Source organism: Gigantopelta aegis, chromosome 6, assembly GCF_016097555.1.
Source record: "Gigantopelta aegis isolate Gae_Host chromosome 6, Gae_host_genome, whole genome shotgun sequence".
Taxonomy (NCBI): domain Eukaryota; kingdom Metazoa; phylum Mollusca; class Gastropoda; order Neomphalida; family Peltospiridae; genus Gigantopelta; species Gigantopelta aegis.
This window is the reverse complement of record NC_054704.1, coordinates 77,079,364-77,223,542: the sequence shown is the minus strand read 5'-3', so window position 1 is coordinate 77,223,542 and position 144,179 is coordinate 77,079,364. Positions and strand designations below refer to the sequence as shown.

At 36.6% G+C, this 144,179-nt stretch overlaps 6 protein-coding genes across 8 annotated transcripts in view; 3 read left to right on the top strand and 3 right to left on the bottom strand.

Annotated features, from left to right (window-relative positions):
- LOC121376205 (HAUS augmin-like complex subunit 3) overlaps window positions 1–16,950 on the top strand; it is a 24,065-nt gene extending 7,115 nt beyond the window's left edge. For both annotated transcript variants that reach the window (XM_041504023.1, XM_041504022.1), the window contains exons 4-14: window positions 1,083–1,166; window positions 1,418–1,529; window positions 1,931–2,131; window positions 4,728–4,870; window positions 5,668–5,802; window positions 6,934–7,117; window positions 8,276–8,428; window positions 9,821–9,917; window positions 11,093–11,246; window positions 14,434–14,611; window positions 16,133–16,950. In XM_041504023.1, the coding sequence (XP_041359957.1) occupies window positions 1,083–1,166; window positions 1,418–1,529; window positions 1,931–2,131; window positions 4,728–4,870; window positions 5,668–5,802; window positions 6,934–7,117; window positions 8,276–8,428; window positions 9,821–9,917; window positions 11,093–11,246; window positions 14,434–14,611; window positions 16,133–16,267 (1,576 nt within the window). In that variant the 3' untranslated portion in view covers window positions 16,268–16,950. The remainder of the gene's footprint in view (window positions 1–1,082; window positions 1,167–1,417; window positions 1,530–1,930; window positions 2,132–4,727; window positions 4,871–5,667; window positions 5,803–6,933; window positions 7,118–8,275; window positions 8,429–9,820; window positions 9,918–11,092; window positions 11,247–14,433; window positions 14,612–16,132) is intronic.
- A 5,763-nt stretch (window positions 16,951–22,713) lies between these two features.
- Window positions 22,714–60,860, bottom strand: LOC121375391 (cyclin-G-associated kinase-like). The gene is made up of 23 exons (XM_041502816.1): window positions 60,667–60,860; window positions 56,776–56,837; window positions 56,164–56,223; window positions 55,444–55,558; window positions 54,396–54,661; window positions 53,648–53,873; window positions 52,792–52,935; window positions 51,296–51,470; window positions 42,763–42,812; window positions 41,900–42,048; window positions 40,400–40,522; window positions 39,549–39,682; window positions 38,666–38,779; window positions 36,850–36,930; window positions 35,393–35,510; window positions 34,642–34,721; window positions 32,864–33,057; window positions 31,224–32,252; window positions 30,442–30,549; window positions 29,696–29,845; window positions 28,777–28,919; window positions 28,119–28,295; window positions 22,714–26,805 (listed from the first exon to the last, which is right to left on the bottom strand). Exons 1-23 carry the CDS (start codon window positions 60,794–60,796, stop codon window positions 26,704–26,706), a joined length of 3,930 nt encoding a protein of 1,309 aa, XP_041358750.1. The 5' UTR covers window positions 60,797–60,860; the 3' UTR covers window positions 22,714–26,703.
- A 2,058-nt stretch (window positions 60,861–62,918) lies between these two features.
- Window positions 62,919–96,421, top strand: LOC121375561 (glucosidase 2 subunit beta-like). Of its 2 annotated transcripts, XM_041503068.1 has the most exons (16): window positions 62,919–63,061; window positions 67,474–67,608; window positions 69,144–69,239; window positions 69,828–69,888; window positions 72,819–72,936; window positions 73,987–74,050; window positions 78,665–78,730; window positions 79,735–79,819; window positions 80,362–80,440; window positions 86,584–86,775; window positions 88,589–88,729; window positions 91,272–91,341; window positions 91,921–91,990; window positions 92,825–92,989; window positions 93,423–93,522; window positions 95,807–96,421. In XM_041503068.1, the coding sequence occupies exons 1-16, from the start codon at window positions 62,980–62,982 to the stop codon at window positions 95,951–95,953; spliced, it is 1,671 nt and encodes a 556-aa protein (XP_041359002.1). In that variant the 5' UTR covers window positions 62,919–62,979; the 3' UTR covers window positions 95,954–96,421. The 2 variants fall into 2 exon arrangements, with proteins under 2 accessions (XP_041359002.1, XP_041359003.1); XM_041503069.1 differs by lacking the exon at window positions 88,589–88,729.
- Window positions 96,422–97,646: 1,225 nt separating this feature from the next.
- Window positions 97,647–107,321, bottom strand: LOC121375840 (TM2 domain-containing protein CG10795-like). The gene is made up of 6 exons (XM_041503508.1): window positions 107,156–107,321; window positions 106,322–106,401; window positions 103,081–103,174; window positions 101,836–101,927; window positions 101,330–101,403; window positions 97,647–99,777 (listed from the first exon to the last, which is right to left on the bottom strand). The coding sequence occupies exons 1-6, from the start codon at window positions 107,293–107,295 to the stop codon at window positions 99,667–99,669; spliced, it is 591 nt and encodes a 196-aa protein (XP_041359442.1). The 5' UTR covers window positions 107,296–107,321; the 3' UTR covers window positions 97,647–99,666.
- Window positions 107,322–107,396: 75 nt separating this feature from the next.
- Window positions 107,397–116,058, top strand: LOC121375853 (N-acetylglucosamine-6-phosphate deacetylase-like). The gene is made up of 10 exons (XM_041503525.1): window positions 107,397–107,458; window positions 108,184–108,405; window positions 108,871–109,010; window positions 109,560–109,614; window positions 110,670–110,879; window positions 111,741–111,829; window positions 112,841–112,985; window positions 113,602–113,731; window positions 114,714–114,760; window positions 115,643–116,058. The coding sequence occupies exons 2-10, from the start codon at window positions 108,192–108,194 to the stop codon at window positions 115,855–115,857; spliced, it is 1,245 nt and encodes a 414-aa protein (XP_041359459.1). The 5' UTR covers window positions 107,397–107,458; window positions 108,184–108,191; the 3' UTR covers window positions 115,858–116,058.
- Window positions 116,059–123,754: 7,696 nt separating this feature from the next.
- LOC121375992 lies at window positions 123,755–137,978 on the bottom strand. Its single transcript, XM_041503742.1, has 8 exons — window positions 137,779–137,978; window positions 135,758–135,858; window positions 134,722–134,850; window positions 132,000–132,182; window positions 130,866–130,984; window positions 129,282–129,405; window positions 128,414–128,422; window positions 123,755–126,785 (listed from the first exon to the last, which is right to left on the bottom strand). The coding sequence occupies exons 2-8, from the start codon at window positions 135,813–135,815 to the stop codon at window positions 126,208–126,210; spliced, it is 1,200 nt and encodes a 399-aa protein (XP_041359676.1). The 5' UTR covers window positions 135,816–135,858; window positions 137,779–137,978; the 3' UTR covers window positions 123,755–126,207.
- Between the last annotated feature and the right edge of the window lie 6,201 nt (window positions 137,979–144,179).

Below are 144,179 nucleotides of genomic sequence, written 5' to 3'. Positions count from 1 at the left end.
CTGTGACATAACTGACGGAGCTAAATCCTGCCCCTGGTTGTAAATAAATTTTAGTTAGAAAAGATATTCAAATTTATTTTAAACCTGGTTTCGTAAGATAAACGGTATCTAACAGCCATTTTCATGTCGTATTCTCTATTTAATTAAAATCAATAATATGTCACACCAAGAACGTTTTGTTTTACAACACCACTAGAGCACATTGATTTATTCATCATCAGCTATTGAATGTCAAACATTTGGTAATTTTTACATATAGTCTTGTTTGTTGTTTTTTTTTGGGGGGGGGGGGTCATAGAAACTGTTAACAGGGGACAATATTTCAAAATCTTATGTAACCGGAACTTGGTTCACATGATTTTCACTAAGGTAACTGATTGTTTTTGGTATTAGTCTCCTACCGGTCCAACCAAAGGTGTATAGGTTTATCACGTACTGTTACAGATCAGGTTTGACTTTTATGGCGATTTACCCATTTTTAATGGAGTTATGGCCCTTGAACTTAATATATGTCAAAATTTGTTTTCTGGACTTTTTTTCAGAAGACCTTTAGATATTGAGCTGAGATTTTGTATATAAGATGTATCACGTACTGTTACAGATCAAATTTGACTTTCATGTCGATTTACCTATTTTTAACAGAGTTATGGCCTTTGAACTTAGGAGATGGATTTTTGCATTGCCGGGAGATATCAAGATAAAATTTTGTATATAGCTTTATCTTTTGTATATAGCTTTACAGATCAAATTGAAGTTTAGTGGTGATTTACCCACTTTTCAGAGTTATGGCCCTTGTATTTAAGAGATGAGAATAATTGTTGGGCCTGGTAAAGGAAATGTATTTCTTTAGCAGTACTACTCAAAATGCTTGTTATATTTGCATAGCTATTAAAATTCTGATGTTTGTAACTTTGAATTAAAATGTAAACGTTCACTACGTAACCGATTAGCAGTTCACATGAAATTAAAGTTGTGTAACCATCACATGAACAGAACGACAGTTCGCATGAAATATTGTGCCCTGTGTTAACAGCTTGATAGTCTTGGCGGATTACGTGTATCTTTTAAATATTTTATTGTAGGGCTGAAGTATCAAGCCTGTCTGAGAGATTAGAAAATTGCAAAAAGAAAAAGCATCACTTATTGCAACGAAGAAACAAACTGAGGTAAGTTGTCAATGGGAATTTCTAAGCACAGTTTGTTTACATTACATTTATTTTCATACAATAAAGCCATAAGAATTTTTGGGCTTTAGTTACAACTATGGTAGATACGGTAGATACAGAGTAATGTTGTTGTCCCATAGGGGACATTTTCTCAAAATGCTTGGTTTTTCTACAGAACAATATCAGCTTATTAGTTTTTTTTTTAAAACTCCCAAAATCAACTTGTTTTAAATGTTTTTTTCTTACTTTAGTGTTCGACACACTGCTTTAAGTTATCGATTGTCAAAGTTGCCGTCATTGGAATCTGAAGTGAAAAGCCAGTTTAAAAAAAGATTGGATCAGTGCCATCAAACAAACAGTGAGGTAATATTCTACAAATATAATAAATCTTTGAAAAAACAAAAGAAACCTCTATAGTGTGGTCGACAATGTCATCCCGTATCTTATATTTAAACAAATAATTTAATAAGTTGACTGAAATGTAGCCTATGATAAGGACTAAGTTAGTCTGTCGGTCTAGCCAGTGCACCATGTCTGGTATATCAAATGCTGTGGTATGTGCATTCCTGTCTGTGGGTTGGTGCATATAAAAGATCCCTTTCTACTAATCGAAAAATGAAGCAGGTTTCCGCTCTTAAGATTTAAGTCAAAATTACCAAATGTTTGACATCCAATAGCCGATGATTAATTAATCAATGTGCTCTAGTGGTGTCATTAAACAAAAAACCTTTAAACTTTACTCTCAGCATGCTTATTGTTTCTAGGTGAATTATGGCCTCAAGGAACTGATTGAAAGCGTCGGTCAACTCAACGAGTTGTATAAACAGCGTGACGTGTCACAGACGTCCACGGAGAAATCGGACGATGGCGTCTTCCTCTCACAACTCAGTCTGGATGAGTACTTCACAGCAGAAGAAAAGTTCTGTCAGCATTTGAACGACTTTACAAAGAAACGCTTCTTCCAGGTGAATTTTACAACATGCCTTCCTTAGTGATGTAGGGGGCGAGACGTAGCCCAGTGGTAAAGCATTCGCTTGATGCGCGGTTGGTCTAGGATCGATCCCCGTCGGTGAACCCATTGGGCTATTTCTTGTTAAGCCAGTGCTCCACAACTGGTGTAACAAAGGCTGTGGTATGTACTATCCTGTCTGTGGGATGGTGCATATAAAAGATCCATTGCTGCTAATTGAAAAGAGTAGCCACTGTAGTGGCGACAGCGGGTTTCCTCTCTCAATATCTGTGTGGTCCTTAACCATATGTCCGACACCATATAACCATATATAAAATGTGTTGAATGCGTCGTTAAATAAAAAAAAAATTCCTTCTTCCTTAGTGATGTAATTTTCGTGCTGGGGTGGTGTTAAACATCTATTCTATTCTATTCATTAGTGATGTTCCAGTGATCGATTATAATCAAACATTGATTGGTATGGCTCAACCGATGTTATGATCAGTTTAAAAAATCCATTATCGATTGTGTAAGGAAATGTTAACTGTAACTGTTCCTCCAGGTGATGTACCGTATATCTTCGCCTGTAAGTCGATCTCGGCTATAAGTCGAGTCCCTAATTTCAAGCCCTGAAAACGTATTTTTTTATTGACCCGTTTATAAGTCGACCCATGAAAAACTACTTATAAATATTGAAATATTTCTTATTTTCAGCACATGAGAACAATAATATTTGAACAAAAGAAAATTATTTTACAAACTTCGGTTTTCACGTTTTGTACATCGCAATATAATCAGACTATTCCAATCAAACTATCATTATTACATAGCATCAAAACGAAATATTCCCTTAGTAGAGAGTGAAAGCTGTTTGACTGTTACTGTATAGTATTGTACAGATGGTTTTGTGCACAGACAACAACTTTATTTATAAACACTGACAACAGATCACTACGATAAAACTGAAAGTATCACGTTTTGCCGCCATATTAAATACATGTAAGGAGGATAACTCTGGAAAGTACACTGGTTTTTGTACCAAATGATGTGTGTCCCTATTGCTCTAGATAGTGAACTGCAGAGATCAGTCTATTTTAAGGGAAAGCTCAGTAATATTCATGAAGTTAATCACCGCCAAAACATTGTTTGAACAACCATTAATGCCAGTGACCAGATTTCAAAATAAACTCAGGCAACAGGTAGTTAGTATTGTTTACATTTTTACTATTAGTGATGACTGTTAATTTAACTAAGTGGACTGTTGTCTTGGCATGTGAGTGAGATCGTACGCCTTTTCGCATAACCAAAACCGTTCTAATGCCAAAAAAAATAGGTTATAAAAAATAAATGTGTCAAATTAACATATTTGAGTATAAATACATGGCATACTTCAACAATAAAATTTGTAAAATAATCCCCAAAACAGTAATATTTTTTGGTGAATTTTTTTTACCCTCTTATAAGTCGACCCCCCAAGTTATAAAATAATTTTTGGGTGAAAAAAATTCGACTTATAGGCGAAGATATACGGTAATTGATGTAAATATGTTGGGTTTGCTGTTTGTTTTTATGTGTACAAATAGAAAAAAGATATTAAATAGTTATTAAAAGTAACATTAGGCATTGTAAGGTCTAGATCCTGGTGAATACGGCAATAGGGGCCTGGTGCCTAATTCACGAAACTTTTGCAACTTTGCGATATCACAGTGCAGTGCTAAAAGACTTGCAAAGAGGATGCTTTGTTGTCTAGCAGAGCCTAAGAGAGCTTTGTGAATTAGGCCCCTATTCCCCTATAATTCAAAGCCTCATGTTTATATATAATTCTAACTGAGTGTGTAATAGAAAGATGAGCTGTTAATGCCATCCGATTGTAACGGATGATCAATGATTAAATTGCAACCGTTTCCAAACACTGGTCTTCTGTACTAAAAGGCTTGTTTCAACTATTCCAGCTTTATCAGGTTAATGATAGCATTTTGTTAAAGGGACATACCCTAGTTTTTAAACACTAAGGCATATTTTTCACCTAGACCCAAGTTTCAACCCGTAAAAATGGACACAGAGTTTGTTTAATTTATAAACCTGTAACCACTTTGGATACAATAGAGTGAAACAAGAGTCTGTGACTTTGAAATACCCTGAAAAATAGACTAAAATGCGACTCCATAACCGTTACTTATCAGACACATGTGCATTTTTAAAGAATATCAAAAATGCATTTTGTGGTGTTAGAAACACTAGGATGACCAGAAACACTTCAGTTATATGGAAATGGATAATCTAAGCAATACAAAAGAGTAATGTATGATTTCAATTATCATAAACGGCTCTAATAGTGAAAAATATGCTGTAGTGTTTAAAAACTAGGGTCTGTCCCTTTAATAAAAGTTTGTTTATATAATAATTTTGTTACTGTTGTATAGAAAAAATTTATTCAGCCATCAGTTATGTAATTACTTGGTTTTTCTGACCAGCTAGTCTCTGTTAATGGGTTCTGTTTTTCTGACCAGCTAGTCTGTTTGTGAGTTCTGTTTTTCTGACCAGCTAGTCTCTGTTTGTGGGTTCTGTTTTTCTGACCAGCTAGTATCTGTTTATGGCTCTGTTTTTCGCAGGGTATTGCTGAGGTTGCAGGCCAGACCGAAGATTCTCGATATGAACTGTTGGAAGTGAGCGATCCAAACAGTTTGCTTGTGAGAGGAGAAGAAGAAAATGTGAATGCCAGTCACAGTGACGAACTTAAAAGGTTGCAGCGGACGTAAGTCACACGTAATGTTTTTCATACATGCCATTAGTTCTTTGTCACACTCTTTAGTCGGGGTGGGACGTAGCTCAGTGGTACAGTGCTTGCCTGATACGAGATCGATCTAGGATCAATTCCCATCGGTGGGCCCATTGGGCTGTTTCTCATTCCAGCCAATGCTCCACAACTGGTGTAATAAAAGCTGTATCTACTATCCTGTCTGTGGGATGGTACGTATAAAAGATCCCTTGCTGCTAATCGAAAAGCGTAGTCCATGAAGTGGCGACAGCAGGTTTCCTCTCAATATCTGTGTGGTCCTCAACCTTAAGTCTGATGCCATATAACCGTAAATAAAATGTGTTGAGTTTGTCATTAAATTAAACATTTCCTTCCTTCCTCTTTAAGTCTTAATGAAAATATTACTCAACAGGTTTTTTAATAACATATGATTGAAGAATATTTCTACTAATCACAATACTAAATGCAGTTTTTCCTTTTTAAAAAAGAAGAAACCCATGGAATGATAACTACAGGCAACATTTTGTTCTGTATCACGTCGCAATTCAGAGATCGCTTCACAATTTAAAAATATTAAACAGTAGTTGCTAATCAATTTTCAATTAACTAGAAATATCGCTAATCAATATTTTAAAAACAAATGTTCCCCAACTTAGTGATTGAATTTGTTTCAAATTTTACATACTATATTGTACAATGAACAAGTAAATTGGCTTAGCTCATAGATCATAATTACAGTTTTCACTAAAACATTCAAAATAATATTTTTAAAATTGTATTATAATATATAACAGGTATCCCAAAAGTGAATGCCAGCGGATCAATGCCCTGGTTGATGAAAAAAGACTCAAATCAAGTTTATATCAGCTGGAGGATGTGCTACAAAGATTACAGTTGGGCAGATTCTCAAAAGATAAAAAGACATTAAGGTATTTCAACAAGATTTACGGTGCTTAGATAAACCATGTTGAAATAATTTTGTTACTCTACAGTTACATTTTTGATAACATGCACGAATGGACAAGCATTCAACTAGGTGGAGATGGCACTGCGCCCCCTAACTCTGAAGATAATTCATTGCCACCGCCCTCCAGTTAAACATCAAATTAATATATTGCAGTCATGTTCCACTGCCCATGTTGTGTACCATACACATATCTCATTATTACACTAACAGTTTTCTTTTTGAATATATTTCTAGGATTATCAGTAAAATCATGGACCAAAATTTTGTTTCCCATGATTATTATATCGAGTACGACTATTCACAAAAATAATATATATATATATATATATATATATATATATATATATATATATATATTATTTTAAAATTATGTTTCTGATAATTATTATGTTTCACACTACTGGAGCGTGTGTTTGACACAGTCATGAGATTCGATTCGGATTGTTGTGTTGACTGAACTTCTCAATGTTCTGGTTCAGGTAAACCCAAATCAGAGTTCTCACACATGCTCAAATCAAACACATTACACATTTGAACCAAAATCACCAGCACTAATTATTTGTAGTGTATCTTTTAAATATAGGGGTCAAGAAATAGTATTTAAATTCAAATATAATTTTGTAGAAACTATTTAACCTTCTGACTGCTGTCACTGAAGTCGACATCTGTCGACGTTACACATGTGCTTGGTACTGACGGTGGCAATCAAATAGGCCCCACTATTTCCTGTGGTTTCATTATGAGAGGAAATGAGGTAGGCTTAAACTATTATTTTTATTTATAAATGTCAAAATCACAACCATGCGTATAATGGAGAGGGCGTGTCGAAAATGAACTTAATATTGAGTTTGAAAACGTGTCTCTTTGCGATAATTTACATCAATGGTATTAAAATTGGGTTCCTATGACTTGTTTTTCCGGAACCTAAAAACAGTTTCCGATGGGTTGCCACGATCACAAGGCATGGAACTGAAAAATTGTTTCCCATGAAATTTGAAATCTTAAGGCCTGCTGACACTCGTTTCGTACAATCAGTAAGACAAACAAGCTTGTATAATAATCTCTATAAACATATTCTTTTTCCCTTCCCCAGTGATCAACTACAGAAGACACACAGTCTGCTCCAAGGTGTCCAGTGTGATATGGTGAAGCTGTCCGAGAGTCACCTTCCCCGACTGATCCGCGAGTTGTCCGGGTTACAAGGGACGTGCATTGTGACCGGTGACTACATGTTAAAGCTAGCCAGGCAGGACTACTTCACGTCAAACCAGGATCAGGTACGCACATATACTTGTCATACACACCGCTCCTACACTTTTAGCTGGACACATTTCCGTAACTTTCCAGGAACATCAGCCACAATATGCCAGTACTTTTTTAAAGATTTTAAATTCCCTCCAGCTTTGAAAACAACAATGCCTGACAGACTTTATAAAAGCAAGATGTTATCACTGATTGGCCGATTTGTCCATAACTTTTCCATACCTTCTAATAAAAATTCAGTTTTCCATTACATTCAGGGGCCTGGAAAAATTATTTAGAAATTTTATAACTTTCCAGGTTTTCTATAACCAAGTACATGGTGCACACAATCTTGAAAAGTCCTTGAAAATTGAAGGGGGGCCTGGAAAGTCCTTGAATATGACCTTAGGCTTTGAAAAGTGCTTGATTTTCATACATGTGCCTTGAAAAGTACTTGATTTTACATAAAACCTAATAGAGTGTTTATTAAAATGAATTAAGTTGTAGCTGGAATGAATTTTGTGATAAATTAAAAATACATATGTACAGATCGATCGTTTCGTCACTGTCGGTAAAATCTGAATTTATCTGTTTATTTCTGTCAGATCATTTCTGTGTTTATACCACTGTGCAAAAAACCCCAGCAGTAGCAGCTATGTGCACAGATATAGTCGGCCATGTTACCATTGTGTGAAATTGGTCAGGCATTCATTAATAAGAACGAAACTGAAACAGGCACAGACAGAGATTCATTATCTAAAAGTGCTGATCAGTTGGCCGTTAGGACTGTGACTGAAGACTACCTTATGCACATCAGTCATTCTAACACTGTACGAAAAAAAAGAAAAAGAAAAAGAGGACTTGGCCAAAAAAATTATGAATTTATCACAGTTAAAGTAAAGTCCCTTATAGGTAATAAAGCCTTTATAAGTTGTTATTTTCACTGTGATGAGTCATTGAAAACTAAGAAATGGACCTGGAAAAGTCCTTAAAAAGTTCTTGAATTTGTTTGTTAAATCCTGTACGAACCATTGTCAGGGTTTTTTAATTGCACGAGCGAGAGCAACATGATGTTGCTTTCCAAAAATTACACCATTACACTTGTTATTACATGTGTGCTTCGTATGATTTTTATTAACTCTCTTATTATTTTAAACCATATGGATGATAATAACAATTAACTACTACAACAGGTCATACAGCAGTTGGTGGTACAGAGAGCTAGAACTGATTTTTTGCTGATGGCTTATACGGCGGAGGAACGACACCACCGCGAAGTCCAGCATCTACTGATGGCCGTACAACTCAGGCTGAAGCAGCTTTTGTCAGGCTGGGAGAAGAGAATGGTAATAAGCTTGCTCTTAACACTGCATCTATTCTAGTCCTGGGGGCGTGACGTAGCCCAGTGGTAAAGCACTTGCTTGATGCACGGTCGGCTTGGGATCGATGACCGTCCGTGGGCCCATTGGGCTATTTCTCGCTCCAGCCAATGCACCAAGACTGGTACATCAAAGGCCGTAGTATGTGCTATCCTGCCTGGGATGGTGCATATAAAAGATCCCTTGCTGCTAATTGAAAAAGAGTAGCCCATGAAGTGGCGACAGCGGGTTTCCTCTCTCAATATCTGTGTGGTCCTTAACCATATGTCCGACGCCATATAACCGTAAATAAAATGTGTTGAGTGCGTCGTTGACTAAAACATTTCCTTCCTATTCTAGTCCTGTGAATCGAATATTGAAATTGTACTAATATATAAGATCATCTTTCAATACAGTTTTGTTTGTAGTTATTTGACTACCTATGGGCCTCGGTGGCGTTGTGGTTAGGCCATTGGTCTGCAGGCTGGTAGGCATGGGATATTTAATCCAGATACTGACTCCAAACCCTGAGTGAGTGCTCCGCATGGCTCAATGGGTAGGTGTAAACCACTTGCACCGACCAGAGATCCATAACTGGTTCAACAAAGGCCATGGTTTGTGCTATCCTGCCTGTGGGAAGCACAAATAAAAGATCCCTTGCTGCTAATCGGAAAGAGTAGCCCATGAAGTGGTGACAGCGGGTTTCCTCTCAAAATCTGTGTGGTCTGACACCATATGTCTGACACCATATAACTGTAAATAAAATGTGTTGAGTGCGTTGTTAAATAAAGCATTTTTTTTTTTTTTTTTTTTATCTGACTACCTAATTTATCTGTGATTGGTCAGAAAGCAGGCTTTAAGCTGGACCCTAAAAGGTATTAGAAATTTGACAGACTGTCAGAAAGGCGTGGAACGTAACTCAGTAGTAAAGTGTTTGCCTGATGCACAGTCAATTTGGGATCCTCATTGATGGGCCCTTTGGGTTATTTCTTGTCCTAGCCAGTGCACCTCGACTGGTATATTAAAAGCCATGGTATGTGCTATTCTGTCTGTGGTATGGTGCATATAAAATATCTCTTGTAATTAATGGAAAAACAGCAGGTTTCCTTTCTACGACTGTCAGAATTACCATATCTATTAATATAAATCAGTGTGCTCTAGTAGTGTTGTTAAACAAAACAACTTTATCTTTGGTTAGAATTTTTTTTCTCATAAAATTCAAATTTTAGCCAAGCAAATTGTTAGAATCTTAATTGTCTGTAAAAAATTGTATTGCTCATCTCTGGTGCGCTGATGCAACAAGACTAGTCATAAATACTTGTACAGTTTGGTAATTATAATATGCAAACAGTCCTAATGTAATAAATAAATTCTTTACAGAAAATGTTGGAGGACCCTGCACTAACCTCTGCAAGACACCAGCGGGGAACTATCGATTCTCGTGACATGGCAACCACTCGACTTCATTGTATGCTAGGTAAACATGTTGGGATGAATTCTAACTTAAAGTAACTATAAGGGTGCATTCCGCCAAATCACGTCGTATCTACAGTGCCGGCTGTTACATGCAATACACGTAACCTTTCAGTCAACACAGATCAGTGTGAAAAAAGAAGAGATTATATGTTCCTCTAACTTAGATTATGGGGAGCCGTATTGATAGCATATAAATTCACATGCTATGGGGAACTCAAAATTGCTCTCCTTGAACTAGTCTCAAGGGAGTGGTGGGAAGTGAGAGTGATATTTCCCCTTAAACGTCGGAAAAAATTCTGCACATACACCATAGTTATAAAAAGTACAAACCCTTATCCTTAAAATGAATCCCATAAAAATGGAAAACTGCATTGCTTGTTTTAAATATAACAAGAAAGGTAATTTACCACCATAGTTTGACAGACGAAAGTATCTGTAGCAGGGGGCGGCACGTAGCCCAGTAGTAAAGTGCTCGCTTGATGTGCAGTTGGTCTAGGATTGATTTCCGTCGGTGGGCCCATTGGGCTATTTCTCATTCTAGCCGGTGCACCACGACTAGTATATTATTCTGTCTCTGGGATGGTGCACATAAAAGACCCTTGCTACTAATGGAAAAATGTAGCGGATTTCCTAAGACTATATGTTAAAATTACCAAATGTTTGACATCCAGTAGCCGATGATTAATAAATCAATGTGCTCTAGTGGTGTCGTTAAATAAAAACAAACTAACTTTACCTGTAGCACTTAAATGAGAATATTTTCAACATCATGGTCCAAGTTAAAGGGACATTCTTGAGTTTGCTGTATTGTAAGCTGTTTCTGACTAATAAAATATTTCTACGATTGAACTTACATGTTAAATATATTAACTTGTTTACAATATCAGTGTCTGTATATTCAATGTGTTTCTGGTCATCTTAATATTTGTAAGAAGCCAAATAAAATGAAATTTAACCTAGTACAAATATTAGAACTACCAGAAACACATTTAATATATGGCCACTAATATGTTATGCAGAAAAATATATTTGATATGTAATTACAATTGTTAAAAAGCCTCTGTTAGTCGATAACATCTTAAAAATTGCAGCAAACTCGGGAATGTCCCTTTAAAAGTAATCCCAGAATAGCATTTTGTTTTGAGGGAGGTATACACTGTTTTATTTGATATTTAGATGATGAGAAGTCGAGTGATCGCCATGAGAAGCCGCTGTTTATAACACTGAGTAGTTTGGTGGAGGCAGCACAAAGACTGGAGAAAAGACACGAAGCAGCACAGACCGCTTTATCCCACACATACGCCACACACGACAAGAAGGTCAAAGAGATGTACGTATAATTTTCTTTCTGTACATAACCTGACCAATGAACCTGTGGCACTTCCAATTTATTAGTCCTTTAGACTGGAACAGGACATCCAAGACACAGTGGAAGATTATAGTCATTTCATTGGCTGTTCAGGGGTGGGAATTCTCCTCGGATCAGCTGTTTTCCTCTCATGGAACATTGCATTTCCTCGTATTTTATCGTCCTTTCCTTCAAAATGTGTCTGATGGCACAGATTTTAACCTAGGATTTCAAGTATTTCTGGGACCCCTCTAGATTTCCTCTTTTTTACAGTTCACCAATTCCCACCCCTGCTGTTGGAAGTTCTGGTTAGTCTATAGGACATTGGGAGAAAGTGCCATAGGTTCAGAGCAGGTCCTAATCTAGAATTGAAAAAGTAGAAGTGACTTCCCAGAAATTAGAGAAGTTTCATAAAAATAGGCAAAGAGAATATTTATCGGTACATTCTGTAATGTTTTGTCATTGTTCCGCATTCATTTGGAAAAATTCTGAATTATACACTTGATTCTAATCGTAATATTTTTATATAAAGTAGTACTTCTGGTAATAAAATTTAAGCAAAACAGTTTCATTAAAAACGTGATATTATTATGTAGTTGATAATGTGTCGTTATGTTAAAATAAAAGTAATAGTATATTCTGGCATTACTGAAATGAATGTGGCTGAGGATAACAACACATGACTGGTGACAACGTGTCGATGTACAGTCTGGCGCCAAAGTAAAAATGGACTGACATGATGCCAAATAAGCTATGACAATAAACAAGTTGGGGTCTTGACGTCCGTTGTGTGATTTCGTTTTTGAAATAATTCGGCAATTTGAGCCGTATTTCAGCGAAGAAAATGTTATTTCTTTTCAACATTACCTGTCCTCAACAAGTGCACCTCCCCCCCCCCCCCCCCCCCCCCCCCTCCCCATGCAAGTGGTCTGGTCCGAACATCCCAACAGCCAAGTTTTCTCCAATTTCACCGGCATTCTTGTCATGAGTCAGGCTGCCATACTTATCGGAGGTCGGACTCGGGATGAGCGTATTCGAAACCCCAGTGGTATATGAACATGTTAAACAAGTTACTTACTCATTTATCGCTGGCAAGATCAGGGCCTGGTTCAGAGGTCAGGGGCTAATTCACTAAACTCTCACAACTGTGCAATCCCGCAGTGCAGTGCTAAAGGACTTGCAAAGAGGATGCTTTGTTGTCTAGCAGAGCCTAACAGACCTTTGTGAATTAGGCCCCTGGTTACATATTCATGAAAAGAAAATGATCCACGTTTTCTACAGTACTGCATCTGGTGTTCGATTATTTATACATTATCACAGTGTGCTCATTAGAAAGCAGTGGTTTCTGGTGGCTATTGCATGCTTACAAATATATCCACCACACTGCATGTATTAGATACAGCCTCTTTCTTCTTTTTTTCTCAAAGATAATAAACACCCTTTAATAAATACATTTACCTCCAACGAAGGAATTTAAACCAGCATCTGTCATATACAGTCATTCATTTATGCATTTACCTTAGTTTGACACCAAATACCCGATGTGTTTTTAGTGCTAGGGTGGTGGCTGTCATTAAATTTTCCAATTCAGTTGAGATTCAGGTCCTGACAGGTTATGGATATATTCTTGTGTTCACAACAGACCTAGTTCCTATGTGAGCTCCAAATGTAACAGATAATAACCTCCACTCAAATGATGTGTTCAGGAATTGTAATCTTTTTTTTTTCTTTTTTTTTTTAAAATAAAATTTATTAACCCTAGAAACAAATATTGTTACAGTAGTGTCACAATTTGGAGCACTTTACAGTCATGTTATAAGCAGATTTATTGAATATAACAATGTGAATGATATGGATACATGTAGTTTATTACAACAGTAATAACAAATATGGACATAAAAAAAAGTTAATAAATTAATATAACAGACCTCACTGAAAAAAATTAAGGGAAGTGTTTAATTGCTCCCTTACCTTAGATTATGGCAAACCATGTAAGCTATTACTATACTGATACAATATATAAATTCACATGCTAAGGGGAGCTAAAATTACTCTTACTGAACTAGTCTCAGGGGAGAGATGGGGAGCAGGAGTGATGACTCCCCTTAAATGGCAGGGTCTGTATAGTTACAGTGAAATCTGTCTAAACCAGACCCTAAACAAATCAGAATCTTGTCAAAACCAGCCAACTTTCATTTTCCCGAATGTTCTAATTCTAAAAGTTTTTAAATGCAACCCTCTTAACACCGGATTCTGTCTAACTCGGATAAATATTAGTTGTCCGGTGTGATCCAGGTTAGACAGGATTCACTGTATACGGTTAACTGTTAAATTTTAAGTGAAAAGAAAAGTTTAAAGAAGGAAGAAAAAAATTAATGTTTTTTTATATGCCTGTCTATGATGGGTTGTATTATAGTATGGTGTTGTCTATCCATTGGTCCATTTGTCTGTTAACTTTTTCTTCTCCAGACCATATCTTACATACAGATTCATACAGGATCATCAAACCTCACATGTAGGAACAGCATGGGATGGTGGTGTGTCACGTATTATTACTAGGTCACTGTAACCTACTTTTCACGGTCTACTGCACATAACAGTAAATCCTTGTCCGGACCATATCTTGCATACAGGACCATCAAATCTCACATGTAGGAACAATTTTTGATGGCGGTGTGTCACTGACCTACTTGTCACGGTCTACTGCACATAACAGTAAATCCTTGTCCGGACCATATTTTACATACAGATGCATACAGGACCATCAAACTTCACATGTAGGAACAACATGGGATGGTGGTGTGTCACTGTGACCTACTTTTCACAGTCTACTGCACATAACAGTAAATCCTTGTCCGGACCATATTTTGCATACAGGACCATCAAACCTCACATGTAGGAACAACTTGGGATGGTGGTGTGTCACATACAATTACTAGATCTCTGTGATACAAATAAATCAAATCATTTTTCTATATTCTGAACATCATATTGTTTTACATCAAACTTCCGATGGGCGTATCATGTACCACACTGGTACTCTTGTTTGTTTTGTCAGGGAGGACAATTTGCTGATGCTAGAGGACAAGATATACTCTGTGTCTAGCATTTCGGGTGGAGGGAAGTTTAAGAAAGGAGGAAAGAAACTTAATGTTTTTTGTTTTGTCAGGGAGGACAGTTTGCTGATGCTGGAAGACAAGATATACTCTGGGTCTAGCACGTCGGGCGGAGAACCTATGCTGAGACCTCACCAGGTACAGGAGATGATGACACAACTCAAAGACATTGTGCACAAGCTGCAAGCCACCATCGTGAGTATCGTCTCGGACTACAGCAGCAAACAGAAGGTGAGTGTCATTTAAAGTTGCAGGCCTGTGAAAACGGACACTTAAATTGGGTTAGTCTACAACCTGTAACATATCTGGATAAAGTTAAAACAGTTTGAAGTGAGAGAGTCTGTGATGTTAAAACGGCGAAATGGCCTATAAAAATACTCGTGTTTGTCTCCATAACTGTTAGAATTAAAATCCATTTCGGTTTTTTTATAAACTCGGGCTGACCAGAAACACTTTGGATGTAGAACATTCATTTGTTGCAATCAGTGCCCCACGACTGGTACATCAAAGACTATGGTATGTACTGTAGAACTGAATGGGCAAGTGCATACAGGGCTCGAAATGCAGTGTTAATACATGCACCGGTGCATGCTGATTTTTGCGTGTGCGTGTAACTTTTAAAACTGGGTGCACGCAGTGCATGCTAATATTTTTCAAGTACTGTGTATTGCGTATACTAGTATCCTGTTGTCTACCAGATTCAGACTCAAGTTGGTGAATTTTGCGTATACATTTCGTAATCTGTTCGCCACATGAAAACGATAACTTTTATCTTATGGGCGCATCCATTTTGTGTCCCATAATCCTACTTACAACAATGGCGCCCTTTCGGTCATTTCCATGAAATATATTTGCGAAAATTGCCGGCAATATCTCGGTTATATCCGTGAACGGTATTAGGGAAGGTGGTCGAGACCGACTTTGGGGTATCCACACGCATAACACAGTTGTTGTCGTCACTGACAAATTGAACTCCGCCAGATCTGTGATCAATACAAAGTACCGTAACTGCCTTGAACATTTTCGACCTCAGATATGGGCACTTGATCAGATGATTGCGAACGTGCATGTGCGTTACTCGCGTAGTTGACTCGAAGTCAGCCAGTGATTATTTCAATCGCAACTACTCGTCGAATTCCGTAGGCTAATTTATATTATACCAACAGATCTTATCCAGTTAAAAAGTTAAATTAAATTAAAAAGAAAATGATAATCAACACTGTAATCAAGGTAATTAAAATAGTATTTTTCTCATTGTTAACAGGATTTACCTTATTTTTGGTGCATGCAGAATTTTAATGGTGCATGTAACTTTTTTTTCAGCATGCACCTGGTGCATGTAGATTTTTTTTTTCATTTCTAGCCCTGGCATATGAAGAACCCGTGCTTTTTTTGCTTTTTTTATAGGAGTGGGTTTGCTGTCTCTTTCTCGACTAAATGTTGAAATAACCATATTAGACAGCATACTGTGCCTAGGTGTCATTAAACAAAGATTCCTTTTTGTAATCACAATAAGTAACCTGTTGTGACAGGGTTTCTTTTTCATATAGACCAAAAATTCAGGATCCCCCCTTCCCAACCCCCCTCCATCTAGTTTAAATTGCTGGGATGTCATAAATAAAACATTCCTTTCCTTTTCCAACAGCCACCGATTGCCCCATTGTGCTTGGCATTCTTTAAAAAAACCTTTCTTTCCTCAAGTTTTGGATCCATTGAATTATATTAATGTTAGTATTCTGGTGTATTTTTCAGACTTTGAAGAGTGATGAGCTGCTAGTTAAAGAAAGACGGATATTTGAGTATTTCTACACTAAGCCCAACAAACTACAACAGTTACTAGATAGTGCTGCAACCAGATTGCAAGCTCAACAGATACACGCAGACTGATCTTATGACCAGCAAACTACAAGTGTTACTAGATGGTGCCATAACCCAGTTGCAAGCTCAACCCCGATACATGTAAACTAATCTTATGACCAGCAAACTACAACAGATACTAGATGGTGCCAAAACCAGGTTGCAAGCTAAACAGATACACACAGACTGATCTTGTGACCAACAAACTGCAACAGTTACTAGACAGTGCTGCAATCAAGTTGCAAACTCAACAGATACACCTAGACTAATTTTATGACCAGCAAACTGCAACGGTTATTAGATGGTGCCAAAGCCCGGCTGCAACCACAACAGCTACTTGTAGACTTAATTTTATGACCAGCAACCTCAACAGATGGTTGACTAACTGAGTACATGTTGACTAACTGAGTGACCAGGAAACTACAAATTACTAGATAGTTTCGTAGCCATGTTATGTGCACAAAAGACTGATATTCTAACTGATACTAGTCTTCCAATTTATTATTTAGTCCTGCTTTCCATTAACTCGATTCTGCGCAGGATTTATCGTGCCTGTTTCCGCACACAGATATGTGCATTTCCATATCTTTAGGATCAATCCCCGTCGGTAGCCCCATTGGGCTATTTCTTGTTCCAGCCAGTACTCCACAACTGGTGTAACAAAGGCTGTGGTACGTACTATCCTGTACTACCCTTGCTGCTAATCGAAAAGAGTAGCACATGAAGTGTCGACAGCGGGTTTCCTCTCTCAATATCTGTGGTCCTTAATGATATGTCTGACGCCATATAACCGTCAATAAAATGTGTCCAGTGCATCATAAAATAAAACATTTCCTTCCTTCTTCAGGGAAACTCACATGCGGAAAAATGGCTAATCGATTTACTTTTTTTCAGCATGCTGTGTATATGGAAATGGTACAGTGTATATGCATTGTGTCGATAAACTAGTGTGTGAAATCACATTAATGGAAAACAGGCCTTAGGGGTGTAAAACCTCGGCGATTGGAATTGGAAATTGTTTCAGATGTATAAAGTGAAGTATTTCCCCACAATAAAATTAATTATACGTTATTTGTATTTGTTTTGTCAAATCTTCGAAGTGATTTTTCTCACTTTTAACAATCGTAGACAAAAAGTATAAAACAGTCTGAAAATGATAGGTGGTGAACTTGGTTGTGAATCAGTACTTAAAAGGTCCACTTTATATTTAAATTATGAACTATAAGCTGTGTGGTTTAAATCTATTTTACTGTAAACTTTATATTCCCAGTAATGAGTAAAATGTGTTATTCCTGCTTTTGCCGTCATGTAAGTGCTACAAAGCGTCTGACAAAATATGCTAAGTGATCCAAATTTTATTCTAAAACAAGGGCGCTTTATGCGTGTTGTCATTTTAATGTTATCAGTACACACACACACACACACTATAGAGCAGGTGGGGGAAATTATACAAGTTACACTATTCAAAACAATAATTGTACAAATTACATCACTAATCAATAGAGTTGACTTCGTAATTTTTTCTTTTAGCCAAAAAGCTATTTTGATGCAGGATTTTTAATATAAAACAAAAAATTGAAATGATACTTTATTGGAAATAAAAACGTGTTATGTAAAAAAAATTGGTATTTGACTATCACTTAGCTAAAAAAAAAATTGGTCTGGTTTTAACTTTACTTAATTCTAAAGTTGACCTTTAAAGGTGTAAATTGTTTGGTTGGAGGGCCCATATACATGACGGCAGGATAGGTCCATTATCCACATTTAACTTCTATCTTTGTGATTAAAATTATCCAATGGTCGTGCATAGGGCCCTGGTTTGTATGGAGGAGTATAACAATGTGAATTGACAACAAAACCACATCACTATTAAAAAAGGAAGAAAAAAACTAGTTACCTACACTTGGAATATAATTTAGCTAGTCAGTAGAGCGCTCATCGGTTGAATGGTAAGATCAAATCCTTAACCCAACCAGTGCCCTACAACTGGTATATCAACGGTTGTGGTATGAGCTGTCTGGGAGTGGGAAAGTGCATATAAAAAATCCTTTGCCACTAATGGAAACCTAGTAGAATTGCTCAATGTTTGACATCCAATGATTAATTAATCAAATGTACTCTAATGGTGTCATTAAACAAAACCTTTGGTCCACTTTTCAAGCTAATTATTATACAAAAAATGTATGTCAAAAAGTGTACTTTCATGTTATTAGGTCACCACATGGAAAAATTGCTCATTGCTAAACTTTTTTTTACAGCATGCTGAATGTGCACTCTAAATGGAAAAGGTACTGTATTGATAGACTTGTGCATGAAATAGTGTTAATAAATAGCAGGCCTAACGTTTTGTTATGTTACCGACTTACCTTACCTTACACATCAAAAGAAGAAGCAGAAAAAAATATTGTTTAATAATACCACTAGAGCACATTGATTAATTAATCGTAGGCTATTGGATGTCAAACATTTGGTAATTCTGACTTGTAGTTATCGGAGGAAACCCACTACATATTTCCTAATGCAGGAAGGGATCTTTTATATGCACTTTACCACAGACAGGAAGGTGCATTGGCTTGAACGAGAAAAACCCCAACCAGTTAAATGAATCCATCGAGGTGGTTCGATCCTGCAATGCGAGCACTCAACCGACTGAGCTAAATCCCGCCCCTTAAAAAAAGGAAGAAAGAAATGCATGTCATTCTATACATTTATTCTCTTTGCATATCTACAGGTAATGTTGTTTTTAATTATGCATCATACTTACATACTAATGTCATATTTACTAATATAAAACTATACACATGATAATATTGTACATCACAACATATTTTAGTCATTGCAACTTGCCACAATATTTACTTACTCCCAAGATGTTATATTTTATACGGAGAAAAAATTCCAAATTGGGACATGTAAACCACCTGTCCTCAATATTTCTGTTACAGAAATGTCCAAATAATATTTATCACAAATAATGTCTGACATTTATTGTAACAAGTGCTGGCCATAATTTAGTTACAGAAATGGTAACAAAACTATTCAGTGTCGCTCTCTGACAATGTAAATGCATGTTATTGTAAGAATTCAAGTTTGCTGAATTGACACTCGCACTTTCCACATCATAAAAATCCTGGATTTTTTCCCCCTCATATTTCTTATTTGAATAACTATTGTCAAACCAACATTCTAATTCTGTTAAAGTTAGGCAATGTCTTAATAATAATAAAACCGAAAAATAGAATTTGAAAACAGTCCATAAACTTGATAAAGTTGTATGATTATAGTACAGCTTTTCAAATGTAATTATTGCAGTTATGAACAACTTTTGCTACACTGTTCTGCTAAAATGTTCATGGATATTACAAACTTCAAAAAGTCAATATTGATGTTTGTATTTACAAAAGGAAATAGTAACTGAACGGTGCACAAATATATAAAGAACTGCCAATTACCTAAGCATGATATGTGCAACAGTTACATTAATCTATTGGATTTATTGTACAATTTCAAAGGTGAAATACAATGGCAAATCTGTATAAATCAAATACAACAGTTACTGAATTTACCCGCTTTGAAAATGCTAATATTCTGAAAGTGAACTAGGCGGTTTTTCACTATATACTATAGTCTAATATGTTATCACTTATCATTCATATTACGAAACATGTTTGTGAATTACTAGACGTATGCTGCCTAACTATCACTCGAATGTTCTACATATATACAGCTACTCATCATTTTACATAATATGTACAGTCTATTTTGGATGACTTTTAATAATTGTAAAGTCTCCGTAACAAATAAAAACACTGGTTCATCACAGATTTTGGGGATTGCACAAGTTCACTTCCAAGTCTTGAATACAGTAAGCTGTAGTCATGTAAACTTCAAACTATATATTATATACAGTGAAACCTATCTAAACCAGACCCTGTCAAAACTGGCCAAGTTTCATGGTCCCAAATTTTCTAAACTCTAAAACGTGACCCTCTAAACACGGGATCCTGCTAAAATGGGACAAATATATATTAGGTCCCCAGCATGATCCAGTTAGCCAGATTTCACTGTATATAATATATAGTTTGAAGTTTAGGTTACTCATTTAAAGGTAACAGATAAATGGTCTTCAGTTAAAGGGACACACCCTAGTTACGTTTATTTGTTAACCATTACGGCATTGTTTTTCGCTATTAAACCCCATTTTTCACAAATAAAATTGCACTTTACTTACATTTTATTATTTAGAATACACATTTCCATTCACCTGAAGTGCTTTTTGGTAATCCTGATGTTTGTAAAACCACAAAATGCATTTTTTCACAAGACGTGCTGTCGAGAAAAAACCGTTAAGCAAGCGAGGTCCAATCTGTTTTTAGAGGGGACATTTCCATTTCAATGTCACAGACGTTGGTATATCACGTGACCGTTATCATTTTGGTTCGGTTTGTTTTCTCGTGCACGGTTCACGCAATCAACATCCGATTTGTTGTTCATTTGTGAGATTTTTCTTCACAGTTCGTGAACATTTTCAGTAACAATAAAGTTCAGACAAGTAAGTGTCTCAATACAAAATGTTACAAACCCTTAAAACCACCCTTAAAACCAATAATTTTGCTAAGTCTTACGATATCTGGAGAGGGGATACAACCAGGACAGAACAGTTGGAACATGTCCAGGAGAGGTGAAACGAACGCACCCCAAGTCTGTGAAATTTGTCGTGACGTAGGCATTGTTGTGCTTCGAGCGACATCTACCGGTGACATCAGAATACTAACTTTCAAAATTATTTCAAGCAATTGGGACATGGGGATTCCCATGGTATTTATCGATATAAAACCTGCTTTTTCACTCCATTTGATAAAAACGTGATCTAAGTGTGTTACAGGTTTGTAGATTAACCAAATTATAATTTATTTTCGCTGGATGGAACTAGGGTGTGCAGCTTTAAGATTTATGGGTGGAACAAGTGATATTTAAAAGCCACAAGTTTAATAGCTGTTCAAATGAGAATGGCTATCAATATAATATGGTAGACATACTTCAACATTTTTGCTATCTTTCTATCAAAACAAGAAACCGCAAATAATATACTACCATACTCTGCTGTGTGAATAATAGTAATCCAATATTCAAAAAAATAAAATAAAAATAAAACGTTAGGCAATAATTGAACAGTAATATGAACTATAGTCACCTCTTTTTTTTGGGCATTACACTGAAATATTATTGCGTAGAAATCACAAATATGGCAAATTGAAATTTGTGGAGGCTTTTATTATTATTATTATTATTATTTTTATGATGTATTAATATAGCATTTCAACCCTCATCACTTTAAGCAAGATGACAAATATCCTAAAATGATGTTAATTAGGAATGCTTAATAAATGGGTTATAGGAATGCTTTGTTATACGTTTATGGTTGCTGTAGAAACACATGACAGGATTTGTTACAAGGTATGGTAATGACATTTTTTTTTCACTTTATATATTGGTTGATTCAGGTGAAAGCATAGTAGTAAAAGAATCCATGCTGAAACATAAATATAAACACAGAGCCATCTCAAAAACATAGGTTAGTCAAATTTACATTTAAAAAACAAGAAAGAATGATAGTACGGTTAAAACATAGTAGTAAAGAATATACACTGAAATATAGTCACTTCAAAAACAGGTCAGTCAAGCTATCGTTTTTTTAAAGAATAGAATTGTAGTAAATACTAGTACATTTCATTTCAACTTATTTTCGTGTTAATTAATGTTCAAGCACGCTGTCCTGGGCACACATACCTCAGCTATCTTGCCTGTCTGTCCAGGACAGTGGGTTAGTTGTTGGTTGGTTAGTGAGAGAGAAGAAGATGTAGTGGCCTTACACCTACCCATTGAGCCCTTAAGAACACGCTCTGGGATGGAGCCGGTACCTGGCTGTGAACCCTGTACCTACCAGCCTGTAGTCCGATGGCTTAACCATTGTTCCACCAAGACCGGTATACTGGTACAAAGAAACTGCTAAAATGTTCAATGCAAATTTTGTGTAGCTGTATTTTCATTTATCACTAACTGTATTAGTGATAATCCCCAATGTAATACATTCTCATATCTTAAAATTCAACAAACAACATTAATAAAAACAGAATATACAGTGAGACTACAGTGACTTTCAGTAAATAGTAAAATGGAGACCTCTTCGGAGAAACATTAAAACATATACATGCACAGAACAGATCAATAATGCATAGATATATATATATAAAATAACAATATTAAATTTAACAACCGAACTTACAGTGGAATGGTTTTGTAAGTACACGCAAATATCACAAAGTCATGCAGTACTTGAGAAAAACAATGATTAGAGAGACAAATTGGGTACTGGTTTTCAAGTTCAACTGACATTCAACAATGCACTATCGCTGACGAAACTGCATTTACTTGTGCAAATGTATATGTAATTCTGAAGAAAGAATGTGTCTGTGTACACTTGTAACTTCTTTTATTCATGAAACATGTCACAACAGTACATCAATTTATATACATATGTAGGTATCAAGTCAAAACGTTATGGTATTTCTGACTAAAAATGTAGGGCCAAATTTACAAAGCCTGTTTTAGACTTACACGTGTGTAACTAAATATTTTTACAATGCTTAAACACCTGCACTTAAGAAAAACAGGCTTCGCAAATTCGGCCCTTAATGTCTTGCTTGAAAACATTACTTTCATGACATATGGTCATGTCAAATTTAGTTTTGAATGCACAATCACCTACTAATTCGTCCACATTTCCAACTTTTGAAATGTTATCAGGAAACTAGTAAATATTTGTGTTTATGATCAGCTGAAGAGTTCTGAATGGCAAAACAAGGGTGACAATTCAACAGTTAATTTTTTATTTTTTAAAAAAAAATTTTGTGAAAAATTGATTTCATCCAAACTCTGTGTGCATGCCAATTAGTCATATCAAAACACTGTTTTTAGATTCTGTAAGCTACTAACTATTACGGCAACCATGAACATGTTAGATGAACGAACACAAATCAATATTCTAAACAAGGAACCAAGTTTTAACCCAAAGTACACAGGTGGCAGGACGTAGTCCTAGAGTAAAAGTGCTCACCAGATGTGATGGTCTGGGATCAATCCGCATTTGTGAGCTCATTGGGCCATTTCTCATTCCATAACTGGTATATGTACTATGCTGTCTGTGGGATGGTGCATATAAAAAGATCCCTTTCCTCTAAAACTATCTGTCAAAATTATTGACATCTAATAGCCAATGATTAAAAATTCAATGCGCTCTAGTGATGTCGTTAAACAAAACAAAGTTTAACCCATCGGAACGTCTGTCATCCAGTATCATGAAAACTACATCAGTCTCAATGAAAAATGGTGTATTGTTAGAATTATAAACTGTCCAAAAATTAACAGAAATGTTCAATGTTTATGGAATTCATAATTTCTCCATTTCTATAGTCCTAGTACTCATCCTATGGAATTTACTACAAAGTTATTTATTTCAGTCGATTGTTTTTTAAATTGTAAACAAAAATTGTCTGTCGGGGTGTGTGTGTGTGTGTTATTTCCAAAACACTTTTAATTTTCTTCTTATGTCAAACCAAACTGAAATTATTTACAAAAAAACATTTTTGTAGGAGGTTGGGACGGACTATAGTTACCCGACATCTTGGAAACATTATTCTGATAACATGACATGACATAAGGTTACTAGAAAATGAAGTCTGTGCATTGTAGTGGCAGTGGATGTCTCAGTCTAAAACATTTCAAACATAAAATCTTAGGAATAAATTGTGTTATTGTAGATTTTCTTTATCATACCTAAATACCTGTTTATTTCGTTGAAAAATTTAACAAAAGATTTAACAAAACAACAGTAATTATCCAACAAAACAAGAAGTACCAATGAACACTACCTAGAAGATTACAAATAGTTGTCTATCATAACAAATGAAAATAAAATGAAAAAACCTATTTTGTTTAATATGTTTAAAATTTATGCAAAATAAATGAAAGGTTATGATGTGATTATAAGTAACAATAAAACCTTATGTTTTGAAATAAATTTTGTTTACCTGTTTTATAATTGAAACAATCTTGATAAATAAATTTAATAACAATACAGATGAATATGCTATTGTATCCTCACTAAAGAAAGGAACATTCTAAATACAAAAGGAAGACAATTTAATCTTGTGAATATATAAACTACAAATGTCTTAAAAACTAGCATTAATGATTTTATTTTTCAGTGTATTGTTTAAAACATTATTTTAAACTCAACAATTTCTTCTTTTTTTTGTGTCAGAAATATTTTCTGTATTTTTGTTTTTGACATAAATTTTGGTCCATTCATGAAACGAGTACATAGAATTTTTTAAATTTTGATTTTACTGTTTAAAAAATGTCTTTAATAAAAAAAGAAAAAAAAGTCAAATTTGCAGAGAAAAAGGTGAATAGACTGATCCTGACCATAGCATTGCCAAATGATCTGGAGATAATAAGGTTATTTCTCTTATCCTCAGATATACGGGACAGAGCTATCCCATAAAAGAAAGCTATGTAAGAAATTTCTATCCCACATGGGATATCACATGCTTGTGTTTAACATGACATCATTGGTAATATATGTCATATGAATGTGAGATGGTGATGTGAGATCATTAAAACTGTTTAAATTAATATTTTGTTATTAAAACCTTCATTATAAAAGCCATCTTGTTAATTTGTAGTGTTAAATTTTATTTAACACATGAAACAAACACAGCAAATATGATAGTATAGTTTATTTATGATAAAATGGTTAAATAAAAAAGTTACTTGTTTAGGCACCTTTGTCTATTTGTGTAAAATAATTGTTTATTTACCAAATGAATGAGAGAAAAAAAAGACTCCATCAAATGCGGCAATGTGGGAAAGAAAAAATACACCCTTGGTGGTGAAAATTCCCACCATGGGACTAGGGTTAAATTTCTACCACCTCGGGTGTACTTTTTCTATCCCACATGACCACATATGATGGAGTCTTATAATTACACCAAAAAAAAGAAGGTAAATAAATAAAATAAAATAAAATAAACTGAAGCTGTTGTAATGATAAGCAGATTTGAGAGATAAAAGGCTTGAAAAGAACAGGAACACATACTAGATACTTTTTTAAAAAGCTAAATACTTTGAATACCAACAAATAAATAGGTGAGTAGGGTTAGCTGGTACTGAGTTATTTTAAACCCATCCGTAACAATATCATAGTCAACAACAAATAAATAGAATTAGCAAATCTGAACCCATGATATACATTCATTAAAATTGGAATGATTACATACAGCAATTCAACTTAAACAATAACACTGTCATACATATTTTTAGACCTGCCAAGGGGTTTTCCACCTAGATGCTGAAGATCTAGTAAGATTTTGCTGTAGATGGGGCTATTTTCAAAAAATAATAACAGATGTTCTGATTTTTTTCGGGAGTCTGATTTTTCATGTTTGCGTAAGAATGCACAACTGAGCTCACTTGAGTGTGGGAGAAAGGTTCCAAATGCACGACTCTCCAGTAAAATATGATACTTGGCAGGTCTCATTTTGAACTCTCTGCTTGCTGCAGGCCAGACACAATGCCCCAGTCCAGAGTTCTTACACTTGAAAAAACACAAAATCCAAGGATATTTCCAGGACTTTTCTAGGACACTTTAAACATTTTCCAGGACATGATATGTTCAATGAATGAATGTTTTTATAACAAATTGTCTGAATTTAGACAAGTTATGATGACAACAAAAGTAAAGATGCGAAAAAAAATAAACAACCAAATATTTGGCCTAAATTTCTAGGACATTTCATGGACACAATGAAATTTAATGCTTTTTCCAGGACATTCCAGGCCTGGATTTTAAAATCACAAAATTCAAGGATATTCCAGGATTTCCAGGATGCTTAAGTACCCTGCAGTCTTCCTGAGCCACTCCTGGCATGAGATGCTGCCCAGTGGAAACTCCTCATTTCAAGCCAAATGTAAGCCTGTCTCCCCCCACTGTTATACTACTAATAAAAACAAATGAAACCCACGTAAAATATTTAAAATAACTGTTGCCAGTGGAAAGTGCTAAGGGAGGTTTCTATCTGGAGCAGCAAGCAAAGAGCTAACAAGGGTAACTCCAATGAAATAAGTAGCTCCTGGAGAATGTGGAAACATCACACCAACATCTTCAAATCATAGGTCTGTTAATCACATGAAGATCTGTTCTATGACACAAACGCTAACTACACCATATCTCAAAGTTTTTGTTTCGTTTTGGTTTTGGTTAACGTCTGTGACTATTGCACGTTTACTGACCTAACTGTCTACATCCTTCGGCCTACCTCCTAAACTAGACACACAGACCAGCTGTTCTAAGGGTAGTGTTGCTACTTGGGAATACTGAATACGAGCTACACATCACTTGTCCATCAATACAGAGATTTCATTCCTTCATCTTCAAACACAGCCCACGCATCATTCAACTCCATGAAGATCATTTTGGCTAACTGTTCATAAGGAGAATTAGCCAACTGAAAAGTAGACAGATAAATAACATGACCGAGGTTTCATGACAATATTAAAGAATATATATATTTTTAAAAATCATTTAATGTTAAAAATGGTGATGGTAATTAATTAAGGTAGTTAATAGCAACAAGCATTCTGAAACTACTGCTAAAACAATACATGTCCCATACTGGGCCCAACAATTTTTCATATCTCCTAAATTCCAGGGCCACAATCCTGTGAAAAATGAGTAAATTGTGACAAAGTCAAACTTGATATGGAAAAGTATATAATAAAGCCATACACAAAATTTCAGCTAAATATCTTGAGACATTGTGGAAAAAAAAGTAAGGAATTCTTTCAAGGGCTATAATTCTGTAAACAAGAGTAACGGTGAGGTACATGATACGCCCATCAGGAATTTGATGGAAAACCATAGATATTAATGAATATGTTATGGATATGATTAAATTCTAATTATGTGAATATAGGAAAATTATCTGATTTATACTCATGGAAAAATATACGGGAACACACATTTTTATATTAACTATTGACTGTAACCAAAACCCTCATCCATAGTATCAGGAAATTTAACAGTGTTACTGTCAGTCAAGCCCACATTACTTATATTCAATGATACATTACATGTTTCTATATTTTATATATGCGTCACTACGCAAGTACTGAATTAAATTTGGTCTCAAATACCTTGTGTTCTCTTATTTCTTTCCATCAGTATATTTGTATCACAGTGACCTAGTAATTGTATGTGACACACCACCATCCCTAGTTGTTCCTACATGTGAAGTTTGATGATCCTGTATGCATCTGTATGCAAGATATGGTCAAGACCTGATTTACTGTTATGTGCAGAAGACTGTGAAAAGTAGGTCACAGTGACTTAGTAATAGTACACGACACACAGCCATCCCTATTTGTAAGGTTTGATGGTCCTGTATGCATTTGTATGCAAGATATGGTCTGGACAAAGATTTACTGTTATATGCAGTAGACCATGAAAAGTAGGTCACAGTGACCTAGTAATAGTACACGACAAACAGCCATCCCAAGTTGTTTCTACATGTGAGGTTTGATGGTTCTGTATGCAAGATATGGTTTGAACAAGGATTTACTGTTATGTGCAGTAGACCGTGAAAAGTAGGTCACAGCGACCTAGTAATAGTATGTGACACCCCACCATCCCAAGTTGTTCCTACATGTGAGGTTTGATGGTCCTGTATGCATCTGTATGCAAGATATGGTCCGGAAAAGAAAAAGTTAACGCCATACCATAAAACGACCCATCATAGACGGGCGTATAACAAGTGCTCACCTTATCGGGGTGCACCGACAGGACGGCCTTCTTGTAGACCTTTTTCACCTGGTCTGCGGTGACGAGGTCGTGCATCCCGCACTGCTTCCACCGGTCCTCCTCCTCCCACAGCACCGTATGCAGGGAACACAGCAGAGCTCGGATATTCTTCTCCTTCCCCTCTATCCACTCCATAACCTGCATTCAGATACAAGAAAAATATACACCTCCGTCACGCATTTCCAGGTGGGGCTAACTCTGGCACTCGCCAACTTTGCCAGTGTGCTAATTTTAAAAACAACTGGGGAATTTTTATTTTAATTTGGTGAAAGAGTTTCATGTATTAATTGGTCTTTTGTTACAAAATAACTGGGTATCTGTAAATATTGCTGTATAATATGTTATTTAAATTAGTTGAAAATTAAAACATTAGAGCATAAAAACCAGAATAATACACCACATGGTATTTATCAGGCAGGAAAACCCCATACATGATAGTATAAATACTAAACTGCAGCTATTGTTATTTACTAAATGTCCGGACATAATAATGCATCAAAATCTTAATTGATATTTTTGTTTATTAAATTGCTTGTGCCACCTAATACTTTTTATAATACATTAATATAATAAGAAAATATTTCTTCGTTCATCACTGTGTGACAAATTTAAAATGTACCCTCAATTTGTCTGGATCTGTTTCCTGTATCAACTGTTGCTTCCTCATGCTGGCAATGGTTTTTGGCTCATCCTTTTTATTTGCAAAGGTATGGTTACCGAGGAGATCTTCAAATGTATTTTCATCCAGTTTAGGGACTGGTCCTGAAAATATAATTGTAATTATGTTACTAATAATAATATTTAATGACTTAATGATGTATTTATCATTCAGTTAACACATTTTTTTATATAGTTTTATTAGGTAATATCCCGAAAATTAAACACAATGTCTTATGTATTGCTGTATAATGTTATTTAAATTAGTTGAAAATTAAAACATTAGAGCATAAAAACCTCTTTAGTACTTTAGTTTTATCTTTATAACATCTCTGAAAATACCAACACCTTTCCAGTTCCCATGTTCCTAACAGATGTAGTATAATATAGTATCTCTTAAACTTATCGAAACATTTTTGATTCCATTATTTGTCACAGAATTTTTTTTAAGAGATATTTCTTGTTATTTTGACTTGTTATTTTGTCTGTGATGTTTGTCTGACATGATCATTATCTCCAATAACAAAGTTTGACTAACAGCTCTAATACCCTAAAAACATTTCCAAATACTCCATTAATTGCAGAAAACTTTTAAGGTACTGCAGTTGCATATAATATCTCTAAAACTTATAGAAACCTTCTGAAATACTCCGTTGCAGAAAATGATTAAGGTACATAAGTAACATAATAATATCTCTAAAATTTACAGAATCCTTTCCTAATACCTTGCAGTTTCATCTATCTTTAAAACTTACAGAAATGTTTCCAATTCCCCTGTCTTGAAAACAACTTCTCAGGTACGACAGTTTCATATAATATCTGTTAAAGAACAGAAAACGTCTCATGTATAACAGTTTTAATATGAAATCTCTAAAACTTACCAAAACCTTTACGGTTGCCCCGTTCCTCGCGACCGCCAATAACACTAGGACCTATGTTGTAGTTGGGCTTCTGAAACTGCTGGGGTGTTTGCTGTTTTTGCGGAGAGGCATGTGAAGATGGCGATGCTTGCGACGATCGGGGAGTTTGTGCTGAAACCAAACAACAATGTGTATGATTAGTGTATGGGAATGAAAAATACATCGGCTATTGGGTGTCAAACAAAGGAAAATATACAAAAAGAATTAGAAATGAACTGCATCAATATTAAAAGTTAAACTGAAACAGTGTAAAGAGCTGTGCAATAATAGCAATCAATGTATGGACATCATTGTTTAAAGAACCAGTTAATGACCAATTGGCGTAAAAAATACGTTAAATAAAGTGCAAACAAACTACTCAAATAACTAATTTATAGTCCTTCCCAGCAGTGAACAGTGTTTTCTTAATGTGATATACATTACAATCTATTTATTTCTCAAATGATTGTTTTTTAAATTGCACACAAAAATAGTGTATTTTCAATTCCAAAGCACTTCTACCTTTTTCTTTCTGTCAAATGAAACTAAAATTAGTTACAAAAACAATGATTATGGAGGCTGAAAAAGACTATAGATAACTTTTATTTTAAATCATTGAAAATACGACTATTTTCTCTTCCATATTCTTTAATGACTGCGATGAACATTCACAGTAGCTCTTTTCTATTACATAATGTTTTTGGCTTTGTAAAAGTGGGAGGTTTTACCTGCTCCAAACGATTGTTGTTGTGTTGTCTGAGATTTGGGGGTTGAAAATCGTGAAGTGTTGAAATGGCCACTAAAACTACTGCTACTCTTCATGCCAGCAAGTGAACCTAAGATATGAAATAAAAATAAAAATTAAGGTTCCTACAAAAATGTTAATTCAAAAAGTATTCATCAATAAACATCTGACAATAAAACTGAAAAATTAACAAGTGCAATGAAAAAAATCTAGACCCATATATGCAACTTAATTATGCTGCTATTGTGAACAGTAATTCAGGAAGTGATAATATCATAAAGAAATTCATTATTTCTCAACTGTATGCATAAAATATAAGTTTTAATAGTAAACGTTATAATAAAGAATATACTGTATGAAAATTTTAGATGTGGGAACATTTTTAAAACATGTTTACAATAAAGCTACCTTCCTCTATGTTATATCTGTCTTCCTTTTCATGACTATCCATTTAAAAAAAAATACAGATATAGATATAGTGCAGTAGTTCTCTTCAGGATGGTAACCGGTCTACTACATTAATTTCAACAGGAATAGTGAACATGTTTAATAACAATAATAGATTTGCATATCTGGAGCCTATTTCACAAAATATTGTTACGTTTATGTTTTTGACTATGTACTTCAAACTATATTAGTTGTACTGTTATTAACAATATGAATTGTAGTTTAGTGGTAGATTGATGTTTATATGCAAAATTAGGTGTAATTTGTAAAAATGATCTCTGTAAGTGTCCTTTCAATATCCTTCATTCATAAACTCACCAAGATCTCCAAAAGGATCTGCCTTGGGAACAGGTCCGATGCCAGAATCGTTGTGAGCTTTCTTGGGCTGCAAGGTTGGAGAGTGAAAGCCTTGCGCCGACGTCTGGTTGCTCGTACTGGACAGCGAAGACGCACTGCTGCTTTTGGGAATGTTACCGAGCCCAACATTCAACCCTCCCACGTTGGGAATGTTTGTTTTCAGAGCACTGCTCTCTAGAATGTTTTCTGAATCCCAGGAACCCATCAAACTCTCGTCGTTTTTCTGCGACGGCTGGCTCTGCAGAAACTGCAAAAATGCGTCTCCAGAAGTGGCCTTGGTCTGTTTGGTGGAACCACCGCTAAATGGATCGAATGCAGCAGGCTGACTAGATGGTACAGGAGGCGGCTGAGATCCTATTTCTTGGAAAGGGTCAAAGACAAAGTCGCTATTCGTAGTGTTTATTTCCGGTACAGTAACGTCATTGCTCAGCAAGTCAAAGTTGGTCGAAGTGTCGCCTATGTCAAGCAAGTCCATATGTTTAGTAACGTTCTGACTAGGAGCTGGGGTGGTGTTCATGTTAAGCAAATCAACAGCTGGCTGTGGTGTCACCTCAAAGTTGGAATTCAGCAAATCAACAGGTTGTTTCGCCTGTGCATCAAAGTCTGCAAAGATGGCAGGATCTGCCTGCCTGTTGGTTTCGTCTTCTCCATTACTAGCCTGAGTCTGAGCTCTCTCGCTTGTGAGAGAAGCAAAGTCGTCTTCGTCGGTGCTGGCTCCAAGTAGACCCTGTTGGTCTTCAGTGGGTTTCTCTTCACTAGCTGTTTCACCATTAGCGACTGTGCTTTCCTGCTGCCATTCTAGGGTGTCGAAGAAAGTACTGGTTCCAAACTTCGATTCTGTTGGCTGTTTCACACCGTTCTGGTGTTTGTCTTGTTTCGGTTCTGGCTTCGTCTCCTGTACAGACGGCTGATGCTGTGGGCTGTCTGATGAGTGGTCGGAATTTACACTGCACGTGTGGCTAAGACGCATCTTAACCCTGTCTGAAACACCTAAAATGAACATCTCACAGCATTAACAGAGATAACACAGTCAATACAGATTTACTGTCAAGGATAGAATACAGTGTTATCCGTAAATCTGGGAAGAAAGGTCAAGCAACCTCAAACGTAATGGATAATACAAGCCTGACTCCCATTCAAGAGCGAGTATTAATAGCTCAACGCTTTATGACCAATACAATGACTTCTCTCTCTCTAACCACTAACAACAAACTTGTAACTCAAATAACAGGACAGCAAATGTGAATCATGTCCATGTTAAATACATGGAAAGAAAACATGAAGACCAAATTTAATCTAAATGAAACAATAAACATATTACATATTCAAATAAGGAATGTGCTAGTATTGAAATGCATAATTTTTATTTGTAATGAGTATTAGATTACACTGATTTTGCAGCACCAACAAAATGTGCCAACAACATTCATGTCCAAATTATTTGTAAAAAAAACCCCAAAACAATTATAATAATATAAAATTTAATGCAGTAAATAACAAAAATAATAAAAAGCAGAAAATATGAGACTGATCAAAAATGCTGACCACCATATTAAACTATCTAGAAGGATAGAAGCATCCTAGCTAAATAGGATTCTTACCAAATTCTGAGTAAACCTCATGAATTTCTTCTTTGCTAGAGAAGAGCAGTTTCGGCGCTAGCTTCTCTGTGTTGTACTTGAGCCATGGGTAGTGTTTGTCAGTCTGCGGTCTCTCCTTCCCGAGAGCTACCTCCAATGAGACAGTGAACAAGTCGGGGTATTTGTCTAATGTGTCCAGCTGATCAAGATCATACCTGAAACACAAAAGCATGTCAGATGTTGTTTGTTCTCTAATTCACTGTGCACATTTCTGATGTTGATCGAGATCATACCTGAAACACAAAAGCATGTCAGTCATTCTCTAATTCACTGTGCACATTTCTGATGTTTATCGAGATCATACCTGAAACACAAAAGCATGTCAGCCATTCTCTAATTCACTGTGCACTTTTCTGATGTTGATCAAGATCATACCTGAAACACAAAAGCATGTCAGATGTTGTTCGTTTTCTAATCCACCGTGCATATTTCTAATGCTGATCAAAGGACAATATGCAAACAGTCGTGTATTTAGGAAGCTGAAGTTTGTTTTGTTTAAAGACACCACTAGAGCACATTGATGTATTAATCATGGGCTACTGGATGTCAAACATTTGGTAATTTTGAAAGTCTTAGAGAAGAAACCCACTAAATTTTATCATTAGTAGCAACAAATCTTTTATATACATCATCCAACAGACGGGATAGCACATACCACAGCCTTTGATATATCAGTCATAGTGCACTGGATGGAACAAAAAATTGCCACAGACAGGGATCAATCTCAGACAGATGGTACATCAAGCGAGCGTTTTACCACTGGGCTACGTCCTGTCCCCTGGTGTGTTGAACAAGGCAAGCGTTTAACTGGTATCATTTAATGTGAGATGCAAAAAACATTTTGGCGAGTGACCATGACTGCTTGGCCTCCTGAATTTATCACAGGTTTAGCTATCTTTAATGCTTGTGATAACATTATTTAGACTATCTTTATTTATATATCAATATCAATTTTCTCTTACCAACATTTTCCGACAGTTATATAAGATAAAAAAAAAAACAGGAACCAATTTCACAAAACATCATAAACCATCATTTAGTTTTGCATATAAACGTAAATTTATGATTAAAACACAGTTCATATTACTACTAATAGTATAACTAATATAGTTTGAATTAAACATATTTCATTTTCTTTCATTCTTACACTGCTCCATCTTCTGTAATGATACAAGTTTCTGCACAAAATATATGCCAAACACATGTAAACATCTTGCAGGTATAACTGCTACTCGCAAGCATAAACTTCCAATGTTTTGTGAAATTGGCTGCAATCTATTATTTTTAATAGAGTATAATATTATTGGCGCTGCACTGTAAACATTGCTTTTATTTTATTTTCACTCAAAATATATTTTGCTGTATTAACAAGCATTCTGCTAAAGCAATACACGTCCCCTACAAGGTCCATCAAAATTGTGTAGCTCCTAAGATAATAAAAGTCTGGAAAACACATTTTCATATCTCCTAAGTTCAAGAGCCATAACTCTGTCAAAAATGGGTAAACTGCCATGAAAATCAAACATAATCTATAACAATACATCATAAAGCTGTACACAAAATTTTAGCTCAGTATCTCAAGGTATTCTGGAAAGAAAAACCATCAGGAAAACTATAAGTGGGACAGATGGTCGGATGGACAGAAAGACAGACAGACGAAACCTATAGTCCCCTCCAGTTGGACCGTTGGAGGACTAATAATAAGATATATATTATTCAGTTTAGAAAGTAGTACATACTGTGTAAACTTGACTGTTCTGGTTTCAGGAGTGATAAAACCTGTGTGGAACTGCAGTTGGAACATCTTCATGGATGTTATCTGAAACAACAGTGTGACTATAAATATTCCTGTAGTCTATTATATAACAATTTCTAATAACAAGAAAATCATAAAATGGGATGAATGTGTGTGTGTGTGTTGTGTGTGGTGTGGTGGGGTTGAGGGTTTGAATACAAATAAGTGAGACATCAAGTATTGTGTGCGTGTGTGTGTGTGTGTGTACTCTGTGTGTGTGTACTGTGTGTGTTTGCGCACGCACATGCGTGCATGTCTATGTGTATATATAAAATGTAAGATTTAAATCATAACATTCATTAGCGTTTTAATGTTGCCATCAACAAATTATTACCATCTAATCTTTCTAAATAACATCTCGCATTAATAACTTCAATAAATGTAGTCAATTTTGTTTGTTTTTTCATGTGCAGATATTGTTTGAGCTACAAAAAGATCAATAAATAGATTATTTATAAATTTTGCACCTAATCAGCATATTCATTACTTGACATGTTAGTCATCCAATCTTATAATAAAAAATAAAAAGTACTAACATATCACAAGTGATTGAAATAAACCATATTTGACAGAAAAAAACAACACCAAAAAACACTTTTGACCTTTTAAAATAAAGCCATGTCACTAACATTACTCACATCATTCAGTGTCATAATTTAAGTACTATTTAAGTACTAATTTAAAGTAAGACTTACTTTTCCTTGTATCTTTCCTCCAAATGTTGACCGGGCATGATACACTATAACTGTCACATCTCCTGACACAAGCGTGTTCAGTGGAATTTTCACACTGTTATCGTTGATTGTAAACTGTCTGTAATTTACAAATAACATAAATAATGAATAGTCAATAGCAAATTCTGGACATCTGACCAAAACAGGGAACATTTTGTTTTCAAAATCTCGATTAGCGTTATTTCTAGCCAGTTGATTGTCAACTATTGTTTAATGTTTTAAAATTGTGTAGTAATCTCTGAAACTTGCTTAGTGAATCGTGATACGATACTGAACACAATGTTACCTGCAAACATGCACAAAAATAAGCTCTAATTTAATAAGTCTTTGCATAATTTTAAACAGCATTAATTGCTATGAAATATCTTTTTAAAAATTATTTTAAAAACCAGATAAAAAAAAAAATATTCCTCAACCTTTCACATAAAATTCTGAACATAATTTTATCATGTATTAAAATAAACTTTTTAATTTAAACTGCAAACTTGTACCCCCCTCAATATGGTCTTGTCCAAAATTAATCCAGTAGTGTATTTTTCCTATAGCCTTTGATAAACGGGTCATGGGTCACCAATTAGGATGGGATAAATATTCAATGGGGCCTCCAAGGATGATTGATCCTACGACCCATTGCACCTCAGGTGAGCTACATGCCACATAAGGCTATGTATAAATGAAGGTTAATAACTGACGACTGATGTTGTTAAAATAGCAATACTTTAAACAAGCATTGAACAGTGTGATGAAAAAGATTCGGTAAGTGTTTGCATAATAACTGTTTTTCTTAAAGTAGATGTTTAGGCATTGTAAATGAATGTAGTTACATGTGTTATTATCCATATGGTTCAATATAACCGAGTTAATAATAATCATACAAAGCAAACGTGTAATGATAAGTGTAGAGACATAATTTTGGGAAGTGACGTCATAACATGACGTTGCTTCTCCAGTCCTAGCTCAGACTGTGCATTTGAAATATGACGTCATTTCGTCATCTCCTAGTTGTGGCTGAAACATTTTGAGTTGTGTCTTGTTATTCATAAAGAAAACAACAATAATAATATGGATAATAAAGAAATTATTACATTCGCATGCGAGTCATCCTGACACAAGTTTCGTAAAATCAGTAAGACACAACCTCGTATAATAATTTCTACATAAGAAAAAAGCAGGCGTTATAAATTCAGCCCAATATGACTAAAGTAAGTCCCATCCTCATATTAAAATGTTTTTTGTAAATAATTTTAGTTTCGTTTGACGTAAAAAGAAAAAGAAAAGTGTTTTGGAAGTAACAAAAATATACTATTTTTGTGTGCAATTTAGAAAGCAACTTGTAGTAAATTCCATAGTATGGAAAAATGTGTTCCCCATGGGATGGACTATAAATATGAAAGAACATGATTAAAAATATCAATTACTTCATCTTTTCATATTCCTGTGACGTGCTCAAAATTCTGTCTTCTTCAACATACAGCTCAACAAATGGTGTACATCCATTTCTGCAATAGACAAAATAATTTGGCTTAATAACGTAATAAGAGGTGGACAAAATATATTAATTAATGCATGGACAAGTATATTAATTTAATGGTCATTTAGACTTGTTTTTATGTTTGAGTGCAAATTATGTAATTGTTTCTAATTCTCTGAAGAACATGTCAACTGAGATATGTGTATATTATAAATTGTATGTAACAGAGTATGTGTGGAGAGGCATTAATATTGCCCAATGGCCTGTTTGCCAATCCATTTCTTTTGTGAAATAAATATTGTTTAAACCAATTAATACATACCTATACTTTTCAAGTTTAGTAAATTACACCTTCTCATTTCAAATCTATTTTATTCAATAGTTATTTAAGATGACAAGGATGAGATATACCATATCATGTATCTTTTACATGAATATTATGAGGTGTACCATGACTTGTAACACACTGAAAATTGATCACACACTAAGCTACATCCTACTACTAAAGTGAAGAAACAATGGAACCTAACAGTAACAATAACATGAAAAAGGATATTAATTTAGTGATATCGCAGCACATTAAAAGTATGGCTATTTGGAAGGATGGAAATGTTTTATTTAATGATGCACTCAACACATTTTATTTACGGTTATATGGCGTTAGGGCTATTTGGAAGGAAAGAAATATTTTATTTAACGACACACACAATGCATTCTTATTTATGGCTCTATGGCATCAGATATACGGTTAAGGGCCAGACATAATAAGAGAGGAAACCCACACAAGGGGCTATTCTTTAGGATTAGCAGCAAGTGATTTTTATATGCACCATCCCAGTCAAGAGTGTACATACCACAGCTTTTATTACATCAGTTATGGGGCACTAGCTGGAACAAAAAGTAGCCTAATGGACCTATAAACAGCAGTGTTCGAGATAAAAATTTGGGGCAGTATCCCAATTGGATACTAACATTTTAATATCTAGTATCCCACCTAAGAATTTAGTATCCCACTTAAATGAAATTCATAAATAACATCATAACAAACTTGGAGGACACTGTTACTTAACTTCACCAGTAAATGATGACTTTCATTGTTTCAGTGAAAAAAAAAATGCAGGATTAAAAAAAACCCCAAAAAAACATTATATGGTATTCCAGTGGGATACTGGGTTATTGAAGTCTGGTATCCAAAATTAAATTCTGGTATCCCCGGGATATCGGGATACCGTTAATATCGAACACTGAACAGGGATCAATTATTTATTAGGCTAGCACTTTACCACTGGTCTACACCTCACACCATGGCTATTTAGTGTTTAATACACAGTTAATGTGACATATTCAATATCCTATGATAAACCAGTCAAGATGCACTGGTCAGGGTGGTTGAGATGTACAGATCAGGGTGGTCAAGAGGCACTGGTCAGGGTGGTCAAGAGGCACTGGTCAGAGTAGTCAAGAGGCATTGGTCAGGGCAGTCAAGAGGCACTTGTCAGGGCGGTCAAGAGGCACTGGTCAGGGTGGTCAAGAGGCACTGGTCAAAGTGGTCGAGAGGCACTGGTCAGGGCGGTCAAGAAGCACTGGTCAGGGCGGTCAAAAAGCACTGGTCAGGGCAGTCAAGAGGCACTGGTCAGAGCAAAGCAAAACCACATTATGGATCCACCAAGATGAGATCAATCCTACAAACTACTGCACCTCAAGATAACACCATCACTGATCTATATCCCACCCCAGACAATAACAAGACACGTTGAACTCACTTCATTTTGTTAAACATAGGAACAGGATACATGACGAGAGTTTGTATCATCAGCGGGCGGGAGTGTGGAATCACAGGACTATCTGTAACCATCTGACTGATGTAGTTCATGTACCTAGAACACAGATAAAGACATAATAAATACTAGACAAAAAGTTAAAGCTTGTTTTCTTTAACAACACCACTAGAACACATTGATTTATTAACCATCAGCTATTGGATGTCAAACATTTGGTAATTTTGACATATAGTCTTAGAGAGGAAACCCACTGCATTTATTTCATTAGTAGCAAGGGATCTTTTATATGCACCATCCCACACACAGGATAGCACATATCACAGCATTTTATATACCAGTCATGGTGCACTGGCTGGAATGGGAAGTAGTCCAATGTGTCTACAGACGGGGATCGATCCTAAATGACCATACATCAGGCGAGCACTTTACAACTGGGCTAGGATTGTCTTTTATTTCTTTTACGTTCATCAGGGCATGAACAAACAAACAAACTTTTTGCAAAATGTGTGAATCGGCAAAGCTGTTCTCAACAGAAGATTGTGGATGATTTTAGTTTGTTCATACCCAGATGAACAGACAATATTTATAATTAAATGTCAAACATACTTATTAATAGCAACACTAAAAGTTCATATTTTATTTTGAATTATTTTTTGGTTCTTAAACAATAATGCTCAGTAAGACATCAGATATGATGTTCCCTGATGTTAATTTTACGTTCATCGAGAAATGACCAAACTCACGTTGCTACAGCTGGACCAACGGGATGACGTTAAATTGTAATCAGTGTAATGGAAATTTAATTATACATTAAAGGACCTTGACATTTATTTGAAGATAGAGCAGGAAGTGAGGGATCACGCACCTTTTCTGTGCTGGAGTGACACCTGGTTGAACATGTCGAGCTGTTATCATGTGAATCGCAGATCCGGCATTCTCAAACAATCGACAGAAAACTAAAAATGCCCCGACAACTGTAGCAGAATGGGCTTTGCCATCCTGAAACAAACAAAAAACCACCAAAAAAATCTCATCAATTGACTAACTTAAAAAAACATGAAAAACAGAAGCATTTTCGAAACCATTATTATTTTAGAGATTCTAAAAGGTATATTTAAGATTGACAATGGAATTTAACAACACAATAACAATAAGCCAGTTATTTTGAGATGTCCACTATTTCGTAGCTATAACCCTCGACACAGTATCGTATTGCAATATGAGATCCACGATACAATATATCCATTTAAGGCAGCTGTATTGTGATACATACAATACACACATTTCGTATCGTATCATGACTCATGTATTGGAATATGTATTGTATCATGACTCACGTATTAGGATACATATTGTATTGCAACCCACATATTGAGATACCTATCGCACACACCCCAGACTTTGATATACGAGTCAAAGTGCACCGACCAGGAAGGGCCATTTTGAACAGCATACACCCAAGCCATGTATCAGTCACAGTTCACTGACTAGGAAGGGCCATTTTAAACAGCACACACCCAAGCCTTTGATATATCAGTAATAGTTCACAGACCACGTGGGTAATAAAACAGTATACTACCCACCAAATAGTGCACTACCCATCAAACTGTGCACTACCCACCAAAGAGTGCGCTACCCACCAAACAGTGACGTACCCACCAAACAGTGCACTATCCAACAAACAGTGTGTTATTCACCAAACAGTGTGCTACTCACCAAACAGTGTACGACACAAATATTTTTTTGATTCACAGTCAACCAGAGATGCATGTTTTTACAGATTGCAAACAGATTACACAGGGTTGGTGCCTTTTTTGGTGGCCAGCCACAGTCTGAGACCTGGAACAAAATAAACAAAAACAAACATTAAACAGCAATCAGTCAGTGGACATCAATAAAAAAAACCATGTACCTGATAATAATGGAATCCAAAACAGAAATAACAGCATTTTCATTTCCATGTAACATAATCTGTATTCAATATTCAAAAAGACATTTAAGAATAATATAGTTGAACTGGTTTATAATGGCCATCCAATGACCTATTAAAATCGATTACAAGCAAATGCCGTATCAAAGTGATGAACCAGGATTGCTTCCAATTCCACCCAGTGTTAAAGGTAAAGTTTGATCTGTTTAACGTCTCCACTAGAGCACATTGATTAATTAATCATCAGCTGCTGAATGTTAAATATTTAACAATTCTAATACACAGTCTTAATAATAAGTTAAAAGTTCAAGTTTATTTTAACGACAGTGCTAGAGAACATTGATTTATTATTCATTGGCTGTTGGATGTCAAACATTTGGTTGTGACAACAGAGGAAACTTGTTATAATTTTTCATTAAGGTCAGGTCAGGTCATAGGGCTTAACGTACACATTCAGAGCAAGCTGTTGTAGCGCATGCCTGTCATGGGCGCAGGTATCTGTCCATGCCGGCTTCTCTATTCAGGACAGGATAATTTTTCCATCAGCAGGAAGAGATCTTTTATATGCACTTTTCCACAGACAAGACAGCATATATCATGACCTTTCACACTAGTTGGGACAGGAAAATACCCAATCAATGAGTAGGTCCACAGAGGGGATTCGATTCTTTGACTCAGGCAAGCACTCTATCGACTGTGTTTATATATATATATATATTTATATATGCACTCTCCTACAGACAGGACAGTACACACAAGAACCATTGGAATGGAAAGGAAAGGACACACTCAACACATTTTATTTATGGTTATATGGCGTCGGACATATGGTTATGGTTAAGGACCACACAGATATTGAGGTAGGAAACCCACTGTCACCACTTCATGGGCTACTCTTTTCAATTAGCAGTAAGGGATCTTTTATATTCACCATCCCATAGACAGGATAGCACATACCACAGCCTTTGATGTACCAGTCGTGGTGCACTGACTGGAGCAAGAAATAGCCCAATGGGCCCACCGATGTGGATCGATCCCAAACTGACAGCACATCAAGTGAGCGCTTTACCACTGGGCGAAGTCCACTATATATAGTCATGGGATAAAGAATCTATCCACTGATACACTCCTGTGTCTAGATAGGAAACTGCACACCCTTGAAAGAGTTGTGATCACAACACATCTTTAGAAGAGTACCTTTAAAATATTATACAGTATACAGCTTTTTTTCTCAAGCTGCAAGCAATACCATATAACCAAAATATTGAACACAAAGAAAGACTTACCCTGTTTTCAAATTTAGCAGGACTGTATGTTCTCTGTGTTAAATTGTACACTGCATAGCAATTATGGTGCCGAGATTCAAGGAATGCCCTCACGTCGTCAATGTGGTTTTTAACAGCAGATTCTACACCCTCAGCTGGAAAGCTCATAACTGAAAGAAAAAATATGATTCATATTTTAATGTAATTTGAGTGTGTATGGCTTTGTGTATGCATGGGCCGAGATGTAGCCCAGTGGTAAAGCGTCCGCTTGATGCGCGGTCGGTCTAGGATCGATCCCCGTCGGTGGACACATTGGGCTATTTCTCGTTCTAGCCAGTGCTCCACAACTGGTGTAACAAAGGCTGTGGTATGTACTATCCTGTCTGTGGGACGGTGCATATAAAAGATCCCTTGCTGCTAATCGAAAAGAGTAGCCCATGAAGTGACGATAGCGGGTTTCCTCTCTCAATATCTGTGTGGTCCTTAACCATATGCCCGACGCCATAAAACAGTAAATAAAATGTGTTGAGTGCATCGTTAAATAAAACATTTCCTTCCTTCCTTAAATTTAAATACTTGACAATGTATACTATATTAAATATGCATGCAGGCAAGCACACACTCACTTATGCACACAAATAATCATAGAAACAGTATAAAATTAGCATTTTTGTTCCCATGTTAAATTTATTCACTGGAACTGTTTAATAAGAGTGAAAACCCTGTGGTAATGCACATTGTTTTTGATATAAAGCCTCTTTATTTTGTTTGTTTCTGAAAACACTTACAGCTTGAAACATATTTCAACATAACCTTAACCAAACTGCTAACACATTTTTTCCCTGTGTACACTAATAAAACGGCCACATTAAACCAGCACATACTTGCAGTTCTAGATGTGATGTAGGAGAAATCCAAATCAGACTTGTTGATCCTGAAAGAAAGAAAATGAAGAATTAAAAAACTTGGAGAAAACTTGGAGTGTTTTCTCTTTTATAGATACATTACCTGTCCTCAAACAAGTGCACCTCCCCCCCCACGCAAGTGGTCTGGTCCGAACATCCCAACAGCCAATGGGATGGCCTAAATTCTTCTACTGCATACTGCTCTCTAGTTCCAGTCACATGACTGTAACTTCCTTCTTTTTCCCTGAGCGCATCGCACGGAGAACAGGAAGCGGGGAGGCCCGGGCGGGATGAATCTTGAGTACAGGTAATGTATCTATAAAAGAGAAAGCAGTCCAAGTTTTCTCCATTTCTATAGACATTACCTGTCCTCAAACAAGTGCAGCATTCAACAGATGGTGGTGGGTGCCGAGATCCGTAGATGCTTGTGATAACTCCCCAACCGGAAAGAGGCTGACTAGTGGAAGAATAAGGCCAACCTTGGTAAGCTCTCCTCCTAGGGATGCCCGTCACAGACCAATGCAGGTGATGTTAGTAACAACAACCAGAATGGTGGCAACCGTCAGCAGTGGCAGGTACGGCTCCTAGAACACATGGACCAGGAGGCGGAAGCCACATCTCATGCTGGTTCTGACAGGGTGGGAAGACGTAGCCACCAGGGATGCAGGTGTTAGGTAACCCTCACGTATTGAAGTGTTATAGTTTTTCAATAACAAGCGACAACCTAATGAGGTGCATCCGTCAGAACATTGAACAAAACAAGACCCCCGAGTGTTTTCTGTCTAGTACACCAACGATCTGTTAGTTCAATAACGACAACCAATAACCACATGCAGTGCAGGGTAAAGGTTATCGAGACAAAAGTTCCGGCACCAGTACGTGAACTGTGCAAAAGAACAAAAGTCTAAGCAATCCTCATCTGTCGATTCGATGGACATCTCGGTATGCAGCCCAGAATCAGACAGACATCAACGGCGACGAGGACAGCTTGTATTCAACAGAGTCTGTACAGCAACAACCGGACCCAGATAGTTGGCGAAGATGGAGTCCGTAGCCCAGAACCAACCAGTGATAATGTGCTGAATGGGTGTGTTGCAGTGCAGGGACATCGTGGCAGCCAAGGCACGGAGTTCATGCGGATTAGAAGCAGACGGAGCAGGTAAACCCTCCTTCTGATAGGCGGTCAGGATAGAAGACCGGATCCAGGTGGCCACCGTGTTCTTGGTAAGATCCCTCAACCGACTCTGGTTACAGGAGAGGAAAAGTCTTTTGCGATGTTGTCGAAAAGATCTGGTCCTCTCGATGTACTGGTGCAGGGCTCTAACAGGGCACAACGCCAAGTCCTCAACGTCTGCTGGACCAACGATAGAGGAGAGGGCCTGCACAGCATACGAACGAGGCGCTTGGTCTGGTAACTGATTCTTTGCAACAAAGTTCATGAGTAACCCCAAGTTGACTGCACGCCGATCTCGGTGAAAACGGACCAAGTCTACATCAAGAACATGGAGTTCTGAGACACGGGCAGCCGTGGCGAAACCGAGTAAAAACACCGTCTTCCGCGTCAAGTCTTGCAGGGAAGAGGATTCGATCGGCTCATAAGGTGCGGTCGATAACGCTCGTAACACCAGATTCAGGTCCCATCTTGGTGGCCGAAACCGGTGTACTTGATCTTCAAGGCGAAACCCTTTGATCATCTTATGGATCTCAGGAATACCCGACAACTTTGTTCCAGTAGTGACACCACGAACAGTAGCGATGACCGAAACGTACCCAGCGATGGCAGACCCCTTCAATCGTAAAGTGGTCCGAAGATACAGCAAAAAAATCAGCAAGACGAGGTATTTGAATCGTCTGAGGGTTGAGTTTTTGCCGGACACACCATCGGTGAAGACAAAGCCATCTGACGTTGTAAGCCGCAGTAGTAGATGATCTGTGCGCTTTCAAAATGGCCACCGTAGACTGTGAGGAAAAACCTTTCTTCCTCAAACTCTTGGAGATACAGTCCACTGGTGCAGTTGGAACAACTGCGGATGTGGATGGTATAGTCTTGACGTGGGATGCAGCAACAGATGATCCCAGTCTGGCAGCGATAAAGGATGTGGATCGGCAAGACGTATTAGATCTGAATACCACATCCTGAATGGCCACATCGGAGCAATGAGTAACAGGCGACAATGGTACAGCTGAAACCTCTGAAGCACCCTTGGAAGGAGGATTGGTGGAGGAAAAGTGTATGCGTCCATCTGTTCCCAGCTGATGGCCAATGCGTCGAGATCCAGAGCTTCGGGATCCGGCACCGGAGACACGTAAACCCTCAGCTGATGGTTGAATCGTGTGGCGAAAGGATCGATGTTTGGTGTGCAAAGTCTGTCGCACACCCATCGAAACGCTTCGGGATGGAGCATCCATTCCGTCGGATGTGGAGACAACGGCTGAGACAGTGTGTCGACTAGTACATTAGAAACCCCTGGAATATGGCGAGCCCGAAGTTGCAACGGAATCTCGTCAACCAGCTTGTAGAGACGATAAGTCAACTGCAGCAGACTGCTGGAGTGGGTTCCGCTCCGACGGTTGATATAAGCCACTGCGGTGGTACTGTCTGTGGCTACCATGAGAGAGGCGCCTGACAGCATCTCTCGCCAATGAAGGATGACGTAACTGCCAACATCTCCAACAGGCTGATGTGTAGATCGGCTTCATCTGGAAACCACAGCCACCAACAGGGACTGGACTGCAAGGCGACTGGTAACCGGATCAGCAAATCTGCGTTATTGTACTGAATGCATGGATTCAGAAACAAACTGGATACCGCGACCTCTAAGCGTCAAATGTTTCGCCGACATCAAAATTACTCTTGCAATGATACTTCATGAAACAGTAATAGAGTGATTCAGGAATCAAGACATCAGAAACAGCGACCCCGTGATACAGGCAAGAGCCAAGACAGCGTAGCAACTCGCTACGCTACATGCCCGATATACCTGGAAGTGAAGCAACGCAAAACAGCAACCGGCTAAAATCCACGGTCGTCACACCACCCGGTGCGAAACAGCAGCAGAGACCATCTAGACAGCATCGGTCACGAACTCTGGCGGTAACAACAGTGAACGTCAGTGAGTTGATAAGCCGCAATGATCCCCGTACCACGTGATGGCAACTGGATAACTTCCGGAACCAGCGGAAGTAGCGACTGTCTTGCATCGCCACCGGATATAGAGAACGATCTGCCGAATGTCGCTGAACCTTCCTCGAACATCGGTGCACGGGATCTCAACACAAGTGACCGGACCAGTAGATTGTCTTCGTCACCAACCCGGAACGCTTGTAACGTCGAACCCCTTCACGGCAAAGAGCCGTATGTAGACCACAGGTCTGCCAAGATTACCGGCTTGTGCTGAAAGTCGAGAATGGATCGCTTCAGGCAAGTCGGTTGACGATAGTGTGCAATCGTAGTGCACATCGACGTCACGGAAGATATAAGGTAGACCAACATCAAAGTCGACGGCTGGAACAAGGCATATCCTCTGGCATCCTGCACATGAGGAGTTATGGTCACCATGTACATGTACGCTGAACTGAAGCCATCGACAGGACGTGCCAATCTGTAAGTTCTAGGAAGACGTCTGGTCCCGCCGGAAACAGCGTCATCCAAAGCCGGTGCCACACCGTTGAAGGATAGGTTGAAGACGGGAGACAATCAGTCACAGCCATGTGGGTCACTGCGTCCGGATCTTCTATAACGGAAGGTGCCGACGCATCATCTGGAAAATCAGTCAGTAACCTGGCACAGGCACTTCGATCCAATATACTGGCTGCAATCGGAAACACGGACCGTGGACGGTCCCGTCAGGAGCCGGTGTAAACCGTGAACGCCGAATCAGCTGCCGACTGGTGTGGACGGTACGATGTACACGGACCGGCAGGAGCTGGTGGAACCCTGGACGCTGCACCACTTCGATCGATCACGGGACGACAGTAATGAACGGTGAGCCGATGACGCAGCAATCTTCCAGTTCGTTACAGGGCTCCGTCTGCTTGCTGGAACAACGATACGCACGGGCCGGTTACTGGTAGCCGTGTAACCGACGGGGGCCTGTGGCAGCCAACGATCGAATGCCGACATCTGCCGGTGGAACCTCCGTGGCGATCATCAAAACCGGACCCTTCTTGGCTGAAACAGGTGGATGGGCCAGCGGCGGTAGCATATCAGATATGACAGCCAGATAATCCCTCAGTGACAGGTGGTCCGTCGCATCCAGATCTTCCAGCACCGCAAGAACCGATACATCATCAGAAAGTCACGTAGCACCCGTGAACAGGCCAGTCGCTCTGGTCATGGCCCGATGGAGATACCGGAGAACCGGACCGTGGGCGGTCCCGTGTAGATACCAAGGAACGGATGACCACATCGTCGTTGGATGTGGCAAGGACGGCAACATGTCGTAGACGGCCGCCAAACAATCCCTCATAGTCATATGGTCCGTAGAGTCGGGCTCTTCAATGACAGATGCCGCAGGCGCTTCATCACCAAAGTCTCGTAGAACTCGAGCACAGGCCAATCGATGTACCGTAATGGAAGCCGCCGGTTAACCGGACCGTGGATGGTCCCGTCTAGCCCTCGGAGGCCTTGGAAGCCACATCAACTGAAGGTTGGCACTGACGATCTGTGGAACCAGTAGGGAGCCATACAGGTCATGTGGAACGGCTACGGTCCCGGCTCCGATGCGCCGAAGAGGACTTCCCCGCCGAGGATCGGTGAGCCTTGGAATCCGTGGAGCGTCTATCTGAATGAGCCGGCTTCTTAGAGGGCAGCGTAGAGACCGCAGGCCTGTCATCTGAAGTCTTAGGTATCGGTGGAGCTGAAGAAGCCGCACCCCCTGAAGAGGGGACTGGAACCGGACCTGACCCCGAACCCGCCTGTTTGGGTAAGGTCGCCATTGACGCCATTGTCGGTAGAATTGAACGTAACCCTTCCGCCACGGAGTCAGCAATCGAAGGCGAAGATTCCACCTTCTTGGTCCTCGAAGATTCCACCTTCTTGGTCCTCGAAGATTCCACCTTCTTGGTCCTCGCTGACACCACCTTCAGGTAAGCCGCGAACTCGACATCAGACAAGCCCGCACAAAGGTCGCATCTAGAAGTGAGGCCACACGAACACGACAACCTGGACATAAGTCGTGTGGGTCGCTGCCGGCACTAACTTCTTGCAGCGTAACACGCTCGAACTAGTCGCCTGAACATTATCAGATATGATAATAGTAATTTTTCAATCTGTGAAAAGAAAAAACCCCAACCATAACACAAATACAAAGCCAGTAAATAAAGACGCCATTTTGCAAATGGCGTCCGACACGACAACCGGCGATATAACAACATTTCATGTAATTAACACTTGGCAAGTCAAGCGAAATACGCGAAAGACATACGAAAGCTAATGAAAGCTAAAGAAAATTATGGTGAAAAACATTTCACCCAAACACAAAGCCAGTCAACACAGACGCCATTTTGCAAATGGCGTCCGACACGACAACCGGCAATATAAACAACATTTCATGTAATTAAACGCTTGGAAAGTCAAGCGAAATACGCGGAAAAAAACATACGAAAGGTAACGAAAACGAAGGTGAAAAACATTTCACCCAAACACGAATACAAAACCAAAGGTCTTATAAAAGTTGACTCCAAACAGAGCCAAGCAAAAGGACGTCCAGACCCTTTAGCGAAGAGAAAAAGAAGGAAGTTACAGTCATGTGACCGGAACTAGAGAGCAGTATGCAGTAGAAGAATTTAGGCCATCCCATTGGCTGTTGGGATGTTCGGACCAGACCACTTGCGTGGGGGGGGGGGGGGGGTGGGGGGGGGGTGGGGGGGGGGGGGACAGGTGCACTTGTATGAGGAAGGCTACATTATAGAAATGCTACATTATGAAATCAACAGTACCGTTACTAACCCATGTTAACAATCCACTTTGTAGAACTTATTTTTACAATCTTAGAATAATGGAACTAATTTCTTAAAAAATAGGATGATAATAAAATGAGTGACTTTAATGTCCTTGATTGAAATCTACTTCACTATATACATGTACCTTCGTATTTTCAGTAACCAATAGCAAGTATCATTCCTACTTTTGCTTCACCTAAGAACTGTAAAGCATTTTATAATGATGGCTTATTGCGCTTGATTGTGACATCATTTGAGTCCTAATATCTCATACCTAGACTCTTGCAAGAGTCAGGCATTTTGGTTGAAGAGTATAAAACAACTAAAATTGTATGTACATTTTAAACTTAAGATTTGTATATTTCACACAGGCCCTAATCTAGTAGGCAAAGACAAAATTTTCTTTGCCAAAAGTCAGCTCAAGTTGCCAAGTTATTAGCTGTAGCGAGAAGTCAAAATCGCCATATTTTTGGACCAAATCCGATTTTAAAAACAAAATCATACACCAGACCTCAAAACCTTGTTCAGTGTCATCAGGGTACATTTTGTTTTCAAAATCTTGACTAACTATATTTCTAGTCAATTAAAAATTGATTAGCAACTAGTTTAATATTTTAAAATTGTATAGCAATCTCTGAAGCTTGAGTAGCAAAATGCGATGCGATACTGAACAAAATGTTCTGTGGTCATAGCTCACTTTGCACTTTGGGGTCATTGTTTTTACTTTGGCACCAGGCTGTACATTAATTTATATCTTGCTGTTTGCAATGACCAGTTAAGCGTTGTTAATTTTCAGTCACATTCATTTCAGTAATGCCAGAAAATACTAATAATTACTTTCATCTTAACGCTGATGAATGCTGAACATGGTGAAACATTACAAATAATAATGTAGTTGTTTTTTTAATTAAATATTTATGCATGCATTAATACATTTCATCAAAACATATAAAAATAAATATTTAGAAATTTTATTTGGAGTTCATATTGTCATTTTTAAAAACTAACAAAACAGGAAAAGAATCAGTAACCAGAAAACAAGATGAACATGTATTAACTGGAAAACAAGGGAACAAATGTATCTATAATTCATTATTAATGTTTCTTGGACCAATGGCGATGTCATGGTTAGTCAGGTTAATTTTGAAATGGCTGTTTACGGAAATAAGGGTTTTCTAACTGTATTTTACCTTATTCATAAGTAGTTTTACTTTTTAAATTTATGAACACTTATCTTCCTGTCCTCCCATTAGGAATATCTTCCCATGTCCCCCATTAGGAATATAGAAATATATTTAGATTTAAAAAATTTAGTAAATGGGTGGAAAATTCTTTCTTGAAAATTACTACAGTAGCCGAGTTTTAAAAGTAATTTCAATAAAAAATAAACTTTATTTAGTGACAAGTAAATGAACAATAATTTAATAATAAAGTCAAGAAGATGTACCTGACAAAACAGATTTCAAAACAAACAACAAAAACAAAAGATGACTCAAACTTAAAAAGTTGAAGACTGGACATTGAAGCACTATTTTTGTTTTACACTTCGTACACACAGTATACATATCAGACATCTAACCTTAATTTGAGTTCAGATCCACTTTTTTTAACTGGTATAATTATTTTAAAACACAGTCAGATACATTCGTAATCATAAAACAATAGCATTTCCAAGCCTGTTAATAAGGAAAATGTGAACCCAGTTTATTATTACAGTAGAGATGAAAAGTGACACCATGAAAATATTAACACCATGATAAATTTAAAACAGATGTTTGAGCTGTAGCATGGACTTTCTGAGATTATTTTCATCTCTGTCAAAATAAATATCAGTTCCACGCTGAGCAGGTGTAAGTTCAGTCAACCACTTGTTGCTAACGTTCACTAGACTGATTTTTATGCTACACAATAAACCGAATTACCATTTCGAGAACCAATCAAATAGTTCACGAACGTTAGCGAAACGTCTGCTGGCTGAACTTAGGGCTGATGTCATTTAAACGTTGGTATAGTTTTATTTGGCAAAATTGTAGAGAAACTATAAAAGTTGAAAGTATAAAATTGTTCTACCTGTCAAAAATAGAATAAAATTGTTAGATGTCATATTTATTGGGAATGAAGCCAAAATAATGGCACCAAAATGTCCTGTCACTGAACTAAATAGTTACTTACATGGGAATTAATTCAAACCCAAATTCATTGAACATACTTTTTTTTTTTTTTAAAAGCACTTCTTTATTTTTTTTAAAAATGTGAATAGGCCTACCATTTCTAAATTTTCATTGTAGACAGTGGAAATTTGACTTTGCACTGAATATTACATTTGTGGTTTCTATGAATCTATATATTTCTTGGAAACGTATATAATGAAAATAATTTAACGTTTTGGTACTGAACTCAAAATTACTATAAAAAAACCCACAACTTTTTTTTACTGGTCATATTAAAATAAAAGCAGGTTGGCATGCTCATAAAACAATAAAAATGAAAATATAAATATTGTATAGCCTGATGTAACGTAACGGTCTCTCGCCTAATAGTTCTAACAAAGTTGAGTGCCTTTACTTACGCTGACATGGTTTCCATGACTTTGTTGGAAGCATCTTTGATATTTTTGACAAAAGTGCCAGCACTTCCCCGGAGAGAACTGAAAATGGATCCAGCAGTTGACTGTTGTTCACTAGAGGGTTCGGCGGGCAGAGGACGTGAGTAACTGTTAGCAAGTGGAGGTCGTTCTTGTGGTACTAGAATAGCAAGGAAAATCAACACATTATTTCACAGATGAAGACTTCGTTTAACACAGATGCATTTTTAATAATCAGAAAACATCATCACTGACGTAAGTTTCCAACGGGAAATAGGTAATTTTGAAACTACATTTTTCAACCTCAAATTTCAAGAAAAGAACTAAAATAACGCAGTCTTCATGTGTGTAATATGATACGGGACATCTGAGTTACCCAAATAAAATTTACTGAAAAACTTTATTAAATCCTATGATTATGATCCTTGACGTCACTGTTTATGACGCTTTCACAAAGTTTATTTTGCATCTTCACTTGACGACAAGTAATCCCATCTATCATATTCTTCAAAGTCTATATCATCAGTGATTTTTAGAGAATATACAAGCATCCTTTAAAATCTGCAGCTCTTATTAAATAATAATGTCCAAAATGTTTTAAAACATCAAGAAATCGAACTCATGTGTGCATTACGTCATCAATAAAGTTCACACAAATTTAAACCGTTTTATTTTCGATAACTTAAATACAAATAACAGTCAACAAAATACAGCTGATGTGTTTTACTGTTATTCTACTATGTTCTAGCGTTCACAGAATCAAGATAGATAACGTGTGAATTTTGACCGCTGTGTTTAGGAAGACCGGTCGCATCTCGACTAGTCGACAATGGGTTTTTATGTTAGTTTTGCATGTCTCGACTAGTGGAGAATGGAAGGGAAAGAGTTAAGCAAATAAAATAAAATAGTGACCCAATGGATTAAGTTTTATGGAACAGAAACTACTTTTATTATATTAGATCTCACGGGCAAAACTAGAGTATTATTATTTTTTACATTGACACCAAGTCAGCATCAACCGACATGTTTAAATGTTCATTAATAAATGCAAAAGCCAAAAGGATTCATATGAACCCAAACCAAATCATCACACTTGTTCACCATAGCTCAAAATGTACATATTTACGTTATCTCACCTTTAATCTAAATAATAAAATAAAAATCACTACAACAGTTAAAACAGAAAATTAAACAAATATAAAACAAAAGTTGCGACTTAAACCGAGATAAAAAAACAAGGTTAAAGTAAAACAGTTTGATAGTATCATCTCAAAATTAAACAAAACTAATTATTTAAAACATCAGATATTGTTTTCGTGTCCTTCACATATTAAATAAAACCACAGCACTGTATACAATTAAACTGGTCAGACATATTTGTCAGGATTCTTTTTTGTTTGTTCTTGGCACCCATCCCAGTATTCGTGTTTGATGCTGCTTGTTACTCCGTACCACACTGTTTGACAGAGACTATTTAATACCTGGAGGAGATGGGGCTCTCTGAATGCCCTCTAATTGTATTGGATCTCGCAGGTTGGTATTCCTGGCTGCTGCCACTTCGTGGATTCGATCAATAATGTCATTGACATTTGGCCTGTCACTAGGATCTATCTTTAGCATACTCCCTGAAAAAGAAATACAGCCATGATTACATATATCTGAAGCTAATGTTTGTTCTGTTTAACGATACCACTGGTGCATATTGAATTTTTTTATTACCGGCAATTGGAGGTCGAACATTTGGTAATTCTGTCATATAGCCTTAGATATGAAACCCACTACTTTCTTTCCATTAGTAGGAAGGGACCACCTAGGCTGGTACCAAGACATCATGGAACATACCTTTTATATATGTTACATTAGCTGGAATGAAAAAACAAAACATTTATACACAAAGGTTAAAAACCTTGGACACAAGACATAAAATGAATGCTCTACCACTGGGCTACACCTTACTTCTTCTTTTCTTAAGCTTTAAAGGTTACACAGTTTTCTCTATAGTTATAATATATTTAAAACCCTGCAGTTACTAAACCCAAGGTCTATAAATATACAGAACTATACATTACCATATTCCTAATTATAATAAATTATGAAATTAGTATAGGTTAACAGGCTTGTCGAAATATCCACTAGCAGCAAAGGATCTTTTATATGCACTTTCCCAGACAGGACAGCACATACCAATCTTCATATAAGAGTTGTACATGTTCCAGGGCCCATTTTTCGATGTGATCTTAGCGCTAAGATCACTGTAAGTGCATAGCTACCGTATACACTTACGGTGATCTTAGTGCTAGGGTCGCTTCGTAACACGGGCCCTGAAAGAATACTTACTAATAAGGTCATGTAATACTGTATGTTCTGTGTCGGATTCAGGAATGGCAAAGTTGGCGTTTAGGATTCGCAATTTGGCAGAGTCTTCAAAGGGATGTTCGGAAAAACACAGCTTGAAGAGAACACACCCGAGAGCCCATATGTCTGCTGCTTCGTTGATTGGAAAGTTCTGGTAAAGATCCAACATTTCTGGTGCTCTGTACATTGGGGTTGTGTTCTTTGTGATCTGAAATTAAAAGTTAAATGTTCTGGTTAACGACACCACTAGAGCACACTGATTTATTAACCACCGGATACTGGATGGAAAGTTCTGGTAAAGATCCAACATTTCTGGTGCTCTGTACATTGGGGTTGTGTTCTTTGTGATCTGAAGTTAAAAGTTAGTCTGTTCTGTTTTGACGACACCACAACAGCACATTGATTTATTAAACATCGGATATTTGGTAATCCTCGACAGAAATCCAGCTACATTTTTCCATTAGTAGCAAGATATATTTTATATGCACTTTCCCACTGACAGGATAGCACATACCACAGCCTTTGATATACCAGTCATGGTGCACTGGTGAAATAATAGTACAAAGATCTGCCTCTAAAAAAAATTATCTGCATATTTTAGGTGTGGTTTTAGTGGATGAATTACTATTTCACCTTAGACTAGGTCTTAAAAAAAGGACTGCTTTTCACTTTTTACAGTCTGCTATTTCGAGCCAACCCCAGGATGGAATCAGTAAATAACTGAACACACCTCATCTTCCACTAGACTCCTCTTGATGGCTGACCACGAGTTGTCGGGATAGTAGCCCTCTATTGTGGAGCTGCCGAAGTCACACAGTTTGACAACGCCATTAGAACTGGTGAGAAGATTCTCAATCTTGAGGTCTCTGTGAATGATGGGAGGCTTCTGTTTGTGCATGTGCTGCACAGCCTTGCACGTCTGGTAGAACACTTTCAGAACCTGGTCGCATGGCAAAGGAGAATCTCGCTGATTCAAAATATGAACCAGATCTGGTCCTGAAAATAATAATAATAATATAAAACAAATTAATAAAAATAAAAAATTAATTAATTAAAATGCAGAATCATTTTGTGCAATAAAAATACAGAACTACATGCCAGTTGTTTCCCCTATATTTATTGCATGAGTTTATACTGCGCAAGAATTTTATACCAAGAAACTGTGTAGCGATCAAGTGGAATAAATATTGTGCACTATAAATGCGTGCAATGGAAAACAACTGCTATGTGGCTCTGTATTTATTACATACCACCTGTTTGTATATTATGATTACAGAAAATTTTATTAAATAACACAACTTATCGTCTAGAAAGTTAGTTGAATTTTGGGGAATTGTCAGAATGCCGACTAGGGACTTGACATCATTCAAGTGAACATGTGAACAACGCATGTGAGATTTTGTATTACACACATGTTCAATAATTATTTTTATTGCACTTTTAGAATGATCTTTATTACTAAAGGAAGATTGTACCAAAACTAATGACTGATAATTTTTACCATTAAATATTGCATAAGACCAATATATTAATTTTTAAAAAGTGTAATAAAACACTATAATTAGGAATATTTAATTTTTAAAAAGTGTTACATCTATTAATACCAGTATTCAATCAAATTGAACAGTTTGCACCAGAGATAGTGTGCAAAAGTGATGGTCTATCTTAAACAATTGGAATAAACAGATGTGTCCTTTGGTCTAAAATAACAGTATAACTTGGTCAGGCACTTCTTACCATATAAAAGCCTGTAATGACTAACTAACATGCTGACTGACCTGAACAGAGTTCTGTGAGAATAAGGTACTCATGCTGCCCGTGATCTGAATCCTCCTTGCTTATAGCCGCTGCTGTGATAAACTGGACAATGTTGGGGTGGCCACTCAGTTTCTTCTTTCAACAGTTAAGGAAATTCTTCAGTTTATTTTAGATGTAGCACATCTTAGCTAAATGAACCATATTTTAATCAGGTTAGATGTCAAATATAATTTTTTCTAGATTGCAAATAAACATGTTTACAAAAATATTTTAAGTTGAAAAAATCTAGTACCTACATAAAAACTGTCCAACACACACACACACACACACACACGCACGCACACACACACACAACACTCACAAAGGTCTTGATTAGATATGAACATTAATACTGCTTTAAAAAAGAAGAAGTTTGTTTAAAGACAGTACTAGTACCATACTACTAGAGCATATTGATTAATTATAATCACTGCCTACTGGATTCCAAAAATGAGATAATAGTTTTTAGAGGAAACTACATTTTTTCATTAGCAGCAAGGACACCCAGACAGGATAGTACATACCAGTCGTGAAACACTGGCTGCACAAGGATCAACATGATGTGTCCATGAAGGGGTGCCAATCCTACAACCCAAGCAACTCAGATGAGTACTCTACCGGCTAAGCTAAATCATGACATGACTTCTTCAAATGGCTGGATTTAAAATTAAGGCAATGCAAACTGTGTTTTAAAAGGATACAAGGAACCGAATTTCCTGCATTACACATTTCATTTTCTCTTCATCGTTTGCCAGCAACCTCTGCAATGCAAGAAACACTGACAATTTATGTCATAAAATAAATTTTAATGAAAAATTTAATTTAAATTATAGTGCACTGAAACAATATGTACATGTATGTACACTAATTTCTGTAGGACTTAATATTTCATACATCTGACCCAAGTTAAAACATTTATCTGCAATACAAGCAGGCCATTAAAGCGTTTGCCATAAATAAATATATATATATATTTTTTTTTAAAGATTTACACATTTTATTTTTGCTAAAAAATATACATTTTGTTGGCACACACACACACACACACACACACACACACATATATATAAAATAATATAACATGCACACTGTGGGGAATGGTATGTAGCATCGGGTTACAGTCGATAAAATTCTATAGTAAATGAGTAATACATGCATAGCAATAATATACAATATAACAACATATGTCATGTATTTGAACTTGAGTGCAAAAGTTGATGATGTTGCCAGAAAGTAATACCTACAATGTATACATCGCCTTTTTACTTCGTAAAGGCAAGACAAAAAGCAGATCTATACTATTATACTCATACCTTCAAGGCATAATTTTTTCCAGAGTTGATATCTTGAGCTACAAACACAAAGCCAAATCCACCTGAAAGAAAATGTTAAAAATTCAAACTTATATTATTTAATATACATGTATAGTCAGGGTTTCTGCCAGAGAGTAAAATGGGCATGGCACCATACCCAATTGTTTTTGCGAATTTTATTCTTTTAAGTTCAATTTTTGACCAAATCAATTATTCTTATCATTACTGTATGATTTTTCTTAACCCTAACCCATTTTCTTTCTGGGGGACAACAGGTGCATGCAGTACACACATTGTAAATATTCAATTCCGTAGCGCCATACCCAAATATTTCTGTCTGGCAGAAACCCTGATAGTATTTAAACATACATGCACATGTAACAGAGTATTTGCAGGTGAAGTCACCATTTTAACCCAATGGCAACTGTACATATGAAAAAAAAAAAAAAAAAAAAAAAGACTAGCACAGTTGGTCTGGGCCCACTGGGCTATTTCTTGTTCCATATATATATTTGCTTTCTGATTTCTCGAGCAGCTGCTGATGAAAAAGTGTTTTGGAAATAAGGCGTATCATAAAATATTGTTTGTTTCCGGTTAGCCGACTGACACTAATTTGAACCTGCCGACCCTAAAACTTTTTTTGTATATCCAAAAATGTTTTTTTTAATATAACGATTTCCATGAAAACATTCCAAAACTATCACAAGCACTAATTTGGTGTCATTTAGGGGATAACCCTACTGTGTTTTCCAATTTGCGGACGTATATCGGTGGTTTTACTGTCGCAAATTTAGTTTTATTGGCGACCCGTTAGCCACGAAATGTTTTCTTCTAACAATTGATTGATGGAGTTACTTCTCTTCAAATTGAAGTTCGGTAACTTTCGTGAGATATCGGGCGAAAAGTCGGAAAATTGTTTTCACGAATATATGCGATCTTTTCCGATTTACTCTACATCTAGCATAGCGAGGTGTTCCGATTAATAATAATAATAACTATATTTAATGATTTACTCCAGCGACAAACTGGCCTTGTAGAAATTTAGTGACCTTCTGATAAACTAGGGGAGGGAATGTTTACCGATACTGATGGATTTTACTGCAAACTCAAATGATTAAATATGTCAGTAAGATCTCGATGCTTTTCGTTATTTTTTGTAAGTGGTCACTGGGAACTTCGCAGGTTTCTGCTAAAAACAATGTCAGAATGACCATGTGTTTGACGTCCAATAGCGATGATATTAAAGATAGATATCAATGTGCTCTAGTGGCGTCGTTAAATAAAACAAACTTTACTTTTCAACATTCGTTTGAGCATCCTGAGCATTTGTACTGCATTTCTATTCATTGGACCAATTGATTGCTTCAAACCAAGTGTGTACTTTAATACTGGATGCATAGAGAATAAAACTAACATTGCAAATTATAAAATTGGTAAGTCTACCATTTCTTAGGTACACTAGGAAAGATAATATTCATTAAAAAAAATTTTTTAAGGTTATTGTTATTATAAATTTAGAACCCTTCTTTTCAGTTTTCATTAAAAAAAAAATTATAACTTATTTACTGGTTTCTATCCAATTAAGGTTCAACCAAGTCTGTCCTGGACCAGTACAGAAGTTAAGTGTTAGTATGAGAGTAAACCTTCTGCCTATTATTAAACAGCAAGGGGTCTTTTGTATGTACTCTCCCACAGATAGGTTAGCACCATGTTGCCCTCAAAATCAAAATGCCTTGCCTTTTATAAATTTATACGTTGCCCATGTAAAAAGAAGCCTTTAAACACACCTATGTGGATAGTACTACATATTTCCTTTTTTTAATTAAGTTATGAAATAGATATAGAAAATAAAATGGCCATAAGGTTTTTGTCCTTTTGAAAATTGTATAATGGGGGAAAAAAGCCCTTATATTTAAAACTGCACATAAAATATGCCCCCAAAACGTCACTTTACCATGCCGTACTTCATTTCTAGGGAAAACACTGTGATGAATGGTATTGTTGGTTTGCATAATGCATTTCTATACATGCAGAGGTTATTTTGGATACCGGTAGTCAACACCTTTATTTAATATCCATAAATAAAATTATTTTCCAAAATAAAATGTTTTTCCTACCTACCTACCCTATATTTTTCCAGCATGTAATAGGAAACAAGTAAAAAAAAATTCCCGGCCTAACAAAAAATCATTTACAAGAATGATAAAGAGTCTAATTCCAATATTAATTAATTTCTTTAAATTAATGCTTCTCAGTTTCTAGCATTTGTTTCTTTGTTAAAATGTTGTGCCTTGTTACAGTACTCAGCCAATTACCTTGCTTCCGTTAGTTCAAAAACAGGTGTACACACAAGTCGATGTCTTTTACTGATAAGATTTTTAATATATATATATATATATCAAACAATAAAAGTAGTCATTCAAAAAGAAACTTCTGCTTATTGTGGGAACCAGGTTCACGTTTGTTTTACTTTATCCTTCTGAGTACTGCAGGCGAGATATCTCGCCCGACGTCACGTCAGTCGATATATTGTACACTGTATACAGTGCATTCCCCAATTCATATTTCCCGCCGTTTTGCACACGACGCTCACCGGAAACATAATTAAAGAAAAAAGATTTTTTTCCAAAATGGTGGCTTTTGTTTTGATTTTTTCAATTGAAAATACCTTGAAATTTTGAGTTCAAAAAGTGGTTTTCGGCAAGTATTTTCGCTTGACAACAATGGCGGCACGTCGTGGTCATTTTCAGGGATCGATATCTGATTGTGACAGCTAATTTGATAATAAATTTGATCGATTTACCAACATTATTGCAATATGAAAAAAAAAAAATTCTGGTCAGAAAACCACTGTTATCGGGAATAATGGACCTAAATACTGGACAGCTGGCCACAAATGCCCGTAAGTAAACGCAACTTTTTAGATTTTTTGCCTAATTTTAATCACCATTAGCCGATCTAAAATAATAAAAGTTACACAAAAAAACATGAAAATAATACTTACCAATTCATATATGAACTATTTCATGTATTTATAAAACATTTAAGTGAATATATGTGAGTAAAAATTATAAACTTGTACCCACTCAACGTGGTTTTTGTTAAAAATTAATCCAGTAGTCTAAAGGTTAAATAGTAACGTTGCTCTTACATTGTGCAAAATACATATCAAATACTTAGCAAATTCCAAAAGATTTTTCTTAGAACACTATTCAATAGAATGTCTGAGATGTATGTTACTTGTTAAGTATGATGTCCACCATTCAATAATAACAATATCCCCCCCCCCCCCCCAAAAAAAAACCCAACAAAAAAACACACAACAACCAACAATGAATAAGTCTTCACCATGAAAAAAAATCAATGCAAGTTAAAGATCATAATCCTGAAATGATGTTAGGCGAACAATCACATGAAATTTCTAATAAAATATATACTTTTTTTATTGCAAGATGAATCATTTTCCTAAAAAAAAAAAAATTCAGGCTATACTGCCTATAGTCCATCCCATCATTCTGTAACAATGTCAGTTTTGTTTGAAAGAAGAAAAGAAAAAGTGTTTTGGAAATAATAAAAAAAATGTTATTTTTGTGTAAAATTTACAAATCAATCAGTTCAGAAATAAAGAACTTGTAGTGCATTCTATAGTATGAAAAAAGGCCGTTCCCTATGCCATGGGTCGGACTATAAGACTGTCAACAACTGCATGTTTACACGATTGACAGGCTGACAATGACATGGCATACCAAAATAACACATGCTTTAATGGGGTGTTTGCCTTGACTGCTCATTTAACAAGAATTACAATGGGTTTGCAATAAATTGTTTAACTACACATTTCCGAAAAGTGAAAGCTAACAACTTGAGAATCAATGACAGAAACAAGAATACCTTCAGCTATCACTTTTCTCACACGTAATTTTTGATCTCCAAGTTCTACACTTTGCCCAACAAAATCGATGTCGGTTCGGCCTTGGCCGCCTATTAAATTGCCTAATGCAGACTTAAAAAATTCAGCCATAATTATGATTTAAATCATGATTTGACTAAAATAAATTAATGTCTTAGATACTTGCTGGCGGATCTAATCATGACGTCACGAGACTATGCCGTAAACAGGTCTGCGTTTAAATTGCTGTACTAAACACTTAAATGTGGTCAAATGTACCGATAAGTAATACATGTATTGGATTTTCTATTTTCTGTTTTCTTTTGATTTGATTTGATTTGATTTGATTTTTATTTATTTATTTTAAATAAACACTAGATGAAAAAAAATCTGTTAAATGTCCAGTTTATTTTAGAAATTATTGTTTTTAAATAAGTCATTGTTTGATAATTTTTGACAAATATTGTCCTCTAGGAGTGGTGTGTGTGGGGGGGGGGGGGGGGGGGAGCTGTTTGGCATACATCCGATCTTAAGAAGAGAGTCCTCTGCCCTGCCCTGTTTATATGTTGGTCAGGGCTAAATTTAGCCCGAAAACTTTGACGGTAACAGAGCTAGACGGACATTTGGACAGTTATATGGAGAACAATACACGAGTCACTGGCCGTTAAATACAATTTATCTTACAACGACTTTTAAAAAAATGTATCTAACGAGCGAAAACGAGTTTAATACCAGGGGCGGATCCAGGAATTTTAGCAGGGGGGTCCAGTCTTGAGCCTTTGAAGGGCCCCCCCACGATAGGAAATTTTCATATTTGAAGATAGCTTTAGATGGATTTGAAATATATTCCCGTTATCAAAATCCTGCTTGCTTACCCTGCCAGTACATCGCCACGCCAGTCGCGCATCAAAACATCACAATCGAAAAATCGTTGGTCACGAGCAGGGGGGGGGGGGGGGGGGGGGTCCCAGACCCCCTCGACCCCCCCCCGGATCCGCGTCTGAATACGTTTTTAAACAAGTCGTAAGACAAATGGTATTTAACGGACACGAATATATGAATTATTCTAGGCCTATTTCTTACATATCTCCCCCAAAACACGCTTTTAAGCAAATTTTAATTTTTTTTGTCGATTATACGTTATTTACAGCCCTTTGATTTGTAGCTAACTTAGGCCTACGCGTCACAGACAAATGATTGTTAGGTTAAAGTTTTTATACGTCACAGTGTAATCGATTTCGATCGTGGTTGTTTTTTTATTGGATGTATGGCATTTGTGACCTGAGCCCCGTTCCAAGAAGCGATATTAGCCCTAAGATTACTTTAAGCGTATAGCTACCATATGCAGTTAAGCTGATCTTAGGACTAAATCGCTTCGTGGAACGGGGCCTTGGTCATCATCTAGGAGCAGCCAGCCGTATGTCTTAAAATTGTTAACACACACGTGTACATGTTCATTACCGTCAGAGACCAATCTATATACATTCTGCGCAATGGCTGCTCACCACACGGTAGTCAACGATTCCCGCTCTAATACAACAACAAGCATATGTTTGATGTCAAATACCTTTTAAGTTTACTTCGATCATTTTAGTGGTCCTTGATAAAAAAAAAAAATCCACATATTAATGGCTAATACATATACTACAGGGATAAAAACCGTCAGCAATTACGTATGTAGGCTAACCGGAACATTATTGAAAGGGGGTGCTGTCGGATTTCTTCCTATAGTGTATCAAGGAGCTGGAAAATGATCAATATAAAGATATTTAACGTTAAGCATAGGATTCTTGTTGTAATGAGCGTATAACTGTCCGTCTGGCTCTCTTACCGTCAGAATACTCGGGCTTGTGACAGACAACAAAACGATCGCCAAATATTGTCTTAATTACATTTTTATTCGTAGGACCTATATATATCTTACGCTATAAGCCTTTCAATTGGTCCTTTTCCAGTTTAATCAAAATACTAGACAAACATATTAGTGATTTAAAAATAAAAACTCGAAGAACTGGATACCGTGGCTGGTCAATTTGGGTACTTTTCGGTCTATTTAAGTATTAAGAGGGACGCGTATTTAACATCGATGTATAAATTCAACTATTTCCATACTGCATTATAGTTGATATCATGTTTCTAAATTGTCATGTATATAATTTTTGTATTTAATATCACATTAATTGAAAAAATATTTTTCATCAACCACAAATGGGTCCATTTCATTTCGGTAAGAGTAATCTCCCTTAAAATTTTGTCCAACCAACTGATGACAAATTTTTGAGAAGCGTGAGGTGGAAATAAAACAGTGTCTAAGAATGCTGTGGACCGTACTTTTTTCAATATTTATTACTTCTTGTAATGGTGTCATCGAGAGACCTCGAGGAGTCCCACCATCAAGTGTGTTCATATTATTATCATAATATTTTTGTGATCTTTTTTTCTCCAGACCAATTCATCCCCATCATTCAATTCATTGCCAAATAATTTAGTAAATTGCACTGATGACATTTTAAATTTTACATTCTTATTTTTTTCCATTGGTGTTTGATAGCTCGAGTAAACTCTAGCCCTCCCCTTATTCTCGTAACCAAACATCTGAGTATTTCGGCCCTTGCCACCATTGTTTATGAAATTATGGGGACCAGACAACTCGGACCGGGGGACAACTTGGCCCAGACATCTCGGCCACGGGGCCGAGTTGTCCGAGACAACTTATTAGACTGATAGACGGGGCATGCTGTGACACATTATATGCGTGTTAAGTATGATAGTTGGCCATGTCGTAGTGTCGAAGTATTGTACTATAGTAATAATAATGCATTATACTGATAGATACCGCTAACTATATGGTCACCATTAAGAATGACAATTGTGTATGTCGTAGGCGCATATCGTAATGTCGGATGGGTTTCTAGAAGTATTGTACTATAGAAATAACTCATGATTCAAGATAAAAAATATACAAATGACAATATGATTTTGTTTTTAAAACACTATTTGGTTTACTCGAAAATCTAGACATTACTTTAAGCACACTTCAAACTGGAAAATAGTGCGTGCGTATTAATTTCGCGACATACGGATGGAAGCATAAGTCAGCATTTTGTTAGAAAGTGATAAGTCCAATAATTCGGACGGTTATATACATTATTTGCTGAAAATGTCATCATGCTCACCAATTGGAATTACTTCTTAAAAGCAGGAGTCAGGAGGCTATATCCGCGAGTCTTGTTACAACGATAAATAACTTTTGCATGTTTTTTCTGGGATCATCTCCAATGTTTAGGTCACCGACTGTAGAACAAAAACTAATTATTCGAACAGCGGAAACTATCTTCAAAGATAAATGGATCAGCAATTTATCAATTTAACAAAAAACACATTCTTTTATTTCTGTGAGAATACTTTAATTTAAAAAACAACACTTGTTCAACAATAGACAAGATTGTCGATGTGCCGAGTTGTCTCAGAACTCTGGGTCGAGCTGTCTCGACGTGGGCCGAGTTGTCTGGGCCGAGTTGTCCTCCGGGCCGAGTTGTCTGGCATTCTTGTTTATCACGTGACGCAGTGAAGCTTTCGCTTAGTTATGTATTTAATGTGTGTACATTGAGTTTAATTTTGTTGCTTTTCGACATGCACAGATGTTAATAGCAACCAAAATGGTTAAAGTATACATATATACATGTATTGCCCATAATTAGTCCTTATTTAGTCATTTTGTTTGTTTCTTGTTTATACATTATGTTTTGCATCCAGTTCCGTATGTGGAATGTTTATATGCAATAAAGTTTTTATCTTTTTATCTTTTTATCTTATGCAATGATAAAAACTCCACATTGTATTGTAAATAAAATACACAATTCCATTGACTTCCATGAAAAAAATCCCCAATGAAACAGTTAAAAGTTTGTTTTGTTTAATGACACTACTGGAGCATATTGATTATTAGATGTCAAACATTTGGTAATTCTGACTCGTAGAGGAAACCTGAGCTCTACATCTTTCCTAATGCAGCAAGGGATCTTTTATATGCACTTTCCCACAGACAGGACAGCACATACCACGACCTTTGATATACAAGTCGTGGTGCACTGGCTGGAACGAGAAATAGCCCAATGGGTCCAACGACAGGGATTGATCCTAGGCCGACTGTGCATCAGGCGAACGTTTTACCACTGGGCTACGTCCCGCTCACCCCAATGAAACAGATGCATCCACATTTCTTCAGTACAGTTGTTCCTGAATAAAGATATTACTCCTTTTATGTGGTCTTCATTTTTCATTTAATCTAATTTTTGAGTTGCTTGGACATTCTCTATGCTTGTATTTATTTTACCTTACTTCGACTACTACATCTTATTAATATTATTATTATTTAAAAAAATTTTTTTATATAAACTTTATACTGTTAAATTACCCATACATATATAATAATTATAATGTACGTTCTTGTTTAAAACATTTTTTTGCAAATGTGTCTGTAGCAGTCCTGCAGGATGAAACTATACAGTTTTTTCTTCAGTATTCTAAAAATATGGCTCCCCCCCCCTCAAGAATGTTCCCAGTACTAGAAATTTTGATACACACCCCCTTCCCCAATCCAGATATCGTTCCCACGGACCATTGGTGTATCACCAATGTATAATGTTTTAAACAAAAAAGGTATACTTATTATTTCTCTGGAACTAAAATAATTGACTAATAATGTGTTATTTAGTGTTTACTTGGGTGCAGAGGGTAAATGTGAGTGTGCCTTTGTGTCGATCTATATATGTACATATTATTCTGATTATTCTGATTATTATTATTTAATCTATTCTATTGTGGATCAAAGTAATTTGGTGGTGGTGGCACATTTGTAGATTTTGCTTCTGTTCAAGTTAAAGGACGTACCATTTTCAGGGCTCGAACTTAAGAATTTGTCCTCCACGACAATTAAAAAAAAGAATTGCCAGGAGTGAAACTGCTCACCAATGGCAATTTTAACCCTGCCTATGACAATTTGTTTAAAAGTGACTTTTGCACCAAATAAACATGACTGAAAGATTATTTTCCTATATGTAGACATATTTAAAATTTGTACAAATTTATGTTATATACTGGCAAACACTGTACACCAGGTCTATACATTTTGCTATCATTGAGAAGCTTGACCGATGGCACTTTTGTGCTGCCGGTAATACTCCTGATGTACGGCAATTTATATCTCGATGGCGGCAGTTGTTGTTAAGTTCGAGTCCTGTTATTGCATCTACATTTACATGCAGTTTCGTGGTATTCTACAATCTGCCAGTTCTTCAGATTATAGTGCGTGTGTCGTGTGTGTAAAATCTGCTTCAGCAATTACTTGCAATAAAATGAATGGTCAACTGCCATATCTGATATTTATTTTCCAATCTGAAAACACTATTTGACATGAAGAATGATGTAACATTTAACAATCTCATTCATACATTATCCTTGAACATACTATGTAAGTGCATCTAAGTGCTACTGTGTATAACATAAACACATTTTTTTCTAAATCTGGTGCTACAGAGCTTTAGTTTGATTATTCTCGAGTCCAGTCATGACATTAAACTTGCATGTTGTTAACCATTACCAACGCTACACGAAAAAACCTGATGCCCCTATGTAAAACGAACCTGCACTACTTTCTTGTGGTGACGAAAAGCAAAGTGTGTGCCCATGTAACACGTTGGTACTGGTTAACAACATGTAAGTTTAATGTCATGACTGGACTTGACATTAATCAAACTAAAGTTCTGTGGCTTCAGATTTAGGAACAAATGTGTATTTTAAACAGTAGCTGGCTACCATTTGATCGTCGACGATTGCCGAAGTATTGCACACAGTCTCCCCCCCCCCCAGCCCTCCCCTACCCCCAGCCCTCCCCTACAACATATCAATAAGGAGAGAGCTAGAAGTGACTAGAGCTAGGTATTTGATAGCACTTAAGGCAATGATATATATATATATATATATTTAAGGCCAGTTAAAGTGTGATGTTTCTTCAACATATCACAAGCATAATTTAAATAAACAAAGAAATTAAATATTTATTAAGTCCATCTAGATATAGTTTACCAGTCATGTTCCCCATGTTTACAAATAAATTTTTATATAATACCATACTAAGTCGAACCACATTGTTAACAACTACACAAAATTACTCTTCTACTTTTAATTACTGTTAGATTTTTTTCACATATTGTCCAGACAAAACTTGTGGAAAAAGACATTACAATGACACAGATTCCAAATTCTAGAATGTAACTATGTCACCTATATTGACTTCACTGAGATCTCCTAGGACCAAAAACATGTACTGTTTTGCCATCTGCCATTTTGCTTTTTTATGGAATACTGTTGAAGATGGGTGGAAACCTCCGAAGAGTGTGACATAATTAATATAATGTCATGATGATTGCCTATACCATAACACATGTCATGACGTTAGATTATGTCACATCCTTCCACCCCTTTTGGATAGTATTCCATGTTTTTTTTTGTCCTAGGAGATTTCAGTGAATTTAATATAGGTGACATGGTTACCATCCAGAATGTGGAATCTGTGTTATTGCAATGTTTTTTTCCACAATTTCTGTGTGAACAAAATGTTGGGGAAATTTTAAGGGAAGAGAGTGATTTATCGTAGTTGTTAACAATTTGGTTCAGACATTTAGTAAATTTCAACCTCTTTTGATTATTAATTTTTTTAACAGCCACTTCTACTTTTATATAGCATCTTTTTCTTTTGCATAATCATGCTTATTAATAATTTAAAAATTGTTATAATTTTTTTTCAGAAGCGTCTTCATACCAGCCAAATGCTGAACAAAGTTTTACCTGTTTGTCGACACCTGATGGGTCTGTTGTATCGATACCTTTTATATACGTGAATGATGATTACTGCGACTGTGAGGATGGATCTGATGAACCAGGTGTGTGTATCTTCACTATTTTATTTTTAAAACATTTTTTAGTACTGGCTGAAACGGGCAATTTGTAATATAGAAAATAAATTTTTGTATATCAGGTGTGTTCTTGGTTGTTTTAAAGCTACAATCTCTAAGATAATTTAATATTTCTAATATTTAGAACAGCTCATGCATTTCGTGATGTGTTAAAGCTCATTTTTCATTCTGCCTCCAACATTTCCAAACCCTATGATTACATAATTCATCTAAAATGTTTTTAATAAATTGATTATATAAATACATTCATTAAACATCAGGGCACAGTATTTCATGCAAACCATCACATGTTAATAACGCAACTTCAAATTCAAATTCAAACGAAGTATCATGTTACAAAATTGAAGCTTTCAAACTTAAGGCTCACCAAAACTTTATTCATGTATTCCAAAAATGAATATTCTATACTTTTCTAGACTGAGGTTTTGACATTTTTGTAGTCAAGATGTAATCACCAGTTACTTAGTAACTTAAATACAATTAACACAACTGAACAATCAGTTACCTCTAGAGTAAATATAACGTGAACTGACTTTTGGTTACCTAAGATTTTGAAATACTGTCCACTGAAACACTGGATTTTGGGGGCACTTTGGACTGCTGAAGTATGTGCACAAGCACTCCCTGAATCCATGCGTTCTTCAGTGTACGATTATCAATATTTTGTTGTCAAGATCCAAATGAAGCATCCCAGAATCAGACAGCAACGAACATTCTTCATTTTGCACACTTTTCTTTTTGAGATGTTCCCTAATCTAAGAACACCAGCATAGTGAAACTAACAGGGTCCTTCAAGTTAACACTGAAAATTCGACAATAGCCATTATGTGCATACTAGGCTTTTGACCATTTACACACTTATGATGAACACATACAAGCTGTTTAACAGTGTAGATGTGTTTGTATTTTACATACATTTAGTAAACAATGTTATAAGACTGTAACTAGAGACCTTGGTTGTAACATTAATAGACAATGCTTGATGTGACCATTTGGTTCTTGCCAATTTGGTTGATGCTGGATTTTTGAAAATATTTAGAAATATATCCTGTAGAATTTTAAAGATATTTAGCCATTGACAACACTGGAACAAATTTTTAGTATTTCCATGAAAATAGTTAAAATATTTTTGATTTAAAGAATATATTTTTAGCCAAAGACTAATTGTTTTAGCCACTTCATATAAAAAAAAAATAGCAATTGGCAGTGGACAGGGTGAGCCCTGCTAATAACAGATAAATCATTTACTTGTTTATGGATAGGAAATGAAAAAATTATATCATATTTTGCAATATCAGCAGACTGTATGTATATATATATATATATATATATATATATATATATATTAATATACATATAGACATTGATGTAATCTAGATATTTTGGGATTTCATCTCATAATTTTACATTTCCAACTCAAAATCTGGGATTTGCAGAAATATGGGATCCTGATGTATTCGCAGCTTGTAATATTTCTGTGACATGAATCTCTTTGTTTTTAGGTACAGCAGCATGTGAAAACAGCAGGTTTTACTGTGAAAACAAAGGTTACAAAGGAGAATACATATTGTCCTCGAGAGTCAATGATGGAATTTGTGGTAAGTGAATAAAACTGAATGAATGAATGAATGTTTAACAACACCCCAACCCAAAAATACACATCGCCTGTTGGGCATCATAAAAAGTTAAGTATATGGAAATATTGAATAAAACTAAAGGTGGATTTATATGTACACAACTTAAACTTGTTTAAATTAGTATTTTGAGGTGTGTGTGTGTTACACAATTTTAAATTAGTGTTTAATAAGAATTCTCCAAAATCATTGTATTTGTTAAACATATTTAAATTGGGAAGATATTAGATATTTAAATAAAACCCTCACCTCAAAATACTAATTTATTTTTCACTTGTCATTTTACTTGTATGTAAATGTTCTATTATATTCTTTTACTCATATGGGAAATGTATACATTAACAAAACTATCTTTGATCTTCTATAAAACAAAGTATTTTGTGAAACAACTTAAATTCCTAGAATTTGAGCTCTATATGTAGGATGTATTAAGACTGAGATTGTTTGGTTATATATTGTTTTTATTACCTGATGTTGAAGCTAAGCCAGAGTGATTTTTATGTCTCGATAGTTTTAATAAATATTTTAATTAAAACTTGTGTTGATTTTCAGACTGCTGTGATGGATCAGATGAATACAGTGGTGACAAAATTCAGTGTGGAAACATGTGCATGTGAGTATAAGTCATAGATGGGGTTTCTCTTTAACCCCCCCCCCCCCCCCCCCCCAACTTCGTTGGATCTATTCAACTGATTGGGTTTTTTCTTGTTCTAACCAATGCACCACGACTGGTATGTGCTTTTCTGTCTGTGTGAAAGTGCATATAAAAGATCCCTTGCTGCATTAGAAAAAATGAAACAGGTTTCCTCTGACGACTACGTGTCAGTAGCCGGTGATTAATTAATCAATGTGTTCTTGTGGTGTCGTTAAAAAAAAAAAAAAAAAAAAAAAAAATCTGATTTCCATTTGTTTTTTGTTTTAAAGTGACCTGAAATATTAAGAATTACTTTTATTTGTATACAGGTTTGTATATATCCCCCATTCCCCAAACATATTTTTAAAATAAGCAGTTTATGATCAACATGGTAATTGTTTTAATTGCAAATGCAATGAAATAGATGTCCCATCTTGTTCAAATTACAGTTTTGTGTGTATGATACCTTTGTGTGTGTGTGTGTCTCTATATATATATTGTTAAAGTGCTGTGCCAGACCATACACTAAAATTTCAAATTCCATAATTAAATGCTTTCTTAATTCATTGCAATAATATTTTACACCGATAGGTAAAATCAATAATTACGAAAATGCCCCATAAAAGTATTAAAACATCACTCCCGTAGAACACTGCCGGAAATGACCGAGTAAAATTCTCGGTAAAAACATTTGCCTGTAAATAGCCATGACGTCACGAAGGGAACGCGCTTCACTGAAACCTACCACGAGATGACTTCCAGCACAAGCAAAAGTGGGACCGACAGCGACTGCCAAGCTCATTGATCATGCGATTCTTCTTTCGATAATGAATAGTGTAGTAATGACGACTGGACTAATATTTGTGCAACACAACAAATAATGCCTTATCAGTTTGAACCTGGAACATCTTCCGACGAACCACCGGCCTGACAGATGACGATGAAAATGGTCGTGGAGACAGCTTACCACTAATTTACAACTTTTATTCTTGTTTTGTTCTTTAGCTTTTCGTGTGAATTATTTTGCTACACTGTATATTCTAATACTTGTGATGTAGTAGAAAAGACGATAAATAACTCTTGAATTCTACGAGTCAAGTGGACCCGATATCGGTAATTTCAAGAAATAAACAAAAATGACTTTTAGTCTGTCCCATCCCTCTATGAAGATGGGTTTTTTTGTGTGAATAATTTCAGTTTAGTTTGACGTAAAAAAAAAAAGTAAAAGTGTTTTGGAAATAACAAAACAATACTATTTTTTGTGTGCAGTTGTGAAAACAGTCTGCTCAGAAATAAATAACTTATAGCACATTCCATAGTATGAAAAAATGTTTTCTCTGTGGGAAGGTACACATGTATAGTAAAATTAATTTAATGTATTTTCTTTTTTTTTACAAAAAAACCCCTACATTTTTGTAGGATGGGACGGACTAGGCTATAGATACTTACTTGTCTGTACTTTATTGTTTTAATGTTCACGAACTGTAAAGAAAAATCTCACAAATGAACGATATGCAAACGACAACAAATCGGATCTCGATGATTGCACGAACCGTGCATGAGAAAACAAACTGACCGGAGTTGAAAGCATAACGCAATTTGGGACATTGACGATATGCACCCCAAGGTTGTTTCGGTGTGGATGGCGTCGGCTTGTTGTCATTTGTTTTGTGTCGCAGAAAAACTGTTGGTACGGTATCTTTTTTTAAAAGCCATAACACATGGTATTCCCATATCTCGCTTAAGCCGACAAGCCAGTTCGGATGAATCGCAACTAAAGTGTCTGCTCTTGCAACGGTCTCCGGCATTTTCTTCCTGTCCAGTATTTCCACGTTGTTTTAATCAAATTCACACACAGCTTTCTCACAGCAACATTACTAGGAAATGCGTGAAGACTAAATTTATCGGTTTTTGTATTGCTACAGCCGCCGCCAACACACCGTTTAACCATAATAAACACAAAAGAAGCAATGAACAATGGCGCTGACTATCGAAAGGAGTTCCCTTCATGACACCACGGATCAAATCTTACGGAAATTCCCGAAACGAATTCAGCTGGTTCTGTTTTTCAGGGGAATATTTTTAAATGGAAAATATACCGGTATATAATTTTTTTACATTTTTTTTTATAATTTTCTAATCATATTAAATAATATCTTGATTGATATAGCTCAATACATCATACATCTGGAACAGCACTTTAAATTAAATCACTATACAGATCTATGGAAAGATAATTTATGAAGACAACTTTAAGACTTACGTTAATTATTTTTTCTGGGGAGTATATACAGAATTAAAAAAAAACATGACTGATTTTAAATATATTGGTTAACAATCACAAAGATTTGACACAGGGACAAAGACATTGGATTGTTAGTTTCATTTACTTAGTGTGGTTATTAGTTCTCTGCTGCTCCAACTGGAGGGGACTATATAGGTTTCATCTCAGTCCTTCTGTCTGTCCATCTGTATGTCTGTCCATCTGTCTATCCATCAGTCAGACCCACATAGGTTATATAGTTTTCTGGAAGTTATTTTTCACAATGCCTCAAGATATTGAGCTGAACTTTTGTGTATAGCTTTATCATTTTTGACAGTGCTATGGCCTTGAACTTAGGAAATATGAAAATTTATTTTCCGGACTCTTTTTTTTTTTGCAGTGCCTCAATATATTGAACTGTGTATATCTTTACTATGTTCTGTTAAAGGGTACATATCAAATGCAACTTTTATGGCAATTTACCAATTTTGCACAGTTGCAGCCCTTGAATGTAGGAGTTACCACAATTTGTTGGGTCCAGTAGGGGACATGTATTGCTTTAGCAGTACTCTCAGAATGCTTGTAGTCGTCTTGAACTCATCAGATTGCTATTGTACTTCGATTTCTAATGGAATTTTACTTGCAGTCAACTTGGTCTAAAGCAACGAGAAGAACTGTTAGCCAGTAAGAAGTTAAGGGAAGCAGGTTACAAAGTGAAGCAAGAATATATGCAGAAAGGAAAGATTGCTCGAGATGAAAAACAGGTTTGTAACATTGCTATTCATGTGTACAAGGGTATCCATTATATTTTAATGTTTTGGAGTCTGTAATAATTTCACTAATTGATTGCCATGATGTCAAAAGTAGACAGGTTTACATCTTTATTTGGGTTATTCCTTTTATTCCAAATAATGCTCCACAAAGGTCAGGGTATGTGCTATCGTGTCTGTTAAGTGAATGTAAACAGTTGCACACCACCATTTACTTTTAATACAGTTCAGTACAATTTCTATGTCAGAATGTATTCTGTGAAAAAAGGACAATGTCGAGAAGTACAGTTGTTTGGTATCTACCATGCAAAAACAAATTCAGTATAGGGTGACCATAAAAATTAAGCCAAAGCACTGTCTCATTTAGCTCTTATATACAAGTGACAGCATACCACATGCACAATTGTTGTTGGTTGGCCAGAAAAATAACAAGTAACAACAAACCTTAGAGTTAAATATTACAGAGTTCAACCTACTTGTAATCATCAAAGAAAGATTTGAAAAGGCATATCAGTATTTTATTTTCCTATACTGGACTGTATTAAGCTGCTACACACAGTAATAACACTGGAAATGGTGACATGGTGCTAAAAGATCTCTTGCTGCTAGGTGATTCAAGTAGTCTTTGTCACTTCAGCATATTTCTTCTCTCCAGGCAGTGCGAGGCAATTACATGTAATTACCCATTAAATGTGTCAAGATATAGTTAAACAACATTTGGGGCGTGATTTATCACAATTGATAGATCATCTGCCTACGGTTGTTCACTTGTAGGATTGAACCACCTCTGTGAACCTGTTTCAACTAGTATATCAAAGGCTGTGGTATGTGCTGTCCTGTGTTTGGGAAATGGATGAAAATAGATCCCTGGCTGTTAATGAAAACAATGTAGTGGGTTTCCTCTAAAACTATGTACCAGAATTACCTGATGTTTGACATTCAGTAAATGATTTTTAATTAATCAATGTGCTCTAGTGGTGTCATTAAACAAAACAAAACTTTTATTTTTTAAACAACATTCCTTTCCTTTTCTCTTGTTTGCAGTCTCGACTAAAGCAGGTGGAACAAGAACAAGAGGAGATGATTAACGAGAGAACAGAACTGGAAGGTATGTCAGTATTTGTGACAACAGGGCTTCTAGAATTTTATAAAAATCCACTAGCCACGGGATCAGTGATTTTAAAAATGTACTAGCCATGATTAAAAATTCACTAGCCCTACTTTAAATAAATACAATTTTACTAATAGTAATAATCAGACTGAGCTTAAAAATCCTTAGATTTGGGGTGGAAAGAGGGGGCAGGATATTCATATTTACAAAATATGTAAATGCAGCGTTTGACAAGGTTTTTTTCCACTAGCCGTCGGGCTAGTTATAGTTCCCAACACTGAATATCACTAGCCATGGGAGTGGGGCTACCATAATCTAGAAGCCCTGGACAGAAATTGTATTAGAGTTGTAATTGTAGTTTAGTTGTATGTATTTTACACATCCTGGATGAAGGAAAACATTACACACAAAGAGCGCTGGGTATTTCTTTCCTCTGTACACTGTCATTTTACACTTCACTGTTGATGCGAATAAACGTTATCGTGCAGTTGTCAGTGGCTCATTAGAATGAAATGAAAATACAGTGAAACCTCTCAAAACCGGACCCTCTGTAAACCGGAATTTTATCAAAACCGGACATGTTTCAGGGTCCTTTTTTTAAAAATCAGTAAAGAACTTAACCTCTCTAGACTGGATACCTCTTAAAACCGGACATTTAATTGGTCCCGAGGGTATCCGGTTGAGAGGGGTTTCACTGTAGTTGATTACTAAATGGGAAGCAATATGAGTATGGATGGAATAGACCACTTGTTGTCTTTTGATGTCTCCAGACAAATAAAATTAGATTAAAATTATATGGTTTTGAAATTGTAGGGACAGGCGAATTATATTATCCCATTTAAATAAAATATCAATAACATTAAGAGAATGGCTTTTGTTCTCCTCAAACTTCATAACAGGTTAGCTAAGCTATGTCTTCTGACAATAATTTTAGCTGCTTATGACCGTTTATCAACTTTATACATGTATAATAAAAGAGAAGTTGTTTTCAAAGCCTTTTAGAACATCTTAATAGCCACTGTTTAAACATAATTGCATTAGGTTTGAGTGAACTCAACTTCATAGATTTGATGTTTGATTTTCTTGTGTACCTTCATCATATACATATATACTACTCAAAAGAATTTAAGGGTCAAAAATTTATAACCAAATAAGTTTCAGAGTGTATTAGATTGATGATGTAAACTACACCAAATTTTTTATTTATTGTTCCATATTTACAAAAACCCACAAATAAACGTCACTGTATACAAGAAAGTCACATGACATGCTGTCAAAGTTGAAGGTTGTCAAACATGGATTTTACACATTAGAACATTCGTTTAATAGTGTGTGAATCCACCCCTGGCGCGAATACACTCGACACATCGTTGCCTCATGCTGTTGATCAGAGGTCTGAAGAACTCTTGGGGAATGGCCTGCCACTCTGCCATAAAAAGTTGACCCAGATCATGAAGGTTGCCGGAGGGGCATGGTTATCCTGAACTCTCCTGCCTAATTCGTCCCAGGCGTGCTCTATTGAGGCCAAGTCAGGCGAATATGCTGGCCAATCCATCCTGGCGATACCTTGTTGTCTGAGAAAGTCCGTTACCACCCTGGCGCGGTGGGGTCTGGCATTGTCATCCTGCCGAACTGCCCCGCCGCCAATCTGCTGAAGGCCCGGGAGAACCAACGGCCGGATAATCTTATTCAGATAGCGGATTCCATTCAGATTGCCATCCACAACATAGAGGGGGGTCCTGTGGTGGATAGAGATGCCGCCCCACACCATGACGCTGCCACCACCGAACCGGTGACGTTGTCTAACGTTAACGTCAGCGAAGCGCTACCCAGGACGTCTGTAGACACGAACCCGACCGTCGTTGAACTGGAGACTAAACCTGGACTCATCAGTGAACATCACTCAACTCCACTGAACACGTTGCCACCGCAGATGAAGCGTGCACCAGTGACGCCTGGCCGTTCTGTGACGTGGTAGTAGTGGTGGTCGAACAGCCTGGTGACGGCAGCGTAGATTATTGGCTCTCAGACGATTGCGTATGGTTTGATCAGACACTCGAGTTCCAGTCGCAGTCCGCAGATTGTCACGTAATCGGCGTGCAGTGGTTGTGCATTGACGTAGAGCCATATTGGTGATGTAGCGGTCCTCTCTATTTGTAGTGCTTCGGGGTCTTCCCGAACGTGGACGATTTCGAACAGAATTCGTTGCTTGGTACCGTTGCCACAGTCGGCCAACGACACTCTGACTGACACCAAGTCTCAGAGCAACATTTCTTTGCTTATTGCCACCCTGAAGCCAAGCAATAGCCCTTCCTCGATCTTCGATAGTCAGTTGAAGTCGTACCATTGTCGAATTTGGAGTGTGCACCGTACACGAACGCAAGCTCCAATTATACGGAAATTCAGCATTGGGAACATGGAATACACGTGCAAAGCGTGCAAATGAAGCGCTTTGTAAAAAAGCAAGTTATGGGCACTTAGCAGACCTTTCGCTTTCGCCCTAATTTACGTGCAAATGTAAGCATGTTTTCGCCATTAGAACTAGTCGACAGTGTCAATGACAGTGGATTTTAATTCATTTATGGGTTGCTTAGACCCACTTCCGTCAAAATGGAACAATACCATGCGTGACATTATGGTCTAGCTAATATAATTGACATTCAGAAAATAATGTCGAAAATATCGTCTGACCCTTAAATTCTTTTGAGTAGTATACATACCTTTTCTTTTAGACACCCAGTGACAAATATGTGTTTTTACGCTAATTGGTTAGAGTAACCTGTACAGCAGTAGTGTATTTATTTTTTATTATCTAAATCAAGGGTTGTAGTTACCATATTTTTCCCATCTGGAGTTTTCATTTGTCAATAAATTTAATCAGCAAATCAGAAAATATAGTGCTCTTGACATGTAGAGGAACATAATTACAATGATAAAGATGCGAAAGTTACTGAGCTAATGCTGGACTCGTATAATTTATTTACAATGCATTCGTACCACAGAACGGTACCCAGACTTGGTGTCGTGTGGATGGTGGCGTGGTTGGTTCAAATGGTTTGGTTGGTTTAAATGGTTTGGTATGACACCACAGACAAGAATAACCCGAGATCGTACTGGTGATGCCAGCGTAGCAGCCGGTTAGTTTGTGCACTGGTATTGAAGATTAATAACCAGGGATGGACTGACAACAAAATAGGTCTGGACCCTAAATCTCCTTGTAAAACAGATTTATTTTGGTGCTGACTGGTAGCCTCAGAATGGCTTGATTTCCCAGCTGGTCAGTCTGCCCCAAATTGCATCGATATGATTTGTTATTATCTCGTATGTACTAATATCGAGCACTGACAAGCAGATCTTTCGTGAATGGAATTATCTTGTAAAATATGCAGTCAAAAACTTAAGACACGGATGTGATTCTATTAGGTTTTTGTTTCACTGTTATGGAGTAAACAGGTGAGATATATGTAGAGGATTCGTCACGAGTGTTTTTTAATATGGAAAATATCAACTGTGTCTACGTTAATCGATATTTGTCTTGGCAGAGACAAATACCGATTAACTAGATGAGGTTGTTATTTCCTATATTAAAAAACTTGAGTAGTGAATTCTATTTATCATATAGCACTTCTTAAATAAAATTTTAATTCGATATTTAGTAAATTACAGTACTAAAGTTGTCTCCATCAGTAATATGATGTCATCACGATTAGCACAAATTAGTTTGATCTCATGCATTTTAACTAAATCTTATGAAATCGTTACGCTCAGGTATATAGGTCTTGTTGGCTTGTAAACAAAAGACCCTTTGACAGCAAACATTACCTAGAGACCTTGCAATTTTGCATACCATTATTAACTGGGTTAATACACAAAATTATCACATGGGTTTATGACATGGATATCATGGGTAAGTTATAGGATAAATATATATATATATATAACTTTTCGGATGACATGAACTTTTGAATTTAGCTGAATGTTAAAGTTTCACGTTCAGGTCCATTTCTCACAAACTTTGAGTTCTAGATCAGTGAAACTTGGTGTATAATTGTACCTGTGGGTGTCATCACCATGCATGTGGAATTAAAAAACCCAATTAAAATTAAAACTTTAATAGAATTTTGTTTAATGTTTAATTTTTAAAAATACTTTAATGATTTTTTTTAAAAAGGTTTTAAAGTTTAATTTTTATTGTTTTTTTAAACATGCATTAAGATAAACATATATGCATATAACTCTGAGCCACAACAGAATTCAAAAACGTCTTGAGAAGGGAGATAAAAGCATTGGGTTTGTTGGATTGAAGTTTATGTCAGAAGACAGAGCGCATGACTAATTTGATGCTAATTTCACCTGACAATGTGTTTATATTTGTGGCATATGTTAATGTTTTGCTACTGAGTGTTCAAATCTCCTTTTCTGCACAAAATAATTTTCACTAAAATACCACACTTTTATGTGAAATCCTGAAAAGTAACCATTATTTAGTTGTATAGAATTTTCAGCTTTAATTTTCAAATGAATGTCGGATCTTAGTAATATTCATTTATACAAATCATGAAATTTTGGTAAAATGGCCTGCATTACTACTGTTTGATTTGTTTTCTCTAGCTAAGAAGAAAGAAGTGGAAGAGCCTGAAAAGGTTGCCAAAGATGTACATGAAGCAGCTTGGAATGGTACCACTATTTAGTTTCTCCATTTATTTTCTGTGTAATATTGGAATCGTACCACTATTTATTTTCTCTCTGTAATATTGGAATCGTACCACTATTTAGTTTCTCCATTTATTTTCTCTGTGTAATATTGGAATCGTACCACTATTTATTTTCTCTGTGTAATATTGGAATCGTACCACTATTTAGTTTCTCCATTTATTTTCTCTGTGTAATATTGGAATGGTACCACTATTTAGTTTCTCCATTTATTTTCTCTGTGTAATATTGGAATGGTACCACTATTTAGTTTCTCCTTTTATTTTCTCTGTGTAATAACAAATTTAATGTTTAAGCATTGGTTATATAAATTATTATGGGGTTTTTCCCGTCCAAACAAGAAGGCATGTAACTTAGTTATAGAGTTCTAGTCTGAGCTCGATGATGCAATTGTCCTTGATGGACTCAGATTTTTTTCTTGTCGCAACCAGTGTCTTATGACTGATACATCAAAGGCTGATATATTCTGTCATGCGTTTTGAAAAGAGTAGTTTATGGGGATGGCAGCAGTTTTTGTATCTTAACCAAATGTCAGAATAACAACATGTTAGAAGCCAAATAGCTGTAGTTTAAACAGTCATTTTCTTTCTTTCTCAAAACAAAAAGAAATGTATATAATTATTAATTAATAATGTACATCAAATACTGTTATGTTGTTTTTACTGAAGATGATGTTTGGTAAGCAGGCATTATTTATATTGGTTGTCTATAAACGTCAACCTCTGAACCAGTATTTTTCTGTTTATTCAATAAGCATGGGAAGCTGTTGTTGACAAAAGGAAACAAAAGTATAATTATTTATATACGGTTTTCTGGAAAAAAAATGCATAAGTAACTATCCTAAAAAGAGACTCACAGTGTTATTTTGAACATTTGTTTTTTTTCTTTTTTTTCATCATGAATTTATTAGATATTATGACCAGTTGAATGTGAAGTCTGATGGAAGTTATTTTGTTTCTGTTTTACAGAGCAGAAGGCTCAGAAAGAAAAAGAAAAGGAACACTCTCATGCTCTGCAAGTGTTCGATGAACTTGATGTGAATGACGATGATCAGTAAGTATTGTTAATACTACACATGGATTCACGATTATTTATTATTTGATAGTGATAAAACTGATTACTGTTACAGAGTTGATAAAATGAGGGAGAGGAGGTACCATAATTATTATATTTTATGATGTACTCAACACTTATTTTCCGTTATCGGATGTATGGTTAAGGACCACACAGATATCATGAGAGTTTTCCCACTGTCACATCATGGGCTATACTCTTCGATTAGCAGCAAGAAATCCTTATTATGTGCCATCAAACAGACAGGATAGTACATACCATGGCATTTGTTGTGGAGCACTGGCTGGCACGAGAATTAGCCCAATGGGCCCACTGATGGGGATCAATCCTGGATCCATTGCACAGGCAATCTGTGATTAAAGAATTTTTATTTCTTTCATAGATAAAAATGGGATGTGGTTGGATTAATCATTTCTTTAATATGACAAATTCTTACATGTTTAATAAATCAAGAAAACTTATTTTTGTTTCTATGTTGATGAACTAGTTTTTTTATGTGTTTCCATCTTATATTTTCTTAGTGTTGACGTTCATGAGATGAGAACGCATGAAGAGTTTGATGTTGACTCAGATGGTACTGTTAGTCACGATGAAGCGAAGGTAAGGTGCATCAAATACATGGTTCCTGCCAGTGGGTAAAACGGATATAGTGCCATACCCAAATATTTTTGCAGTTTTTGTTTTTAAAGTTAACCTTTGGACAAAATTAATTACTTTTATCATTACTATATGATTTTCTTAACCCTAACCCTAAACTTAATCCATTTTCTTTCTGGGTAAGGTCCCCCATACTCCCTGTTGACTGTGGTTTCATTCAGTTCCATAGTGCCATACCCAACAATTTTTTTCTGATAAAACTCTGAAATACCACCTCAATATACCACTTGCAGACAGAACATTTCTATAGACATTACCTGTCCTCAAACAAGTGCACCCCCCCCCCCACGCAAGTGGTCTGGTCCGAACATCCCAACAGCCAATGGGATGGCCTAAATTCTTCTACTGCATACTGCTCTCTAGTTCCGGTCACATGACTGTAACTTCCTTCTTTTTCTCTTCGCTAAAGGGTCTGGACGTCCTTTTGCTTGGCTCTGTTGGAGTCAACTTTTTTATAAGACCTTTGGTTTTGTATTCGTGTTTGGGTGAAATGTTTTTCACCTTCGTTTTCATTAGCTTTCGTATGTTCTTTTCGCGTATTTCGCTTGACTTTCCAAGCGTTTAATTACATGAAATGTTGTTTATATTGCCGGTTGTCGTGTCGGACGCCATTTGCAAACCGGGGTCAGGTCCGGTTCCAGTCCCTTCTTCAGGGGGTGCGGCTTCTTCAGCTCCACCGATACCTAAGACTTCGGATGACAGGCCTGCGGTCTCTACGCAGCCCTCTAAGAAGCCGGTTCATTCAGATAGACGCTCCACGGATTCCAAGGCTCACCGATCTTCGGCGGGGAAGTCCTCTTCGGCGCATCGGAGCCGGGACCGTAGCCGTTCCACATGACCTGTATGGCTCCCTACGGGTTCCACAGATCGTCAGCGCCAACCTTCAATTGATGTGGCTTCCAAGGCCTCCGAGGGCTAGACGGGACCATCTACGGTCCGGTTAACCGGCGGCTTCCATTACGGTACATCGATTGACCTGTGCTCGAGTTCTACGAGACTTGGTGATGAAGCGCCTGCGGCATCTGTCATTGAAGAACCCGACTCGGCGGACCATATGCCTATGAGGGATTGCTTGGCGGCTGTCTACGACATGTTGCCGTCCTTGCCACATCCAACGACGATGTGGTCATCCGCGGGACCGCCCACGGTCCGGTTCTCCGGTATCTCCATCGGGCCATGACCAGAGCGACTGGCTTGTTCACGGGTGCTACGTGACTTTCTGATGATGTATCGGTTCTTGCGGTGCTGGAAGATCTGGATGCGGCGGACCACCTGTCACTGAGGGATTGTCTGGCTGTCTTATCTGATATGCTACCACCGCTGGCCCATCCACCTGTTTCAGCCAAGAAGGGTCCGGTTTCGATGATCGCCACGGAGGTTCCACCGGCAGATGTCGGCATTTGATCGTTGGCTGCCAAAGGCCCCCGTCGGTTTACACGGCTACCAGTAACCGGCCCTTGCGGATCGTTGTTCCAGCAAGCAGACGGAGCCCTGTAACGAACTGGAAGATTGCTGCGTCATCGGCTCACCGTTCGGTACCCTCGTCCCGTGATCGATCGAAGTGGTCCCGTGATCGATCGAAGTGGTGCAGCGTCCAGGGTTACACCGGCTCCTGACGGGACCGTCCACGGTCCGTGTTTCTGATTGCAGCCAGTACATTGGATTGAAGTGCCTGTGCCAGGTTACTGACTGATTTCCAGATGATGCGTCGGCACCTTCCGTTATAGAAGATCCGGACGCAGTGGCCCACATGGCTGTGACTGATTGTCTCCCGGCTTCAACCTATCCTTCAACGGTGTGGCGCCGGCTTTGGATGACGCTGTTTCCGGTGGGACCAGACGAAAGAGGAGTCCACACCAGTCGGCAGCTGATTCGGCGTTCAGGGTTTACACCGGCTCCTGACGGGACCGTCCACGGTCCGTGTTTCCGATTGCAGCCAGTACATTGGATCGAAGTGCCTGTGCCAGGGTACTGACTGATTTTCCAGATGATGCGTCGGCACCTTCCGTTATAGAAGATCCGGACGCAGTGACCCACATGGCTGTGACTGATTGTCTCCCGTCTTCGATCTATCCTTCAACGGTGTGGCGCCGGCTTTGGATGACGCTGTTTCCGGCGGGACCAGACGTCTTCCTGGAACTTAGATTGGCACGTCAATGGCTTCAGTTCAGCGTACATGTACATGGCGACCATAACTCCTCATGTGCAGGATGCCAGAGGATATGCCTTGTTCCAGCCGTCGACTTTGATGTTGGTCTACCTTATATCTTCCGTGACGTCAATGTGCACTACGATTGCACACTATCGTCAACCGACTTGCCTGAAGCGATCCATTCTCGACTTTCAGCACAAGCCGGTAATCTTGGCAGACCTGTGGTCTACATATGTCTCTTTGCCGTGAAGGGGTTCGACGTTACAAGCGTTCCGGGTTGGTGACGAAGACAGTCTACTGGTCCGGTCACTTGTGTTGAGATCCCGTGCACCGATGTTCGAGGAAGGTTCAGCGACATTCGGCAGATCGTTCTCTATATCCGGTGGCGATGCAAGACAGTCGCTACTTCCGCTGGTTCCGGAAGTTATCCAGTTGCCATCAAGTGGTACAGGGATCATTGCGGCTTATCAACTCACTGACGTTCACTGTTGTTACCGCCAGAGTTCGTGACCGATGTTGTCTAGATGGTCTCTGCTGCTGTTTCGCACCGGGTGGTGTGACGACCGTGGATTTTAGCCGGTTGTTGTTTTGCGTTGCTTCACTTCCAGGTATATCGGGCATGTAGCGTAGCGAGTTGCTACGCTGTCTTGGCTCTTGCCTGTATCACGGGGTCGCTGTTTCCGATGTCTTGATTCCTGAATCACTATTACTGTTTCATGATGTATCATTGCAAGAGTAATTTTGACGTTGGCGCAACATTTGACGCTTAGAGGTCGCGGTATCCAGTCTGTTTCTGAATCCATGCATTCAGTATAATAACGCAGATTTGCTGATCTGGTTACCAGTCGCCTTGCAGTCCAGTCCCTGTTGGTGTCTGTGGTTTACAGATGAAGCCGATCTACACATCAGCCTGTTGGAGATGTTGGCAGTTACGTCATCCTTCATTGGCGAGAGATGCCGTCAGGCGCCTCTCTCATGGTAGCCACAGACAGTACCACCGCAGTGGCTTATATCAACCGTTGGGGCGGAACCCACTCCAGCAGTCTGCTGCAGTTGACTTATCGTCTCTACAAGCTGGTTGACGAGATTCCGTTGTAACTTCGGGCTCGCCATATTCCAGGGGTTTCCAATGTACTAGTCGACACACTGTCTCGGCCGTTGTCTCCACATCCGACGGAATGGATGCTCCATCCCGAAGCGTTTCGATGGGTGTGCGACAGACTTTGCACATCAAACATAGATCCTTTCGCCACACGATTCAACCATCAGCTGAGGGTTTACGTGTCTCCGGTGCCAGATCCCGAAGCTCTGGATCTCGACGCATTGGCCATAAGCTGGGAACAGATGGACGCATACGCTTTTCCTCCACCAATCCTCCTTCCAAGGGTGCTTCAGAGGTTTCAGCTGTACCATTGTCGCCTGTTACTCATTGCTCCGATGTGGCCATCCAGGATGTGGTATCCAGATCTAATACGTCTTGCCGATCCACATCCTTTATCGCTGCCAGACTGGGATCATCTGTTGCTGCATCCCACGTCAAGACTATACCATCCACATCCGCAGTTGTCCAATTGCACGCGTGGACTGTATCTCCAAAGAGTTTGAGGAAGAAAGGTTTTTCTTCACAGTCTACGGTGGCCATTTTGAAAGCGCACAGATCATCTACTACTGCGGCTTACAACGTCAGATGGCTTTGTCTTCACCGATGGTGTGTCCGGCAAAAAAACTCAACCCTCAGACGATTCAAATACCTCGTCTTGCTGGTTTTTTTGCTGTATCTGCGGACCACTTTACGATTGAAGGGGTCTACCATCGCTGGGTACGTTTCGGTCATCGCTACTGTTCGTGATGTCACTACTGGAACGAAGTTATCGGGTATTCCTGAGATCCATAAGATGATCAAAGGGTTTCGCCTTGAAGATCAAGTACACCGGTTTCGGCCACCAAGATGGGACCTGAATCTGGTGTTACGAGCGTTATCGACCGCACCTTATAAGCCGATCGAATCCTCTTCCCTGTAAGACTTGACGCGGAAGATGGTGTTTTTACTCGGTTTTGCCACGGCTGTCCGTGTCTCAGAACTCCATGCTCTTGATGTAGACTTGGTACGTTTTCACCGAGATCGGCATGCAGTCAACTTGGGGTTACTCATGAACTTTGTTGCAAAGAATCAGTTACCAGACCAAGCGCCTCGTTCGTATGTTGTGCAGGCCCTCTCCTCTATCGTTGGTCCGGCGGACATTGAGGACTTGGCGTTGTGCCCTGTCAGAGCCCTGCACCAGATCTTTTCGACAACATCGCAAAAGACTTCCTTTCCTGTAACCAGAGTCGGTTGAGGGATCTTACCAAGAACACGGTGGCCACCTGGATCCGGTCTTCTATCCTGACCGCCTATCAGAAGGAGGGTTTACCTGCTCCGTCTGCTTCTAATCCGCATGAACTCCGTGCCTTGGCTGCCACGATGTCCCTGCACTGCAACACACCCATTCAGCACATTATCACTGGTTGGTTCTGGGCTACGGACTCCATCTTCGCCAACTATTATCTGAGGGATGTCTCCACAGAAGACGTTGAGGGGTTCCATCATCTGGGTCCGGTTGTTGCTGCACAGACTCTGTTGAATACAAGCCGTCCTCGTCGCCGTTGATGTCTGTCTGATTCTGGGCTGCATACCGAGATGTCCATCGAATCGACAGATGAGGATTGCTTAGACTTTTGTTCTTTTGCACAGTTCACGTACTGGTGCCGGAACTTTTGTCTCGATAACCTTTACCCTGCACTGCATGTGGTTATTGGTTGTCGTTATTGGACTAACAGATCTTTGGTGTACTAGACAGAAAACACTTGGGGGTCTTGTTTTGTTCAATGTTCTGACGGATGCACCTCATTAGGTTGTCGCTTGTTATTGAAAAACTATAACACTTCAATACGTGAGGGTTACCTAACACCTGCATCCCTGGTGGCTACGTCTTCCCACCCTGTCAGAACCAGCATGAGATGTGGCTTCCGCCTCCTGGTCCATGTGTTCTAGGAGCCGTACCTGCCACTGCTGACGGATGCCACCATTCTGGTTGTTGTTACTAACATCACCTGCATTGGTCTGTGACGGGCATCCCTAGGATGAGGGCTTACCAAGGTTGGCCTTATTCTTCCACTAGTCAGCCTGTTTCCGGTTGGGGAGTTTTCACAAGCATCTACGGATCTCGGCACCCACCACCATCTGTTGAATGCTGCACTTGTTTGAGGACAGGTAATGTATCTATAAAAGAGAAAACACTCAAGTTTTCTCCATTTCATGCTTACGGATGCTTGATTTGTTGATTTGAATTTTAAAATTTAAAAATTAAGTTAGGAATCTTTAATATTAATGAAAGTGAGTTATTGTGTTCTTGTTTTTGCCCAATATTTGGTATATGAGATTACATACCATTAAGTGAATATTAATATCAGTGATTGGCTGATATATTCTGTTGTGCAAGAATAACCCAAATCTGGTTTAATATTTCTTAGAAATTCTTGTTAGTACATGTAGTTTTATTTGTTTAGGTTGGGTTAAAGGATGAATTAATGTTTTTTGTGTTTTTTTAATGGAAGTTATGTCATGAATATTTGATTAATAATTAAAGGGGCTCTATCTAAATTGCATATTTTGTGGTTATTTATCAGAAATGGAAAATTAGTGAATTATGGCACTTGCAAGTATGTTAATGCAAGGAACATTTGGGTCTGAAAATTTTGATTAGTGACATTTATAGTCAATTGGAAATTGATTAGCAATTACTGCTAAATGTTGTAAAATTATGTGGCAATCTCTAAAAGTTTTGTGGCTAATCATGATGCGATACTGAATAAAATGTTTACTCTAATTGATGTTTAATAGAAAAGCATAACTTCTCATTATAAAATGTTTTTATTGATCGATTCATACTCGTAGGAATACTTAGAGGACTTGGAGAAGGCCGGTAAAGATGAGTTCTTGGAGAAAATCTGGCCCAACATCAAAGAAATTTACAAATCGGCGAAACAAGAAGCGGAAGATAAAGGTGACAAGGAGGGAGAAAACCAGGAGGGTGACAGTGAAGAGCCATCAACCACAGAAACAACGGTCTCACCGCCTCCAGAAACGGTAAGAACCATAGAGAAATAAATGTCGTCCTTTTTCACTCACAAAACTGTAATGTTTTCAGGAGGACATGTGTTCACAGTTGAATATTTATTTGATGTATCAAGGTTCAAATTAATTTTGTGGAGTGGGAAGCAGGCTGCTTCTCAACATTTTTTTTGAACAGCAAATGAGCAATGTAGAAGAGTGGATACAGTTTATGATTTATAGTATTACACTTGAACATGAGGAAGGGCGGGATGTAGCCCACTTGTAAAGCGCTTATCTGATGCGTGGTCTGTCTAGGATCGATCCCAGTCGGTGGGCCTGTTGGACTATTTCTCATTCTAGCCAGTGCGCCATGACTGCTAATATGAAAAGCCATGGTATGTGCTATCCTGTCTATGGGATGGTCCATATAAAAGATCCTTTGCTACTAAAATGTAACAATGTAGCGGGTTTCCTCTCTAAGACTATATGTAAAAATTACATATAGTTTCACATCCAATAGCCGATGATTAATAAATCAATGTGCTCTAATGGTGTCGTTAACCAAAACAAAGTTTTAACTTTTTTTGAAATTGAGGAATTCTCTATATATCTGGATTACTGTCAGAAGTAAAATAAAAAAACAAAAGCTGCTTGTCAAGTCATATAGCAGGAAGCATGTTGTGTATTTTGACCATCATATGGTGCCTGCTCCTTGAGTGCTTGCCTTCCTGAATATGATACAGATATGCCACATGTTACGTAATTGTGTACAGAATGTTTCAGTGGCGGATCCAGAAAATTCATTTAGGGGGGCCCCAATGACATGAGGCGGAATACCAGTGGAACTTTGGGAGGAGGTTTGGAGGGGATTGTAAAAAAAATTAAAATTAATATATAATAAACTTACAATTGTCGCAAAATTTAGGAGGGGGGGGGGGGGGCTGAGCAGGGGGTATATGTCTCAGTTCCGTTTATATGGACTCTAAACAGTGAATACTACAGATAGCCCATACTAAAAATCCTTGTTTCAGATATTTTATTTCCTTCAGATATTCCACTCATTGCTGTCCTATAGATCATAACAAGAACATAACCAGTAAATATATTGAAAGTATATTTGAATATAAATAAATTAACTAACGTTTATGTGACTTGAACACTTAATAATGTGTTTTCCACAGTATAGTGACACAATAATAGATAAATGTCATGGTGCATGGAATGTATTCTCACATCATCAGAGGTGCTCCTATTAGCAGGAAATAATACAGCGCATGAATTTCGTAGTCAGTTGATGTATTTAACAACATTGTGTAACTAACTTGTACAGTTTAGTGTTAAATTAATTTTAAAAAATTTAATACCAGTCTGTTACTTTTATTAACACAAGTGTGCATTGGTTTCATACATATTTTGTCATTTTCCAATCCACACCAAAAGTCATTGCAAAAACACCGGCTAACAGTGAAACATGACCAGAATAAAATGTGTCATCTACAAAACACTAACTTTTCTAAATATAGATAATGAGTATGTCATGAAATCTACTTTTACTGCTACTGTTTACAAGAGCATTTATTTTTACACCGGTTAATATGGTGTCAGTGTAGAAGTAAGTGAAATGTATTTAAACATTATTTTTGGGGGTTCTCCTCACCCCAAGTTTTTAACAACCATTATTATTATTATTACTCTTCAGTATAAATAAAAATAAAGTATTCATCCATTTTAAATTAATGCATTATATACTAAATGAAAAAAAGAAGAAGACAAATAACACATTTTATGATATTCCTTGAGCATGTGCCATTGAACTTTGGTGTAAACGAGGTATGGTACATTATAGGCTGGCCACCCATCCCCACCAGGCACACCACCCCTAACCCCACCCGTTGATTTTGATGATATCGAGGAAGGTCACCACGAAGAGGATGATGAAATCGATGATGATGATGATGATGATGATGATCGTGTTGATCATTTCCCAGTGAGTAGATCTTTACTTGCCTGGAGCAGCCTCTTGATTCTGCTCGAACTGGTGTCCGAGGTTTGAGTACGGTTTGAACACAGAGTTTGTGACGCCATCAAATGTGTACTGTGAGACCTCGGAAGCCATGCTGTTTGTTGCATGCTGGAATGCTTACCCCTTTGTTTCAACTAACCCTTTGTCGTCACATGTTTGTCACAAGATTTCAAATGTGTGTTTAGTTCATGTGGAGTTTTTAATGCAGCTGCTAATTGACAGTTGTGACAAATTGGTACCAAATAAGCACATGTCTGTTTGTCCTGACAAGTGAAAATCTGCTCGGACAAGCAAAATGTCCAGTGGACAAGTGAAAATGTGTATTGCAGAATCATTTTGAGCAATTGAAAACATCATCTTGGTACTTGAGTAAAAAAACCCCATTTATTTGGACAGGTGAAAATATTGGCAGACAAGTTGATTACTAGATGTATTTGTTCAGTGGACTAGTAAAATATTCTTCTTATTTCGGTCACTGTGTTGCTAATCATTTGCTATTTATTCTAGTGCATTTTATTTATTTTTAAATTAGGAAAAGGTCTTGTAGAAGGAAAAAACAAATTGTCAGTTTGGTCGATAATAATTATGAATTGTCATTAAAAAAAACAAGGAAAGAAACTTGTTCAATGCTCTTTTACCCAATACTATCAAAAATAATATTTTGAAAATCTAGAATTCCAGATTTTAGCTAGCCAGTGCTCCACAACTGGTGTAACAAAGGCCATGGTATGTACTATCCTGTCTGTGGGATGGTGCATATAAAAGATATCTTGCTGCTAATTGAAAAGAGTAGTCCATGAAGTGGTGACAGCGGGTTTCCTCCCTCAATATCTGTGTGGTCCTTAACCATATGTCCGATGCCATATAACCGTAAATAAAATGTGATGAGTGCATTGTTAAATAAAACATTTCCTTCCTTCCTTCCAGATTTTAGCAGTAGCAGTAACCAAACACTGTTTTTGTCCCTGTCGTTTCATCAAAAGCTCACAAAATCCCCATTCTTTTTAAAAGCCTGAAACATTTTCTTAATTGTTTGTCCATTGTCATTGTTATCCTTGTATTATGTGTTTGTTATGTTACATGTATATTGGTGATGTTGGTCATAAATTACAGCAAGGGAATTGTGGTTATTCAGGATTTAAAAAAATATATTTGTACTCTCTATGCTTATAGAACTTTTAAAAGTGTAAACTCAAATCTTTAATGCCGTTACATGCATGCAGTATGTATACATGTGTTGCCTTGATGTTAAAGCTTCAACAGGTTAGAGACTTGAGTCTACATTTTAAGAGTTTTATAAGCCCAAGACTTTGATGCTTTTTATACATGGTGTAAAAGTTCTGTTAATTATTTCGAAATGCAGATGTAAAAATTTTACTGCTGATGACATGCTTGGAAACAGACTGTTGAAAATATTGATTTGGGTTTAGAATTCTCTGAGAAAGTGTAAAGAATTAAACTTTGTGACACATCATCTGGAAGATATCTTTAGTTGAAAAAAAATCTACTCTAATACAAATATAGAATCAGTATTGCCATATCATCACGTATAATTATAATTGTGTGGATAATTTGTCTGAGCATTTTAATAGGTCCACTAATTCTGTACCTCTGCTATTTAACATTTTTGAACATTTAAGCAAAATAAATTTAATCTGAAGCCATGAGTTATTAAATGCAGTGATCGTTAATGGAAAGCATTTTGGTCTAAAAGGCCATAGTATTTTTAACCCAATACTGGTAACCTTTTTGGTGGTGTATATTTGCACTGTGTTAAATATGACCTAAGTCTTCATAACCATAATATGATTTTTCATGATCCAAATCCGGTCTGTTTTTTGTGTGGAAGTAACAAAAACAGGATTAACTCTGTTTAGAATTTCCTTTAACATGAGTAATGGAAATATGGTTGTTATGTCTCCAGTCTGCAGCTTACTTTCTATGCTCATTGCAAGCCATGCTTCTCTTTGAACTTGTCTATTTACTAACAAATATCTACCCAAACACCTAAAGCATATTAATCTAACCTTCTTTTTATTAACTGCTAAATATCTTTGACATTCATTTCTGTGTGCAGTATTTGCAATAAAAATATTTCGTTTAATGAGCCATTATAAATTAAATGCTAAATTTTTATCTATATTTTTGTTTTCAAAATGGAGGTGGCGGGAGAATTTTATTTTGTATTTTGTATTGTCAGGACATTGGAAATGCGACCCATAATACATGCTTTAAAAAAAAAAAAAAATGAAGGTAGGCCTTTATTCTCGGGGATAAAAATCTAGGATTTATTTTATTGTGGCCTAATGCTTATGAGAGCTATGCCATTAAATACCATATTTTTAATGTTACATTCCAATCTTGTTATTTGCTGTTATTTCCCATTGTCAGTGCAGCATTTAAAGAATTCTTAACATTAAGTACCAAATGTAAAAATTATTCATATTCAAAGGAGCTGGTGTTTCTGTTTAAAATGTTAAATGTATTTCAAATTTATATTTTTTAGGCTACGGAAGAGAAAAAAGATGAAGATGTAATGCCAGAGTATGACGAAGAGACAAAGAGATTAATTGAAGGTAATACAATTTGTTTTGTTTAGCCTTTTGTCAATGTTAAGTTATTGCATTTCGGTCAATTTCTCACAAACTATAAATTCCACATCAATGAAACTAGGTTTATATTGACATCTATGAATGTTCAATTCAGTGCATTTTAAATATTGCTATTACTTATTAAAATACTTCAGCATCTAGTTCATTTGGTGTACAGATCCATTTTTCATAAAATGTAAGTCCTACATCAATGAAACTCTGTCTCTATTTGCATTTATCAATGGTTTTCTCAATTTAAAAAAAAAAAAAAAAAAAAAAAAAAAAATTAAATTAAAATTTTACTTAATATTTTAAATTCAATTATTATTATTATTATTGTTTTAACAACATTGAGATGAATATCAGCGAGATGTACATAAATTTTATGGTAGGCGAGGCATTAATTGTGCAGGATTCTTGTTTGTAAAGCAGTAATACATCTCAAGCTGTTGTATAGGAAAGAGAAATCATTATAAGAAACTGTCCTATTAATAACATTGCTGACAGTTTTAATTTTTGTGGAACATGATTTTGGACATTCAAAGTGCAATCTTTGTGTTACAGCTGCTGATGCAGCAAGACAGAAGTATGACGATGTTGATAAGAAAGTGAGAGATATTGAGAACGAGATCTCGTAAGTATTAATGACTAACAATAATGTTACAGCATGCTATACATTTTAACCAACAGCTGTGGTTTATCTCGAACCATGAGATCTCAAACTTCATGGTTCAAACCCTTGAACATCAAAATGATGATATTTTGACTGAGGATCTGCATATTGTCTTATTGTGCTTAAATATTTTAATAACATAAATAACATTTGATATTAAAGTCCATTATTAAAAGACTTGTTCATGGCATTTATTGTTTTTTAGTGAATTCTGTTCATCTGGTTACAAGTGACTATATTATAGTCTCAAATCATAATAAAATTTGGGGGCGGGATGTAGCTCGGTGGTAAAGCGCTCGCTTCATGCGCAGTCGGTCTGAGATTGATCCCCGTCAGTGGGCCCATTGGGCTATTTCTTGCTCCAACCAGTGCACCACGACTGGTATATCAAAGGATGTGGTATGTACTGTCTGTGGAATGGTGCATATAGAAGATCTCTTGCTATTAATCGAAAAGAGTAAGCCATGAAGTGGCGACAGCAGGTTTCTTCTCTCAATATCTGTGTGGTCCTTAACCACATGTCTGACGCAATATAACTGTAAATAAAATGTGTTGAGTGCGTCATTAAATAAAACATTTCTTTCTTTCATAATAAAATTTGATCATTACCATATTATTTGGTAGTCGATTATTTATTATCTCGGTTATAACTTACAATATCACTGTACGGTTTAGTGTTGTACATTTAATAAGAACCCTTGACATTTAAAAACAAAATTAACATTGATATTTCAAGATAATTAGTACCTACCAAATGCTATATGTGTGTTAATGTTGTTTCTTTTCTCTTTTCAGAGGATTAAAAAAATATTTAGAGACAGATTTTGGTCCAGAGCAAGAATTTGCTTTTCTTGAGAATCAGTGTTTTGAATACAGTGATAGAGAATACACGTATAAACTGTGTCCGTTCAACAGAGCATCACAGCGGCCCAAGGTTGGGGGCACTGAAACCAGTTTAGGGTTTGTAACTCTTATTAAATAATTGAACATAAATAATTATAATTAATCTTGTATCTTTTATGTAATATATTGCAAAATGACGGGTTTTTTTTGGGTTAGTATTGATAGTTGAGGTGTATGTCCAGGATAGTGTGCTTGAACCTTAATTGGACATGAGCATGTAAATGAATATATAGACAAAGAAAAGAGGCAATACACAAGTATTAGGTGATAATTGTGTACATTATTATGACGTGCCGATAATGTATTTGTAGTCATCATCATCATATTAACTAAAATGTGTAAAAGATTTTCTGCAACTGCTGTTTTACACGCATCTAATAAGAAGTTCAGTGGTCAATAGCTATTCAAAAATGATTTACTTCAGTTGATGTAAACTGTGTACCATATTATTACAACATGCCAAATGTTATAATTTGTTTTTGCTTTTCAGATTATGGGGTCATTGGGAGGGATCTGGAGATAACAAATATTCAGCACAAAAATATGAAAGAGGTCAAAACTGTTGGAATGGACCCGATAGATCTGTCAAGGTAAGTGTATTATTACACAAGCATATACAGTCAAAATGAATGTTGTACTACAGTCATATTTGTTTATAAAGAGCACTTCAAATTGGCCCTGCTCCCCTATTCATCAGTTTAGGTTCTGTCTAAAATACATTTTCTTGTAAACGTAATTTTTGTTTATTACTTGTAGCAATCTTTATATACTTCCATCAAGTCTGTGCAGTATATAAATAAAATTAGTTACGGAATTGATCCAAATTACACCCAGTCATTTCTGTTAGGTGAAAAATGGTTGTGAATACCTAAATTTTAATAAATTATGTAGAATTATAATAATTTCCTTTTCAAGTAGACTACTGCCGACTGTGTATGACAGCTAAGTTCATAGTATACTCCTTGAAATGCACTGCCATGTAACTATGGATGTGCATTCATCGGTCAATGTACATGTACAGTGAAACCCCTCAAAACCAGACCCTCAGCAAAACCAGACCCTCGGTAACCGTAATTGTCTCAAAACCAGACCCTCAGCAACCACAATTGTTTCAAAACCAGACCCTCAGCAACCACAATTGTCTCAAAACCAGACCCTCAGCAACCACAATTGTCTCAAAACCAGACCCTCAGCAAACGTAATCGTCTCAAAACCAGACCCTCGGTAACCGTAATTATCTCAAAACCAGACCCTCGGTAACCGTAATTGTCTCAAAACCAGACCCTTGGTAACCGTAATTGTCTCAAAACCAGACCCTCGGTAACCGTAATTGTCTCAAAACCAGACCCTCAGCAACCACAATTGTTCAAAAAACCAGACCCAATCAGATTGTCTCAAAACCAACCCTCAGCAACCACAATTGTCTCAAAACCAGACCCTCAGCAACCACAATTGTCTCAAAACCAGACCCTCAACAAACGTAATCGTAAAACCGTAATTGTCTCAAAACCAGACCCTCGGTAACCGTAATTGTCTCAAAACCAGACCCTCGGTAACCGTAATTGTCTCAAAACCAGACCCTTGGTAACCGTAATTGTCTCAAAACCAGACCCTCGGTAACCGTAATTGTCTCAAAACCAGATCCTCGGTAACCGTAATTGTGTCAAAACCAGACCCTCAGCAAACGTAATTGTCTCAAAACAAGACTCTCGGTAACCGTATTTGTCTCAAAACCAGACTATCAGCAACCGTAATTGTTTCAAAACCAGACCCTCAATAACCGTAGTTGTCTCAAAAGCAGACATTTTTCACAGTCCATTTTTAAATAGCAGTACAGACCATCTCTAAACCACATACCCTTTAAAGGTGCAGACCCTAGTTTCAGCCCGTAAAAATGGACACCAAGTTTAGTTAATCTGCAAACCTGCAACATGCATTTGGATATGGTTAAAACTGAGAGAAGCTAAAGTCTGTGATGTTTAACCTTTAGACTACTGGATTAATTTTTAACAAAAACCACGTTGAGTGGGTACAAGTTTATAATTTTTACTCACATATATTCACTTAAATGTTTTATAAAAACATGAAATAAAGTTCATATATTAATCGGTAAGTATTATTTTTGTGTCTTTTTTTGTAATTTTTATTATTTTAGATCGGCTAATGGTGATTAAAATTAGGCAAAAAATCGAAAAAGTTGCGTTTACTTACGGGCATTTGTGGCCAGCTGTCCAGTATTTATGTCCATTATTCCCGATAACAGTGGTTTTCTGACCAGAATTTTTTTTAAAACCCGAACTAAGATTCATATTGCAATATTTGGTAATTTTCGTTGTTGGTAAAACGATCAAATTTATTATCAAATTAGCTGTCACAATCAGCTATCGATCCCTGAAAATGACCGCGACGTGCCGCCATTGTTGTCAAGCGAAAATACTTACCGAAAACCACTTTTTGAACTCAAAATTTCAAGGTATTTTCAATTGAAAAAATCAAAACAAAAGCCACCATTTTGAAAAAAAATCTTTTTTCTTTAATTATATTTCCGTTTCCGGTGAGTTTCGTGTGCAAAACGGCGGGAAATATGAATTGGGGAATGCACTGTATACAGTGTACAGTATATCGACTGACGTGACGTCGGGCGAGATATCTCGCCTGCAGTAGTCAGAAGGTTAAACAGGGAAATACTGTCAAAAATAACTAGAGCTTGTCTCATTAACCATTACTTAGGCAAACATACATTTTTAAAAATTAGGGTATGTCGCTTTAAAACATGGATATTTGGTTTAGAGAGAATATAGTGGAATATTTGATGGTAACAATTTTTTTGTTTTTTTTGTTTGATGCTAACAATATTTTGTATTTTTGTTTCAGATATTATTTCAGTGTGGTTCAGAAAATGCCATACTGTCTGCATCCGAGCCTAGTCGATGTGAATATCAGTTTGAATTTGCAACACCGGCTGTTTGTAAACCACTGTCTCTAGATGAAGAAAAATCAGAATTACACGATGAGCTTTAACATTAACTGTTCATTTCAAACAATTTTTTTTTCACATTGTATCATTGTTTGATTATATCTGTTCATTGTTTGCATCATTTTCATTGCTGAAAACATGACCTTTTAAACTTATATTTGAAGTGCTTTTTTTCAAGTAGGCCACTACTTACATTTTCCGCCCTTGTGATGTGCCAATTTTAATACAAATAATTTATTATAGAGCCTAAGCACATCCATATTGACCAGAAAAAAGAAAGAAAAGAAAGTTTATTGTAGAGGGAGTATTGCTTTAAAAAAAAAAAAATTAAAGTTCTTATTGTCTTTTCAAAAATAATTAGCGACTTTAACCTATTACACACTTCTCACTCACACCAAATGCTCAATGTCTACTCACCCTTAGAAAACACAAATTCAAAAGTATTTTACTGTTCATATTACTTTGAAATGTACTCCATAAAATTGTTGCAATTAAAATGTCTTTTATGTTTATTTTGTGTTGTTATTCTTAAATTCATATCATTTTTTTTTATGCATTTAATTTTTTTCTGTGACCTAGTAGTCATGGGTAATCAAATCATCTTTATATTGGTTAAAGTGTTCTCCAGAATGTTATAATTGAATGTATATAGAAGAAAAAGAAGTTTGTTTTGTTTAAGGACACCACTGGAGCACATTGATTAATTAATCATTGGCTATTGGATGTCAGACATTTGGTTATTCTGACTCGTAGTATATATATATGGATGTGTTATAGCTTTTCAGGTATATCAACAATATATAGTTTTTGTAAGGCCTAAAATCTCAGGCATTGTAATAAGTCGAAATGGTAATTTATGTTACCACTTAAGTCGAGAACGGTACTTTATTCTCCACAAAATATTTATTAAACAAAAACACCACCACTTACATTTCGATGTGTCATTCAAATATAACACATACAAGTATCGGTAGCCTACAATAAGAACAGTGATACGAGTTAATAATAGTGTCTGAAGGGATTGGGGCGAGATGTAGCCTGGTGGTAAAGCGTTCGTTTGATGCACGGTCAGTCTAGGAACGATCCCCGCCGGTGGAGCCATTGGGCTATTTCTCGTTCCAGCCAGTGCTCCACAACTGGTGTAACAAAGCCTGTTGTATTTACTATCCTGTCTGTGGGATGGTGCATATAAAAAAGATCCCTTACTGCTAATCGAAAAGAGTAGCTCATGAAGTGGCGACAATGGGTTTCCTCTCAATATATGCGTAGTCCATAACCATATGTCCGACGCCATATAACCGTAAATAAAATGTACTGAGTGCATTGTTAAATAAAACATTTCCTTCCTTCCTGAAGGGATTTTGCAGTATTAATAATAATAAAAGAAATGTTGTAAACTATAGATTACCAGGGCCCTGTTCCACCAAGCAATCTTCGCACTAAGATCATCTTAAGTGTATACAGTAGTTAGCGGCACTTTAGGTGATCTTAGTGCTAAAATCGTTTTATGGAACTGAGCCCAGGCCCGTATTTTGTGGGTTACCAGGCATTATTCTTATTTCGGTGCTTGAAAGTGTTTATACAAAATGTTGATATTGTAAGGAATATTTTTATTCACATTGTTTTTAAAAGCACAAACTAGCATTAACACACACACAGAGAGTTTATGGTTTGCTCATTGATAATTGTAAAAGGCCCCTTGGCTGGTTTGGGAAAATCTACAAAAAACACAAAAACTTCTTTACTATTTTAATTTAATCTTGATCCATTTTCATTCATACAAATAAGGTGGAATGGCTATAAATGTACTGATGATGGAACATTTTGTCCACCACATTCTATGTTTTAACAACAACAGACAATATACAATACTATCACACAAAGTTTAATGATCCTGCACAAGTTTTACAATAAAAACATCCATCCATCCATTTAATATTCAGATGAACAGTTTAATATCTGGGTGTTATAATGATTTAATGATGGGAGCACACTGATGAAATATGACATGATAATCTCCCCTGATCTGAAGTTGAACATCATTAATAAATCGCGTTTATCCACATCGATGTACAAAATGAGCTGACTGTTATGTATGGATTACACAAGATACAGTATATGAAATGGATATAAAAAAGGCCAACTCATTTTCACACCAACACATTTACAACATGCAAGTAAATAAATGTATGATGAAAACGAATGAACATAATCTCAATATGCAGCCACCATGATGGTACATGTATTGATGAAAAAACCAAAAATGATAATGAAGTGATTGCGAAACAAAACTAATGGGTTGACTACAAGTTTTAAACTGTGCTTAATACCGGCCTCTGTGATGTAGTGGTTAAGCCATTGGCTATACGGCTGGTAGGTACAGGGTTTGGCTCCTACTTGGAGCAAGTTTTCAGGACTAGCTCTGCCATTCACCAATTGTAAATTTTAAAAAGTTGGTGAATTTTATTTTAATTTGGCGGAAAAAAATTGTGTGATAATTGATTTTTTGTTGGAAAATAGCTATAGGTTTTGCATTTTTTTACATAATTTAGCGAAATTTTCTAATCGCCCACAGCAAGCCCTGGTTTTAACAGAATATTTGTTAGGTGTAAGGTTACTGCTCAGGGCCCTGTTCCACGAAGCGATCTTAACCCTAAAATCAACTTAAGTGCATAGGGTAGCTGTGCGCTTAAGGTAATCTTAGGGCTAAGATCGCTTTGTGGAACGTGACCCTGGGGTCTAATTAACAAAGCTCTGTTAGGCTCTATTAGACAACTTTGCATCCTCTTTGCAAGTCTTTTAGCATTGCGAGATCACAAAGTTGCAAGAGATCAGTGAATTAGGTCCCCGACCTCTCCCAAACGTCTTAACAACTAACCATTAGCCCACTGTCCTGGACAAATGGCCCAGATAAAAGGTGTGTGCCTTAGACAATGTACTTGAACCATAATTTGATTAAGCATGAAAAAACCCAACCCTTAAATGAAAATGAAAAATCAAGCTTTGTTGTAAAATGAAATAATGCAGTGATTGGTAAACTGGACTCCACAAAAATGTAGAGCATTTATCACAGGTTCTGCTTTTCATCAGTTCCTTTTTACTCCAGTTTTGTCCAAATATTCATTTACCTTTGGAACATAAGGCAAATTATCTACTGTCAACCACCTATATTGTGAGCACAGTGTTCAAGACCACAGGGCCAGTTGACAAAGAAATGTAACTAACAGTTCCACATGCAAATGGTACATGTACGTAATTCCCATTTTACTGCAGTAACTGAGGGTTGTATAGAGCACACATTGCATATAAGTAAATGCTGGATGTGCATAGTAGCTTAGAATGTGTATGTTTTTACTGGCATGCAAGTGAGCTGTTTTTAAAAGTATTTTCACGAGCATCAAAACAGAGTGTTTGTGGAAAAGAGTTGTTTTTTCATTCAACCAATAATAACAACATATAGGAGTATGGATTTAAGCAAATTATATTCTTGGGAACCTGTGTGATGAGTTACTTGTTTCAATCAATAAGTGTGGCTTACGTCTCGCAAGTATTACAGGTGTTTTGTTACCTGGCTGTGGTGGAGTTTTAGACATAATTTATGCTGTGGGCAGAAAGCTATTCTTGTCCCATCAAAATTGTCCAGTTTTTAATGATTGTTAACTGGAACAAGAGACGACCAACTGGACTTGAACATCGGCTATTGGCCACATGTCTTCTTGATGTCACTGAGAACTGGAATATTTCAAAAGTTACAGCCCTATGTGTAATCTTGTGGTTTTAAGTAAGTTTCATTGTCCATCACAACACTTGACATGATAGCTCCATAGTAATCTATCACATAGTCTGATCCATCAGATGGTTTAACAACCTGAAATTAAACAAGTATGCTTATGTACATACATAATGTACATATGTATTATGTACATAATGGTTTCAACAAGGAGGAGATGCACTTGAGAAGAAACAAAAAAAGGTTGTGAGTACTGCTTAGTTTTTAGCTATACATACCTCCTACCAGGCCCAACCAATTTTCAAACCTTCTAAGTTCAAGGGCCATTACTCTGTCAAAAATGGGTATTTTCCTGTGAAAGCTGAACTTGATATATAACACCAGCCTTGGTGGCGTCGTGGTTAAGCTATCAGACATAAGGCTGGTAGGTACAGGGTTCGCAGCCTGGTACCGGCTCCCACCCAGCTACTTTTAATGACTTAATGGGTAGGTGTAAGGCCACTACACCCTCATCGCTCTCTAACCACTAACAATTAACAACTAACCCACCGTCCTGGATAGCTGATGTGTGTGTGCCTAGGACAGTGTGCTTGAATCTTAATTGGATATCAACACAAAAATAAGCTGAAATGAATATGTAACTTTATATGATGAAGATCCACATAAAATTTTGGCTCAATACCTTGAGGCATTGCGAAAGAAAAGTCGAGAAAATTATACGTGAGAGAGATAGATGGATGGACAGACACACAGACAGATGGAGATGAGACCTATAGTTTCCTCTTTGTTGGTCAGGTGAGGGACTATTAAACCCGATTAATGAATGGATTCTCTCATATTCTCAGTATACGTTTGATTGAAAATAAGTTTCAAATATTCAAGTAAAACATTTCCTGACACAGTAAGTTTTGTGTGGGACAGATCAATGCTTGTCCTCTATGGAGATAAAAAGACCCACTTCACTAAAGCCTTGAGTTTCATAAGAATGGTGTATAGCAGTACATCAAAACAGTTTAAACAAAATAAAAGCTGTGTGATGCTTATCATACAGTGGATCCAGAAAGAAACATCCACATCTTACCATTAATAACTGCATCATGGGTGTCAATATCATAAATAAATTTAACAAATACATTAAGCTACACTTAATAACAAAACAAAGGTTTCTAACCAACTAATGACTTAATCTCACAAAGTCGACTTTACTTCAAACATCATGCTTAAGGTCAGATAACCTGCCTCGGTGGCACAGTGGTCAAGCCATCGAACTACAGGCTGGTAGGTACAGGGTTTGCAACCTGGTACCGGCACCAACCCAGAGCAATTTCTCAAGGGCTCAGTGGGTACGTGTAAGGCCACTACACCCTCTTCTCTCTCATTAACCACTAACCAACTAACTACTAACCCACTGTCCTGGTTAGACAGCCCAGATAGCTGAGGTGTGTGCCCAGGACAGCATGCTTGAACCGTAATTTGATATAAGCACGAAAATAAGTTGAAATGAAATGTTAGACATAGTAGCACAGTAAAGACTACCAATAAATCGGAGGCTTATTCAGCCAATTTTAATCAGTGATGACTATCACCATAATGTGCTGTAGGCATACTGCTGTTGGTTTTTCAATTAAGTGCAGCAAACATCCTTTACTTTGAAACCAAACTGCATAAAATAATTGTTACTTCTTCTTACCTGTGTAGCTATCAGCAAAATATCAACTAGCTGTCCCAAAAACATAAACCCCATTGTGGCAAATTTGACCAGTCCTGTTGATATACAAGAAATAATAATACATAAAATTATATATCAAATGGAACAAACTGCAGTTTTTTAAAGTTAGTTAGTTTTTGTTTAATGACACCACTAGAGCACATCGATTAATTATTCATTGGCTGTTGGATGTCAAACATTTGGTAATTTTCACTTGTAATCCTCTGAGGAAACCCGCTAAATGTTTTCATTAGCAGCAAGAGATCTTTTAAATGCACTTTTCCCAGACAGGATGGCATCTAACCACACAAATTTATTTTAAATTAAATAAACACATAGTTGTAGTTTAGTTAACCATAGAGTTGTTTTTCTGCAGGGTGACCCTACTGATGCAAATATTTCACTATTATATAAAATCAAGTTTGTATCATTTATGTTTAATGTTAGAATGATATTAGAAAAAAATGTTTTATAAATGATATACCAACCTATTGCAGGGTAGCCCAAATAAAAACGGTCTATTCCAAACATTCCAAGAAATATTGATAACAGAAGTGAAACTTCAAAGGAATGACCATTTCTGAAAGAAAAAAGTAAAAGACATCATGCAACCATGCTTCCTATTGATCTGATAACCCCTACCTGATAATTCGAAGTGTTATCATGTCACTAGGGAATGAGTTGTGTGCATGACAGATGTTTGCTCAATTTTCACGTACGTGGTTTTCTCATTTTTCAAACATCCATTTACAGCAATAATTGTAGAACTGCATAAATAAATGTAACATTTACACTTCCTGTAACGCCAAATTACCTCTTATTTTTCAATTCTCCATTATTTGCTCCCAATCAGAACTAGCCAGCATTTTGAATTAACATTATAAAACAAAAAAGCAAGTAGTTTCCTGCAAAGAATGTTTACATTAGACATCACAGTCACTAGCAGCCAGCGATGTAGATCTTCTTCAGGTCACACATTATGTGACATATTAAGCTTGGGTTTATTTTCACAGAAAAAGGTACAAAAATTGTAATGTGACACAACAGACTTTGAAATATAATCAAAATATTTTATTTAAAATTTGGAAATGCATAACTTTTAGGCTGGCTATGCCATTCCCAAGATGCTTTCGGGCACCTGCTATTGTCAGACTTCCGGTAGTAGTTTCTACATGATAAAACTAAGTTTCTATACTGCTTTTGACTGAAGTATATTACAAAAATATAACTTGAAAGGGGTTGCATGATCAAAAAAATATCAGATTACTACGTTTTGATATCGTGGTTATTTGGCTCGGTTCGATAACAGTGATAGTTATCTAAACCTCGCCAAATAACCATATCAAAACGTAGAAACCTGATATTCTATATTTACACAGTAAGTGTTATAGAAAAGAAATAATATGCAACTGATTAATTTTGAATGCAAAGTCTGTTGAAATTATTTAATATATAAAGACAGGAAATTTGAAAACCATTTGATCAACCACAAAACGTTTCATTTCACTTGTTTAAAAAAATATTCACGAGACACAATTTGGTAACTAATTGTATTTTAAAATTTAAAATTAATATTCATTGAGTAATTAAGTATTGTGTGATGAATTTACAAAAAAACATTTGTCAATCATCTAGTTTCTTAAATTACAAGCATTTTGCAACAGCAGATATGTTTTTCATGCTGAGGTATTGTTCATTTATTCATTCAGGAACAGCCACGACCTGATACTCACGTCCACTTGCAGGCAGTAGTTTTATAAAAGCCGACAGACGATCCATTATAGGTGACCCCATCACATGTTATATTCACTGCTGGTCTACAAGGAACTGAAAGAAACAATACTCATTAATTGTAATGTCAATAAAAAAGTACAAATGAAAAGGTTTTTTTGTTTAACAACACCAAGAGCATACTGATTAATTGATCATCGGCTATTGGATGTCAAACATTTGATAATTCTGACACGTAATCATTAGAGGAAACACACTATATCTTTTCCTAATGCAGCAAGAGATCTTTTATATGCATTTTCCCACAAACAGGAAAGCACATATCACAGCCTCTGACCAGTTGTGGTACTCTGGTTGTAATGAGAAAAAAACACAACCAGCTGAATGGATCCATAGAGCTAGTTCGATCCTGCGACACAAGCACCTCAAGCGAGCACTCAACCAACTGAGCTAAATCCCGTCCAAGTAGAAGTGAATTAATAAAATCTAAAACAAATTGTACTTCAAATACTAAAATATACTGTTCTACAGAACTTTATCAATACTAACTATAGTATTGTTGGAAATAGAATAAAAATGATTTTAGTCTATTATTTCTTACATATTAAACTGACAAGTAAATATTTTGTAAATATCTATTTAATGATAGTCTACCTAATTTAGCATTTACTTGTTTGGGCGCTCATTGATGTTCAAGGTGGTGTTTACTTTTGAAATTAAAAGAAAAATGTCAGTAAACAGGTGATTTGTCCACTTTATTGGAACAGACTATAACAAATTTTGGTCAACATGTGTCAATTCATTGCTGTTACAATATGTGAGGGACTGTTTCTGATGACGGTTTACCCCTATCCCTCTCCAAAATAAAATATTTGTAGTCAGTTATAAGTAACTTTTGAGCAAAACTGTCAAGAACCATTATGAGTGATCTATTATACCGGTATTAAAGGTGCTATCTCAGTGTTGCACAATGACAGCTATTGCAAATCATTTTTTTTTTAAAAATTAATTAAAAAAATTGATTTAACATTTAAAAAAAGACACCTTTAACAATATGCCCATAAATTATTATAGGAAATAATTTTATCTACTGGTAGGAAATACATTTTTATTGGAGAATGTTTATCACAGCTCGCATATAACTATGATATAGCACCTTTAAACTGTTGCAAGATTGTGTAAATTTCTAATGTACTTATATTGAATTTATATTCAATAAATATGCTTTGTCATAATTAATAATTTATGCTGCAATTCAAAATAATCAGTTGACTTGAATTAAAAGTTTGTTTAAGGGTAAATGAAATTGACACATATCGATCAAAATATGTTATAGTCTGTTCCAATAAAGGTAAAAAATCACCTGTTTACTGACATCTTTAGTTTAATTTCAAGAGTAAACACTACCTTGTACATCAATGAGAGCCCAAACAAGTAAATGCTAAATTAGGTAGAGTATCATTGAATGGGTATTTACAAAATATTTACTGGTCAGTTTAAAATGAAAGAAATAATCGACGAAAATAATTGTTATTCTATTTGCGACAGTACTTTAGTATCAGTTATGCAGAACATACTCATAAGCATTAAATACCTAAATCTTAGATGATGGTGACCACAATGGTTGCAGTCTCAAATAAAAGCAAGTTATAGATTTGATTAATAAAAGTGCAATTTTTTTTTAATAAATTTATTTACACAAAATATATATATACTCTGTCAGAAAAGAAACGCATAGGTGATAGGGAAAGAAGAAAAGTGTTCGATTTGACAAAATATCGTTTTTTGGTACAATGTTGCTGAATGACCATGTTTGTTAATGTTCCTGGGATGGGACAGCATGCCCAAATGCACCCTAAAACAAATTTAACGCACGTTGTGCGACAAATGCAGGAAATCAGTGTGAAATGGTCATATTTTGGCAAATGCACGTGAAACTCAAGGAAAAGATTGGGGTAGTGATGGGTATTTAAAGCTGCAATGCTTGCAATGATGCCTCATTTCCATTTCGACGTAGATGAGTTACAAGATGACACGACTAAGTCTGCCAAAACGAGACATTGCAATAGGCAGCCTCCAGTTAGGTGAATCGCAGTCGGCAGTCGCACGCCACATGAACGTCCATCAGAGCACCATTTCACATCTCTGGGACAGGTACTAGCAGTTTCAATCAGCTGAAGACCGGCCCAGAAGTGGAAGACCTCGCATAACAAAGATCACTACATCCTGGTTCTGCACTTGCATCACCGAACTGCCACAGCAACGAACACTGCTGGACGCATACCTGGTTTGAGAAGGGTGTCCAGACAAACCATTCGGAACTGACTTCAAGAAGCTGGTTTACGGGCTAGGAGACCGTATGTTGGCCCTGCCCTGCGACATCAACATCGACATTTACGTGTTCGCTGGTGCACGAATGGCGGCGAGTATGGTTCAGTGACGAGTCACGTTTCCTTCTACAGCGACGTGATGGGCGATAACATGTTTACAGATGCCGCAATGAACGTTTTGCCAACAACTGCGTCGCACAAGTTGACAGATTCAGTGGAGGAAGTGTCATGATGTGGGGAGCCATCTCATACACCGGCAGAAGTGAACTTGTGTTCGTACAAGGCAACCTGACAGCTGTACGCTACCACAATGAAATTCTTTGCCATCACATGCTTCCCATTTTGGATCGACAGAGAGAACTCTTTCAGCAGGAAAATGCCAGGCCGCATACGGCCTACAGAATGAGAACATTAATGTGCTGCCATGGCCATCAATATCACCAGATCTCAACCCCATTGAACATATATGGGACGAACCGGACAGACGTGTACGCCAGCGTGACCTGGAGCCTCAGATGCATCCGCAACTGTCACATGCACTGCAGGAAGAATGGGCTAGGATTCTACGTGCCCGGATTCAGAGACTCATTCAGTCTATGCTAAGGAGATGTCACACAGTGATTGCTGCTGCTGGTACTGATTTCAGCATCCTCGTGCGACGCTGTTTGGTGAAAAAAACGCCTCCACTGCCGTCAGTCTATAGCAAGAACATTATCACATACTCATGTCAAATTTGACTATGATACGAACATAAATAACAAAATTATGCCACTTTGTATTAAAGAGATAATTCCATGAATATTTCGCCTATGCGTTTCTTTTTTGATAGAGTATATTTGACTGCATCTCCAGTATGAATTGTGTATTCAAACAAATATTTTTTAATGCGATCTTAACCTAATTACTTTTATACCTGGAACTTTTCTTGTTTTGGGGTTGCATCCCTTTGCTTGCTGTGTTTCAGGATCAATTTCAGGTGCATCGCAAAGATATCTGAGATGAGTTGAGGAAATGGCAAAACAATATGAGATTACTAAAAATATGTTTTTCTACACGGTAAGATATGTTATATTCAGAGCTTCTAGAATTTTTATAAAATCCACTAGCCATGGGATCAGAGATTTTAAAATTTACTAGCCACGATTAAAAAAACCTTACTTCAATACAATTTTACTAAATAATAGTAATAATCGGATATGTCACCTAAAGATGGAGGTAGAGCTTAAAAACACTAAGATTTGTGGGTGGGGATAGTGGTGGGGGTTGGGTTTTGGGGACAGGATAGTCATATTTACAAAATAGACGTAACTGTAACATTTGACAAAATATTTTCACTAGCCGTCGGGAATGGCAATAGTAGTTATTTACTGGCCCAATACTGAATATCACTAGCCATGGAAGTGAGGCTACCATAATCTAGAAGCCCTGCTAGCCGTCGGGCATGGCAATAGTAGTTATTTACTGGCCCAATACTGAATATCACTAGCCATGGGAGTGAGGCTACTATAATCTAGAAGCCCTGTATATTCATTCAATTGTGTATGAAGCAAAACAAGATTGCAAAAAAGTGACTATCCACAGAATTGTCAGAAAGTCATTTGTCAATATTAATTGTTTTGAAAACGTTATATAAGAATTGACAAACACACTCTAACCGCAAAACGTATCGCGTTATCCTACACCCCCAACGTTACATAACTGATGAAGGTAAGTGTCACGTTAACGTTCAATAAAACTAAAAGGATACTGTCCCATTAATAACTGAGCACACGTCATCTGATCGCCCTGTCTGCTCTCTTCATTACTTGGTTCCGCACTAATTAAAGACAACATAGCATAAAGTAATACGAAAACGTTCATAATTTGTGTAAATTGAAAATATTCCATTATTTTTTCTGTAAACACTTCCTGGAGAATTCGTAAACTATTTTTCTTTTTGATGTTGCGCTTTCATACAAACCCAAAACGAAACAAACGAACGTGACAGAGAAACAGTCTTCGACGAGAAAAACAAAGTTAGCATCGTTGAAATGACATTTTGACAATAAGAGTAACATGTTCATTTTAAAAATATATATATATTTATTGTCTATTTGCAATGCACTGTAGTAAATTTAAAAAAAGAGATTCTACATTCATTTACAGCCGTAGAAAACAAGTAGCTATTGGACGGGCTGATTTTTGTGTGCTGTGGTGGTGGATGTGGAGGCAGGGTGAATAGGCGGGTGGGAGGTCGAGGTTGCAGTTAGTGTTTTGGGTTTTTTAATTGTCATATCATTATGAAAGACTGGTGCAACCTTGCAGAGGATAGCAGTATGCAGTAGTATGTTAACTGCCAATATAATGTTTTATGGGATCTACTTGTGTGGCAATTGCCAGGGGTGCAACGATTATTGGCATTGGTGGGTTGTGTGTGGTGTGATGGGGAAGATCTACCTACATGTACCAATATTTTCTATGTACAATGAAACCCCTCTAAACTGGACACCCTTGGGATCAATAAAAATGTCTGGTAATATCACATGTAGGAAGTGGAGATGGGGGGGGGGGGCATGTGCCCCCCATTTTTCAGATATTTTGCTTTATATTTGCTTTACAATAGTGTAAAAGTGTGTATTGCCCCCCCCACATTTTGGCACTTTCCTACGCTACTGGGTATTAAGAGGGATCTGGTTTAGAGAGGTTAAGTTCTGTACTGGTTTTTAAAAAGGGACTTTGTAAAATGTCTGGTTTTGAGGGAATTCCAGTTTATATATACATATATACATTTTTCAGAAAAAATCATGCCTTGTGAAAAGACAAAAAGCTGTCTGTTCCAATACAGAAACTGCCGACTGCTCCGTGATCATCAGCTTGTTACCGATGACCTGTGGGTGCGAGATGGAAAGATTATGGATCCAGAAAAACTCTTCTTTGAGGAAAAGGTCAATGCTGATCTTCAGATTGATTGTAATGGAAATATAATTTCTCCTGGGTTCATTGAGTCACAGATAAATGGTACGTTCAGCTATGATCTCATCATGACTGGTACATTAATGGCATTATAAAGCTGTCTTGGTTACAAAAGAGTGTAATATTCAACCTCATACCCTTTTACCTCATACCCTTATACTCTTTTCAATTAAAATCCCATAAACAAATTCGACTTCTTTTATTAATATCTTACACTTTGAATTTTTCGTATATTTCTCTATACTATAGCATTAGTTTACATCTATAACTAATTCCAAGTTCCACCCATTTCTTTTTCTTCATGTAGAATAGTTTCTCTTTAAAGATGTTCTTAGTCCAAACATGTATTAGAATCCAAACATCATTTAGTTTAATTTTATAATAAATAATAATGCATAATAAAAATGTACATAATTAAGAAAAATTTACTCTGTTTCATAATGATTAAGAGTGAATGCTTGCTTTTGTTATTTTGAAGCATATCTTATTACTTTTTGTCTTTTATTTCAGGTGGATTTGGTATCGACTTCTCCAAATGTAAGGGTTCAGTCAGGGAAGGCCTCAAGAAGGTTGCTAGAGGAATATTAGCTCATGGTGTAACATCTTTTTGTCCCACCATGATTTCTTCTCCAAAGGAAACGTATCATAAGGTAACAAAATTATGTAGCAAGTGTTGATTTGCCATAACCCTTTTAAGGATGTGAATCATTTTGGATAAGACAACTTCAAAAAATGTTTAGTGTAATAAGAAAAACTACAGATGAAAGAGTTAGTTCAACCAACCATTTTGTTTATTCTTATTTAGAAATTTATAAAAGTAAAAGATAAAAAGCAAGTGAAGTTGTACACGGTTTATGGGTCTTCAAGGAATACAATGTTCTACTTCTAAAGAATATTTTATGTCTCTCTGGTTCTTAACTATTTCTTTTATTGCTATTAAGATCCCAAACTCAAGGTCCTACTGTTGTTGACTAATATATTTAACATAATCATTATTTTGTTATAAAGCAAGCATATTAGTTAAGTTCTATTTTAATATTTATTGTAATTAAATTCTTTTTGGTAATGAAAAAATAGTAACAATATCTTCAAGGTGTTTACCATGCCTTGCCAAACTTGGGAAAACATTAGAGTGGCTGAATTGACCAATAATTGTAACATAACCATTTAAATAATAGACAATTGCATTTTTATTGCAGACATTGCCAGAGATGAAGAAATTTGATGGAAGCAAAGAAGGAGCAGGAATGTTGGGTACACTATATGTGTTTCTAATTTAATGGACTAAATCTCTATTTTAACACATTCATATTTTACTCTTTTTTTATTTTCTACTTGTATTCCTGACTCCTAATATCCCATCAATTAGAGTATACATAGCATGCACACTTAAACATGTTAATCATATTACAATGTACACGCAGGGCTTGAACTTAAGAATTTGCTATCTATAGCAGTTTTAAACTACTAACCATTGCAACAAATATAAAAAAAATTTATCCATTCAACAGATGGAAATAATTTTTATCCAGCGATATAAACTGCTATCGGTAAAGTGTCTGACCTATGGCAATAATGCCAATTGCCGTCGGTACTGTTGTTAAGTTCGAGCCCTGCATTGTACAAATAACATACACATCATATAAAACAAACAAAACCCAGCACATCGATATCCTTTTATGAATTTTCATTTACGTGTTGTTCATTTAAATTTAATTTTGTGGAAGTAATTTTTAATTTTTGCTGCAAAAAAGAATTACCTTACCTGTATATGTTTTTGCAAAACCCATAAGTTGCTTCTTAAAATTTTCACTGGTCATATGTGTGTGAGCTGGTGATTGCTATATTTGTGTATATGTATATATGTACCGGCCTCGGTGGCGTCGTGGTTAGCCATCGGTCTACAGGCTGGTAGGTACTGGGTTCGGATCCCAGTTGAGGCATGGGATTTTTAATCCAGATACCGACTCGAAACCCTGAGTGAGTGCTCCGCAAGGCTCAATGGGTAGATGTAAACCACTTTCACCGACCAGTGATCCATAACTGGTTCAACAAAGGCCATGGTTTGTGCTATCCTGCCTGTGGGAAGCGCAAATAAAAGATCCCTTGCTGCTAATCGGAAAGAGTAGCCCATGTAGTGGCGACAGCGGGTTTCCTCTCAAAATCTGTGTGGTCCTTAACCATATGTCTGATGCCATATAACCGTAAATAAAATGTGTTGAGTGCATGGTTAAATAAAACATTCTTTCTTTCTTTCTTATGTATGTGTGTAGGGGGTTCGGTGTTGTATGATGTTTTTTTCATTTCAGGTATTCATTTAGAAGGACCATTTATCAGCAGAGAGAAGAAAGGTGCTCATCCTGAACAGTATATTTGCTCTTTTGATGGTGGATTTCAAGATCTCTTGGATATGTATGGAAGCCTTGATGATGTTGCCATAGTAACTCTTGCACCAGAGCATGAGAAATCCAAGGAAGTGATTCAACAGCTTGTGTCAAGAGGAATTATTGTTTCCCTTGGTAAGAAATAATAGTTCTGCATATATAACCAGCTGTAAAATAAACATTCTTTCTTACACAACCGTTGGTGAGAACACCATGCGTTATTTTTGATAACAGATGGTTGTTTACACATGTTGTTAACAATTTCGAGACATATGACTGGCTGCTCCTAGGTGATAACCAGGTCACCACTGCAATACATCCAGTGAAAACCTACACAATGGAAATTGACAACATTGTGACAGATAGTTAACCTGACAACCTTGGATCTGTGACGCGTAAATTAGCTACAAATGCAACAGCTGTAAATAACTTTTAGTCGATAAAGATGTTAAAATTTGCTTTTTATGAGGATATGTAAGAAATAGAATAATACATTCATGTCCGTTAGATACCATTTATCTCACAACTCCTGTATCATTCTCTATTTATAAACAAGTGCAAAATGTTAAACTAATTTCCCTTATTTGTAATTAACATGGAGGATATAGGTTTAATTTGGTACATGTGTAATGCTAGAAATGAACTTGCAAATTCGTTTGCTTTTTATTTCTGAGATGGAGTTGAGGTTTGTTTAACAATATTTCAAGAGTGACTTCTAGATGTTTAATAAAATAGGTTAGTGAATATATAAGTGGATATGCAGGTGAGTTGAGTGTTGTTTGAATTAATGGATGGATCTATGGATGATTGAATAAATAAATAAATCAGTGAATGAATGAGTGAAAGTACATGTTAGCACAAAAGAAAACAACATTAAACTAATCATTGTGACTGATAATGATACATGTTGACAAATATTTTTGTGTTTCGGCTACAGCTATGTTGGATTCAGGCTAAGACCTTGTCATGAATTGTCTGTTCTGACTGTATTTACAGGACACACAATATGCAGCTTAGTGCAGGGAGAAGAAGCCGTTCACCAAGGAGCTACGTTTATCACACACCTCTTCAACGCCATGCTTCCAGTTAGTGTCGTCTTTTTTTATTTGTTGCATTTCATTTCATCAAGTCAAAAAGTCTTAAATTTTGTTTGGGAAGAGCCTCAACAAATACAGATTAACACATACTTGGCTGTAATGTCCATATTAAAACACTTTTGTGACAAATCCTCTATATAGGTGTCTTCCAATGCACGGCAGTGTGTACCATAATATGTATCATTTTGGGATTTAACATGATTTATTTCAAGAAATAAGTTTTTGAAATACCTATTTGGCTTTCACTGAGCATGCACAGGTCAGTTCACCATATCTTACAGCATATAAAAAATTGCATGTAATGTCATGACTTAAAAGTGTAGGTTATTCCCTTCCCAATAATTCTGCAATTGTTTTTTAATTTCTCAATAACAGTTAAAAATAGTGTTTAAAACTGCCTTAGTTAATGTTTTGGCTCAAATTTTTATGCTTTATTCGGCAACACGTACATTTTTGTTTTGTACAACACTCTTTGCTTTTTGTCAAGAGTCTGCATTTTTTATTTATGGGGGGGGGGGGGGGGGTAGGACGTAGCCCATTGATATTGCACTCACTTGATTTGCTGTTGGTGTGGAATCAATCCCCGTCAGTGGGCACATTGGGCTATTTCTCGTTCCAGCCAGTGCACCATGACTGGTATATCAAAGGCCGTGGTATGTCTTTGGGATGGTGCATATAAAAGATCCCTTTCTACTAATGGAAAAATGTAGCAGATTTTCTCTCTAAGACTATAGGTCAAAGTTACCAAATGTTTGACATCCAATAGCCGATGATTAATAAATCAATGTGCTCTAGTGGTGTCGATAAACAAAAACAAAACTTTAACTTTTATCTATTTTGTCTTGACTCACTTGTTGTTAAGACTTACTAAAGATTCACAGTTTAAGTCTTTGACTCCAACATAGTTTAAATTTCCAACTAAACTGTAGTCGTTGAAATGCACATAGAGAATCTTTCTACTCGGTTCTCTATTTGATGAGATGTTTTGTTATGTTTTAGTTCCACCACCGTGACCCACATCTGGTAGGACTGCTGACAAGTCAGAAGCTGCCCAAAGGAATTCAGGTTTACTATGGAATCATCTCAGATGGAATCCACACACACCCGGCAGCCCTCAGAATAGCACAGAGGGTCAACCCCGAAGGTAATAAGAGGAATCTTGAATCACATGATAATAAATAATAAAAGTTCATACACACCCTTTTTAGAGAATACTGTGTTTGATATCAACAAATGATGTACATTGATTTAAAGACATCTTATTGGCTACTCCTTGGTGATGACCTAAATCTCAAATCCAATGAAATTAACACTCCAGGTTCCAGTTTCTATAACTGATGATGCACAAGTTAACTGTGTAAATGCTAGGGGTAGGGGTGTTACAGTGCTCACTTGAGGTGCTTGGATTGAAGGATTGAATCCCTACAGATGACACATTCTCCGATTTGTTTTTTTCCCCCATGTCTTAACCTGTTCCCGACAACTAGTATATATAAAATACCATGGTATGTACTGTTCTGTCTGGTGAAAGTGTATAATAAAAGATCTCTTGCTGCTAATGGAAAAATGTAGCATTTCCTCTGAAGACTATGTGTCAGAATTACCAAATGTTTTACATCCAATAGCCCATGATTAATAAATCAATGTGCTCTAATGTTGTCGTTAAGCAAAACAAACTTTAACTTCAAACTCAATCATAGTAAATAACTTGGTTAATATAAACTGAATAATAATGTCATCACAAGAGATTTTTCTTGTAGGTACTGTGTTGATAACTGATGCAATCCAGGCGATGGGTCTACCAGCTGGTAAATATATTCTTGGAGAGCAGGAGATTGAAATACAGGGTAAAATAGCTGTGATAGCAGGCACTGATACACTCAGTGGCAGGTGAGACTGATAAAGTGTTAAGAGGCTTTTCTACAATTACACAACCCAAAATGGGGCATTTTTTTCCATACAAGCCAGGGGCATTGGCTGGGGTGTTTTTGGGTGTGTCGAACACTTTTTTACGGTGCAAAATTGTTTATTCATACAAGTTACCAAATAAAATGTAGACAAAAGGGTCTCCCACAGATCCAGCCATGCTACGCCCCTACTTGTCAGTGTGATGTAATTTTACCAATATTATTATAGGATATTCTCAGGCCTGTAGTAACAATATGTGAATTGGTGAGCACATGCTATAGTTGGGATGAGGTTAGGAGAACAAGCATATATATTTTTTGTTTTTGTATATCCTGGAGTAATCAATAGTTGCACACCTAAAAATAAACAGAAAAGTAAATATTTTAAGCATATAAGCATTAAAAATGTGTTGTGTATCATTAAAGGGACATTCCTGAGTTTGCTGCAATTTTTAAGATGTTATCGACTAACAGACTTTTTAACGACTGTAATTACATAAAATATTAGTGGCTGTATATTAAACATGTTTCTGACCATTCTAATATATGTATTAGGTTAAATTTCATTTTGTTTCCTAAATTTTGTTTTTCGTACGTACGAAATTATTTTGAAGTCAATATCCAGTTTGGGCTTCTTATAAATATTAAGATGACCAGAAACACATTGAATATACAAACACTGATATTCTAAACAAGAAAATATATTTAATATGTAAGTTTATTCGTAGAAATATTTTATTAGTCGGAAACATCTTACAATGCAGCAAACTCGGGAATGACCCTTTAAATAAACCATTTCAATCTTCCTTCCTATGGACTTTAATTTGGTGGTTTGTAGCCTCTAAAGTTTCACCAAGATTCCACACTGGGTGATACATTTAACAAACAACTTAATCTTCTAGTAATATTTGTATATAATGAACTTTTGACAGATCAATATTAAACATCATTTTTCGTGTTTTCAGCATAGCAACCATGGACACGGTTGTAAAACATTATGCCAAAGCAACAGGTGTGTATTAGTTTTCATTGTTAAGTGTTACATAGTGTAACCTTTAACAAACATAATCATTATATACATGTAGATCGAGTGAATAACAGCCCTAAAACGATTTGATGATACAGTTGGAATGGTTTAACTTCTAATTGACATGTGCAGATCCAGGTTGTGTCAAAATAACAATGTATTTGACACCAAATAAATACATTCCAGAAAAACAATTAAGAGCAAAGTATATTTTTGGCATTTTTCTTTATAAATGGTACAAAATACATTTAGTTTTGGGTTTGGAAATTATGCATCATTAGTAAAACAATTACATAACTACTGGACCTTAAAGTCCGAACCAAATTGTTAGCAGCTATGATAAATTACGTTCCTACCTTTAATTACTGTTAGATTCCCCCAAATTTTGTCCAAACACAAATTGTGAAAAAAAACATTACTGTGACACAGATTCGACATTCAAAATTGTAATGATGTCACCAATATCCTCTTTGCTGAGATTGCATAGGGCAAAATACATAATAGTATAGGTTTCTATTGTCTGTCATTTAGCTTGTTTATGGAATACTCTTCAAGAGGAGTGGATCGATATGACTTAATCTAACAACGTCATGGCATGCACTGAAGTATAATGGACTCCTCATGACATCAAATTAATTGAGGCTTCCATCCCTCTTGAAGAGTATTCCACAAAAAAGCAAAATGGCAGACAGTAGGTTTCAGTCTTATATGTGGAATCCATGTGAGTGTAAAAAAAAATTCACGATTTATGTTTGGACAAAAAATGAAGAAAATTGAACAGTAATTAAAGGTAATTTATTGTAGTTGTTAACAATTTGGTTTGGACTTTAGTTAATTTTGTTGAGTATATATCTCTTTTATTTCTAGCATGCGGAATGGTTGAGGCTTTAGAAGCTGCCACACTTCACCCAGCCAAGCTTCTGCGGATCACAGACAGAAAGGGAACGCTCGACTACGAAACCGACGCAGACTTCGTCATTCTGAACGATCGATTGGAACCCCAGGCAACCTACATCGCAGGAGACTTGGTGTGGGAACTCCCATCGGGCAAAACATTTAAAGTGAAAAAAGTTGAAAAATAATCCAATGGTTCGGGTCATGAATCTGCTGCTCAACAGCGTGATGTTATATACTTGTTATGTGTTCTGCCAAATCTTACCTCTTTTGTTAAAGGGACATTTTTGAGATTGCTGCGTTTTTTTAAGATGTTATCAACTAACAGAGACTTTTTAACGATTGTAATTACATATCAAATATATTTGTCTGCATAAAATATTAGTGGCTGTATATTAAACGTGTTTCTGATCGTTCTAATATTTGTACTAGGTTAAAAAAAAATTTATTTCTTAAAATAATCCAGTTTGGGTTTCTTGCAAATATTAAGACAACCAGAAACACTTTGAATATACAGACATTGATATTCTAAAAAAAAAAAGTTATGTAATATATACGTTTAATCATAGAAATAGTTTATTAGGGCGTATCATAAAATATTGTTTGTTTCCGGTTACCCGACCGACCCTAATTTGAACCTGCCGACCCTAAAACTTTTTTTGTATATCTAAAAAAGTTTTTTTTTCATATAACAACGATTTCCACGAAAACATTCCAAAACTATCACAAGCACTAATTTGGTGTCATTTAGGGGATAACCCTACTGTGTTTTCCGATTTGCGGACGTATATAGGTGGTTTTACTGTCGCAAATTTAGTTTTATTGGCGACCCGTTAGCCACGAAATGTTTTCTTCTAACGATTGATGGAGTTACTTCCCTTCAAATTGAAGTTCGGTAATTTTCGTGAGATATCGGGCGAAGAGTCGGAAAATGGTTTTCACGAATATATGCGATCTTTTTCGATTTACTCTACATCTAGCGTAGCGAGGTGTTCCGATTCATAATAATGAAAATAATAATAATTATAATGATATTTAATGATTTACTCCAGCGACAAACTGGCCTTGTAGAAATTTAGTGACCTTCTGATAAACTAGGTGAGGGAATGTTTACCGATACTGATGGAGTTTACTGCCAAATCAAATGATTAAATATGTCAGTAAGATCTCGATGCGTTTCGTTATTTTTTGTAAGTGGTCACTAGGAACTTCGCGGGTTTCCGCTAAAAACAGTGTCAGAATGACCATGTGTGTCAGAACAAGCTGTTGTAGCACACGCCTGTCATGGGCGCAAGTGCTTGCAAAGCAAGCTCTTCCGTCCAAGACAGGAAGGGGGGTGGGGGTTGTCTTCTCGCTTACGACTTGGCACATGTTTGACGTCCAATAGCCGATGATATTAAAGATAAAAATCAATGTGCTCTAGTGGCGTCGTTAAATAAAACAAAGTTTACTTTTCAACATTCGCTTAGGCATCCTGAGCATTTGTACTGCATTTCTATTCATTGGACCAATTGACTGCTTCAAACCAAGTGTGTACTTTAATACTGGATGCATACAGAATAAAACTAACATTGCAGATTATAAAATTGGTAACTCTACCTTTTCTTAGATACATTAGGAAAGATAATATTCATAAAAAATTTTTTAAATGTTATTGTTGGACAGATAAATATAGAACCCTTCTTTTCTGTTTTCATTAAAAGAAATTGTTATAACTTATTTACTGGTTTCTATCCAATTAAGGTTCAACCAAGTCTGTCCTGGACCAGTACAGAAGTGTTAGTATGAGAGTAAACCTTCTGCCTATTATTAAACAGCAAGGGGTCTTTTGTATGTACTCTCCCACAGATAGGTTAGTACCATGTTGCCCTCAAAATCAAAATGCCTTGCCTTTTATAAATTTATAAGTTGCGCATGTAAAAAGAAGCCTTTAAACACACCTATGTGGATAGTACTACATATTTCCTTTTTAAAATTAAGTTATGAAATAGATATAGAAAATAAAATGGCCACACGGTTTTTGTCCTTTTGAAAATTGTATAATGGAAAAAACCCACCTTATATTTAAAACTGCACATAAAATATGCCCCCAAAACGTCACTTTACCATACCTTACTTCATTTCTAGGGTAAACACTGTGATGAATGGTATTGTTGGTTTGCATAATGCATTTCTATACATGCAGAGGTTATTTTGGATACCGTTAGTCAACACCTTTATTTAATATCCATAAATAAAATTATTTTCCAAAATAAAATGTTTTTCCTGCCTACCTACCCTATATTTTTCCAGCATGTAATAGGAAACAAGTAAATTTTTTGTTTGGCCTAGTCGAAAACATCTTACAGTGCAGCAAACTCAGGAATTTTCCCTTAAGCAAACCAAGACAGGGAAGGATGCAGGTTTTTTTTAGGGAGGGGGTGCATTGTTTTAAAAAAGGGCACCTACAGTATTCAAAATTACACTAACATGCATTATATAACAGTTTACCTCAGAAACACCAGGTTAAGAGCCAAGATATTACATGGCAACAACGAAAAAGAAATTAGTTCATTGTATTCATCTGCTAAATACTGGATTTTCTATGTGGTTCTTTGAAGGATGGATGTGTGCTCTCCCAGCTCTCTCCCGCTGGATCCACACCTGCGAGATGTCCAGTGTTGAGTGTTCTTGTCTTGAATTTGTGGATTTAAATTAGCCACAATATCACTGTTGTGTAACTGGAGAATTTTTTAGTTTAACATAAAATTCTGATTGCCTCTGAACGGAAGATTTTTCTGCCATTCAAAATAATAATATAAAATGGATGTAGAATAAATTTCACAATCGGAGATTAATATTTTTTTTAAAATGAGTATTAATTGTAATAATAATTTTACTGCCAGATTTTCAGATACATGTATTCGTTCAGCAGAGCCATATCAAAGGAAAGTAAATACAATCTAAGGTCGACGGCAGTCACTTCTTGCACCCTTGCTTTGGCTTCGTACACAGTAAATATAATATATATTACCATAATTTCACTTGAAATCCATATTTCGTAAAAGGTACAATTTTTTAATCACAAGATTTTCTTCAAACACATTCAACTGCATTATCAATGTTCAAAAAAAAAAAAAATTCAATAGCAATTGTGCATTGAAATTTTCCCAGCATTCTTAAAATGGAAATGTCATGTATCTAGTTTATGGTTATTGTAGGGAAATGCAAAGTGACGTCATTGGAATACTGATGTCATTCAAATTCAAAATTAGGCATATTATTACAGTGCTTCACTACATTAAAATAAAAACTGGTCTAACCTTGACCCTTGTCAAAATTCTATAACAAGCAGACAAGGCTGTTTACAGGTTTGTATGTTTTTATTTTTCATAATTCTGCACTAAGTATTAAGTTAAAGTTTTAAAAGATGAAAGAAATAAAAAGTATCTTTTGTCAAATATATCATATAAAAAAAATATTACTGTTGTGTAGGTTTTATTTATTGTGTTTGAATCCAAAACAAGGGTCTGAAAAGTGACTGTCATCGACCTTATTTCTAGAAGAATGGTTTATGAGCAATTTCCAGCTATGGACACAGACACTAATAGGATGTTTACCACTGTCTTAGTCTCTTAGTCGGATCATCTGGCTTTCTCAACTATGAATCTCCTTGGTAGACCTACTGGTCTTCCTCCTGTTATAACCAGTGTTCCACAACTGGTATATGAAAATCTGTGGTATGTGCTATCCTTTCTATGGGGAAAGTGCATAAAAAAGATCCCTTGCTTCTACTTAGTAGGAGACTCCTTGCTGGTAGTAGCGGGTTTCTCCTTTCATAATACAATGTGTTTAGAGGCCTTTGCACCTTTAAATTATCCAAGTTGTCATATGTAAAACATGTTTATGAAAAAAGATTTGTTATTGGCTTGATAAAGGTGCATAGGAATCTGCCCAGGGTTACAATAAAACTCCAACATCATATTATTGTTAAAAATAGAGGAAATGTTTTAACAACAGTTTTAAAATACTAGAATTAAAGATGCATTATTAGTGTTGCAAATGTCATATTCTGCTATATTTACATTTAAAAAGCACAATAAATTAACAAATGTTTAACAAAACCCAACGACAAAAAAGAGACAGAAAATTGTGGTATGTTGCTGCATTAGTCTGTGCAATACATGGGGGTGAAAATGGAGACAAACCTTAATGTGGTGTTAAAAATTACAGGTACATGTATTATTATGTTGAAATATTTTGTAAAATGTCTGCTATTGACATGTGTAATAAAAGATTTGATACTATGAAATAAGACCATAATAATTATAATTTGTTGTTAAAGATTTGACATTGTATATACTAATTACATTAAATATTTATTTATATCTCAAATTGTTTAAACAATATCCAGATATGCTTGTGGGAAGGACATGCTTACACTTTTTATCAACATGTGATGTAATGTTTTTTCTAATCTGTGTACTGAATGGCACTTTTACATTTTAAAAATGGTATTAGTATTATTAGTTTCAATAATCTGATGAATATATGTATACATATAATTTTATGTAATCTAAATATGTACATAATATTATGTAACCTGCTGGAAATGTATATATAGGTACAGAAATAAGTTGACAGAAGACTTATTTTCATTTGATAAATATTGTTTAATCAAGAGATATCTGTGAACAAGATTGTATTAGTCTAGAGTATTTTTGAAAATGTAGCATTTAGTTCATCTCGGTTTGGGTTTGATTCCTCATTTATATACAACAATCAGGTACCCAATTTATTAACATGTTTACATCTTTATATGTAATTAAATTATGTTATTTTTTAAAAATTCAAAATTCATATGTTATAATAAATTGTTTGGTGTCTTTTATTATGTTTGGTGTTGTTTGTGGCTGGAATATGGATTGGTTGGCTTCAAAAAGACATTTGTATCCCAGAACTAATTGATATGAAATTGATATTGCATTTTTTTTTTAAATATCCGTGAATTGATCACAGGTAAGTCTTTTTTTTTTTAATGGTTACACTTTTTACAGTCCTGGTGAAGAAACTCACGGGGTTGGTGCGAGGTCCTACCGGCCCCTAGGGGAACAACTGGAAATACCACAACAGACACCTAGACATTAATATATTATAATAAACCGTGTTTGTGCATTTTGTTTGTTTACCTTCTCAAATTAAGTGACATATTATATATGCACCGATTCCATGGACTTGTACCAGGCTTTTGAATAATGTAATGGTTTAGCTCTTTCAACTGGTTGTTATCCAGACGTTTTTCGTATATCTTGCTTTTATTCAAATTTAAATGGGCAATACTAATAGTCTGAACTTAGTTAAAACTAATAGGACATCATGACTATAACTTAATATGTCATACTGAACAACAAAGAAAATCAGTATTTTAATACTTGTGTATATAGAGAATAACAGGTTTATCCTGTAATAGTTAGAATGACAAATGCTGAGAGGTTTTGCAGAGCGGTAATCGCCATTCGACCTGAGCTTTTCAGACTAACGTCTATTTTATTTATCCTGCAATCAACATGATACAAAAAAATTAATGATATGAATCGTTTTATTGAACAACTTTACTGGTTTCCAAAGTAGTATGTTCACACATGCTGAATGCCTTCTCGCCTACAATATCTATGCCCCAAGACAAAATAGTTCTTAAAAACAATTTATTTTCTATTTTTTAAAATAATAATTGTCTTAAAAACTTTTTAAAAATGAAAACAATCAACAGAAAATAAAAGAATGAGTAACTGAACAATACAACATTCCATTGCAGATTATAACTAGTGACCACAAATATCGAAATTTATCTAATCATTATATCTTAATATCACATAAAAGAGAAGAGGGTGTAGTGGTCTTACACCTACCCATTGTGTCAAAACTCGGTCTGGGTGGGAGCCGTTATCACATATAATTTGCACTCCCTTGGATCTGCACTCCCCAGTCAGGATTATACGTAGAATAAGCACTCCCCAGTGCATATTATAATGTAATATACACTCCCCCAATTTATATTATATGTATAATATGCACTCCCTCTGTGAATAATATGCACTCCCCCAGTCTATATTACACGTAAGCTATAATAATTTGCTAAGCACTCGTATAATTTTTTTTTTTTTAAATTTGATATGTTTGTATGGCCAGTGCACTTTGTAAAAATGATATAAATCTCGGTGGCGTTTCTAGACGATGGTGTTGGGTATATGAACCGAAGGGGCCAAAACGTTCCTGGATCCATCCTTGCAAATTTGCAGAATAAAAGTAATAACTCATCATTTGTGGTGATCGGATGGATCCCAGAATCTCTTCACCCATGACTTGCTTCCCTTACTTCCGATTAATATGACAGGAATTATGTGGAGGTAACATTGCAAAACAGGTTCATATTTTATTAAACAAAAATTTAAAAAATCGATACTTCAGACCCACTCTACCTCAGTTAAGTCCCACCTTGTATGCCCATCATCATTCTTACATTATTTATTCATATCGGCTACACCGGGCTGCGAACCCTGTACCTATCAGCCTTATGTCCGATGGCTCAACCACGACACCACCTGGGCCGGTGATCAGTGCATATAGAACTTGTTGGATAACATATTAACGTGCCTATATCCAATTACGGATCAAGCACATCTCTCCTGGGCACAATCTCCGACTTCGCTAATGATTGGGTTTCGGGATAGAAAGGGAGTGGGGTGGGGGGGGGGGTGGGGGGGGGATGGTGAATTGGAAATATAATTTTGGAATAGCAATTATTGAAAAAGATATAGGCCTACATATATGTGTGGGTTTTTTAATTATTAAAACGTTAATTAGCCAAAAATAAAAAGGAATTGACAGCTCGGCCGAATATTTATATATACACATGTAATTTGAAGCGTTTTAGGACAGTCCAAAACTAAATGAGAGAAAGAAGAGAGGATCGGATTATTTAATAATACAGAAAAAGGTAATTTTGAACGAAGGTCTAAAAGTTTAAAGTCCGATCTATATGTGTTTATATAAAATACTAATTAAAAACTAATAATAAAAAACTAAACAAACTTTTAAAATAAATTATCGCTGGTTATGTGGGAGAACTTCCTTGATGATATTGCCACCCCTCCAGCGCAGTGAGTACGAACAGTAATATGATTATAAAACAGACTACCAATCTTTAGCCCGGTGGCTTAACTTCTATGTCATCGATCCCAGTGATTTCGTCAACACTTTATTACGTAAGTATTTGTGTACGTGAATGCCAAATGACCAGTCATGAAGAATGTGTCCCACATAAACATTGCTGGTGGCGAATCCATAGTGTTGGTCTTTGCGTCATTTGGTCGCCATCTTAACAATGGTAGTAGGTTGTAAAACGTATTATGAATGACAAATGTGTGTAGTTATGACGTCTCTCCAGAAGAGTACAACAGAAACGTCTTGCCATTTTGAAAATGTATATAATATTGTCAAATGTTTATTAAACTTGCCGGATAAATAGTGTAATATAATTTAAGAATATTTTCTGTGGTTATTTTGGTTAATTTTGTCAGGAAGTTGTGTATCAGATTCATAATAATTTGGATTTGAACCAGAAACAAAAGTCGCAGTGGGTGGGGGTTAGGGTTTGTTAAACAATGTTCGGATTAAAAAGGGGTATCATGCGCTATATCCTTCATATATTTAAAATTAAATTTGATTATTATACTTAATTTAAAAGACACCCCAGTGGCTTCTCCATGGTGATAAGCTAGATGTCAAAACCAAACGAAATTTCCGCCTATGATGCATTTATGTTCAAGCGCCGTCTTAGTTGGAAATTAAAGTCGTTTGTAACCATGGTTTATGTGATACATGATACTGCACTGTCGTCCGCTAAAAAGCCTATATCTTATGACTTGTTTAAAAGCGTATCCAACTCGCTATCACTTATTATATCTAGATATGTTTTGAAACCACTCGTATCTAACAGCTTCTAATGTACGTTTGTATTATTCAATAACGGATTTCAATGATCACGAACTACACATACAAATTTATTGACTTTATTGTTACATCTGTACATAAAAATGGTAGCGATATTGTATTATATACAAATTATTATATGTCAAACCTATATCTAATAAATAGTTGATGATTTGGCAACAACAATAATACTAACTTAAATGAGTAATAATTTCAGACATGCATGTAAACTACAATACTAGTCTTATACATTGTATATACATTATAGTAGTACAGATATATGATAATTAATTGAAGTTAGTACTATCATAGTGCAACATATATGAACAAAACATCTTAATATAAAGATATGATATTAAATCAACAGTCTCGCCTTACCGTAGCATCATTTACTGTATACCAATGAAAAATACTATTCGGTTTTAAAGTGACAGACCCCAGTTTTTGAACACTATAGCGTATTTTTCACTGTTATAGCTCGTTTTGATAATTGTTATTGGACATTATTTAGATTTTATTGTTTAGATTAACGTATGATCCGAAGTGTTTCTGGTCATCTTGGGTTTTTTTTCCTAATAATAATAATTAAAAAAATGCACGTTCATCTGAAAAGTATAATGGTAATGCAGACGAGGTCTGGTCTGTTTAACTTACACGGAACCTGCAGTGCATGCATGGTAATCATCCCCCATGCGGGGTCATAAACTCGGGAGACACACCCATAATCGCACCCGTGAAGTGGGGAGTGAAACTCGGTGCATTTAGCCGTACACCTATCCATTGAGCCTAGCGGTGCACTCGCTCTGAATTGGAGCAGCTACTGGCATGAAAAATCCCCCATTGCCTCAGGTGGGATACGAACCCAGTACCTACCATCCTGAAGTCCGAAGGCATAACCACGACTATTCAAGAGAATTCTATTCAAGATAATTAACGTGCACATTCAGAGCATGCCAAATAGCTGAGGTGTGTGCCCAGGACAGCGTGCTTGAACCTTAATTATATATAAGCACGAAAAATAAGTTAAAATGAAATGTAGCGCACGCCTGTCCAGGACAGGAAATGACCACGACACCACCACCACCACCACCACCGATGCCAGCTTTATCCAAATCTGTTACAGGGTTGTAGATTAACTAAGCTTAGTGTCCATTTTCACGGGTTGAAACTAGGGTCTGCGACCGTTTTGTTTAACGACAGCACATCGGCTATTGGATGTGCAACTTTTAATAAACTCTTATTATCTTCACACAACATACACGTCTGTCGTCATATTGTAAGACACAATAATGCAATAGCGCCTCTCTTGTGAGTGTTAAATGGAGAATAATACATTTTATATCACCTAGATTAGAGAGTATAGTTAAACAATATCGAAGAATGAAGTGTGATGGTAAGAAAATTAATGCAGATGATCTATTCTAAATGATTAAATAAATAAATAGTAAAAATATACACGGAGAGGTAGCTTTGAACATGATTGATAGCATTCCTTTCATTTCCCAGTTATACTTACTGCTCGACAAAGAAATGTTTTCGTATATTCGTAACAGAGATTAGGAACGATATTAGGGGAACACTTTCTAGTTTAAGAGGCATTAGACAAATTCTTCTCTCTATTTATATGGAGTAGATAAAAAAAAAATACCCCGTAATTTTCATCCCTGCCCATGACTTCTGGTGTGTGTGTGTGTGTGTGTGTGTGTGTGTGTGTGTGTGTGTGTGTTTTATCTTTATTTTTCATTAACTGATATACAGTATGTTATATGTCATAAATTTATGCTTCAGTCTAAGTAAAATAAAAGATAGAACGTAATGGTTGATACGTCACAGAACCCACAATTGTGGTGCTGAAACTGAATGCTCTTTAATCCTGTTGAATACCTGCATGAACGGATATATTTACATGTATGACTGACAATGAAGGTAACATACATAAAATATATAGGTCATTAACCACTTTTAGATTTCCTTTCTACCATATTTTGGCAAACTTATAACGCAAGTGACTATTTTTTTTAAACAAAATCCCGATTCTTGTAAATATCTTTGTTTTCTAATACAAAATACCCAAGAACTGGATCATTGGTAAGGAAATGGTATAGAAAGGAATGTTTGTTTTAGAACAATGGGTGATGAAGTCTCTTCTTTGAAGCAATATAATCCAATTCTGTTTTTAACCATCAACTACCATGATTGGTCTCAAACGTGTTGAGCGATTGTGATTGCTGAGAGTCCAGGTTCATGTCAAAAAAAAGACATTGTGATGACATATCGTTGGGGTTTTTTTCCTCTATAAATGCCCCAAAACTGAATCAATTGTCATTGATAAGGAACGGAGGTGGGCAGGGGAGGAGAGAGAGTCCAGGGAAAACTTCCTCCTCACAATCAGAGTATATACACTGACATCCCAGCTGAAACGCGAATATACTAAGACCTAACTATCCCTTCCAATTGCTGGAATCTTCCGACGCTCATGTAATGACAATTGATGAGAGATTGAGTCTGTTCAAAGTATATTTAAAGCAATGTTCTTTCCTCCATATCAACTGATTGCCATATTTTATCTAAAAAGTGTTGAGAGGTTGTGAGCGAAAAGAATCCAGCGTCATCGAAGACGCCGTCACGGACCCAGCAGTGGTCGTGGTGAACCCCGGCGTCGGTCCCGCTATTGTCGGCGACATGCGGGTGGGCGACGACGTCTCCGTGCTGTCGGAATACTCCGATATGCTGACCTCGACGTCTGGGTCAGAGGTGGCGAGAAGACTTCCAGGAGTCGGCGGCGGCCTTTGCGCTACCGGCGGGACATTCATCGCCACGGCAACGGACGACGGCGACAGCATCTTTTCGTTATCCGTGTCTATCAGCGACGTCACGGCGCTGGGGTGGAGCTTTCGGATGCCGTTTATTTTCAGCGAGTCTTTTGGGACGGGCGTGAAGAGAGTCCTCGAGTTGATGTCGGGTTTGTTTGCGATGGCGACCGCCGCGGGATCTTGCGTGGGGCTGACCCCGTTCCGGGTCTTCTTCTTCTTCAAGAGCCGGAGGAGGAGCACGAGACCGCCAGCAAGCAGTAACAGGAACAGCACTGTCCCCAGAACACCGAAGATGATGTCGTACGGTATAGCTGCATCGGGAGGCGTCACAGCTGAAAATTTAAATAGGAAAATTTATAGGCATAAAGTTCTACCAAATATTTATTTTATCTGTAAACCTAACTGGAGACGAGCTGAACAGTTCAGGCCCTTTTAGGGGCCCCTATGGGAAACCTAGGGAGATTCCACCCCTCCCCTTTCCTGTCCTGGACGGAGGAACCGGCTGAAGCCGACACCTGCGCCCAGGACAGGCGTGCGCTACAACAGCTTGCTCTGAATGTGCACGATAAACTCTTTGACCTAACATGGCCTGAACCTATGGAGATATGTTAGCACCAAATAGGTCTAATTAACGAACTATTCTCGGCCTACTAAATTCTAAACCTATACGTAGCTCCCTACCTTTCCATTCGGATCGACCGTTCAAAATTGCGCCGAAATTCTTTCATCAAACTGCGCACCCATTCTCTTTGGCTTAATCCTACGGGACATTCCAAATTCCATAGCACCATACCAACCTCCGCCTGTTACCGTCTACGGTCGAACTGCTGGTTCTCCCATGCACCTGCCAGTGCAGGCGGCCCCCCTCCTACCCACCCACACATTTCCTGTTCTGGACGGAGGAGCCGGCCGAGGCCGGAACCTGTGCCCAGGACAAGCGTGCGCTACAACAGCTTGCTCTGAATGTGCACGTTAAACAAGCATTCCATTCTATCCATCCATTCCTAGCTGGAGCGCCTAACCTACCTAACAATGGTACAATTACTGCTATCCCCCCCCCCCCCCCAGGCGCGTGTACAAATGGGAGTCAACTCCCAACCCATGCTCCAAGCGAATTTTCTTTCTTTTTTCCGAGGGAGCATGACCCGACCTCCTAAAAATGGAAGTAGCCACAATCTACACCGTTTTTACCGTTAACTTACACATTATTTACTATTTTTTATTGCATAAATTATCAATTTTGGCTCATCTAGAAATATGAAAAGGTGACCTTGTATGTGAATTTATAAATATTATAAATAGTAACTTTTCCTCCTGAAAACCTGTTTCATTTTGATTTTCTGTTATTGATTTTTCAAATTTGTATCTATTTATGTTTATATTTATACTATATAGATATGACTCTTGTAATCTTGACGCATGTGTATATATATTTATTTGTTATATGTATATAATCCTCTGATGCTACCGGTTGGTGGCCTTGAGCAAAGTAAACATCTGTTCTGTTCTGTTAGTTTAAAAATATCCATTTTGGTCAACTGGTGAACTTGGCTTAGTAACTGGTTTAACGTGTCCATATACCACTAGGGTTTCGAACACGCCTATCCCGAGTCCGGCCTCCGATAGGATCGGGGGTCTGACTCGGGATAACTGGTGAAGACCCTACATTACTGGGCTCTAATATTTTATACTGCATCTCCGTAATCTTTTTAGGGTAGGTACGGCCTCCGTGTAATGAAGAGGACTATGATATTAAGATATAATTTAGTAAAGTTTCCTCTGTTGAATTTCAATACAATGTAGGCTAATTAATTATTGTGTACCAAGGAAAATAGTAAGATGTTATCAAGGCCTCTTTTAGAATATAAATGTTTCATTCAAATAAATGTAGGAACTAATTTATTACAATAATTATTATGTTGTAAAAATATATAAAAAGAAATATATAAATTTTACTTACGGCATGTTGCTGAAAAATAAATGAAACAAAATTATGTTACTTAGTTAAAATCAACATGGTTATAACAAATTACTATAAACTATACAGGAGCAGTTTTAGGTACACTTCAGGATGACTTAAAACAGACTGAAATAGCAGAATGACTTAAGACAGACTGAAACCGCCTTCCCTTTCCGTAGTTAACAAACAGCTATAGGGTTAACTACTTAAAAAAAAGCCAATTACTAGTTAAGGAGTACTGAAATTCGTATACGAATGCTTAGTAACTTTCAATAAGCTAATGGTAATTTTAATTCTAAACATTCACATCTAACCTAACTTTGACTTCTTAGTCAACTCAACCAGTAGCTCACACCTCACACTTAGTAGGTACGTCAAATCCCTACAAAGGCCATGGTATGCACTGTTCTGCCTGTTGAAGTCTTGAATCTGTACCGATTTCATACACCCATATGCTACATGTCCCCTCTATGGACTCATTCTCTTATTGCTTTTTCTCCCTGTCCTAACCAGTGCCCCACGACTGGTATGTCAAAGGCCATGATATGAAATATGAAAGACCCCTTGCTGCTAATGGAAAACAAATGTAATGGGATTCCTCTGAAGACTACGTGTCAGAATTACCAAATGTTTGACATTTAACAGCCAATGATGAATTAATCAATGTGCTCTATTGGTGTCGTTAAACAAACCAAACTTTAACTTTAAACTTTTTATAAAGGCTGGCCACATTCCACGAAGCAATCTTAGAGCTGAGATCACCTTAAGGGTATTACCTAATGCACTTAAGGTGATCTTAGTGCTAAGATCGCTTCGTGGAAGGAAGCCGTAGTTGTGTAAAGAGTATAAGAAAATGACGTCTGCTTACAGTTGGAGGTGAAGACGAACGTGCCTCCTGGCGATGACACGTACGTACTGTTCATGTAGGTCGTGTTCTGACACTCGTTGGGGTATTGCGTGGCATAGCTCACTCCACCGCCAGACTCCAGCAACTGAATGACAACCAAACATCAATTTCCTGGTATTTTATAACACATGTAAAACCTCTGGAACCTAATTCACTAAGCTCTCGCAACTTTGCGATATCACAGTGCAGTGCAAAAAGACTTGCAAAGAGGATGCTTTGTTGTCTAGCAGAGCCTAAGAGACCTTCGTGAATTAAGCCCCTGGACGCCAAAACCGTAAAACGCATATGATCAGGGCCCCGTTCCACGAAGCGATTTTAGCGCTAAGATCACCTTAAGTGGATATACAGTAGTTATGCACTTAAAGGCGATCTTAGGGCTAAGATCGCTTCGTGGAATGGGGCCCCGGGCCATATCTCTACACAATGCAGAGCTCGAGTCGAACGAGCATTTGGCTAATAAATAGTGGTTCATTCCACGAATCTCTATCTAATGTCTCATCTATAAGAGTACAACCACTCCCAAGGAGATCCTTTACTGCGAAATTTTATCCATTTTACACCGCCATAAAGAGGACCGCCACATCCAAACTAGTTTTTAAATGAAAACAAGCACCGGACAGAGCTCATTAGAATAAGTACAACTGTGATGACATGCACTCATGAATCACTGTCATAATAGTGACTATATCAGCTATTCGCGAACGTTTATTATTAATTTATATGATTTAATAATTACCTTTGTTTGGGGTGCCGCACTGGGGCATGGGTCAGTTGGAGTATGAACATATTTGGGAGGTTTTTTTTACTTTACATAATTTTAAAATGCCATTACGTTTTTCTAACAATGTCAGGTGATATAAATGAATAATATCAACAAAAAAAATTCAAAGTAGGTAGTACTATGACAGGAATTTATAATAATATATTAAAACGCCATTGTGATTGAAATCAAGTCTTACTGAAGGTCAATAGCAATTAGGGTGAGGGAACAGGGCGTGTACTTTCCATGTGGGACCCACCAAAATTTACTCTTTTTTGGTTTTACTATTATTTCTATATATTTAAAGTACAAAAAAAAAAAAAAAAATGCGAGGGAGGGGTAAATTCTCATATATTCCTCAAATAGTTTGGACTCACCTACTACAGATATCATTCAACGAGACTATTCCACTTCGAAAATCCGTTAATATAATAATTGATTTCAGCCAACAACACTTCGTGTCCAAGTGGACGTTTCGTCGTAAACAGCCAATTATGTTAAATTGAATTTATACCACTGATCTTTTGATTTGTCTATTGAAATGTGATTAGCGCCGTGCTGATAAATATTTTAAAGTCTTGATTTATGCTTTCAAAAACTCTGAAGACTTTAACGTCACGGCAACGCAAAACCAACAGCAGTCTGGACTTTTAAACGTTTTATAAATACGGGTCCTTGACACAGAACAGCGTTGACTTTGCACAAATCTATGAATGAAGACTTTCAAGGTGGAATGAACAGTAAGCTATGGTTTTATTCAGACTGATATATATATATATGCTTACCAGACAGGCGAGCCTGAACGTGGAACTGTCATCCACGGTCGAGTCGGTGTTGTACAGGGTGATGTAATACGACGAAGAAGAAACTTCCTTGTAGAACAGACAGTACAGTGAACCACTGGCTGAAATGACAGGTCATATAATACAGACAGTACAGTGAACCACTGGCTGAAATGACAGGTCATATAACAGACAGTATATAGCAAACTATTGGTTGAAATGACAGGTCATATAACAAACAGTATATAGCAAACTCTTGGCTAGAATAGCAGGTGATATAATAGACAGTATATAGCACACCATTGGCTGAAATGACAGACCAAATATCAGCGAGTATAACGAATAACTGGCTACAAATATCTTAACATGGATATTAAGATCGATCACACTAGTGGACTAGTTTTTTTAAAATTCTGGTTCCAATCAGACAGGCACCAAATATGTCAGCCACTGGAGGGGTGGGGGCAGTTATATATTAATTCGTCTTTCGAATGGGGGAGTGCATCATTTCCAGTGTGTGTTTATTGGGGTGGGGTGGGGGATCGGAGGGCAGTCACCCCTCCAGACACCTATACATGTATAAAAGCTGTCGTAAAACATTCTTTTCCCCTTTATTTCACTTACACAATGTTCCCAGATCAATGAAAAAAAAGTAAAGTTTGTTTTATTTAACGACGCCGCTAGAGCACATTGATTTTTTATCTTATCATCGGCTATTGGACGTCAAACATATGGTCATTTTGCCACTGTTTTTAGAGGAAACCCGCTGTCGCCACATAGGCTACTCTTTTTACGACAGGCAGCAAGGGATCTTTTATTTGCGCTTCCCACAGGCAGGATAGCACAAACCATGGCCTTTGTTGAACCAGTTATGGATCACTGGTCGGTGCAAGTGGTTTACACCTACCCATTGAGCCTTGCCGAGCACTCACTCAGGGTTTGGAGTCGGTATCTCGATTAAAAATCCCATGCCTCGACTGGGATCCGAACCCAGTACCTACCAGCCTGTAGACCGATGGCCTGCCATGACGCCACCGAGGCCGGTTCTCAGATCAATGACAAGGTCTGCTAACAAAATGCGCAAATTCGTACAAAGGAGCGAGTGCTGTGAAATTAAGGCTTTTTAATGGAACTCACATGAATACAGCACGGTGGCGCTACAGTCGGAGTAGTTGAAGGCCAGCATGTCTTTGTTGGTGCACACGTCTAGGTACGAGCTTTGGGTGCACAAGACGTTGTTGCTGGCGTCGGTAAACTGGTACTGCATGTAGCTTTGAAAAACAGTTGGACAAAGTACAGCTTCCTCTGCTATGTTTGTACCTGAGGATAAAAAATACATACTTACATATACACATACATACACACACATACAGACAGACAGACCCACATACAGACAGAAAGACAAACATACGTGCATTCTGAATAGAAACAGTCCCATAACATCTACCATTATTGTCAAAATACATACCTGGTCCACGTTCGACGAAGCGATCTTAGTGCTAAGATCATCTAAAGTGCATAGCTTCGTTTCGTCGAACGAAAACCAGATGGCTATGCAAGAATATAAAAAATACTATAGTATAACAAAACAAAACCCAAAAATTAAATACAGGCGATGCAGGCTTAAAAACAAAAATAAATTTCCAGCTAAAACAAGTAAGTAACGCCATTTGTAATTGTAACATGAATAACGCTTGACAGGTATGTAATCTATTATATAGAGGACACTACATAAGATCATTCGTCTTACGAGATGTTTAAAAACGTATCTAACGAGTGAAAACGAGTTGGATACGTTTATAACCAACGAGTTGTAAGATAAATGGTATCTAACGGACACGAATGTAGTATTCAATTTCTAAAATATCCTCAAAAACCAGGTTTTAAACAAATTTAAACGTTTTATCCGACTAAAACGTATTTACAGCCCTTGCACTTGTAGTTAACTTACGCGTTACAGATCGTTTCGTGGAACGGCGACGTGGTCATCACCTAGAAGCAGCCAGTCGTATGTCTTTAAATTGTTATCACACGTATATGTGTTAATAGTTTGTGTTATCAAAAATAACAAATGATGTTCTCACCAACGGGTGTGTAAGAAAACGCAACAACAGAAGAAAATAGAACAAAACAGAACAGAACAGATCAACAGAGAAACGCAGAACAGAGCAAAAAAAAACTTTATGATATTCAAAGGACAAAACAGGCACATCTTTATGATATTCAGAGGACAAAACAGGAACATCTTTATGATATTCAGACGACAAAACAGGAACATGTAAAACAATAATTTTCACATTATAAATCTGATTTCAATTAAAAGCTACAGTGAGGTCATTAATATGTTCGCAAATAACAACATGAATCATTGTGATTTGGATTCTGGTCCAGAAAACACTGTCGCAACAATCATAGTAATCAAAATTATGTTCACAAATAACAACAAGGTTAATATTTATTCTCCTTCTAGTGGTTAAATCTCACGCGAGGGTGCCAAACACGAGGTAAATGAGGCGTGAACACAGCTGACAGAGTTCAATGTACAGTTTTTGAAAACGGGGTTAGTGTCCAGCGTGACAATGATCCATTTTCATGAATCAATATTTATCCTGCAATCACTACAATATATTGGCAAGATAATATGATAGCAAATAAATGTCTGTTTTCGGTCACTGACCAAATATATAGCCTTCTGTGACGGAACAACTTTAATTTTACAGGAGTTATGACTGGCAAAGGAACGTTGTATCGTTTAAAGAAGGCACGGCGGAAGCAAGTAGACAGGGAGGGGGGGGGGGGGGGGGGTGGGGGTGGGGGGGGGCTGATGGAGATTGGGGGGGGGTGACTGAGATTACGGGCGCAAAGCAAAGTGTGTAGGGGAATCGGGGGTATGCTCCCCCGTAAAATGTTAGGAAACTAGTGTTTTGAAATACAATTCCCTGCATTTTACAAGTAAAGTTCATCTCTGCCTTAAGATTTACTACCAATGAAGTTATTCATTTTTTTTATTTCCAGTTGGTGGTTTTGATTTTTAAAAACCGTTCTGAGGGCAATTTTTTATTTAAAAATAAGAAACTGTTGTTATTTATGAACTATTTAATTTATGTTGGTGTATACATATTGTATGCGACAAGACATTCAATACTTGTGAACTTGGTACTCTGGCAAACGGTAAAGTCATATAGATAGGACTTTAAACTTGTGGGCCTTCGTTCAACATTTTATGTCAAAATTATTTGCTTTTTTTCCACATTGTTAAATAGTGTGATCCTCTCTTCCTTTTCAAAATTTATTTTTGGATTGTCCTTCAAAATATTTCAAATTATATAAAATTTAGAGTGAGTAGATTTTCTTTCTTTGGTCAGTATGGTGTTATTCAGGTTTTCTTTTCACTTTAAGGGTCACTTCAAATTGTCAATAGCCCGCCAAAACAGCTCCTCTTTCCTTTTGTTTTGGGTAAAAACCCCAGTTGATTGATTGATTGGTAGATTTTTGAAATAAACCGGTTCATTAAAAAAAAAAATCATATTATGTAGATTGCAGAATAAAATGAATAACCGACTACTTACGTAAAATAGCCGATATATTTATTTGAGCTGGGGTATCATTAAACATTATTTCATGCATTCAGACTTCATATATACGGGCTTTGTCCTGCAAATGTTAGAATGGCGAATGCCTCGAGGCACACAAAAGGACCATAAGACAGTAATCAGTTATTTTCTATTTATGTGTAATGACAGCGTCAATAGCTGGAGAAGAACTTGTATTAGGATGCATTGATTATTTTGTGTGTGCTGCCACCCCACTTAATTTAAGGCTGGATGCGGCCCTGTTATCAACTTCTACGATAACGTACCATTTCTCAGTAGTACGCTGTAGGCACCTGGGTCGTGCACGAGATCGTCGCAAATGTCGGTCCACACCGTCACAGCCGTGGCATTTGGTACGATCTTCACGTTCACGTTGTTCGCCTGCGCTAGGGACTCTGAAATCAAAATCAGATGACGCTGTCATGTCCGTAGCCTAATATTTTAGCAAAATGTGATTTTTTTTTTAACGGGATGTTACCCATATCGTCCCTATACACACACACACACACACACACACACACACACACACACACACACACACACACATATATATATATATATATATATATATATATATATATATATATATATATATACATATGCATGCTCCTTAATGGTCATAAGCAGACATGTAGATCAGATTTTACTGTTAGACTTTCGTTCAAAATTTTATGTCAACATTATTAATCCTCTCCCCCCCCCCCCCCCCCATTATTAAATAAGTTTTCTTTCTCATATTTAATTTTGGATTGTCTTTCTGAAATGCTCCACATTGTAAAACATTTCTGCCGAGCAGTCAATTCCTTTTTATTTTTGACCTGCTAACGTTTTATTAAGTTGTTTTTTTCCACTATACATTATTCCAAATTGTCTATATCACGGCTCTCCGCTTCCTGTTCTCTTCTTTGTCTGAATTTGTATCCACAATGGAAATTCTCAAATAATTATACTGGTACAAAATATATTACATGCGATAAACCAGTTCCGACCTTTTTTTGAAAGCGAAGAACTTGCATAGCTTGATAAAATTATATGCGATTATAACCCCCCCCCCCCCCCCCCCCCCCCTCCAACAAATTATGTTCAGAAAACTTTCTATTTTCATTCTGAATTTTATGGATGCCACTCCTAGTAATAGAATATCAAGATATCGATATTTCGAGTTAATAATGCAAATATTGTCTGTATGATGGATTAATGTGTAATTATGTATCACAATTAAATGCAAAAATAGCAAAATAGGACAATTGTATCCATGGTAAAGCATTATAAAAAAAACAAAAAAGAAAAAAACATATTTACCTGTGCTGTAGTAATAGTAGAACAAATTGGATGTAACTTCGTATATCTCCAGACACATGTATAAATTGAACGGACTTGTAAAGATGTCAATAGATGTGGACCTGAAAATAATTACTTTTACGACTAGTACTAAATTTCAAATGACAACATTTCAGATAGTAAATCTAGGTATACACAATATAGATTATACACAATATAGATGTTCATAGAAAGAAAGAAAATCATGTGAGAAAAAAACCCCGCTATAGCCTCTCCATGGGATACTCCTTTCAATTAAAAGCAAGAGAACTTTTATATGCACCATTTGACAGACAGGATAGTATATACCATTGCTTTTGTTGGGCCAATTGAGGAGCTCTAGCTGGAATAAAAAATAACCCAATAGTCACACTGACAAAGAAACCAATTATCATTGCTACACATCACAAATATGATCTCTGATGCAACACACTACTTTATATGGATGAATACATTCCACAATCCAAACGTTACAAATCTTATCTGGGGATGCTTTGTTCATCATCAGTTAAAGTTTGTTTTATTTAATAACACCACTAGAGCACAATGATTCAATAATTATGGGCTATTTGATGTCAAATATTTAGCAATTCTGACATGTAGTCGTCAGAGTAAACCTGACACATATTTTTTCATTAGGAAGGTAGGTAGGTAGGTAGGTAGGTAGGTAGGTAGGGTTTAACGTGTACATTCAGAACAAGCTGTTGTAGCACACACCTGTCTTGAACGCAGGTGTCGACTTTCGCCGGTTTCTCTGTCCAGTTTTCATTAGCAGCATTGTCTCTTTTATATTCACTTCACCATAGGCAGCACATAACATATCAAGGTCTTTGATTATGCCAATTGTGGGATATTGGTTGGGATTAGGCGATGAAAAAAACACACAATCAGATAATGGGTCCACCGATGGGATTCGATCATTCGACTAAAGCAACTCAGACAAGCGCTCTACCGACTGAGGTAGACCTCACCCCTTCTTCAAGATCAGATGAAATGCTTTGACATGTCAAACCTCGTGACGATTCAGTAGGTTGATTTTGGTACTTACAAAAAGACAGTATCATGAACCTTTTGGCACTCTCCAAATTGTCACAAGATGTTGACGCGAGCTTCTAAAGACAATAGAACCACCAAAACCACAATGGATGTATAGAACTGAATATTCTACACTATAAACTCTTAGGCCCAGAACATACAGAAGCTGTGTCTGTGTCTGGTGATATAGTCCGTTTGTTTTGTTTTGTGCGTGAAAAAGGAACAGATGAACTGGCATATAACTCTATAATGAATAATGCAAAAACTCCTATAAAACATATTACTAACTTTTAAACCCATACCATCACCCATAACTTATTTTTAAAAAAGAATTCTGTATCAATTAAAAAAAGTTTCTTAACAAATTACCATCAAATTGTGTAGATTAAAGCTAATTTTAATATAGAGGTGAAGACAGGCGGAACAGGCAAGGTACGCAATGTCATCAGACTCACTTGTTACTAGTAATCGATAATCGATTCAAAGACAGAACTACGCTTTATCTAGACTGTTCCATTAGTTACCTTCATACATATTACAAAAACATAATTTGTAACAATTTTTGCTTTTACTTACATATTTTTTTCTTCAATTTTTTTTTTTATGCCAGTTAGTATAGGATTAAAACTTAATAATATGTTTTATATAAATTTAAATTTTATTAATTATAGAAATTTTACACTGGGAACTGAGAACTCTATTAACGTGCCCATATCCAAAAGGTTCAAGAACGCCCATCCCGGATTTAACCCCTGACCTCGCCAGTGGCCAACCCTGGGACCGAAGGTAAATTTTACATGTTACTTCATCAGTTTCATTTAGATGCGTTTCTTTTTTCGACTGTTACCATACTAACCAGTCCCAAACCCAGTCCCAACTCCGATGTGTTTTGGACCCAAGTTCCATTCAAAGCTACCGTACAATATATGTTTGAGCTAAAAATGCCGAGTTTAAAAGTATACCCGTACTTCGTAACATAGTAGTTTCCATTATTTATGTAACAATCAAAGTTCAAGTCCGCGTATGTCTGACCAACTATCGTCACCGACTTGGTTCCAAACTGGGCAGAGGTAAATGTCAAATAGCCCTCTCTAGAGCTGTAAAAATCGCCGTTCAGATTTCCTGGGAATGAGCAAACTGCCGCAACTGAAAAATAACAAAAAGAAAAAAAAAGAAGAAAATGTTTTATTTAACGACGCACTCAAAACATTTTATTTACGGTTATATGGCGTCAGACATATGGTTAAGGACCACACAGATATTGAGAGAGGAAACCCGCTGTCGCCACTTCATGGACTACTCTTGTCAATGAGTACCATCCCACAGACAGGGTAGTACATACCACGGCCTTTGATATACCAGTCGTGATGTACTGGTTGGAACGACATAGCCCAATGGACCCACCGACGGGGATAGATCTCAGACCGACCGTGCATCGAACGAGCGCTTTACCACTGGGCTACGTCCCGCCCCGAAAAACAACAAAGATAGATTGTTAGGACCTTCGTATATATATCAGCTCTTATGTTAATACATATTGTTGTACTTTTGTTACGTGCAAACAAAATAAAATGTTTTTAACATCCATCATCAGTCAGCCGATTGTTCGTCTGTTGTTCATTGTCAATGATTGATAAATCAGTCGATTAATGATCGGGTCATCGATCCATCGATCCATCCATCCAGTCAGTTTTTCATCCATCCATCTCTTCATCTTTCCATCCATCCATCCTTCCACCTATTGATCCATCCATCTATCCATCCATAAACCTACTGATCCATACATCTATTCATCAACCTACTGATACATCCATCTATCCATGCACATCCATCCATTCATGCGCATCCATCCATCCATCCATGCGCATCCATCCATCCATCCATCCATGCGCATTCATCCATCCATCCATCCACGCGCATCCACCCATCCATGCGCATCCATCCATCCCATCCATCCATGCGCATCCATCATTCAAACCTACTCATCTGTCAGACCGTCAGTCTATCCATCGACATCATTACGTCGAACATTTTAATTCAGCCATATTGCTTTACCGATTTTTAAATATACTATGATTTAGATTATGTGGGTCAACAAGGCGGATTGCAAAAATGACCACATGGTGTATTAACGGGGAGGTATTGATTTTAGCCCAACACCCAACAGAAACAAAATGAAATGGCGTGATTTGGATGTATTTGCCTTTTGAAGTAGACTAGCAGGTGGAATTGTTTTAAATTTATTTAAATTTATTTTCGTATTTATTGCCAATTAATTTCGCCGCTCATATGGAAACACTGCTATTAATAACAAAGGAATCAATTTTTTGATGTGTCAGTGTTCCAAGTTCCACGCCCGTGCCATGCCAAAATCCGCACACCCGGAAAACGTCCCTAGGCCTAAGGTTCATGCACGCTTATCATGGGTAGACAGCTCATTTACATTATATCTGAGCTGATTATCCAGGACAATGGGTTAATGATTAGTTGTTAGCGAGAGAGAGATGTCAATATTCTCAATATTGAGTGGTTACAATTCACTCTGGATTGTAAATCCAGAAACCTACCAGCCTTAAAGTCGATGGATTAATCCCTAAACCACCCATATTTTAATGGGTTGGGGTGGGACTTAAAATGAGTTTGATGTTGTTTGGTGGCGTTGATAAACATGAGTCCTCGCTATATAAAAGGACAATATTAAAGAACTAACAATGAGGGGGGGGGGGGGGGCGGGGGCGGACGCTTTTTTAGGAAGACTAAACTAGATCGACTCCGTGACTATTCACAATTCATACATGATATATATATATATATATATATATATATATATATATATATATATATATATATATTGATGACTGGGCTAAAATCTGCAAAAATATAAAGGGTGGCAAAACTAATAATGAAATTTCTATATACATACCTCCAAGCTGTAATCCAGGCCAAACAAGTGCCATAATACAACATAAAATTTCTCCGAACATTATTTTTAGTTCCACCAAAAAAACCGAGTCAAGTTAAAAAGTAAATCCTGGGAAACGCCATATAGTTTTACAAAACATCCATTTTCTCTTGCAAAGACATATTCCGTTGTCATGAACACCACGCGGGACATTAATTCAATACCAGTAGTTTATGCAATTAATCGTGACATAATTTATGAAAGTGTTTGCTTATATAAATGAGCAGACGACAGTAATTTCGTTCGCGCATCACTAAGACTTATTTTTCGCTTCTGTGTTTGTTAAGTATTTTTTTCTCAGTAACGACAACCGTCGACTAATCCAGGACGTCAGTTTTGCTAAAAGCAATGTTAGCCAATCCGTGGATTACAGAGAACAAATTCATTGTTACTTCGCCCTACTTTTTTGTGACGGCTTAAGTTCTTTGCCTACGATTAGTACCTACGCATGATAGAAGTTTAGTCAGTGTGTGAGTAATAACTATTACCACCAGAGCATTATAATCATATCTTTGTATTAAGGTATATGTACACCCTGTTCTGCAGTTCTCTTGCCAATGCGCTAAGTATTTGTTATATAACTATTCATTGGGAAATTAGATATTTAATTCCACGCACGATAAATGTACATACATGTATTAAGTTATCATTATGATCGTCATTCGAATTTTCTACTCTTAATAATAATAATACTGGGAAAGTGAAATCGTCATCTATTAACATAATTTAGCTTTGTGTAAACCATTAAATTATATTTATTATATTAATTCCATACAAATAAATTTTTTAAGACATATTTTACCTATTAAGAAAGCAACACCATTGTTTATGCTCTTTGGAGAGCTAGGGAGACTTCCTATTGAATTAATAATTTATAGAAGAATGGTATGTTACTGGGCAAGGCTTTTATCAGGAAAGCAGTCAAAATTTTCGACGTTATTGTATAAAGTAATGCTAAATGACTATATATACGGAACAGAATATAAATGGGCCATTACTATTAAAAACATTTTGGAAAACTTGGGAATGGGTAATGTCTGGGTAGCTCATACTTTCAGATCAGTTAATTGTCTCTCGCAACAAATTAAACAAAGACAAACTGATCAATATTCACAAACATGGAGAAGTAACATATCATTATCTTCGAGAGGAAAAACCTACCAATATTATAAGGAACAACTAATTTTAGAAAAATATAATATACTTCCAGAAAAACTGTGGAAACCACTCTTAAAATTCAGAACATCAAACCATTATTTACCGGTAGAAACAGGACGCTGGAATAATATTTCATTAGAAGATAGAATTTGTACCCTGTGCAATGAAAGTGAAATTGGTGACGAGTTTCACTATCTTTTCATTTGCCACTTTTTTTTAGTAATTCTAGGACTCAGTTTTTACATCCCTATTACTATACTCGACCAAGTACTTATAAATTCAAAGAACTAATGCAAAACAAACGAATCAGTACACTAAAGAATTTAGCAAAGTTTATAAAAGTAATTATGAATGCATTTAAACATCCTTGATATTTCACATCCCCAACCCCCAGAAGTACATTTTATATATATATTGAACATTAATTTACCAATAACAATTTTAACTAGTTCTACCGGCTAAACAGTTTATATAGTTGTATTTTTATGAATATTCACAGCTTTATGTTGTATGCAAATGTTCATAGGAATTATTTCACAATCATTGTAACTTAACTTTTGTATTTCTTTTTCATCTTGTCACGTGTTTATAGAAATATTATGTATATATTCCTCCTACGCCCTTGTGCAACGGTCAGAGTAAATAAAGTCTTGTCTTGTCTTGTCGTAGTTCGGGTATGGGAGTGAAGTAAGTGACTGAAGGGACCAATTGCCCTCACTTTTTATTCAACCTGTTATGTAATAATAGATTAACTTACACCTAGAATGCACTCAAGAGCATCTTTATTATTTATTTATTTATTTATTTGTGTGGAAACATGCTCCTGTCCCCTTTAGAAGTGTGGCCGTTTTATGTTATTATTAACCATTATGTGTGCCCCTAGCTAGCGCCATTCCTCTTCTCCTAAGTTTAAAATGTCGGACCAGTATATAATGTGCAAAGATCAAGATACACAAATTATGCAAATATTAATTATAAAAAGTTAAAGTTTGTATTGTTTAACGACACAACTAGAGCACATTGATTTTATGAATTGTCGGCTATTGGATGTCAATCATTTGGTAATTTGGACATATAGTCTTAGAGAGGAAATTCGCTACATGTTTCCATTAGTAGCAAGAGATATTTTGTATGCACGATCCCACAGACAGGTCCGATAGCACATACCAGTCGTAATACACTGGGACGAGAAATAGCCCAACGGGTCCACCGACGGGGATCAATCCCAGACCAACCGCGCGTCAAGCGGGTGCTTTACTACCGGACTACCACTGGGCCCATATGAATAATTCAGTACCACTAGTTTATGCAATTAATCGTAAAATAATTTATGAAAGCGTTTGCTTATATAAATGAGCAGACGACAGTGATTTCGTTCGTTCGCGCATCACTAAGACTTATTTTTCACGGGACAGAAAAATAGTGGGTTTGTGTACTAAATTCTCGTTTTGATTTAGTCATATTATATATTTGAGTATGTTACAGTCTAAATTTAACATGATACAAAAACTTTAACGCACTGTAATACGTATTAGTATACTATACGGTGCTTATACCAGGACGTAATTTAGTTTTGACAAACTGTTCAGATGTCATATAATTGCTCTTCACAGTTATATGTAATTTGGACAAGAAGAAAAAACCCAAGGAAAAGATGATGATAATGATGATGATGATGATGATGATAAGAAATAGAAAAAGAAAAAAGAGAGAAAGGGCGCTCTTCGGTCAATATTTACTGGATATCCAGTATGAAAATGTAGGTTGATTCCTTGGGTATTTTACACTTTTACCACTGAACAGTCAGTCAAGAGTTAAGATCAGCATTTGAGAGAACTGTGCGTTTCAATTTTGTTTTTACGTTGTTGGTTTTGATATGCTCGCATGCGTGCGTGCTTGCGTGTGTAAAAGGTATTGGTACAGACCAGATACTCATATTATGGTGAAATACAGTACATGGGAAGTAGGTTACAAGTTAGAGAGGACGAATGATGCATGAGGTAACTTTGGTTCAATTGAGTTTAAATCTGTGGAGAGAGTACCAAGTAACTTTTTGCCATTGGTTTCCACAGTGTAAATTCGTTCCTAAAGACACCAAATACGTTCACTGATGTTTGAGCCTAATCCAATCAACTTACTAACAATTATATGTATTATTTCAAGAGCATTATTTAATTAACACTAAATCGAGATGCTGAATAAAATTCTGCTCCAAATTTTGAAATATGTTTTCTCGTATAGCTAAAAAATTGTCCGATACACGAACACTAGGAACAGGGAAGTTTGCTGGAGGGGTGTTCGGACCTCGCCCCCCTCGCTGAGGCTAAAACTGTTTTTTGTTTTTTTTTACATTGCAGGATTAGGCTATTGACATGTTGGTGTTCAGGGAAAATGTAAAAAAAAAAAAAAAAAAAAAAAAAAAAAAGTCTTCTGGCCTTAGTGTTTGTGTGTGTATGTGTGTGTGTGTGTGTGTGTGTGGGGGGGGGGGTCATACAACACAAGCACTGGGGCGTAGGCTGAAGCAAATGGTCCACTTTCAGAACTAAGACATACAGGTTTATACATATGGAGTTTCTGATGGTGCAAAAACAAAATAGAAAAAGGGTCCATTTGGTTCATATTCGAAACACCCCAGGTCCAGATCACGCTACGCTCCTGAAGCATGTATATAGCAGGGATGGAACTTTTTTGTATGTATGGTGGATTTAAAACACACTCTGATTACTCTTCAGTTGGCACAGAGTGGTTTTAAACAAAGGCAGTATGTTCTTCATAATAATTAAAATAGAACACCCGAGTCCTCCATTTGTAATCCGTCAATACATATACGAGTATACTTGGAGCGTATCTAATAACTTTTCTTGTGGGGTAACTGGTTATTGCTTATTTAAAAAAAGAAAAGACGAGAAAGAAAGGAAAAAACAAATTAAACACAAAAACATCAACCAGCTAAAACACATACGACTCACAACTGCCACACGGTGTAAAAAACCCCAAAAGACTACGCTGTAATAATGAAGATTTAGTTCTCTACCAAGTTTAGGTATTAATTTTGGCACCTGAATGTCCAAAGTACGTGTTAAAAACGCCGTGACAACGTCGATTATTTAGTATTTTAATTAAATTTTTATAAACAAAAATTATGACTCCGATCTCTGTGTGTGTGTGTGTGCGTGTGTGAGAGAGAGAGAGAGAGAGAGAGAGAGAGAGAGAGAGAGAGAGAGAGAGAGAGAGAGAGAGAGAGGGAGG

Bases quoted from the DNA above. Each gene is read 5' to 3' on its own strand.
- LOC121375853 (XM_041503525.1), top strand. From the start codon at position 108,192: ATGCCTTGTGAAAAGACAAAAAGCTGTCTGTTCCAATACAGAAACTGC. The intron at 109,011-109,559 runs GTAACAAAATTA...TTTTTATTGCAG, and splicing joins CAAAGGAAACGTATCATAAG to ACATTGCCAGAGATGAAGAA. The intron at 114,761-115,642 runs GTGTGTATTAGT...TTTTATTTCTAG, and splicing joins ACATTATGCCAAAGCAACAG to CATGCGGAATGGTTGAGGCT.
- LOC121375992 (XM_041503742.1), bottom strand. From the start codon at position 135,815: ATGTGTCTGGAGATATACGAAGTTACATCCAATTTGTTCTACTATTAC. The intron at 130,985-131,999 runs GTGAGTTCCATT...CTGTCATTTCAG, and splicing joins CGCCACCGTGCTGTATTCAT to CCAGTGGTTCACTGTACTGT. The intron at 129,406-130,865 runs GTAAGCATATAT...GTTGTCATTCAG, and splicing joins CGTTCAGGCTCGCCTGTCTG to TTGCTGGAGTCTGGCGGTGG.
- LOC121375561 (XM_041503068.1), top strand. From the start codon at position 62,980: ATGCTGTGGACCGTACTTTTTTCAATATTTATTACTTCTTGTAATGGT. The intron at 74,051-78,664 runs GTATGTCAGTAT...TGTTTTCTCTAG, and splicing joins CGAGAGAACAGAACTGGAAG to CTAAGAAGAAAGAAGTGGAA. The intron at 93,523-95,806 runs GTAAGTGTATTA...TTTTTGTTTCAG, and splicing joins GACCCGATAGATCTGTCAAG to ATATTATTTCAGTGTGGTTC.
- LOC121375391 (XM_041502816.1), bottom strand. From the start codon at position 60,796: ATGGCTGAATTTTTTAAGTCTGCATTAGGCAATTTAATAGGCGGCCAA. The intron at 53,874-54,395 runs GTGTGTTCAGTT...TTTTAATTTCAG, and splicing joins GGAGTCTAGTGGAAGATGAG to ATCACAAAGAACACAACCCC. The intron at 52,936-53,647 runs GTAAGTATTCTT...TTTCTTTTTCAG, and splicing joins AGTATTACATGACCTTATTA to GGAGTATGCTAAAGATAGAT.
- LOC121375840 (XM_041503508.1), bottom strand. From the start codon at position 107,295: ATGGAATATTTTCAATTTACACAAATTATGAACGTTTTCGTATTACTT. The intron at 106,402-107,155 runs GTATCCTTTTAG...AACTCATCTCAG, and splicing joins GCTCAGTTATTAATGGGACA to ATATCTTTGCGATGCACCTG. The intron at 101,404-101,835 runs GTTGGTATATCA...GTATATCAACAG, and splicing joins TTTGGGCTACCCTGCAATAG to GACTGGTCAAATTTGCCACA.